General features: G+C 39.5%; 10 protein-coding genes across 15 annotated transcripts in view; 5 read left to right on the plus strand and 5 right to left on the minus strand.

The window, feature by feature from the left end:
• The window catches only part of robo2 (roundabout, axon guidance receptor, homolog 2 (Drosophila)), a 260,316-nt gene extending 251,104 nt beyond the window's left edge, over positions 1-9,212 (minus strand). For all 4 annotated transcript variants that reach the window (XM_029446206.1, XM_029446205.1, XM_029446204.1 and 1 more), the window contains exon 1: positions 9,036-9,212. In XM_029446206.1, coding sequence (XP_029302066.1) covers positions 9,036-9,159 — 124 coding nt within the window. In that variant the 5' untranslated portion in view covers positions 9,160-9,212. The remainder of the gene's footprint in view (positions 1-9,035) is intronic.
• A 38,246-nt stretch (positions 9,213-47,458) lies between these two features.
• On the minus strand, positions 47,459-54,790 carry si:dkey-24p1.6 (protein sel-1 homolog 3). The gene is given in 24 exon segments (XM_029446794.1): positions 47,459-47,716; positions 48,413-48,515; positions 48,618-48,745; positions 48,835-48,932; positions 49,025-49,112; positions 49,210-49,300; positions 49,391-49,474; positions 49,563-49,690; positions 49,789-49,962; positions 50,055-50,117; positions 50,237-50,374; positions 50,588-50,707; positions 51,298-51,477; positions 51,558-51,763; positions 52,068-52,205; positions 52,313-52,445; positions 52,528-52,660; positions 52,764-52,825; positions 52,923-53,038; positions 53,148-53,269; positions 53,378-53,504; positions 54,130-54,604; positions 54,705-54,740; positions 54,743-54,790. Coding segments are annotated over 24 exon segments (3,081 nt in total). The 3' UTR covers positions 47,459-47,626.
• A 365-nt stretch (positions 54,791-55,155) lies between these two features.
• On the minus strand, positions 55,156-82,980 carry stim1a (stromal interaction molecule 1a). Of its 2 annotated transcripts, none has more exons than XM_029446188.1 (13): positions 82,786-82,980; positions 80,282-80,414; positions 76,798-76,928; positions 75,026-75,140; positions 73,593-73,704; positions 73,060-73,175; positions 69,823-70,000; positions 62,718-62,895; positions 61,450-61,617; positions 60,958-61,058; positions 60,459-60,688; positions 58,445-58,859; positions 55,156-58,035 (listed from the first exon to the last, which is right to left on the minus strand). In XM_029446188.1, exons 2-13 carry the CDS (start codon positions 80,400-80,402, stop codon positions 57,525-57,527), a joined length of 2,376 nt encoding a protein of 791 aa, XP_029302048.1. In that variant the 5' UTR covers positions 80,403-80,414; positions 82,786-82,980; the 3' UTR covers positions 55,156-57,524. The 2 variants fall into 2 exon arrangements, with proteins under 2 accessions (XP_029302048.1, XP_029302049.1); XM_029446189.1 differs by having other exon boundaries at positions 57,525-58,035; positions 58,796-58,859; positions 82,786-82,979.
• A 461-nt stretch (positions 82,981-83,441) lies between these two features.
• LOC115017852 (post-GPI attachment to proteins factor 2-like) lies at positions 83,442-86,845 on the minus strand. Of its 2 annotated transcripts, none has more exons than XM_029446564.1 (6): positions 86,567-86,845; positions 86,195-86,374; positions 85,862-86,111; positions 85,297-85,403; positions 85,088-85,196; positions 83,442-84,927 (listed from the first exon to the last, which is right to left on the minus strand). In XM_029446564.1, exons 2-6 carry the CDS (start codon positions 86,360-86,362, stop codon positions 84,797-84,799), a joined length of 765 nt encoding a protein of 254 aa, XP_029302424.1. In that variant the 5' UTR covers positions 86,363-86,374; positions 86,567-86,845; the 3' UTR covers positions 83,442-84,796. The 2 variants fall into 2 exon arrangements, with proteins under 2 accessions (XP_029302424.1, XP_029302423.1); XM_029446563.1 differs by having other exon boundaries at positions 86,732-86,810.
• A 464-nt stretch (positions 86,846-87,309) lies between these two features.
• chrna10a (cholinergic receptor, nicotinic, alpha 10a) lies at positions 87,310-90,866 on the plus strand. Its single transcript, XM_029446792.1, has 5 exons — positions 87,310-87,370; positions 88,374-88,519; positions 88,681-88,835; positions 89,557-90,089; positions 90,181-90,866. Exons 1-5 carry the CDS (start codon positions 87,310-87,312, stop codon positions 90,864-90,866), a joined length of 1,581 nt encoding a protein of 526 aa, XP_029302652.1.
• A 1,748-nt stretch (positions 90,867-92,614) lies between these two features.
• Positions 92,615-93,532, minus strand: LOC115017638 (olfactory receptor 52N5-like). The gene has a single exon (XM_029446274.1). It carries the CDS (start codon positions 93,530-93,532, stop codon positions 92,615-92,617), a length of 918 nt encoding a protein of 305 aa, XP_029302134.1.
• Positions 93,533-101,450: 7,918 nt separating this feature from the next.
• Positions 101,451-102,380, plus strand: LOC115017637 (olfactory receptor 52B2-like). The gene has a single exon (XM_029446273.1). The coding sequence runs from the start codon at positions 101,451-101,453 to the stop codon at positions 102,378-102,380; it is 930 nt and encodes a 309-aa protein (XP_029302133.1).
• A 7,529-nt stretch (positions 102,381-109,909) lies between these two features.
• Positions 109,910-113,357, plus strand: LOC115017819 (olfactory receptor 56A4-like). The gene is given in 4 exon segments (XM_029446515.1): positions 109,910-110,657; positions 110,660-110,833; positions 113,178-113,302; positions 113,343-113,357. Coding segments are annotated over 4 exon segments (1,062 nt in total).
• Positions 113,358-113,359: 2 nt separating this feature from the next.
• LOC115017820 (olfactory receptor 52B2-like) lies at positions 113,360-114,310 on the plus strand. Its single transcript, XM_029446517.1, has one exon. It carries the CDS (start codon positions 113,360-113,362, stop codon positions 114,308-114,310), a length of 951 nt encoding a protein of 316 aa, XP_029302377.1.
• A 27,472-nt stretch (positions 114,311-141,782) lies between these two features.
• On the plus strand, positions 141,783-143,438 carry LOC115017567 (olfactory receptor 2AT4-like). Its single transcript, XM_029446136.1, has 2 exons — positions 141,783-141,850; positions 142,438-143,438. Exon 2 carries the CDS (start codon positions 142,464-142,466, stop codon positions 143,436-143,438), a length of 975 nt encoding a protein of 324 aa, XP_029301996.1. The 5' UTR covers positions 141,783-141,850; positions 142,438-142,463.
• Positions 143,439-144,179: the final 741 nt, after the last annotated feature.

Raw genomic sequence — 144,179 nt, forward strand, 5'->3', positions numbered from 1 at the left:
CCACAAAGCCAGAGCTTCTTGCTGCATCTCCTGGGGTCAAAAATGACATTCAGCATCTGGTTGGACACATTTTCTACTGCATGCGCGAAAGGCAAAATGTAGCTCCCTTTGCTTCCCATGCAGACTGCCTGTGGCTACTTAAAAGAACCATACTGGTGCATTTCCTGACATTTTGCCATCACTGAAGGTTATTCATGTGTTTAACAAACTTTGTGTGCATATGTGTACATAGTTTTTGCTTTGAGGAACAAACCTCAAACGGGAGATTAGGTCACCATCCGACTGAAGTATAGTGCTGTGGTTTTTAAATCAACCAATTGCATCAGTTTGACGCCATTGTCTACGAAAAACAGGGACAACCTCTGTTAATGACAGGAAGTCAGAATAACACCGGTATATTCCTTTAAGCCATGTGCCTACGTTAGACTGTTTCCCTTTCTTTCTTTCTTTCTTTACGTGCGCTTCCATGCAGCCTTATCTGCATCCCAGCCCTGTGCTGGCACAGGAAGAGGCTGTTGCTTGACACACAATATTGGACAAGACAGTAACATGGAACATTTAGTGGAGGATGGAGAGGGTACCGTCGCACAAGGCTTGCCAGCTGTGATAATGATGTATAATTTAATTGAAGGCTGTGCTTCTATCCTCCATAGAACTCAAACTGCTCTTCTCTTGTCAATGCATTATTCAGGCTAATGGTGACCCTGAAATAGAAAAAAGCTTCTTATCTCTTTAAAGTTTTATTGCATAGAGCAAAGCGAAGGTAAGGAGGTATATCAAAAGAAAGTGAGTAAGCATGAGGCAGAGAGTCACAGATAAGGTAAAAAAGCTTACTGAGATACAGTTCTGTCTACTGACATGCTTTGTGAAGGATTGCTGTTTCTGACCATGACAGAGTCATCTTCCTGGCAACAGTAGAAAAATTCAATTGGGCAGAGACCCTGGGATGTTACTCTATCCTTAGCTGCTGACATTTCCAAGGAAATAATAAGAGCGGAAGACTTTCCAAAAAGCAAATGCCCTGGACTGCGAGTCATACAAGAATCTTAACACACTCTCCTATGCAGAGTACAGCTGTCCTACTGCTGGATTCCAAATATTTAAATCAAGAATTTAAAACAGCAAAACTTGTTTTCCATCGAGATCATGAGCGTGACCATCTTCATCATCACTGGTGAGAAAATGAGAGAGAGAGAGAAGCAAGAGGGAGAGATATGGAGCGCAGTAAAGCACCCATGCATACATTATTACACGTGGACCATCTCTTCACATGTGATCGAGCAGATACTCTGCAACTTGGTTGGAGCCAAGTCAGGGAATGACAGGGTGAAAGGGTCCCAGGCAGTAAAACGCACCCTCTTCAATTCATCACGTTAAGTTGTCATATTTACAGTCTGAAATTCACCCATAAAACACTGTTATTGTAAAGTGTAATTTCCACTGCAATTAGAAATCAGCTTCATTAGAGGACGTGTGACTGGAATGTGGCAATTAAGCTGCACAGTATGGCAAGTGTGTTGGGGGTTGAGGTGGTGGGAAAGAGGAAGTGCAATACCCAGTGATGGCACTTTACTGTAACAGTTAGTTCACTGCCTCAGTCTATAATAGCCCACAATAACTAATCGTTCTTCAGATTAACTTTTATTTGTATTTTTTTACTTTGTGATGAATCCCTCATTTAGAAGCTAAGGAAATATAAGTGTTATACGATCATGCATATGTTTAACTGTATGATAATCAAGATTATTTAAGTTGATACTACCAAAGTCACATTAGCAAAACAAGTGCGTAACAATTAACACAAATTGTATTACCAATAATAAAAATGTACATATTTTATAGGACATGCTACAATAGGAATTATTTACAAGGCATTTTAAGAAAATTGAAATGATATTACATTCTGTGACATTCACCCTGTCTAATGACCCGTATGACACTTATCTACATTCAGATAACTTTAGTTTTTTTTGGCTTTAAGACAATTTTATCTTGGAATTGGTAAAGATAATGGATGTTTAATAGGTTCTGGCTTTATAGGACAAATGAAACATAATCAGAAAGAAATCAATTCCAAACTAACATGTAGCTTTTCTAAGTGTGATCTTTCCTCTCTTATCCGTCTAGCCTTCTTGGATGGAAAAAGAAAAGAAAACTGTTGCTTATATGAACTCCTTGCAATTCCCATTTAACATCATCTGAAAATGTGTTATTCTGCTGAACTGACCTTGAGAACAGAAATATCAATACAAAGAGATGTAAGACAAACAGGGTTACACAAAGATTTGCCGTAAAATGATTCAAACTGAAATAAAAAGCAAAACAACACGTACAAACAAACTGCAGGGCAGAGGCCTAAGACCAAATAATAGGTGTATAAGTATTTTTCACTGAAGAATTTTGACATGTCACAGTAGGAAAAGCACAGGTGTAAATAATGAAACAAATAATGGCTGATTTCCATTTGGCTGCTTCAGTTTCAGGGTCTTGGTATTGGTCACAGCTTCCTGGGACACTTGAAGAGAAAACAGCCGTAGCTGATGTTATTAGTAACACCTGTGCTTCTCTTATGGCAAGTCAAAATATGTTTAGGCCCAGTATTATGACTAATAGTAACTGTAGTATCTGTTATAGTAACTAAACTGTTACTATAACAGAATATAAAGTGAACACACATCTTGGACTACATAATAGATATGTTTTAGCAAGTAAAAACCAGTGCCAGAAATATATATTGTTTGGATTAAGAATACTTAATGATATGTTAATGTGATGGATAATTATGTTTTCATCATTTGTTTGCATGTGTCTATTTCTCATGTATGTATGTTGCATACGTTTTTACAATACCTTATTGCAAGACCGAGCAATGCTATAACAATACTATAAAAAATCATTTTCTCAGCACTGGATTTGATTTGGTAACAGCCCTCAGCTGCTCTAAATTGGGTAGCAACAACATATACCTAAGAATGACTCAATCCTTTTACCACTGTTTCTGTAATCTCGCCCACACTTTACAGCTTGCACACATTACATTTGATTTCTAACAAGACGTAGGCGTACAAAATTAAGGCAAGTACATTTGAGAAAGTGATTATTCTCAACTAGCAGTGGCATAAAGCTTAATGATCTAATTGGATTGAACGAGGAACAGCAGGCGTATTTTTTGCCTTTCTTGCCTTTTTCGTCATGATTGAGTAATTATGAAGGAGCAAAGTCTTCTTCATTATAGATGTACTTGCTGGCTGTCTTGTAAACATAATGTTTAGGAGAAATCATGTGTTTGGCAGATCTGAAAATGCATCCTACATTTATACATTTATATACATGGGATGCTGAACACAGTTCTCACCAGTGAAACCAAACTGAGTCAAAGTATGTCAGCAAAATGTCGTAGGAACAGATAGTGAGTGACTTTCCCCTTCCCTATGACAGTCATCACTACGTTTCCGGCCCCAAGACACAAGTCAAAACATATTAATTGAAAGTAATGACAGTGATTTAATTCTTCTGTCAGGCTGCTGCCTAATTCTTTCCCCATTAGTTTGTATAATATTTCCATCCCCGCAGCCGGTTCTGCCTTTCTGCTAGGGCCGGGGCATGAGTGGCATTTCGGGGTGTTGGGAACAATATCTATTATTAGACATAAAGGGGAGACTGACTTGTTAAACACCACATCAAAATCTTATCTCTAACATGTGTTTCATGTGTGAGATACCAACTATGAATTTAAAGCATTAAAGAATAATTCCAGCCGATTTAAACTTTGGTCTTTTTTTAAAGTAGCTAGAAATGCTGCAACATTGCTAAACACATGTCTGACTGATTAGCACGAGCATGCAACAAGTCAACAGTTTAGCCATATTATCTACCACTTTATTGGGAGGTAAAAGTGGGCACACATGTAACCAGTGGCGGGCCGTGCATTTCCCACCTAGGCCTTCAGTGATGTCCTACACAGTCCTACCTGAATTATTCCACCTCTTAATACCATCATTATGACGCCATGGCTCTAGAAACTATACATTTAGACAGAAACGCAGTATAACCGGGCGTTGTATCACCTTAACAACAGAGTTATATTAATATATCCGAAACATTTAGTTGTAAATAGCAGGCATTCCCAGCAGTACAATGTGCAGTGCCTCTCGGAGGCTGTGAGCCGGGGGTACCGCTCGTAGTTAGTGATTTGAAAGTGGCGGACAAACCCTTTTCTCAGCTGTGATAGGCTCGCTAGCGTCAGGGTTGGATGTTCTCTTCTCACGATGTCTATCTTTTCCTGAAAAGTTCGTCTTGAAAATGCCGTTGTAATGGTATGTAAGCTTATAGAAATCTACACAAATTAGCTCGTTCAAGGTTGCTAGCTCTGCATAGCTCTGCCTCTCAATAGTGCGTATCCAATCAAAAGACGTGGACGTGCTGACGTTATCGTACGCCTGCTAGCTGGCCCCGGTGTCCCCAACTTGAAATCTGATTGGCTAACACCACAGTTTTGTCTCCGTTCACTTTAAGCGACAGGCGCCCGCACGGTTGATTCTGAAGGCCTAAGGGCAGATTTCGTGGACCCTGGCAACACATCATGGCTGAAATATGATTGGATAAAAGCTCTAACGTAAAGGCCAGCCCTCCAAATCTCGATCTGAGGCTGGAAGCAGCGCAACCAAGAGGAAAGCTATGAAATGAAGAGAATAGACTATGGGGAATGATTTAATACATATTTGTGGAAAAAAAATATAAAAATTAAATGTATATTCTGAATGATGTTTAGGCCAGCAGAGAAGGCCTTGCTGGCCCTGACGGCCCACCACTGCATGTAACGTAAGAAATAATCCCTCATTGCGCAGGAAAACAGTGTGCATGAACAACTATTAAACATAAATTAGGCCAAAAGTGAACCAGAAAGTTGGTGTGTAAACTGTGAAGGATATTTATTACAGACAGTTTGGGAAACTATTTAACTGCTCACCTTTGTTTTCTCATCCAAGTAAACTTGGCTAGCCTGGGGGTTTGTTTAAAACCTGCATGATCAAGTGACTGATTGTGTTTCTTGCAATGTTTATCCTTTAACAATATAAATCTCTCTAAATTAGAGTGGTCACTATTTAAATTGAGTCAATCATTAAAAAAGGGATTTTAATTATTTAAATCATTTATAATAGGAGTTGCAAATTCAATTGGAATGAAGACAACCTGAATAAATGCTGTGCAGCCCTGAATAGCGCTCACTAACTGTGCAGTTATGGAGTGTGTGCATACGTAGTGATGAAGTAAGCAATTTGTGCTGCTGATCTGTCGTAGGCTACACTATTCCTTGGTGATTAGGAAGTGGTAATATTAATTCCAGCGCTCCTCTTCAAAATCCCATCCCAGACGGTCAGATACTCAGCTGTGGGAGATAGAGAAGTGTAAGCTGTATTTCTGAAATAGGTGTTGGTCACTTCTTTTTACCATTACTCTTTTGTTGACTGCCTCTGCAGCCCCGTTTAGTAAGTCAGTTGTTGAGAACATTTCAGAAAATGACTCTGTTTCTAAACCCGGGCTATTCAACATATCGTTTGTCTTCAAAGCTTCAGGCTTCTCTCCACCTAGTACTGTCTTCACATTACCATGTATTGTTCTTTGGTGGGATCGTAATACATCCAATTGGATTTCCCCCCTATTGCCAGGCTCATTTCAATCTCTGCTGCCCCTGATGTAGGCGCCTGTGTGATATTAGTTATGAAGGCTCTCTCTGCAGGGTGGTATGAGAATATAAAGAAAGAGTTATTTTCTAGATTCTGGGCGATGTCAGACATCATGCATAGGAAGTAAGTAAGTGGATTGTTTCTGAATCACAAGACCTTCAGAACTAGTGCTCCACTTTAGAGATGGGATGACAATAAATAATGTTCTGTTGCAACCTTCACTATACCACAGCTGGTACACCTGGTGTTAATCCACTGACTAGCCACAGTCAGCGTACATCAGGCTGTGCAAGGATGGCTGAAAGTCACAGTTCACACTGAATCATAAATATACAAGGAACTTGTTTATACAATTTTTATAAATGTTTTTCCCCCCACCGTTTAGATGTGTTGCTCTAAAATTGTCCAATGATATGACACCGTAGCATAAAAAAAGGATTAGAAACGTATCAGTGGTAATTTCTTTTGGAATACACCTTATGTCTTTTCTGTATCTTATTGAATATCTTATTTATTTATTTTTAGGATCAGAAACATTAACACATTAAAATATTATTGCTAAATTCTTACATTTCATATGTTGACTTCAATATCTGCACAATACGGATTTAGCAATCTGAAAAGCAAAGTTCGATAATCTTCCATGTTATTATCAAATACTGTCATCCTATGCAGTAGTAGATGCATGCATGTTTATATTTGTGCAAATGCATTATTATGTAAAATTGCAACCTTTTGACCTATTGCCCTTAAACGTCCACCAATGAAGTCATGCTCCACCTACAATTTTGTGAGTATCAAACACCCCTATAGGCTTGACAGGTGCAGTAGCTGTAAAAGTGTATAGCTTTGAAGCTTTGAGGACGGTAACAGCACCACACAGGGATCAGTCTATTTAGATTGCAGATATGGTTTGACAAATTTGTCTGGACATTTTGATATTTTTTCCACCAGGTCAAATTGTCACTATTTTAGTCTGTTGTGACTGACATCAATTCAAGATGATCAGACTTGCTGTTGTTTGTGAGAGAAAAATACTAATTTTCCACAGCCACCTCTCAAGTCTCCAGAGTGTGAGTGTTTGATATATATAAGATAGATTTTGGGTGGATGATCAATTCAATGCATGCTTCAAGTTTATGGAAAATCAATGCAGTTTGGGTATATATTTTACTTTTGACAAAAAATGGTATTACATAATACTGATTATTTGACTACCAGGTTTAAAAAAAGGTCATTATTGTAAATTATTAAAACTTAAGGCACAAATTTGTCACACGGCCATGTTTTAGTGGTGTTTAAGTAGACCGGTCACATAATTACTGTAGATGTATAACATAAAGCCCAACCATGTCATTTCTAATGAGTGAATAAGATGGTTTACAGCTATGCATTCTGCGTAAAAACCTCAAGTGTGTTCTTACATATATAAATAGTAACAGCAGGAAAAATTAAGCCAATACCGTGCAGTGCAAATGACACAAGCGTGAAAATCATGACGTTAAATGTGATAATGAATGGCAATTTACAGTCAATGAAAATTACCGCTGGTGAGAAAAATCCAATGACACAATGCTGGCAATCAAATGGCTATTGCCACCCAATATCTTCAATACGTAATGACAGGATATCCATAAACATTTGTCAACTATGCAAAAATGTCATCTTAAATATGAAAAATATTAGCTTTTCTAAAAAGATGTCAAAAAATCATAATTAAACAAGCAAGGTGACAATTCCGAGTTGGCTATGGAACCATGTGTTCAAATGTTCACAGATAAGAATGGAGTTTATGGCCTAATTACACCGAGGGAGGTCACTGCCCTCCATTTTACCAGAGGCCAGTAATCGCTGGGATTTCATACTGTATCTGCTTTTACCCTTGGTTTACAGATTGCTGATTCATATTTGTACCAAACAAATCAAATTCCAACCTTGGAAAACATTTTACCCATCGTTTCAACTGATTCAAAAGAAAATTGGGATGCATCTTGCTTCTGAAAGCTCTCGCAGAATGAAACTCTACTCTCTCTGGTTCTATCCTTTTATCATAATTGTTGTTACATTGACAGAAAAAAATCTGGGAAAAGAAAACATTATTGCCAATTTGTACGACCTATTTCTTATGTGCACTGTAGCAAATTATGCACATATGAACTGATTAAAGCAAGAGAAGAACTGGACATCAAAAGAGAAATTTGTTCATTATCCAATAGTTGAGAGTGTGTAACATTAATCTAAGAGCATGGTCCAAGTCATTAAGTTAGAACTTCTGAGGGTAACGATGCATGTCGGCAAAAAGTGCGTGGACAAAGCACAAGGGGGTTACAAAAGAGATGCATTTGAAGAAATATGAAGTAGAGAACGGGTGAAGCAGAACAAGAGCAAAAGCAAAGTGGCAAGGAATCATTAAATAGATGACGATGGTGACACTGCCTCTTTGAAGACACAAACGTCCCACTGAGCGTGAGCCTCGAGTGCTACCATTGCCGATAGGCTACAGGGAGCATCTCTCAGCCTTCTCACTGAGAACTAGCACTAAGATTAGAGGTTCCTTTAATCCGACAAAGGGGATTAAATGCTACAAGAGAGGCGAGAGGACCGCTCCCACGGAGGGGCTGAGATGAATTATTAACACCACTCCTCAAGACTGGTGATCTAAGTCTTAAAACAAAATATCACAGTTCTGAAACACTGGTGGAATGTCCTGCCAACCAAACATTCCAGGGTGCACAGATAAACGTGATCTCTCTCAACACACTCCGCCACACAGAGAGGGCAGGGAGTGTGTGTGTGTGTGTGTGTGTGTGTGTGTGTGTGTGTGTGTGTGTGTGTGTGTGTGTGTGTGTGTGTGTGTGTGTGTGCGTTGAGGGTGGAGGGGTTTCAACACTAAAACAGTAAAAGTGTGATGAAAACCCTAAAACTATAATAAATGTTAACCAAAGTGTTGTCCATTGTAGGACACCTATCATTGTTGAGTACCACTGAAAAGTTAGGACACAACTATTCAGCACAGCAGACCATAAGTGGTCATCACTTCCTCCTACGCTAAAAAAAAACCAGGTCAACTTCCTCATTGAGTCATAATTGTAAAGACAATACCAAGTATACCAGAGGAAGAACATTAGGTATAAGTCCAGATGTTTATATTCATCACAAAACATCTAACTAAAAAATTCAAAGGCAAGGTCAGTGATGAGAATGTGTAATCCAAAATGTCAACACTGTCCCACCCAAAATCACCTGAAAACCATTTCAAAGCATACCGATACAGTACAGCTCAAAATCAAAAATTTACAAATGACTAAAAAACAACAAGTGTAGATCATGGTTGTCATCATCACTTACCCCCCTTGTTCCATCTGCCTTTAGTCCTTGCCTGATAGGTGAGTTCGGGACAGCCAGACAGCACCAGGAGAAAAAAAACAAGTTCAAACACAGAAAGAAATCCAGACTTTGCACTGGAAAACATGTCCAAGAGGTGCTGGCAGCCGAGTCACTTTCACATGGCTGTGTTTCCTCCTAGAGCGGCGCGGCTGTGGCGCATGGTAACCCACGCGTGGGCTGTCATCATCAGTCACGCTGGTGTCAGCAGTGGGTCCCTAGTCCTACCATGCTGCTCTGTGATGCTCCGGCAGGGTGCTGATCCTCACTGATGCTGGAGCTCCAAGTGAAGCCACATCTCTCCCCTTCTGTAAGCTCTGCCTCGCCAGAGCGCACGGGAACCTAACGGGAACACACAGCTTGCCACGCGACGGCACAGCTCAGCTACGCTCGGCACAGTGCATAGGAACTCTCTCTCACTCAAGCTCTTGCATACACACACACACACTCACACACACTCCCTCTCTCCGTCTCTCTCACGCTCACTGCTGCCACCGCTGTTGATGCCGATGCTGCTGCTGAATTATTTCCTGCCCTCCTCACTCTGGGTTTCAGAGGGAATTCATTCCTCTGCGCTCTGTCTTTTGCTAAGAGCATCACATCGTGGAAGAGATGAGAGGTGGGAGCACTGTAGAAAGAATTCTTCAGGGGTGTGTTGGACTAGGCTGTATCTAGTGTAAACCAACAAACAGGCAAGTAAGAATACCAGGTGAGCAAAGGGGGCAGAGAAAAGACAAGTTCCATCTCTGTAGAGATGCCTTTTTGCGTGGAGATTACATCACCCTTGCCAAAAAGCTAGGCTTGACTGGGGGCATTGGAGCATGGAGAGAAGGAGAAAGAGAGGGCAGGAAAAAAAGAGAGTAGGAGATTAGAAAGGAGCACTCTGGTGGGGAAATTGTAGAGCTCTCCCCTCCTGACCCATCCCCCTCTGCTGTTATAGCTCTTGGGAAAAGTGTACTAAATATCCAGAGCAGACAAAGTCAAAAAAATCATTGTGGAGAAATTGTTTTCTTGGAACATGTTAGTTCCACATTCTAAAAGTAACGGTACAACATAAATGTGTGTTAATACAGTGTACACCTGGGCACCTATCGTCTACAATGTGATTAGATATTTGCTTTTTGCGCTCGAACCAAAAGAAAATGTTGTTCTGTGGATCACACACCCATGCCATGTGCTCCTCCTCTAGCCTTCTCCTAACCGTCGGACCCTAGCGATAAAAGCACCTTTTACCATTTTAGGCACTGGCACCTGATAATATTTTGCATTTTTGAAACTTATTTAACAATTAAGCCAACAACTTGAAATACGTTTAACTCTTCCATCATTGAAACAAACTGTTGTTACTGTATTATGACCAGTATTGGGAACAAGTAAAACATTTTAGTAATTCCACTACTTTTGGCAGTAAATAGAAATGTAATCTAAAAATGCTCAGCTGATCAGCACCGCTCTGATCAGCACCGCCCATGTAAGGACAACATAGACCGACATCACATACAGAGAGAGATGACGGCAGCAAAGCTAGGTTAGCATATAGCATCGTGTTGTGTCTTCTTCTGCCTAAGCTAACACAAATGCAGCTTTCAGGTAGGAATGTCATTACTGGCTGCTTTCTAGTGGTCGGAAGTGTTAGCTCCCATCTCTAGAGAGAGAGGACGTTGTGTCGTGTGTGCTGATTTATTGTCGTGGTGCTGCATCGTCATGGTAACCTGTTGATACAGAAAGATGTTGCTGCCAAGTGTCCATTTGACGTATCAGGTTAATCAGAGCAGACTTGTCCGACACTGTGCCACAGCATCACTACAATAATTATGTGTGCATTCATAAGATAATAGAAGCAGATATTTATCAGTAACGCAAAAGTTATTTTCCCTCGTAAATAATTACTTTTATTATGCAGCATTTGGTCAAGTAATTATATTACTCTTGAGTGTAGTAACTAATTACATATTTTAAGTAACGTGTACGACACTGATTAACACTTCGTCCTTAAAGTCACCGCTCCATGTCAGCGTCTGTGGAAAGCGTTGGCCCGTTGGGAGCCACTGCAAGAAAATTGAAAAAGCTCAACTTCTCCAATAAACCAGCGCCAACATAAACATGGTAACAAATTAAAAACAGCCATGATGTTATAAGAGCCGGTTTTTGGATGTGAGGCACACTGTCTATCAAGATACCACCCACGTTTTACTGACTAAGCTCCAAGGTCGTTATGCTCCCAAGTTCATAAAATTTACTTCACAAGCAGGGAGTATGAACAGACTGTCTCGTGCACACACCATGGCTTTAATGTCGTAATTACAGCTTCTGAGGAAACCCATTATGGAGTCCATAATTTTGTATACACAGTGCAAATAAATATCTTGAATCCGCACATGATCTTCACTCGTTTCCTACCTGCAACTCCCCCCCACACCTCATATCTCCTCTTGCGTAACGCTATCTCGCTTTTCCTTTATAACAACCTGCAAAGACATCAGGAACTATAATTAGGCTTTCTGTACATGAGGAATAAGATGTGTATTTTGTCTAAGACACCAGCAGGAGCATCTGTTGGCAATACACACTTCCGATGACATATAAACAAGCTAAATGTTTGCTTCTCTCTGGGCTATTACACCATAGCTGAAGTACATAATTTTAAAGTATGACAGTCGCCCTGTTAATTGTGTTATAAAATTATAAAGCAATGCTGCACCAGACAAGGTAAATTCAAACCCTAATGTTACAATGTATCTTGCCTACGCCTCTAAGTAGGAGTTTTTCATCAGTAGCCTGGAGCTTTTTGTGTTAAACAGTAATACTTAGAGATTATTCTTTTTGCATTTAAAGAGCCTGGCGTGGCACCTTGGGCTCCAAATTTAAATGATGCTGGCAAAGCTGAGCACCAAATAGCTTAGATTCAAGCGGTTAGTAGAGGACGACCTGAAAATACATGGAGCATGTGGTACAGCTTGTGCTACAGCTTGTGCTAAATAGTAAGTGGTCTACAGTGACAGCTTGTTACAGTCTGTGTCACATCGCTGTGCTCCTTCATAAGCCACGGGTGGAGAGCAAAGACCTTGAAAAAGACAATTGTTGCTATAATGGCAGTAGTGTTGTTGCAACTACTGCACAGTATTCATTTACACCTCAGAAGGTAAAACTCTTATTCCCCCAATGAGCACTACATGCGTCGCACGGCGACATCAAAGAGTTGCGAGAGTTATTGTACATTTACCAACCAAAGCTAATCTAAGAACTATTGTGCATCAGACTCCCTTTTATAAGAAGCTAAATGACACATGAATCTGTAGCAGGTATACTAACAATTACTGAATGTGGAAAAAATACAAAGTTTAGAAACAGAAAAACAGCACAGATGTTCCAAAAACAAACTTGCGTGTGTGTCATCAGTGGATAAAAGGGACAGACTTTGACGTGTGCTGCCTCTTGTGTAAAATTAGTTCACACAGAAAAGAGTCTGGTGAAGTGTAGCTGGAATTAGCATTCAGTGTCTTTGTCTAAGGTCCCTTTGAGCCCATTACAATAACCATTCAAAGTTGTTTTTGCTTCAAAATATTTTCTGCCTCTGTATTTCAGTTCTAAGAAACAGCAGGAGAAGAAGGAAAAATAGGGATAAGAAGGGAACCTTCAGCGTGTGATAGTCAAGGCAGATGTATAGAAATAAATGCACATAAGCATTGTTGTTCTGTCACCAAAACAGTCACTACATCTGAGGAAGGAGTAAAGTAGAGTAGGGAGGAGTGAAGTGAAGGGGCTATGGGAACCCCTACATTCATACTGGTAAGTCTGACAGCTTATCACCCCCAGACAAGAGGCCCCTGGATAAATGTGGTCAAGCAGGAGAGGAGCCCAGCTTCAGCAGTGACGGGGTGCAGGACAGCGATAAGGATGAAGCTCTACTGGGCAAAATGGGGGAGCGAGGCGAGGGGCCCCGGGCTGAGAAACTCAGCCAACAGCAACGTTCATTCCAGTTCTCGCTGGCTAAACCTCTTAAAAAATTTACACATAGGCATTCACCATACTCAGCAAATATAGGTTACAGCATGCGTGCGTTCGTGTGTCTCTTAAGTGTAACTGTGCATGTGTGCGACAAAAAGACAGAGCACATTTGCACATCTTACAACTGAACCCAGAAATAGAAAGTAAGTGAGTGTAGAGTAGGAAGAGCTCAATAGTAGAGGAGGAAGAAAAAAAAGAGGAGTAGAAGGGGAGGGACAGAGAGAGAGAAAATGTCTTCTCGGTGTTTTTCCGATGCCGGCCTCTTGAAAACACACCATGAAATTTGCTTTTTCACAGGAAGTGACAGAGCGAGCACCATGAATTGATCCCCTGATGGAGATCTGGCTCTTTGTGTAGTCGTTTTCTCCTCTGCGCATCTGCCTGCCCAGATACTGGATAATCTACTTGCTCCCGGCATTCCTAATCCCAACCATCCATCCCCATTCAAGCCGCCCATGTGTGTCCCAGCACAGGACAGGGGTGTAGTTTGGAAGTCTATAATGGAATAGATGTGGTTGTTTGTCTCTCCTGAAATGAGTGGAATTATCAGTTCTCCTGCAATGCTAACTTCTGGGATAATGATTAATAATATCAAGTTTAAACTAAATAATCAGCGGTGGAAACGTTCTTCTGTTAGCAGTGGAATGCTGTCTTTTCCTTCAATTTTTAACAATATTGGCATAACAAACATTTCAAAGCTAGGAGATCCATGCCATCCATGTTTGTTTGTGTTTTTATTTAAATGTTCATTCCAAATGTACAGATTATGGTCGACAATGCAACATATTTGAATAGAGCACTACTCCCAGTGTGGCTCCTGGCAACCAAGTGCAAAAGATCATAAACAGATTACGGCTCTGTCAGCCAATTCAAATAAGTAAAAAGGCCAGACTAGAAAAGGGCGGGGCTTGCGGAAACGATTAGTAAATATAATTTGGTATGTACATATGTGCCTGGCTTGTCTGTCAGATGCATGATCACTGTGAAAACTGGAAATCATAACAGCTTGTAGAGCATTGTCAATTAAGAAATATAATTAATTTTGAATTAAGGTCAAGCTAATTTTTATTAACTAAATTATCCCTATGAACTGGTATATCATTTCCCATTAAAATCAGTTAGAATTCCACAATTACTGTATTTGTAAAAAAAATAAAATAAAGGAAATGTAGGCGTTCCCTTCAAACTCAATATGGATGATTTCATGTTGTAAACTAATCAAAAATGTATTGTGTTCTGCACCTCCATAACATGCTGTACTAAACAGCTCTTCAATCAAATTGCCGGTACAAGCATCCATATGTAAATTTTATATGGAACCATTCAGAAACAGACTGGGCTTGTTATAATGTACGAGAAAACAGCAATTGAAGTCAAAAGTGTGGCGCAGGCTGAAGGTGCAATTACATCTGGAATAAATTCCTATACAATCAATCCTTTATACCGCATAAACTTAAGCGCAGAATGTGTCTGTGAATGGTCCTGCAAGTCAAAGAACAGAGAGGTAATAAGAATCAGAATGAGTTAGTGATGGCTGTCATAAAATATGGCAGGAGCTTCTATTTACAACCTGTAATAAAACTGCCTCTACCACGATTTATAGAGATGCTTGCCCCACAGAGCTAAACCCTTTTTGCCAAGGGCATGTTAACAACCTCCATAGTGCATTCTGAATATATTGGCAGATGGACATTTTGTCTAATAGAGCATTGCAAACTGGAAAGCATGCGCTAAAAAAAGAGTGTCATATATGGTATTCTGGTGGCGGCGTGGCTCCAACCTGAGGTCTTCCTACGTCTCTGAGACCACACCAAACTGCTGCCGTGTGCTCAGCTTTTATTTTTTCTCCGCACTTATCAATCCCTTGTCCCCGCTTCACAGCAAACTTTTTCCCCCCTAAACAGCCAATTAGCAGTGGTAGCATATTATTGATGGGATTACAATCTTGTATTATGGACAAAAATGTCACATAGAATATGGTATTAATATCAATATGGGGAGGACTAAAAGAAGAGTAGGCAAAGGGACACGTCAATCAAACACAGTCCGTCCACTCCCGCACAGTCCTGAGATCCATTCAACAAATATAAGTGACAACACCTGTGAAAGGAACACAGTACGCAGGACCTTTCAAACTGTGATCCTTTAAATCATATCAGTGTGTCGCACACAATTGTAACTCAATATTTTTACCATATTGTAAAGTTTATTTTCAAATAAAGCTTAGATAGTCACAACATGCTTGTCTTTACATCAGTAGCTCATCAGGACATTTAATACAAAAGACCAAAATATCTTTAATGGACAGGAAAGATGTAAACTGGGAACACAGGGACCATAATGCTAAAGAATGGGGTAATAGGATGAGTATGATTGATTATACCATAATGGTAAAGGAGGTTCATGATAAGAGCATGGTGTTTTAAATGAGTTTACTTATTCAATCGATTTGAATGGCTACTATATAGCCTAAGCTACATGCAATACATGGATATTCATAAACTCCGTTAGCCATGGTTCATGAAATAAGTTATAGTCTAGTAAAAATAAATGTGGATAAAATACAAAGAGAATGATGCAGAAGTAACATTATAGTTCAGGAGCCAGAGAAGATATGTGATGCGGACATTAACAGAAGTCATTTGTACCGTACTACAAGCCATTACAGCATTACCAATGTTTGTTTACAATCACTATTCACAGGCTGTGCTACAATTGAAGTGCATTATGAAACTGTAATGAGAAGAATCAATGTATTGCTTCTCCAGTCTCCATTAGTAGTCAGGTGGAGGGGAGAGGTATGGACAACGCTCCTATCCCCATTTTGGCTGAGGAGTTTTACCTGATTACGAGTCTCACTGGTGAAGGTCACCAGCTCTTCAGACCAACAGCACTGTACGCTCTATATCACACACTTTCAATTAAATAACAGGTTTCAACTGTCCCAGCTCTCAACTCTCTTCTCCTCTTTCTCCGTGTCTCTCTTACCTCTAAAAACACAATCAAATCTCAATTACACACTAAGCTGTGGTCTGCAGAACTACATTTCACTTTTCTCACAGTGCTGCAATGGCAGTTTGTAATTATTCACATGTTTATCACAAAATCCCGCAAGATGCTGGTATAATGATGCTATATAAATGACAAACTGTCACATTTTACCGAATACATAATTATGATCATAAAGCTATCACAGATTGCACTAAATTTAACAAAATAAATGAACCTTTAATGACTGTCACGTGACTACTGGACAAAATTGGTTTTAAATCTTTCCCAGAAAATAGCGTTAACAGTTTCCCAGTTAAGTTCAATATTCCAAACGCTACATTTAACTGATAATTATGACAGCAGAATTGAACAAAACAATAAAGTAAAGGGGAAATAGAAATGCTAAATTGAGTTTTAGAAGTATTTAAATTAGAAAGCAGAAGCAGCCAGTGGAATGTGCAAAGCACACGAGGTGAGTGCAGCAGCACAGCCTGTGAATACGTTCAACAGCCTGTGATGATATAAACCCTGGGAAGCAACGACAAGCTGTCACAGTCACCGGCCTCAAACGAGCTGTGTAGCTTTGCTATACTGACCTGCGCAATTTAGCAGAACTACAGGCGTGATAGAGGATCACTACAATAGTGGCGGTGCTTAACTTTACTTATAAATTATTCTCAAAAATAATCGTAATGACATTTAGAAGTGGTTGTACACTTTATGAGCGAGGAACCAGTCTCCAGCTAACATTAGAGTTGAAGAGACTTAAAGACACAGATGTCCACATTCAAATGTATATGTATTCATTTGTATTGGCAAAAATGTATCATATTGACATTTGTCAATTTAGGTGAGGGGTTCCAGGTAAAAATATGAAGATTGATAGCATTAATGTCTGAACAAGCATCATGGGGAACTGCTATTTGAGCCTAAAGACAATAACACTCCAAGACGACATAGAATTGATGTGAAGTGAATTAAGTGTAACTTTACATTAAGATCCAATTATGGCTTTGACTTATTTTCCTTGTCCAGTGCAAGCTCAGAGCGCATAATATTTACTTTTATGACGGAACTGTCAAAGTCATTTTAATGATCAGTATTTTCAAATTATTGCTAATTATGAAAACATCAATAATTTGATTTGGCCCGACACAGTCCATTACATCCTTCACCCTCTTTCATTTTAAAGTGGTAACATTCATGTTCTGTAACATTTTACTGCATGCAGGTACACAACACGGTACATGTACCCTTTTCTAACTTCATTCAATAACTGCTGCATCAAGTAGAAAATAACCATAATAGGTAATGTTTTAGAGGGGTGAAAAATTGTCTGTACATATCTGAAGTCTATGTGCTACAAGACATAAATCACTACCTCAGTTTGGCTTCAGGCTGTTGCTCAGACTCATTCATTTGAATACTGTACATTTGCAAACTACTAGACTGTTGGCCAATCGATCATCAGCTGTACACAGTCTGGAGGCTTGTTTGCTGTAAGAATATAAAGTAACTTCTCTGGGGTTATTTATTATCAAACATAAAATAACTGTGGCAGAAATGCCAAAAGGTGTTCCGGGATCAGCAAAAGAAGCTCTCATTATAAAACACAGACCCAAAGCATTGTGGGAGTGCTATTTAGTGAGATGAATAGAGTGAGACAGTCTCTCAGAGTAACTTTCCGGAGGTGTTTACAAAATGAGATCCCAAGCTACAGGCAGAGGAGTAGGAGAGACGGCCGATAGAATGAAAGCTATACACATCCATTACCCCATATCATCAGCAACAATCACATCATCTCCAAGACACTTCCAGGTAGACTTGAGCCCCCTCAGGCTTTATTGGAGCTGCCAGCACAGCATCCATACAGTCACCCAAGCTACAGCTACAGCTCATCCTTTCATTTCAGTAACACTTTTGATCACTGCAAATTCAATGAGCATAATAAGCCAGTCAATATGAAATCTACCCTCTTATATCCAGTTCAAAATATGACTACGTAGAAATAACAGCAGGCGAGAAAAGCACTTAGACTGAAGTCAGGAGTTTCGATAATGATATTTTTTTCCTCTGCACTCTTTTGCTCTCCTCCAGAAAATAGGATCACATTTCATATAGGGAAGAAAATGTTGAATATGTGTCTGATAAATGTATATCCATATTCTGCTATTGAAAAATGATGACTGACTGTCTGGTAGCTCCTGTCCTGATTGACAATACTGCCAACTGTCAATACAATATAAAAGAGCCTGTAAACTGGCAGGGATGCATTTCAAACCATGCTTGTGTTGCCATGTATCTAAATCAAATACATAGGCCAGTGGTGTTAGCTGCACCTTTCCTAAGTTTTGTATTGGCTGTAAATAAACAGCAGGACGACTTCATGATCTTTGCTGCAAGCTAAACCATCTCTTGCTGCTGGAAAGGATGACAGCAAAGTGTAGCTCCAGTAATCAGGAGCACAATATGGAGTAGGGCGGAAACTAAAGATTATTTCCATTATCGATGAATCATGCAATTATATATAAAATGTCAGAAAATTGTAAAACACATAAGAGAAAAAATAAGAAGCACTGCATTAGTTTATGCAGATACTTAACCATCAACCGTTCATCCATCAGCTGCTACCAGCTGACTAGTCATCCAATCATACTCAAACAGGTGTACATGGTGGTCTTTATGACTTGGCACTCGCTGACTACTCTGCATATGCCCTTAGCAAACCCCATAAACAGCTGCAGCTCTTTTCAGCATGTTTTTTCACTTCACTAAAATGGAATGTTCATATACAGTTTACGCTTGTTAGAGGAGAGGACTTGTGCAGCAGAAGATCTGTTGCTGCTAAAATGCTTGGAGATCTCCCTTAAAGAGAAGAGAGAGAGAGAGAGAGAGAGAGAGAGAGAGAGAGAGAGAGAGAGAGAGAGAGAGAGAGAGAGAGAGAGAGAGAGAGAGAGTCTCTGCCTGGTGATGAGAAAGAGTGGCAGACACTCAGCTAGGGGGCCTCAAAACGTATTTTACATTTTGTCGAGATGACATGTCTCGTCCACCGCTCAGACTGTGCTGACAGTTAGCCAGCTTTAATGAATCTAACTTGAAGGTCGCAGAAGTCGGTTGAAACTCAGCTGCAAAGCGAGGCAATGGGTTTTAACAATGATGTTTGATTTTATTTAAATATTAAAAAGCTTGTATATACAAAACACATAAACTCGATTCTAAACAAACTACGACTTATTGTATAAATTCCATTCACAGTAAGAAACTGCCAGACACAAAGCTGACTACAGTGCATTTATCACAAGGACTGCAGTGATGATGCATGGATGAATATGAATGTTTTAGAGATAAATTGCTTGTCACTTGGTCATAGCTGGCTGCAAGCCGGCGCTCATCATGAGTCTGTGTTGTGTGTTTGTCCCTGGCTGAACCTCAACTTACTGTACAGAGACGTCAACATGTTTCCACTGAGACACTGAGAATGAGACTTGAAGACAACCTATTGTTTCTCCAACATGATATCAACGCATTGTACTACAGAGAGTGGGAGCAAGACAAAAAGAGTGAAACAGAAGGGGGGGGGGGGGGGGGCTGATACAATACTTATCTAAATCCAAAAACCAGTGTCACACTGCAAACTATTGATTGGTGATGATTGATTCTGAGAATTAATTGTGTATCAAGAATTTATGTTCTCATGTGGTACCAAGCCCCGCGGACACAAAAATCTCTATTAACAACAATGATTGAACTCCACCATAAACTAACAGGGGAAGGCATTCAGGAGGGGTCTTCAAGTGCTACAATTCTGGGTAGTAGGCGAGGAAGTGTACAGATGTTCAGGACCCCAGCCTTGTCCAGAGTTGAGAGGTCACAGCAGTTAGACAGATTAATGCAATGTGGTGGAAATTAGTACACTGTAAGAGAATGGAAAGATCATTACAGTGAAATAGAAGGATGAGTCCACCATGCCAGCAAATCTCCATTAACTGATCAGTGCTGAGACTGTTTCAAGGTGCTATACAGTGTGCCACGTAAGAAAACTCCGCTGAATGTTCAGAAGGCTGTATTCAGCCAAAGAAATAACAGTAGCAATGTACAATACTGGAAATAAGCACAAAAGCCAGTTTAAAGTATTAAAAATGACTTTTTCGTCAGTATTTCTCAGTAATGCTGTAAACAAAATGAAGTTTAGTGTATTTTTCTCAAGACATATCGAGTGATTTTAAATGCTCATCTACAGTTTTGGGTAAATATTGGTTGAATGTGAATCATTTTAAGTAATCTCATATTTATATAACTCTATGTTACTTAATGCTTTCAAAATAAATTCAGATACATTATTCATTGGCTTTTGTATTTCAACCAAACATTCATATGTTCTTGATAAGCTGCTCAGCATTTGTAACATGCAACTATTAGTAGCCGAGTCACCAAGTCCCCTGTAGATAGGGCATTGGTTTTGGGTCGCAATTTGTGTTTTTCGTACAGAAAGACACATACAGGAAGACACATGCCCGCATGTGAGCACGCAGGCAACGCAATACACATTTCTGCAACCGTATTTTACTGATGGACAGTTGGAGCAAAGAAGCGTAGCAATACCCCAACAAAGGCAGAGAAGAAGCAGACTGCAAGCTCGTAAACATGAACATAAACAATGCTTGATATAAAAAGAAACATTTAAAATCAGTTTTGCAAATATTTTATGTGGAAGGAAAAGGATTCAAAACAGTTGTATGTTCTCAAGGATACACACAATGTGTTTTAGTGGGAAAAAAAACACTGAGGGGCGAATTCACAAAAGAATTACCCCCTCAAATTCAACCGAGCCGCACAAAAACAGTCCAATTCACAAAGATCAGCGCTAATAGTCATCCTACGCAGTTTAGAGCTGTATCCGAATCACAATATATATTTGTTCACCCATTTGGACTGCTCAGTGGGTCAGGGGTCTGCGGCAACCCACCCAACCCGTCTTGAAACACGGACCCAGTTTCGTTTACCAAACTCTGTAGGTATGACTTTTTTGCCGTGTCACCATATCTATCTATAGCCGACAATCATGTGTGGGAAACACTGATCATATGGTTTTTTTTGCTGCTAGAATATAAAAAAACTAATGTAATGAACATTGTGTCTGACTGGGCTCACCAACAGATGATTTCACTCATCAACTTTCAGGGAGTATCCCTCATGTAGTTACAGTGAAAGTATTAGCAGTATTCAGAGAGCTGGTGGTAACTGAAGAGTCATGTCATTTTTCAAAGTACTTGAGAATAATAATTACAAAAAAAAATTGTTTTAAATAAGGTTATAAAAGACTAAACAAATCGTTTCTTCCCTGTCCCCGCTTCTAAATCCTGGCCTATAGTTTTCCCTTTCCTCTCTTTTATTGGCCTTCAGGAGGGTTGGATGGAAGTGCCAATCTGGCAAGCCCCTCCTGACAAGACCTCTGGCTCAGGCTGATGCATTGGCCTCAAGCACATTTATACTTTGCCACATGGATAATTGCAATGAGATTTAAAAAAAGGGCAAACTGCACTCAGCTGCAAAACTTTATGAGCGTGTTTGTGCCGTAATATCATTAGCGCAATGTATTTTGTGAATCTGACCTTGAGACGGGGCAGATAGCAGTTACACGTGATGCATAATTCATGGTGCTATCAGCTGCTGCAGGACATTCTTTGTGAATTCACCCCTGAATGTAAACATAGCTTTGTTTGTTTACAAGAAAACGCCACAGGGAACATTTTACTAAGTTGACTGTAATTGTTGCAGAGTGGCATACTATATAGGAAGAGATTTGCATAGTACAGGAGAGAAAGTTACTTTTAACTAGTGTGTTAAGGCCACGGCCAATGCCGTCTTCCTGATTAGACTTTGGGGGTATTCTTTGTGTACGTCTATCTATTTTGATTGTCCTTGATTGGCTGCAGCGACACCTCTCCTCCCACCTGACGAGGGCGGTGAGATGATTGGAGTGCACCTGTTCTGGCCCACCAATCCGAGGCACTGGAGAGACCGGAGAATACAACTGCCTGACCAGCTCAACAGTCGAGGCTGCTGGTGTTGTCAGCCATACGTATTTCTGTTTGGTGTCGCGCTCTTGTGTAGTGTATATTGTATATTGAATATGGTATATCGGGGCGCTTAACCAGTAGCGCGGGCGACCCATGGCCACAACGGCCCGTAGGTTTAAGTCCGACCCGTGGTTTAAGTCCGACCCGTGGCCATTTTCTGTATGTCGTCCCTCTTCTCGCTCTCTCTCCCCCTTTCACATTCTACATCACACTATCATTAAAGGCATAAAAAGCACAAAAATATAACTTAAAAAAAAAAAAGGAATATGGTATTTCGTATTTCGTGTTTCATTTTCACCCCAAATTTTTTTTTAGAATTGTTTAGGTTGGGGTTTATTTTTGTTAGTTTGGCTTTGACACCTCATTGCTCTCATGTGAAGAGTCCAACTTTTGTTCCATTTGTTTCCTTAAACGCAATTGAAATTGTCAATCGCCCATATTATATTAATAAATATCTTTGTTACTCCCTTTTCCCTTCCCGAGCCAGGTCGTAACATAGTGATACAAAGTAGGAGACCTGACATTGACTCCAACACTGAGGTAAAGATATTTATTTCTATCAAAATTTAAAACACTTACACCATATGGAAACAACAAGGTTCTTTGGAAATTGTTCACATATCAATTCCCCTTGTAAAAGTCAGATTCTATGATGATGCCCAAAATAAAAACTGTGTAATTGTGTAACTAAGCTTTAACAATGTCAATAACTGTTGCTCAAAAGAAAAGTCCTTCACACAACACTTTGTATTTAATAAAAGTATTTATGCTTTAAAATCTTCAATGTCATCTTAATCAAATTTTCAAAACTCTGTGAACCAGATAATCAAACCTTTCGCAGCAAAAATGTTTTTATATTTGCAACAAAAAATTAAAAGATTTTTTTTTTTTTTTTTTTTAAATCAACCGCTAGCTTTTCCTTCCATGTGTTCATTGAAAGAACTTTCCTTGAAGGTTAGCCAAATTATTAACGGAAATGTACTAGTGCATTGATGGACAGAGGCATAACATTTAACAATAGTACTTCCTTTGATAAACGAGACAACCAGATGTGATTAAGACGTCTCTGATTGTGCTGTCAGTCTTCCAAATGGACAGGACCTCCGTGCTCACCTCTCTGCCATTCCAGTCCAAATGGCTGGGTGTGGAGATGTGTCTCCACATTTCCAGCACTCACTCATTTAAAATACCCCTTTGATCATCACTAAATCTTCCTTGGCCCATCTTGAGATAGGGTTTTATACAGGACAGAAGTCCACTCAGGTTAGCCATCACCTTTACTGATACAGCTCTCCATTAGCATTAACACCAGGGTACACGCTGAGAAATCGAAGATGTGCTTGAGATGCAGCGGTAAGAGAGGTGTATTTCAGTGCATCTTAGTGTAAGGAATACAATTAAGAGAATATTCACATAAAAATAAAAGTATACGTGTTTAAACTTTATAAGCATACACCTTTTGTAACAACGATGACAATTGCTTTCAAATTCTTGCCACACAACTGATGCATAAAGACTATCACACAAGTAACAAAGCATCCTAACAGATAGATCAAATAAACCAACACAGATATGATCTGCAAAAATGTATGACAGAAACGTTATCTGTTTGCTTTATGTGCTGTGAGACTATGATATATTGCATTCTGTCGTGCTTGAGAGGGCATGCTTCACTAATAATTCTTCCAGAATGAATGGGCACTGACAGGTTAGTCAATGTATTTTCTTTCTCATGCAGATGTGCGGTTAAAGTAAATACTGGCTGATTAATTCCACTTCATGGTTTATTTTTTTGTCCCCCTCAAATCTATAAAGGTGTGTGTTTGTTAGAAAGAAATCTTAGTCTTTATGTCATGTAAAGCTCTTATTATTGGACCTTAAAATGGTAGTTAAAGTGAAATTCACTTAGCAAATACAGCACATACAGTATTAGAATATCGTATGTATTGAGATATAATACATTAATGTGTTAATGTGTCAATGCATCTGTGTATGTTATGCACACATGTACTGTACATTGTTGTCAAAGGGTGTGCAAAAGAAACGAGCAGTGCTTTGTCATGTTGGTTTGTTTTATTGTGTGACATATTACACAATGTTGGCATTAATTATCCTCATGCTGTTGTTATTTGATACCCGCAGCAAATTTTGTTGATAAATGACTTGTCTATAATTTCTTTGTTCACAGAGAAACTCTGCAGAACAGCCATTTATCAAATTAAGTTGAAAAAACGATGTTATATAATTATTATGACATTATGTTAGGTAAGAAAATGAAATGAAAAACACTGAGACTGAGCCGACAGAATGTGCTCCATGGTTATTATGAAAAAATACCAAATTCAATGTGATAAAAAAAGATCATGTACATATACTCATACCTAGTAATACATCCGGCAAATGTGTATTAGAATAATAAACAAATAAGAACTTTTGCACCAAACATAGTACATAGTTAGGGGGGTCGAAATACATCTGAAATACTCGAAATACATCTAAAAATCTGATCTGACAGCGAATAGTGAAAAACATTTGCAATGGGCTGATTACAAAACTGATCTCAAATGTATGCTCTGTTGTCCAGGACAAAAGAATATCGAGAAAGCCGGAGGTCGTTTTTGTTTTGTTTTTAAATCGACCAATAGAGGGACACTAAAGAAACGTTCACAACCATGTGAGCTATGAGCCAATGCACTTGAGACTGAGTGTAAGCCATCACATAAATGGCCCAGACCTAGCTAATGACCAATTGTCTCATAACATGTTCTTGCTCACATCGCTGCTCCTGTAAAATATGAATTGTGCATGTAATGCTGTGTATAAACCAGTGAATGTACTGCACGTTAATGATTGTTTAGTAAAAGGTTAGACAGAAATGAGGTGAGTGGATGAAAATGCAGTGTAAATATCCTGTTTGATAAGACAGCATACCTACTGTTAAACTAGAACTACAAAACCCTTTGAGTAGAAGTCAAATGAGGAGTGTCCTGGAATGAAGGGAACTAAGGATACAGAGGAGACAGATACATATTAGAAGGGCCTGGTATGTTGTAAAGACAAGTGCCCTAGCCAAGCAGCTACATGATTAACCCTGTACTGGTGATAGAAGTGACTGAGTCATTGAGAAGGTGAAGGAGTGGAGAAAGAGTGACAGCAGAGGAGTAGAGGATAGGGACAGAGGAAGTGTCAGCGTTACTTTAGAAGGCAAAGAGAAACACAGGCTGACAGGTGAACCCGTGAGGATTGACCGGCCTACATCCAGCTGTCAGTGAGAGCTCATCTGGCACCAGCAGAGCTTATGTGTCAAACATGAGAAAGCACAGGAGGATCCCTGCATATGGCCGCACATTTACAGCTGTGGTCCGGCCCCACACTAAGCAGCTTTTATGAGCAACATGTAACAACAACAGAGGACACAAGGACATGAGAGTGATTATCATCTCACACATGGCGGTGTTCAAGTGGTTGCCATGCCTGCATAGAAAATCCTTTTTGGCTTGAAATCTGCATCCAATTCCAATTAACAGCATCTGAAATTTAGGCCACTAGACATTTGGGGAGTTTGTGATAAAAAAATAATATTAATTTCAATTTCCACATGATGAATGCATAAATACTGTTTGGCTTGACCAGCAAGGAAAGACTGAGCAGCCAATTCCGATTAACTTTCTTTCTAAGCACTATAATCGACAGCGTACACTAACACTTTTGGAATTTTTCTTTTATGAAAAAGTGACACAAAGTTACTTTCCTGATGTCTAAATCTTGTTTTTAGGGTTGTTCCTCCAGACTTATTTTTGGACTTGCAGGTGTTCAAAATTGTAAGTTTTGTGTCTTCTTCACTCACGCCAAAGGACTCCACACTAACGACATGATGTGTGTTTGGCTGTACTGTTGGCCACTGCTGCCACTGTAAGCGTGACATGTATGTTGTGTGTGCGTGGGGCTGTGACGTGCGCGACATAAAACAATCATGCAGTTCATGTGTGTTAATTATATATTAGATATGAGACTGACTGGTGGGCGATCGATCTTTCATCTTAACCTGAACTTGATAATGCTGATTTGATTTTACTGCACATGCAAACTCGCAAAAACGTATTTTTGATAGTTTCTTAATGTCTTTTATAAAGTTCTAAGATGAGAAAGAATTGACATGGTGTCTTGTAACATGTATGATTATTCATGTACAATCACTATAATCAGGATCGAGTATTCGACAAAGCTGTTTAACAACTGGAACTATGATAAATACATGCATAAATCGTTCATTTTTGTTGTCAATGTATATAATTCCATCAAGTGCTGCAGCCGCAGCAATCACACTGGAGTGATTCATTTTCCTGGCTTCATCCAAACTTTCTCTTTTTCAACACAACATCATTCTCTGTCAAATGTTGTATTTGTACTATGTTGTTTATCCTGCACACACGACATCTATTGCACGTCTGTCCGTCCTGGGAGAGGGATCCCTCCTCAGTTGCTCTCCCTGAGGTTTCTTCCATTGTTCCCCCTTTAATTATGGGTTTTCTTTTAGGAAGTTTTTCCTTGTGCGATGTGAGGGTCTAAGGACAGAGGGTGTCGTAACCTGTACAGTCTGTAAAGCACACTGAGACAAATGTATAATTTGTGATATTGGGCTATACAAATAAATTTGATTTGATTTGATTTATGTAAGTTGTTCATCTTGACCTTGAGTTGTGTTTTCGCCACACAGCCAAGGTTACATCTAATGCAGTTATGTTTTTCTTAGTCAACTCTATATGCAACACCGGTTTAATACCCTGAACAATTAGTGTGTCACCAAAGCCTCTTTCTGTCATGAAGAATAGTAACAATCATTGACAACGTAAGAGCACTCTCCTCGGACATGATGATGGCCACTGGCTTCACAACTTCACATTTCCTCCCCTGAGGAGAGACGAGAGCAAAGTAGATGGAATGGTTGTTGTTCGAGGAATCTGTCCACGACAAGGAAGGCACTATTCCATCTGCTAGTCACATCAGTCTTCAACTTGTGAGGTGGCGACTGCACTTGCCTTTGCTTCTCCTCCAGGGCATGAAAAGCTGCAGTGATGTCGCCTAATCCTTCCAAGCTTTGTGAAAAACATTTCATGTGTTTGAAGCTGTCCAGCTGTGTAGCCTCTAGCATGTTAGCAACATCCTCATAGACGATAACCAGATCTGTGGTAGTAAGATGCCACTCATCTGCAACAAGCTGAAACGACTCATTTACGTTTTCATTTGTGTGGCGTTGGTTAATTACTAGTTTTAGTCATCTGTTAAAAAGTGAAAGTGACTGAGTTGCTCATGATAACCACACATCACAGATGACTGCTACACTGGTGTAGCTTCCCTGATGTGTCACTATGTCTCCCAGTAGAACTGTGTAGCCGCTTTCTAAGTTAAAACCTGGGGGGATGGTATAATTGGGCTCAACTGTGCTGCTGTACGGACGCTGGTCTATTGGATGAAACAGGCTACGGACCAAGTTTTTTGTCCCCATCAGAACTGTATGCTAGTTTTGGAAAAGTTGATGATAATGGAGTTTGCTGCTCAGCCACACTAACTATTAGTCTCCGGATGATGGCATGCGATGGCAAACCTCGTGTTTGTAGTATTCCTAAAATACCTCACCTTCTTTTTGCAAAGCTTGCATATTATCCGAGTCATGTCAACCTCCTTTGTCGCCGGGAGATTGTAAAATTCAAATTGCGCCCACATTTTTAGAGAGTTGTTGATTTATTGTTTATGGTCCTTTTGGAGGCTGTAGTTTATTGTGTAGTTGAATTTAATTTAATAGTGAGAATTGTAATAACAGGCTCACTCCACTTGCCTATACAAACACTGTACAATTTGCATCCTGGAAAACAAAGTTCATAACATTGCTGTGGCAAAGGATTAATTGGTTGTTTTCAGACACCAGCTGGGGGACTTGCCCTCTTGGTCAGTGAGCCATCATTTGAAACAAAGACAGTTGGGCAGTAATTAGGAAAGTAATGAGCAATGACAATGGATGCCTCTGTAAGCATTTATGCAATGTTAAGGTGTCCTAAGGTCACAGGGAATCCTGTGGAGAAGCTTGACAGCAGGCAAAATGTACTTTTACAAAACTTGTGTGTTCTGCGTGTGAGCAATACAATCAACAATGTAATTGAACCTGCAGAAACAACGCTGGCTCTACACAAATGCAGATATATCTTGCTAGTTTAACTCCATGGATCAAAAGGTAATGAAATTATTTCCATACTCCAGATTTAGGATTTCCATTTAAATATTGTTAAAATACTTCAGTTATGTTTTTGTTGCTTGTTTGTTTTTTCAAGGGAGGGATCTGTAAGATTCTGTTTAGATTCTTATGTTCTCACTTATTCGCACTCCTGTCAATCAACAGGCTGTAAAAACATCTGGAGCAGAAACAGTGGCGCAAGTGCAAAGCCCGTCATCAGTGGGGACAGTGTACAATGCATTCCAAATGGTCAATAAAAGTATCAAAATATTCATATAAACTTTTCAAGATAATCAACACTCTGAGAACTTAAACCGTCTTTTTATGCCTTAAATCGTTATAGTGTATTTCCTTTTTGTTTAATTATATCTTACTATAACATCTTGACAGCCCAAGAAAAAGAGGCCGTCTCTGTACTTATTGAATGACAGAAAGACAGTGAGAGAGTGTTCGTCTGTGCACTTAAAACTATGCAGAATAAAAAACATACTGCATCTACAAACATCTCTTCACACTCTTGCCTTCCCAAAAAACTCTTTATGCACACAGCCATCAGAGATAAGTTGAAAATGTCCAGAACATATCCAAACACTGCTATGATCGCTCACTCCACTTACTGCAAGACAACAAAGCTGTGACTATGTACTCCAGGCAATCAACGTGAAGGGCTGAAGAATCGGATATTTTAGAAATGGCATACAAGTGAACAATGACTATAAAGTGCAACCTGCCTCCTTATGGAGTGTCTGGTGTGTAAAGCGTTTCAGACGTGTTTTTTAGTCATCTGTCTCACACGTCTTACAGACACGCTTCTATTTTAGAACCACAGATTGTGTGTTGGACTCCGAGTGCTGCAAAACGCAGGTGGCTACACTCAATGCCATGTCTAGACACAGACGGAGCACTGAGGCTGCTGCTCTGCTAACGTTCTGCTTAGGACATCTTAATTTACTGTAGTAGACATAGACATTCAAGATATAACTGCTTCAGATTAAACCCCTTATCCCACACATAATTGTTTGTAGCTTTATTATCATGACAAACTCCACCTCAGGTTAACATCCAAGCCACATATCAAATACACAATTTTCTTTCCTGCCAGCTGTGTCTCAGTGGGCCCTCACACCAGGATAACACAATCAGACTCAGGAAATCTGTTTACCCAGGTGAATCTACCATCTGGCAAATAGATACGTGCCAGCAGGTAGTTCATGCTCACTTGTTAACTTCTGCCTTGCATTAAACCATCAGTTACATGAAAGATGGGTAAGTGTATCAAGTCAAAACATTTTAAGTATGGGTTTTGACAAGCCTTTTACAGACAGCAATGTTACAAGGATTTATACCCAGTTGCTGGTTGCCAGGCAATGGCCATAGGCAGAATGCAAACAACAAACCTGCGATATTGCAAACCTTGCAAACATTGCAAACATTGCAAACATTGCATCTCCACAGAACATTAGTGATTAAAACATTGCTTTCTCTCAGCCGTGTTGCTCCCTTTCTTGTCTGTTAATGCTCACTGAAGGGCAGTGCCAGGACTCATTTAAATGTTATTTTATAAGCAATATATCTTTGAAATTCAAATCATTATATATTTTCTGACATTTTAAAACAGTCAAAGAAGTGTAAAGGTTTCTGTTTCATTGCAGCTCTAGTAATATGCAGACACTGGACTGATCCAAGAACCAAGTATTGTCTGTGAAGCCAAAGGTGCATTTAATCTATTATTATATGAATCTATATATTCTGTTTGAGTAACATTTGCTAAACACCACAGTGCCCACCAGTTTTAAGAAATTACTGAAATGAAACTACATATTTGTGACTAATTTGTAAAAATGTCCGTCTTCAGTTGGAACAAAAGGGCTTCGGGCTGAGTGCCAGAGAAGTAGGGAAGTCGGAAAATATTGAGGGACTTTGGGTTTTGTTTTGTTCATGGGATTTGTTGACAATAGGAAACATACTGAATAATGGCAGCATTATCCTTTAATCTAATTTTATTTATTTGTTTTTGAGGGTGTTTGAGGCAACTACAAATGATCAGCCCAGATCCCAGTCCTGTGGATCATGTCTGGACATCCATTGTTTCTCGTCATACTTTCAGATCGGGTTATGACCTACGAGGTTGCAAAAACAATCTGAGCTGCTGATGCTGCTGAGTTAATAGACTGCTTCTGCTCTCAATGCTACAAGATTATATGGTAGGCTTGGGAGCAATGAGGGAAAGGTGTCATAGGGGAAATAAGCTGCAAAACTGAGCTATGCCTGAAGTCGACTTAAGGAGCTGTACAGAATTTTCTTCCTACAAATTTATGAAGAGAGCAGACAGAATGTTGCATTACCTCTCAGAATGTGATCTTTCAAACAACAGCTCGTTCAGTGAAGTCCAGGACAGCAGATATTTAGTAAAGGTTTAGTAAACCGTTAAATCAGATTTTTGAAATGTTAGAAAACAACACATGTATACAGACTTAATTAAGAGAATGTTTTTGTCAGATGTTGCTGTTCTTTCATATGACTGATGATGAAAGAGGATTACAGAGATATTAAACTTTAAAAAAACTTTTTTTCTGGTATTTCTTTCCTTACCTAATTTAGGAATGAGATTTTTGCCCTCTCTGCCTTTAGTTGGCCATGAATGTACTCGGCAGCTGCATCAGAAGATACTGACTCATCATAATTGATGTCCTATCTGCACAAAGTTTATCTCATACAACTGGAATCCCAATAGTGATAATGGTTGCACATTTTTTTCCCGATGGAATATCCTTGAACCACAAGGTCTAAAATGCAGTCCAAAATATTTTGTGGTTACAAAGACTCAAAATATTTTGTTAGGTTATCCAATTTCACCGTCCAGGTATAAAACTTTTTTTTTTCATTAATACAAATTAAGTCCAACACAGATGGACTTGCAGTATTTATGTTTTCAAGCCGTGTTTTTAAATAAAGAAACTACACTATCACAACTTCAGTTACAATCAGCTGCTCTGTCTTTGCATTCGAGCAGGCAGCTCAACTAATGTTAAAACATGAGACCCGACAAATTCAACAAAGACAAAAAAGTGGCATCATGACAAATGAACAGTGACGGTTCCAAACAAAACAACATACAACAATGGACACATTTTCAATATCCCTGCTTTCACTCTGTTAAGAACCAACATGCGTAGATGGTTGGAGAGGCTCTCGGGGGCATAGAAACTGCAGCCCCAGAAATGGCACTATAATCGATAGCTTCCCAGGCCACTTGTTAAAAATGCCATTTCCATCTCCAACTCGCTGAGAGGGCCCTTTACCAGGAAAGAGCCACATATCATTCTCTCCAGACAACTGGCGGGATGAAAAATAGGGGCCCACTGTCACTGACCAATATTGATTATGAGTGAAAATGCTATCATTTTGTATTAACTCGCCCCTAGGAGCCCTGTTCTGTCAGGTTTGCGGGTGAAAATTAATGCTTTCATATCATGCTTAACAAAAATATGGCTCGTTTCTCATTCCAGCCTCCAGACATATAAGAGGTATATGTCAATCACAAGAATGTAATAGCTTCCGCAAGAGAACATAATGATATGAATTAGATTAAAAGCCATTATTTAACACATTTGTTCCTACTTTAAAGATATTTATTATTGCCCCTGACACCAATTTAATGAAGATCCAGACTTGGCATTTAAAATATCACGCTCTAATGATTAGAGTTGTCATTGTTAAAAAGAAGAAATGTGGAAGAGGGAGGGGCTTTGTTATCCAATTGAAATGTCTTGTTCTATAAAAAGGTCCAGATCAGGAAAATAATGCCGCTGTGAAACAATTTAGTTAATGTGTGACACTTACTAAAATGAAGCCAAGCAATCAAGAGGAAAACATAAAAATATATATAATAAAGTTGTATGCTTCCGCCAACCAGTCAGGTTGCAATTTACCTTCATATCTGTCCACTTATATAATATAGGTAGTAAAGGAGTAAAGGATTTTAATAAAAAGGTGGAAGCTATCGCTGTATATTGACATCAGTGTTTCCCAACAGCAATCACCTTAAGCTCAATATCAGCAAAACCAGAGCTTGTGGTGGACCACCTGAGGACAAGATCAATGTGTCCCCATCCGAGTCAGGGGTGTAAGGACAGAGGATGTTCTTTGTTGTACAGATTGTGTAGTCACTTGAAGCAATTTTCTTGTTTGTGATGTAGGGATATATAAATTAACTTGATTTGGCTCGACTTTGTTAAGCTTTGTTGTTCTTGTTCTGCTGTATGTCTATTAGCATGTAAGTTCATTGAGAGAAACAAAAAACAGAGTCAAATTCCTTGCATGTGTTCACATGCTTGGACAATAAAGCTGATTCAGATGGAACACAAAGTTGTAGCCATGACAGGAGACGACTTCTAAAACATGTGGGCGCTAGGGTCATTGTTCACGATAATATCGGTATAATATTTATAAAAAATGTTTTTATTCATATCATGATAATTGCAATATTCCAACTTAGTTACGCACAGCAACAACAAGCATGGCTGAATACTTCAGTAGTGTGGAGCGGGAGCATTGTTAGGCCTTGTCGTCCGAGGCTACAGTCCTGAACGTTTTAGGCAACTTTATACTATTTTACTGAATCTTTGAAGGCAAATTGTTACATTTTTGTTGATTTAAAAACTGTAACACTTATTTAGATTATTGTCACCAATTCAGCATCCAACCGAATGTGAAACATTCTCCCCTTTTTGTTTTGAGTTATAGCGTTGAATAACAGTCAGAAAAAGGTTTTTCAGAACACTATGATATCCTTATGATCACAGTGAAGCTGACATGTAATTACACCTTTTGGATATAAAATGTCATAATTAGTATAGGAATCCTTGAGTTAAGGCTAATAATTGCTTTTGTGTAGTCACAGTGACCTTGCCCTCTGACCACCAAAGTATAATCAGTTCATCCATGAGTCCAAGTGGACGCTTGTGCCACATGCAATGAACTTCCCTTTAGGTGTTCCAGAGATACTGTGTTCACGAGAATGGGATGGACGGATGGACAGAACCTGAAAACATATTGCCTCAGTTATAGAGCAAACTGCCTTAGAAAGCAGGATCTCGGTCCACTTCCAAGCAGACTCTGGTGCGGTCTGTTGTTGTGGTGTGAAAGCAAAGCAGACAACCTCAAAATGTTTCCGATAGTAGATGTAGGGTTGGGTACCCAGCTCAGTACTTTTAAGGATACCAACCGAATCACGTCGGTACTACTGAGTACCATTAAATCAACCTGTGGCAACTTTCCTTACCGAGAGCGCATCTAGGTGAGAGAGTACGAGCCGCTGCCACGTGTGTCCATTGCTGGCAGAGAGAGAGTGAGTCAGCGAGCCAAAAGCAGTCGCAAGTGTGGTTACACTTTTAAAAACTGGACGCAAACAACATTCACTGCAATATTTGTTCATGCGAAACTCAAAGCTGGCCAGGGCAACATATCTTACATGTGCTTGATAGGATGGAGTTTTAGGGACGGGAATGGGAGGTATACAGGGGGTTGATTTTGTGAGATGTGTAAAATGTTGTGAACAAATGTGTGTTGCGCTCGAGCAGGATGACAGTTAATATTGAAAGGTAACAATGTATGATATTTTCTTTAATCCTGACCAAAGAATCAAACTACAGGTATGGGAGAAACCCTAAACATGTTATAAAGTCCAAAATATGGAGACAAGAAAGGGGCGCAGATATTTGCATTCATGATCACATGAATGCAAATATACTAACACCCCAACACATGTAATACAGCACACATAGTAGGTGCCCCAAAGGAACTTTCTTCCTTTGTTTCACTTCAGAATTGTCTTTCCAAAGAGCAGCATATGTAAATTATACTGGAATAAAGGGAAGCAAATGAAAAGAAAGACTGAATATAACTGTCAGCATGACAGGAGAATAAAGGCAGCACCAAAGTCAATTTGGATGCAGTGTGACTGGCCCTCTCTTAGCCCCTTCTTAGCAGGGCAATGGGGGTTCATAATTACAACATAGCTTCCAGACAAATGCAGAAACCTGTGCCACTGAGATCTTATTGAGGGCACATTTCCGCAAAGGCAAAAAGTCATTAACACTGCCCTATAGGAAAATGCCCAATGGTGTTTTATTAGTTTGAGTGTTTTTTTTCCCTTTTCCTATTGAAAATTCAATAAATCTGTACCAATTCTCTGACGCCGTCACACTCAAACTGCCTTGTGCAGCTTATCCTTGCAGGCATTTTGTCCCAATCTCAGACACTGGCTAGTCAAGCGATGGCTACAGCAGTGATATTACACTCTGTGTCACATATCACAGACCTTATCAGTCCTCATAAGCACTTATATTCAAGAAGTAATGCATTAAACATGGAAAAAACAAGAAGTAATATATTTTGTTTGTTTCAGAGCAGAATCCATATGAAAAATGTAATATGTGGCCCTTGTTGAGGTTAGAAGTATTGCATATACCAGTCAACAAAAGCACAAATTAATTCAAATGAAAGCTGATGTTAACATTTTCCATCATTTCCAGTATTTCCTTTGGAATATAAGTATACATGTTCATTGAAGGCCGACTCTGTGTGAAATGATGAAAAAAGATTGTAGATGATAAAGTCTGGGAAAAGGAAGGACACAAGAAGGATTTTACATTTTTGAGAGTTCAATCACTCTTCTTCAGCGTGTGACGGCTGGGTGACATTGTGCTGAAATGTGTGTGGGTGGAGGTGCCGGTTCTGTCAATAGTCAGGTATATCAACTGCACAGTCATAATCCCTGTCAGGCTGCTGGGGAGCCACTGCAGTTGTCAGGATGGTGCTCCATACAAATGCACTGGATTACCCAGAGTACCCAGCAGCAGCAAACAGATGTCACAGAACACCGCACTGTCAATTTCTCAAGACAGGTGGGAATCACTCTTTAATCGTTGGTACTGTAAATCAGTTGTGCTAGTGAATTACAGCATATTGAGACAAGTCTGTAGGAAATGTGTCTTTTCATACTGTTATGTTTAGTGGAGGGACAGTTAGTTCTGTTTTAATAATTATAATATAATAATATATTGTCCCAGTTATTTTAAGACCATTTTATGCCATATTATAATGATAATATAATAGCATAGTAATGCAAGTACACACTTTTAAAGATTAATGAACGTTTAATACTTAATGTCTTCAGACATTTTCAGGCTTCTACAAATATTTTTCAGTTACTCTTCCAAATCTGCTTTAACAACTCACATTGGTGTAAATCAGAGCCACCACTTATTTTAGCTGATATTTCCTTCTTGCAAAACGGGTGAGGAACACTAGGCAAACATTTCAGTTTTCAAAAATGTATTTTCATTAAATTAAAACAAAATTAAGACTTGTTTGTTAACTGTGTGTCATTATAATTAGCGATACTTTACTATTTGACTGGCTTCTGACAAGCAATGTAGCATTTAAAAGGCAATTTCTTTAAACAGAGTCCGGCGCAGTGGTCATTTCATATGAAGCGCGACATCACTTACAGCAAACTTCACGGAAAACAATGAGGGCAAAACAACATCACTAATCTGTTTTAAATCAAATATTCTCTGGCGTAGCTAAGCTAAGAACACCTAATACTGATGTATTTGTGTATTGTGCACGTTAGATTGTCGTTCACCACCGAGACGGTTTGTACCCTCTCTCATCCTCTCTCTCCTCTGCTTTGTTAGCAGCAGCGCTCATAATTCTGCAGCAAGGGGAATAGGGGAAACATGATAATGGGTGGGGGTGGCCTAGTGGTATCACTATCTAGTGGTACGGCTTCCAAATACAACACCAGAAGGTTGTGAGTTCAATACCAGGGCTGCCCCCATTGTACCCCTGAGCAAGGTACTTAACCCCAAGTTGCTCCAGGGAGACTGTCCCTGTAGTTAGTTCACTGTAAGTCGCTCTGGATAAGAGCTTCTGCTAAATGACCTGAAATGTAAATGTAACTGCAAGTTCATTTAGAATTATCCTTCAAAACCTTCTGACTAGTTAGTAGCCTCGATATTTTCTGTGTGTGTGTGTGTAAACACAATGGGCGATGTCAGCAAAAATAGTCAAAGTCATGATCATAATTAAGATAACATAATTATCACAGGTCTAGGGATAGTCATATAGTCTTGTTATTTGACACAATGGTGAAAAATACATTCCGTTTCATGTTTGTTGCACATCAAAAAAGCTCTAATTCATATCACACAAGAACTGCCAGCCTTCCCCCCTCTTGTTGGTGACGGTTTGGTTGGGCTGGCCTGTCCCTGCACTCGTATAGAAAATGTACCTGATCAGATGACCTTCCTTCAACTCAAGGTAGGTAATATCCTAACACGCCACATGATGTGTTACATAGAAACATCTAAGAAGCAGTCATCTGAAACGGTTTAGAAAAAAATACTTGGCAGGTGATTGGATGAACCATCTGTCTATCACGGGCTGAGGCAAAACATCTTTTCCATAGAGAAAAGACTTCAATCTCGTTCTTTGCTCTTCTTTCAATTATCAAATACTGTCGAGTTCCTATAGAAACTGATGATCTTTAAGCATCTGTGCTAACTTCTTTAGGAGCAGTTGTTTTGAACGAACAGTCGCTTCTCTGTATCTAGCTGCTGTGCAAGGTAAGGTATGTGGAGCCCTCCTCCAAAAATGCAAGGTGGCTAAAACTCAAGGTATCCAGAGGACATAAACATTGCACTAAATCTTCAAATCGATTGGAAGAAGGCCCCCTTTACTTCAGTGCGATTGCCATCCCACAATGATGCCTGGTTGCACTGAACACATCCAGAGAATATTTCTACATGACTGCAACAAGGTAAAATCTTCAACCACTGAAGTTAAAAAAAACTAAACAAAAAAAATACAAAATACATTGAGCTGATGTTTAGTTGCTCTTAAGAAAAACCCTGAAAAGAGAGTGAACAATGTTTTTATGTGTCATCTTTCAATCAGTATCAACATAATTCCATAAGAACTGAGGAATCAGGGCAGAAGTGTCCAGTCATGTCAGAACTAAACTCAAGTCTGATTGGCCTGAGAGATTATATTGTGTAGGGATTCCATCACTCGCACATACACCAGCTGGAGTAATATAGGCAGAGCTCAGTGACAGCAAACTTAGATGAACACATGAGGCAATGGATAAGCTAGGCCATACTGCGAAATGACATCAGTGGAGCTTTATGGTCTAACATCTGCTTTGATAGTCGGGTGATACAAAGCATTGACATTTCCGGGTGGTTGAGAGACATAAGGAGGCATGGCCAATAAAATGCTCAGTTTCACACTGCATAACTTGCAGGCTTAAAATAAATAAATAATAAAATGACATTATTGTTTGTGTGCAATGTCTTTGCTTTGAACAGAAGTGCAAACTCCACAATAACAACACTATCAGCAACTCACCAGAATCTCATGAGTCCATCACAATCTGTGACAATGAGTTCTGGCCAAGAATGTCAGCCTTTTTTTACTCAATCCTTTTTTCCTCTTTTTTCATTTGGCTTGGCATTCCATGAAGTAAAGTCTAATTAAACAATCAAGCCCATGCAGTCCCATTCCCCCTCTGTCCTATTGACTTTGTCACAGCACTCATCCTCTCTCCAGTATAAACTCCCATGTCTAATGCCAGCCAGGGAAAAGGGCTGTTGTCACACACTGTTTGTCCCCCTATCTCTCTTCGTCTCTGTGAGCACAGAGTCAGCATCAAAGCAGCAGGCGTACTGAGCTCTGAGAGAGCAAACCAAAGCTTTGAGTGTTGAGTTTAAGCTAAACTGCTGAGCACAAATATAACTGAAGTTGTACTGCGGACTTGCATCTCTCAAAGTGTCTTTAAATTACTTTCTATTGATGGAGTGGATGCAAGAAATCAACCATTTGACACAGCACTTACTCATAACAGGGTGCAAGGATACACAAGATGTTATACCCAGAAAAGTAAACTATTCCATAACTAGTAAAAACAAAACAATGTCACCCCTAGTAAATATCATTGTTACCAAAGTATAACAATTATACATGCTTTCTGTGACAATATTTAAATGAATGTACAATATGACTTTTAACTAAAACGATTTGTAGTATTAACTGCAATAAATAAAGCTTTACTTTAAAACAAAGAGACAAAGTTACAAAGGTTTTAATGGGAGGATGAGTATACGCAGAACAAACTAGTCCATACGGCATTTCAACCAACAATGTTGGAAGTATAAATTGTTTATAGCTGTTCACACCCGAAGGCGGGGTGAAATACAAACGTTATGAGTGGGGCGAGACAGGATATTCACTCAAATGCAGATTTCGGAGCACAAGTCTACAGACTGAATATAGAATATGAGAAGTGGGAGAAGGTGGCATTACGGTGAACTGCGTAAAATGTTATGGACATTTAAAAAAAGGTTCACTATTTGTACTTTGGGTTGTTGAGTATCTGCTGTGAGGCTTTGAAGATGAAGGTGTCATCACGTCAGTGGTCCCCAGGCACTGAAAACAGCAAATCATATAAACAGTCATGCTGTTTATTTCTCATGGGAAATGTCTTCAGTAACTTCAGAACCATCTGCTCTGTTGTCAGTTCAGAGAGCAGTTCCTGTAGAAGCTGACCACATGTTCAAGTTGTGGAAACATTTGGTGGTGTCTTTTGTTCGGGTCACTGATGAAACATTTATTTAACATTGTACAAGGACGAGATAAAGTCAGGAGCAGGGTGCACTTATGGTCGCTGTTAAAGAACAAAGAAAATAGGCACTCAGTTTGCACATGTCTCATATCTTTCAGAATATCAAAGATTTAATTGCAGATAAAAGAGAAAAGTATTCAATTTGCTGTGCTCTGTGGTGACTGAGGTGATTGTGGTGATTAAAATCTACAAGAACATGCTGACATCTGTGTTGATTGCACCATTGTCTCAGGTGAAGATATGCTCTTTCAGATCAAGGTCAGAATCGAAAAACTGGCTAAAGAAAAAAAAGAATACTGCATTTTCAGGTCGCACAGAGTTATGGACAGTGACAGAAGTAGGACTATGAGGGTTACACAGTTCAGTTTATTACAAATCAAGTATCAAAAATTGTCTGGCATCAAAAGTTGGTTAGATTCTTAGAATTGTTTGAATATTGTTTTAATCCAACATTTCTTGATCTAAATTATAATAAATTACATATTATGCAAATGTTACATACATGTCAGTGAAGTGAAGCTTTCAAACAGATTCAACGTGAACTTTATAATATTGTTTAAAAAAAGATTGTTGTTATCTGGCTCATGTGCAATAATTGCTTCATTTTAATTGCACTTAAAACTGTCTATGGTTTGGTTGCAGCTTCCTGGCATTTCTTCCACTGATTTAAATGAAATATGCTGACTGTTTACAGTTCGGAATGATAACATAATCAGTTTATTAATGCAGCACATGATCTTCAGTCCACAAGTGATATAAACACTTCGTCATTTCATCTGTTTTTCAAAGTATTACCAGGACATTCACAGCTTTTATACACAAACCTTTATGTGTAAAACCAAATGGACTGAGCGAAGCTAGCGCTTACCGTGAGGTGCCTCAAGGTCTCAAGTAGCTTATACATTTTAACAACTTGTGTTTTCTATTTCCTACATATTATACTGGTAATTGTTCCACACAGATCATGAAGAAACTGAGCCACTGCAGGAAACATATAATCATGTTAAAAGACGATCCAGGGCTTCAGTTTTTTGAAAGTATGGGCTACTTGATGGCACTGACGGTGTTCTGTGCAATCTCATTGCAGCGTGATGTGACATATCATCACATCCCAAGCCACAGTGCTGTAGTCTGCTTACCTGTGCAGAGCTGTGTGTAAGCTGAGCGCCTCCTACTGACATTGTGCACATTGTATTTCACACTACGCTGCAAAGGTGCGCCATTCTCATGGTAGGATGGGACATTTATAAGTGCTAACACTGTACGAGACCAGTAATCCAGGTGTTGTTAGTGTCGTTTACGTAACGGCGTTCATGATTACTACATTTACCTGTCAGCTGTCATGGTTTCTGCTAAAAGCATGCAGCGGTTGCAGACCACACCCTGTCTCTCTCAGCAGTGGCAGTAAGTATGCACACGTGCCAGCCCTGGGCATCAGCAGAGAGATGGGGTGGAGGGCTGAGAACACTCAGTCGTACTACTCAGGATGGATGTTTCCCATCATGCAGCTCAATCAGCCGCCCAATGATTCATTTCACAGACACTTGGGTAATTATAGGAGTCTGCTCTCACCTCTGGGGATGAAACTGCATGAGCGTAGCCAGGGTGGGGAGTGGGGGTGGGCGATGGTTGGCGGAGGAAGCAAAGACAGAGTGAGAAGTGAGTGAAAACAAAGAGACAGGAATGACGAGGGTGAAGATGGAGTAGGAGATGTAGTGAAATTCATTTAACTTGTGTCAACGGTCTTGTTCAGGAAAAACAATATTTTCAGTGACTCCACAATGAAGCAACTAATCACTGCTGTGCGAGCCCTGCAAACCATTTACAACTAATATAACAAACAACAGCAATGAAAATATACACCTTTTAAGGTGGATAGTAAAACAAAGGTTGTAAAAAAGGGCTATATGGTGGGGCATGAATAAAGATGCATGGCGAAAGACTAAAAAGAGCTTGTGAAGAACACAGGTGATGGAAAGTGTGCAAGCTCCCCCTATTGGTGAAACTGAAAAAGCTTTTTTTTCACCACATACCTCAGTCCAAGTCATCGATGGACATTCAGTGGTATTTTAGGCTCAAACATCCATTTAGTAAAACTATATGGTATGCTTTGTATATGAACAATGTTTCTGAATCAAGCAGCAACTTAATAAAGAAAGCAACCAGGGAGAAGAGAAATTTCCAAGACTTTCATGAACTCAATAGTCTTTAGTGAGTTCAATGGAGTGTACAAAATATTGATTTTGATGGCAATAATTGCATGGAAAGGGTACAGGGAGGCTGGTTGAAAAAAATGAAAAAGTTGTGGGAGCCGTTTCAATTGTTGAACAGTGTAAAGGATTTAAAGGGAGCCCATTGATTTTGTTGCGTTTATTTCCAAACGTAAAATATTCAGAGTGGATGTATATTTAAGTGTATCTGATAGAGCTGGCTGGTTAATTCTGCTCAGTGGACTGTTCATAGCTGTTAATAGCCAAGGATTTCACTTCCACATGAGCCATGTGATGCCATTACAGTTGCAATGCCCAGTGTACTGTATGTAGGAGTCTGTATACCAACTGTAATCTCAAAATAATTTAATTAAAAACATTTTTTGGGGGGAGGGCAGGTTTCAACAGCAGGTGTTTGCATGAGGCATGGTATACAATGTAAAGCAACAACTAGGACGATATATCTGTCTTTCCTGTGTATCTCTACCCCTCCTCCTCCCCATCAAGCTTCCAAGCTATCCATGTTGTGACTCTATTTTTTTATAGCCCAGAGTGCTGTGCTCAGAAATGTGATGCTTTGTTAGAAATTCCAAGGCTATGGAGAGCAGGTGCAGGGCCATTGTGACAAGCACAATTTATCAGCTGCTCCCAAGCAAGGGAACACATTCAATAATGTGCTGGGAAGATTAATCCATCCCCCACACAGGGCTGGGCTCACAGGGTGCGGCGACAGAGGTAATTTACACATGCAGGTAGCCCAACTCAGCAGTTAAGGACTTTGGAGTTATAAAATACCTGTATAATAGCAGTTCCAATCCATTTAATTACACTTTAAACTGAATGTCATAAATTAAAACTAGCAGTCTGCCACGTAGACTATACATTGTGAATTTTCTTTTTAAATGTTGTTTATTCAGCGACATTCTACAGATGACTCTTCAAACCTGCTCCTTCTGTACACTGTGTCGCAACATAGTTCATTAATAGGAGGTAAGTGTTTGTATGTGTATGAACAAAGGTCAGGAGGAAGATGAATGGCTTTACAAGTGACTACAATATTCAGGATAGGGGGGATGTTTCACCACACCTGTACTCTATCCCGAGATAAATGACAAACTGCTCAACCACGTCATATTGTTTAAGTCTGGGGGTAAATGGGAGTCTGTCTTGGTGAAGGCGACAATTCCAGTTTCTGCTTTTTTTTCCAAGGGAGGATAGGATGTAGGAGGGTAGATCATTGACAGGCAGGGAGCGCAGCAGGCAGTTAGACAGACATGATGTACAGTCCTGCATAATCAGCTCTCAGCCCCATTAATCTGGGCAGACTGCAACACTTGATGAGGCCGTGATGCATTGGTGAGCGGTCCCTCCCTTAGATGTCATTTTGAAGAACAGTGTCAATGCTACCGCCAAAGCAAGGAGCCCAGCCACGCAGCCACGCAGCCACGCAGCCACGCAGCCACGCAACCACAGCCCTCACCACAACAACAGCACGCTCAGAGGACATCTGGATTCTTCCCACTCTGGCAGCACAGCTAAATTTATAATCACACTGGTGAGCACAAAAAACAAACACTTACAGTCAGCATCACTTGGTGCAAGCACAGGCACTGGGTCTCGTTTCAAAAATCAAACAGATCTCCTTAATGACGGTCTCTCCAAGGGCATGATGGGATATGCATCCTGAGTCCACAGCTATTATAGCAACAGGATCCGGAGAGAATGCGATCTGGGCTTCTCTCAAGGGAGAAAGGACATTACACAAGAGTACACAATGCAGGGGTCATTGTGCAGGATGACAAGGTGCACTGGACCTTTTCCTCTGCAGCCTTAACTCTTCCCTCAAGGCAGGTCAACCCACAGTAGCATGTTCTATTAAAGCTGTAAGTGTTTATTTCGGTAATCTAATGAAATCTCAGCTGCAAACTATTCATCTAGTTTTCCTTACAAGTGGTATGTTGCTGACCTTTATTTGGGCGCCATGACAGAGGATAGCAGTGTGTGTGGACAAACACATTTAATGGACAATATATCTAAATGCATCTAAAACATACAATCATTTTGGTCAATAGAATTTACAATCTTATCGGCTGAAGAAGAAGATAAAGTAAAGAACAGCTACTAAATGGACCTTGTGGTGAGACCATGAAAGTCGGAACTTTCAATCCCAATGGAAAACGTAAGCAGACATGGACAAGTGCAGGAGAAGACCAGCAATTTACTATTGGACTTCCATAAAAGCTGGGAGGCTTGCAAAGATACAGGTCAATTGACAAAGAAAGTAGAAGCGAAGTTATTCTGACTTTTATTCCTTAGTATTAGTCACGCTCTACAGTTTCATGACAGCTGGATAAAGTCTATCTAGACATTGTGTCATACATTTAAAAGCTCCAGAACATCTACTAAACAGACATTGTAGCGAGATTATTTTGACAACTAACTTTCTCATTTCAGCAGTAGGAGCGTTAATTCCGGTTCTAATTTGCAGTGATGTATATCCAGTTACAACAAATGTTGTTGGTCTCTCCTCCCTTGAACCTTTGAGTACCGTTTGTCAGTGAAGCTAATGATCTAGTAACTGAAGCTTTTTGTTTGTTGCACTCCCCTGCAAGTTGCTCTGGGTGAGTGTCAGCTAAATGACAAAAATGTATTCAAATGCAATTTATTTGTTACACTGCGGTTCTGCAGGAAGTCAATTTAAAAATGAGCAAAACCTCATAATACAAACTGTGCGTCACATTAATATCATTTTTCTCCTTTGAAATTCAATATACTTTATTGTCACAGTGATTTTAGTTGGAAAAGAGCTGCTGCTACTGGGGAGTGTAAAGCCAGATAGTTAGACTTAATGGGCCTTACTGTGTGTAGGGAGTCAGAGGCTGTGACTGTGACATAGTCCACTGGGACTTCACTCCCCTTATTCTGTACTGGGCGGTAGATGTGCCATGGCTTTTATGGCCCTCCGTAATATTTCATGACCGTATACATTGGTAAATCAGAGGCAAGCAGATGAAAAGCACTGCAAGCCAGTCACAAAAACTCTTACAGCGTGATGGCTTTCGGTTGAGTGGCATTAAGGTCATCAAAATAAGCCAGGCATCCTAAATGAACTTCCTAAATGGTGATTTTCAAAAGGTTGTTTTCAGAAGTCATTGTGTTGTAATGGAGCTGCACCCTGCTATGTTGCAAGCTTTCTTTTTTTCAGTTGACAACAACAACCATGTTTGGGCTAATGAATGAATCTTAGATGTCTTTGAATACACAATTTAATTTTAAAAAAGGCGGACCTGCAGCCGGACAGGTCTGGAGAAAACAAAAAGCCCCCCACTCTATAATAATGTCTCTACTTAATAGAAATGTTTTTTAAAAAGTAATACAAAGTATTTTAAATAGTCAAAAGCCCCTTCATTGCACAGATACAAATAATAACAATGAACTTATGTGAATGGAAGACATGTCGAGAAAAAATCTTCAAGAATTCAAGGTAACATGGTGTGAAAAAGTTATATACAAATGGTCATTTTGTGGGTTAAGTATTTATTGAATCCATTGAGAGTATTTTCTACCCTCAAAATATTTAATACTAGTGAAGATAGTAGATAGGGAACAATGAACAAAGACAATAACAGGAACCTATTTGGGAGAACCAGCAAAAGTCAAGATTGGGCAATAGTTTATATTACTGAAGGCCAGTGCCACTAACAGATACAGATCAACACTGGATTTGCCTCAGACAATGCATATAAAAGTCTCTAAACGGACCAAATATAAAATCTTGAATCCAAAGACATCCTAAAATAACGTATACTGTGGTTTAAGTGTCAGAAGTGAAGTGTTTATTAGCAGGTCAGTGTTCCGTATCCAAAGGCCAAGACTTAGTAGTAGTGTCTTTAAGATGGCAAACAACAAATAAACAAGTAGGCTACATTAAAACAAAATAAAGGATATCCATATTAACTGTAACATACGGTTTAGCCTCGATAGCCAAAGACTTAAACTTCTGATATCAGCAGCAACACGGTCGAACCAAAACACCTGCTTTCAATGACTTAATCATTAATGAATTAGCTGAACGGGATACTGTCTCCACACCTGTCACAAGTCACGTTATGTACGTACATTATACTGTGCTCACCTACTTCTCAACTTTTCTTCCTGCTGGTAGAAATATAATTTGGGCGCGACTGAGTTTGTTTTTCGAGTTAAATTACCGGTAAAAAACTAACTGTTGGAAAGACCAAGGAAACGTTAGCTCCTGCCTCGCGCTCTGTTAATTGGCCACGTCATGCGCACGCCCGAAGTAGAAGTACCGAAGTACTGACGTCATGAGTAATTTCCCATCAACCCCTGCCCTAGTCTAAAACAAATGTTAAAATGATTTATATAATAAGTATGGTACTTAATTAAGTCAGCTGTTTTCTTTCAGTAAAGTTTCTTAAAATACCTGTTTAATAGCTCTTTCATACTGCTGAGGAATTAAATGTCTATAGGAGAATACTAATCCATTCATTTGTTTATAAGTTTTGGACTGGGTATACTTTTTAATCGTTTCAATGTAATGTACAGTTACTATTACATGACTTTATTCTCAAAATGTTATATTGTGTAGCCCTAATGGTCTGCCATAGGAATTATCTTACAGAAATACACCATGTGTATGTATTTAGTTGTAGAATGTAAACTCCTCTCTAGTTGCTAGAACCCGCCAAATTTACAGAAAACACACTGAGGACATAACCTCCTCAATGTTAGCTACAGTCAGTGATGCCAGGTGGAGCATATCTGGGAAATTATTGTCAGGGGTCAGGAAAAAAAACATGGTCAGGATGTTTTGAGGACTTATGGTAAATGTGTGTTTGTGGGGATATTAAGCCCACAATCAAATCAAATCAAATTAAATGTATTTATACAGCTCAATATCACAAATTACACATTTGTCTCAGTGTGCTTTACAGACTGTACAGCATACGATACCCTCTGTCCTTAGACCCTCGCACCGCACAAGGAAGAACTTCCTAAAAGAAACCCCATAAATAAAGAGGGATACAATGGAAGAAACCTCAGGGAGAGCAACTGAGGACCCATCTGCCATGTGCATTTTTCAAGTAAGATAATTTTAACCTCTTAAGATGTATCTAACATCTTGAAAATATCAGTCTATATTTAGTCAGTTTATTAGCACTGATACCACGTCTATTTTTTCTCAAGCCTGATTAAAAGTGCACATTTATATTTGTATCCCCTCCTTACCATCATTAGCCTCAACAAATTCTGAATCAGTCTAACAAACAGAAGCAAAGCAATTAAACTTGTCTGCCAGTGTTAATGAGATGTTGAGTGTTGAACAGATTTGGTCTCATGAGAAGTGTCTGTAATTGCTTGCTTGATTTTGGTTTGTGGAATATATAATAAATATATAATAAAGTTGCTAGAAATTCTCTGGCATACTTGTTTTCCATACTTGATGAGCAGCAGTGTGTTATGTGCAAATTATAATAATAAAAGACAGATTATTTTAGAATAATATATCCATTATGTTTTTTAACACATAAACACAGACAGTTCCAACAATACCAACAATAAACAGTGGCCACAAATTTAACATCTGACTTCAGAAGACTTCAAATCCAAATATCTTCTCATACCTTAAATCCTTTATCAGAGCAGGCCGATGCAAACTCTATGTTGCAGTATATTGGAGACAATGTTTTTAAACACCCTCTAACTTACTTCTAATTGATGTTATGATCCATAAAACTCTTATTGTTCCTACAAGATAGAATTTTGATCTTTTAAACATTGCAAAATCTGTCCAGAAACAAATGATTGAAAATAGGAAAACTGCATCAAAACATGTGTAGATGGAAAATGTACGGTATATGCGTCACATTAGAGGAGCCTGGAGTCCTGTTAGATGCTTATGAAGTAAGCATTTTCAAAAATAAAGTGGTAATGGTGGACCTGAGGCTATACCTGGGCATTCATTTCCTGAAATTCTTTAAATCATCCACTCACAGAACGCCACAGGGTGAAGGAATCATTATACTGGGAGACAAAAGGACATCCAAGAATAACATCTCCGACCCACCACTTATTCAAACTCTTTATTCAAGTTATTATTTTCATAAAAAAGTCAATACATTATTTTAACAGTAAAATACTTACAAACCCTGTACCAAAAAAAACAATATTCACTTTTATAACAGTCACATTTGTTCTTTACAATGATTCCATAGTAAACATATGTAAAGTAACACAAAATGTGTTAATGCTGTTGCCGCGCAGGTTGACTTTGCTGTTTAGTCCCTGAGATTGTTGCACGGACAATCCTATTATGCATCTTAGCTCTAGTTGGGAGACAGGACACGTCTCCTGAGAACACCAAGGATGATTACGAATATCGTTGGAGCTGCAACCACAAGTACGGCAGTGGAGAACTGTGGGAAATAGCATGACCAAAATTCAGCAAGATGTTACATCACAATAATGCTGCTGTACTTTGTCCAGTGTTGGAAAGTTACTATGTACATTTACTAGAGTGCTATAGTTAGCCTTAGTTTCTAGTTGCTTTAAGATAAAAACATTTTTCTCCACAATCAGGTTATGAAATGCGATACATTGTTATGAATTAAAGTGCCAAACAATACATTATATAAAAATGAAATATAATAGCGAGTGATTGATACATTAAATAGCAATAGTTTAAACCAAATGTTGAGCAGGTAAATGTTACAGATTATTGAGTTAATCTGTGAGCGTTTGCACAAGATGAATAGATGTTAATAATAATAATAATAATAATAATAATAATAATAATAATATAATTATAATTATAATTATAACAAGGTACTTGTATTTATATAAAACATTTTATTATAAGTTAACTTAATCTTCTTTGTATTACAATGCGTGTGAAAACACCCAACCACCCAGAGACCAAAACTAAAATGCTATTTAAATGTGATTATACAATAATATAACTATATACTATACTATATTTTTAAAACATTGGGGGAAATCCATGATTTTTTTTGCATGATTAGTACTTTCACTTTTGATACTTGTATTGTTGATAATACTCCTGTACTTTTACTTGGGTAAAATATTTACTTGCTTGTGGATATGACACTAACCTTTATAGCAGCACTATAGTCCCTTTGGAATGATTTAAGATGCACATTGAAGAGGGCGAGGCTGCAAGGTAAGTATGAATCTGTATCTTCTGAGTCTCTGCATCTTTTGGAAAAAAATATAGTATTATTTCTCTAAAAGATTTACATTGAAAACAGTATACTGCACTGCACAACTAATGTATAAGCACATGCAGTTCAAACACACCTTTTGTACAGAGTGCTTAGGAGCAAACTGTTGTCTGCCAGGTACAGCTCTGAAAGGCCAAGTTGGATCAATACTGACAGCGGCAGCCTGTAACCCTCCTCAGCAAGGAGGCCAAGGTTGTACCATCCCTGTGGAAGAACAGTATGGCTCAATTATGAATAAAAACAAACTTGAAAAACATATCAACAGTAAAACAAATCAATTAAAAAAATCTGACCTGTGGCTCGTCCCTTAGTGCTGCCAGTTTGTACATCTGTGCTGCAGAAAACAAGTCGTTCTGTCTTTCATATAACATATCACCCATCCTAATTAAGGCTGAAAGGATAGTAGAATTAGAGGTTTTAAAAAATGATTAACGTTTCCACAAACGTTTCCAAATATTGAAGTCCCACAGGATAGTTATTTACCATAAGTGTCAGGATTTTGACTTTGGATTGTAAGATTGTAATATCTCCACATACAGTTTGATGCAAAAGTAGGATCCTGGAAACCCAACTAAGGACATCCAGAGTAAAAAAAAAGAAAAAGTTAATGTATAAAAATGACAAGAACTAATAAAACCATGAGACTGCAGCTGATAGAGATGACTCACCATATTTTGATCACATACATATGCCACATTGAATTGGGCAGGTGAGTACCCGGACTCAGCAGCCATCATGTAATATACCAGCGAGCTGATCCTGTTGAAAACCAAACATTTTAATTTGCTGCAACTGCAATCAAGTGGCCTGATCAGGATCATGGCAAGTGTGAATAGAGAGAAAGATTACATGTCACTCATGAGATATGAATCCAAGGCCTTCCGCAAGATGCTGCCCAGGTATCCGTTGTGCTCAGCTGCCCACTTTACCCACCTGCAGTCAGTTAAAACAACACTTCAGTCACGACACAAGGAAAAATACTATATGTGAAGTAAAATACATAAAAGGGTAAGTAGCTAACAAAACGGCATCTGATGGACGTCTGTTGACGCGACCAGGTATCCCAGTGGTCCAGGTGCTAGCGAGTAGAACTGCTCCCTTGATGTGCCCCCTCTCTGCAGACTTCCGATAGTACTGATAGGCCATGAACTGTTGAAAAACACACATGATTTACCTCTTGATATAAGCACTTAATACTGTAAGCCTACTAGTAGACAATCACAGAAAGCAATTGTAGTTGAGCTAACCTGGTCTTCAGTTTTTCCTGGGTACAGGCCCTGTGAGTGCATGACACCGAGATTCATAGCAGCGTCTGGACACCCCAGGCGATCAGCCTGCTCCCACAGCTTCACTGCCTGCTCGTAGTCCTGTTTAAAGCGCTCATAGTACCAGGCCAGGGCGTTCATTGCAGGAACAAAATCCTATGGGACATAATATTGTAAAAAGCAATATAAGGAGTGCTCCTAAAGAAATTTGTAATAAAAAAAGTAATCAACATTTAATCATACAAAACCTGGTCCATTGCTTTCTTTAGGAAAGAGAGAGCTTTGGGAATGTCCTTTTCAACCCCATGCCCCTACAGAGAAACATTAATAGTTAATAATTAAAGCTAATACTAAATGATGAAACCAAAGGTTGGAATACTCTACCAGTAGATTGTCATGTTTCTTATTGTACATCAGGTGTAGTTCTCACATGCAGTAGGACTATGCCATAGTCATACATTGACACCGGGTCCTCCCGGACAGCTCCCCTTTCATAGTGTCTCACAGCCGTCTGCATGTCTGGAGACACTCCCTGCTGACCCCAGAACAGCATGCGGGCAACTGCTTGCTGTAAAACAATTGCTGAATTATATTCAGACAACATGATAAAACATGTGTCTGTGGCCATTTTCTTTCACCCTGAAATGTATACTTTGAGACACAAACCTAAGAGTTGAGGCCTCATTTCTTTAAATTTATGACACACTTGTTTCCATATATATCACACTTGTACACATTTGTACGTGCAACCTAAAAAAGCAGAGGTGACAGAACAGGGTACCTCGGCTTCAGCTGCTCCCCTGCGTGCCTGCAGTTTCATCCATTGGAAGATATGATGATGTTTATTGGTCTGAAGATTCAACACCTCATCGTTGTTTAAGTAGACAGCCTCAACAAATGTCTTAAAAAATGAAAGGAAAGAGAGAAGACACATGTAAAAGCCAATGGAGTGTCTTTTATTTCGTATTCTTCCTTCTTAAAACAGTTGTAGATAGTCCAGAAATGCAGCTCCGTGCTTTGAATAAAACATGAACTAATATTACCAAATGTATCACACTGTTATCTGTCTTGGTATGGAAGGCAGTGACAAAGATAAACGTATTAATGATGAAAATCTGAAAACTATAAGCCACAATAAGGGCAGAAGAAAATATATTACCATATCACACAAGCTTATATGTTGTAATAAGCCCACCGCTACATGTGTCTTCTCAGCCTTTGCATTGCAATTACTGTAAGTCTGACACTGCAACTTATGACAGAACGTATTGTACAAATACTATTCTCTGATATTTTGTGTTAGATTTTTCACAAATTTGTTTTTAATCATTTAAATAATGCCATTAATTACAATACATATTAGGCAAGAAAAAGTAAATATACTCATATAAACATAGATAAAACAACAAGTATTACTTTTGGACTAAACAAGACGAGACAAGACAAGCAAAATGAGCACGCCAAAGCTTCCAGTCACAAACGCTACATTACCTGCTGTGGTGTGTGATTGTGACGGTCTAAAGTTGTCTGTTTAGCAATGTTTGCATAATATGCATAGGCCAGGTCTGGGTCTGTGGGGAGGCCATGGAGACCCTGGTGGTGCAGGTGGCCAAGATGCAGAAGTGCTAATCGATCGTCCTTCTGGGCTGCCAGTAGGGCCAGGAGCCAAGCCTGTAGCAAACACAAGGGCATGAGCGAATAATAAAAATAAAAAGACTACGCTACTATAGCTGACCCAGTAACACACACACCTTATAGGGCTGTTCCTTGACTCCCAGGCCAGCGCTGTAGAGCACCGACGACATGTGCAGAGCTCGGTTATCAGCTAAGCAGCCAGCTTGGAGCAGCAGTGGTAATATTCTGCTGACCACTCCAGTGCTGCTCGCTCTGCTCAGCTTACGAAGTGATAAGGAGTACAGTGCTCTGCCCACAGCTGGCAGGATAGCTCCTCTTTCTCCTGCAAGCCAGGAATTGAACTGATTTCAGTATGTGCATAAAATGATGCACAACACATCACATTTGATTTTAATTTATGAGGTGGAAAAAAAAACAGGAGACTCAAATAATGTCAAATAATTACAGTCTATACACACACAGTCCTGAGAAGAGGTCTAATCAGCCACAATAACTGAACCCCCCTGTGTTGGTGTTCAGAAGCTTTAAAGAAGTCCAATACTTATACAAACATAATTATGTATTGTTACTTCTGAATCATTTGTACCAACGCAAGACTAAATCATTTTGTACAGTTTATATCTTACCATGTTTGAAAGCCAAAAACTTGGCCAGTTTTGCAGCTTGTCTTCTACGAGGGATAGTCGCCTCCCACATCTCACACTGTGACTTTGATGGTAGTTTATCCTTTTCCATCCACTCATGGAAAGCATCAAAACAGGTCTCTAAAAATTAAAATCATAGATTTATTTGCACATTCAGTAGCACTGTAGAGAGTATTTCAGATACAGTAACTTTAGCACCATCTAGTGGATATATATAAACCTACTACCAGACTCTGTCCCCTGTAGTAGCATTGAATAGCCACTGATTTTAACATTCATATCGAGACGGAATTCTTGACAGGTCTGCTGCCATCCGGTCAGGTTCACGATCCTGATAATATCTGGAATAGCAACTTCAGACTGGAGAAGGGGAACATGATCAGACTCAAATGTAGTGAGCGTTCGACCTGTACAATAACTGTGGGCAGGTGCAGTACATTACCATGCTGTGAGGTGGTATTCTGTTGCGGTAGTAAACCAATGGCCCAAAATAACCCTCCACGCTTCTTATGAATTTCCCTCCACCAATCACAAAATATCCCTCTGTGTCATCCAGCACGACAGTGTGCCCCAACCTGTAAGGCACGAGGCAGACATGTTGACAACAGATATGCAGAACACTTGAAGTGCATTTTTATTTCTGATGTGAATGTAGCTGAATCACAGAAGCAGACTTACACATGTTCTATTGAATGAAGTGTCCTCTGCTCCTTATGCAGGCACACCATGGAGACAGTCACCTGAGAGGCACACGTACGACAATGACAACTTAATTTGTCATTATTAGCATTTTTTTTAAACTGTAAGCACATCTTCTGTCAACAAGAGACTGCTCACCATTCTTCCATGCACTATCACACTGATTTGGCACCACTCGCTTAAAGGCACTTTGAATGGAGAAACAAATGCAGACGATTCCCCCGACTCTCCATCCATCTGGACGTGTAGCTGGCCTGTATATAAGAGGCAATGACTGATTTAAGCCTGGATCATGACACTGTTTAGTTACTTAATGAGAATATGTGAAAGGTGAGATAAATGATTAATTATAAGTAATTATACCAGATTTCTTTAGGAACAGTGCTGGTGTGATATAGTCATCATGGGAGTCTATATGATAAAACACACCACACAGGTTGTTCTCGCAGTGTCTGGTCACAAATATCCAGATGGAGAACATACACCTGGCAAAAATAAATTACAAAGCATTCTTGGTTACTTATCCCTAAATAATATTTGCATTACAAGAAAGTAAAGCTAGGTTATATATAGTGTGACTTTGGTTGTCTTACCATGGGAAAGAGATGGCTTTAACACGCAAATACTCCAGAAACTCACTGCTGTAAGGGTCCAGTGTCTTCGTGATACCAAAGCTTTCTCCAGTTGAAGCATACATTGAAGACAGGAAATGCACCATTTCTGAATGACAAGTGTTTTTGGTTAAGATTTGTAAAATGAGAAGGTTTTAATTCCATACACATAATCTAAAAACACCATCCTTTCCAGACCAGTACTGCGTGATATTAAAGGGAACATATTATGAAAAACTCACTTTTTAAGTCCTTGTGCACATACTGTACATTTAAATATCTGGAGAGCCTACCAACCCACAAACTGTTAGATAAGACAACACAGTTTGTTTGTGCGCTGTGGGCCAGAAAACATGGGATTCAACAAGGCATTCAGATCTGGCTCTTAGGTCACATGCAGGCTCAGAACTACCTTTGCAATTGTTCTGGCGAGCCAATCAGAGCAGACTGGGCTTTTTACTGGAGGGGGGCTCAAAGAGACCTAACGATTGTTTCAGGCAGAAAGTTAATACAGGTATATTCAGCCAGACAGTATGAGAAAAAGTGTACCCAAAATACAATGATGTACCTAAAAGGAAATGTAAATGAGCATATGTCCCCTAAACATATTTTTACACCTCCTAAAATCATTAATCTGAATATCAGATGATGGTGTTCTCTGTTGTTAAATGTTGACTGAAGACATTTGGGATTTGTCCAAATATGTAGTTAAAAGCTCACCTTTCTAACCTTACCTTGCTCCAAAGGGCATTGTTTCTCTGAAAACCGTTGAGTTAATTGCAGCATTTGTGTACTCCAGGAAATGCACAGTTGATGCTGTTTTACAGGTCGACTAAAGAAAGCTTTGGGCTGCAAAACTGCCACATCCTGAGCTGCGACAGACCTCTCAGTGTCTTCAAATCCAATGTATCTGACTGATGCTAGAAGGATGCAACTCAGCACCCACTGGGAGTCTGGCATAATCTCATCATCTTGATACACCAACCAATCCGGCAAATTCAGCTCCAGAGTCTTTATTTTAGGGTCACCGGGGACGCAGCTCCACTGTTTGAGCAGGAGTGCGGAAGTGATGCCGGTTTCAAAAGACACAACACAGTCCAGCTGTACTGTAGCAGGTGCATCACAAGAGTAAAGTATTTCCAAAAAATGGTCCGACAGAGGCTCCGCTGGAGGATTCAGGAGTGTCACCTCGTCTAAACCCCTGACGAACTGTGTGAGGCAAAGGACATGCACATAGTTTCTAATGAAATGTGTTTAAAGCAGAAAGAACAAAGTGCAACAAAGATGACGAAGGAAAACCTGCTCCTACCTGAACACCGAGACAAAACTGACAGATGTACTTGAAGAGTGTATGGATATCCATGGTTCATAACATGTTTTCATTCATCTCTCCATTAAAGGCTTTCAAGCTCCAAATATACAAGCCCTCAAGATCCGGACTTGATCCTGCTTCACCCGATTTATATTGAAGCATAGGTAAATATTTAACTGCACATAGCCCCACCCTTATTGCTATACACACAATAGAGTTAGGGTGGAGCTTTGTGAATTGGGTTACATACAAATACTTAACATGCACCTAAAGGGAAACTGATATTCACCTGTTATGCTGAATCTGCATTTTGAGTTACAATTCTGTTTTGGGGTAAGTAGACTTCCCTTAAATATAATTTATCAAAGATGTCAGACACCTTTGTTTGATTCTACAGATGTTTGGTGGTGTCTTAAGTGTGGTGTAATGTCTATAACACATCAGCTCGTTTTTTCATTCAAAATAGTTTATTGCCATCATGCAGGAGTGCCATAAAAGTCTAGACCATCACAGAAGATGCAAAATTATCATTTTCTCTGTACAAATATACTGTGTATACATAAATAGAAGCTCAAAATGAAGAGAAAGAAAGGAAAAAGTAGGGTGGTGAGTAAAGAGCTTAAGCTGATTAACTCTTTTAACCCAATATAGGTTTAGTTATAGCAGTTGACATGCATCAACATTACAGTGCATTATACTGGGAGCAGACGGACAGACACACACACAGAGATGCCATAAAACATTTACAGCTCTGTCGTGCAAAAGAGGTACAAATGACACTTTAAAAAAAGTACCAGTAGGAAATTGTATTGTTTTTTTTTAGCTGGTTTCTAAAATAAAAGTATTAAAACAAGTCTTGTACATCCAAACCACCTGTTACATTATGAGGCTGGGGGAGCAGACTGTCTTTTGCAGCACTTTTTGGTTGTTCATTGGTCAGGAACACCCTAAGTGTACTGGCGCCCTTTCTACTTTAGTAATGACCTACAACTACTGATGCATAGTTCTGTGCTCATATGAAGCAGTCAATATTAAAACGGGCACAATGTTCTTTGTTGTGGTATTCTGAGAGTAGTAATTAGCTGGAACAAATGTAAACATATTGTACCGATACTGTTACAGAAACAATACCCTTGGACATTCAGCTTTTAAACTCAGGATATACATTACAGACTGTTAATATCTATTTATCTCATGTGGTGGTGTGTTTAGTGTAAAAGGGGCTCACAGGGCCAACCACAGTACATAAACAAAGGCCTCTGACAGAAATAGTGATTTGGCCCTTTGATGAGACTTGTTGAGCTAAATCTTTAATAAAGGTGGATTACAAATAGTTTACAACTTTGAACATTTATTTTTGCCATGAAACTATAGCCCTTACCAGCACCAATCTTACACCCAAAAACTGCTGTGAAGTTTTCATTGTCCGCCTAAATAGTCACTAAAAGAAAAAACAGTAACACAGAGGACAGCAGTAGCCAAAATCAAAGTTAAACTCACACCACATCTTCACAAAGACAATTTTTTTTTTTAAATAGTTGAATAAAAAAAAAATGTGCTTCGATTTTCTTTGCGTTAAAATCTTTGATAAATATGTTGTTTGTGATGGTATATACTGTACACTCTCAAAACTTGTATCCTACTTTTCAAATTCCATACAAAGTCAGATAAAAGTTAATCCTCACGTAGTCTCATTGGTAATTTTATTTTTGGTAAGACGTCTGCCTAATACTAATAATAATAATAATAATAATAATAATAATAATAATAATAATAATAATAATAATAATCCAAGCTGGACATTTTAGGCAGGAAATTCAAACAATTGATCCATCACTTCCTGCTCCGGTAAGGATACGCGTTCAAACCAAATATTAATCAGTGGTTAAACATGTTGGCATTGTTTAAAAGCTGGAAATTTAAGCCAAGCACATCTCTCTCTCTCACACACGCTCAACACCTAAATACTAAAAAATAAAGCAAAAAGGTCTAAATCTGCAATTTGATGGTCCTTTTGTAACTTATTATAGGGAGATTTACATCTTTTCTATACAACGTGAAGTCATCCAGGTGCTCTCGGATGATATCTAAGGGTGAAAATTATTATTAAGCCTTTTTAATCTATATTCTTTCTAAATCCCACTTTGTAGCTACTATTGCTGTGCACTCAAATTTCACTTGGCTGTCAAATGTGTAGCGTCACTAATATACCAGTCCGAGCGTTCAACTTCTATACTCTGTCCGAGGATCTCCTGGTTGTCATTTTCTCTGCCAAGACAAGAGACAGAACAAAGTGCAACCATGAAGAAAAACAAAGTAAAAAAAGAGTGCGTATTCACTTTGAATTTGTAGGCTAGGTGAGTAGGTAGTAATAAAAGAAACATCAAGTGTTGTCTAAGCAGGTTAACGACATAACCAAGCAAACACTAAGAGCATTCAAGTATCAGTCAAACAAAAGTGAAGACATGCAAAATGTTATAGATTGTAGAACAAGAAAGAAAAACCAACTTGGGAGACACATTTGCCTTTGAGACCAGCACAACTTCCTGCAGAATAAATAATACTTTACATTCCAATATACAAACTTACCCATTCCCCACATATTCCACATTGACCGAATAAGCAGATAAAACTGAACAGCTGGTTGCTCCCACAGTTTCTTTGAGTAGGTGCCGTACCTACAAAAAGATGCACCGGCAACAAATTGTGCCATCATTTGACCATTAATAAACCCATAAAACTTTGAAACCTTTTTTCAAAAACAGACCAGAGGAATACAGTCAAACAGCTTTGTTAGCCCTGTAGTTCATGTAGCCCTTATTTCCTCTGTTTCTTGAAGATCTTGAAGGTGTGTTTCTTGCGGCTGGCAGTGGAATCTGTGTCTTCTCCCGTAGAGCCACTGTCCTCCTCCAGTGGGCTCTTCTTGGAGGACAGCTGCGGGATGCGGCTGTTGACCTTCGCCCCCACGGCCCCCGGTTGCCCTCCTGTAGGTGATGGCGTGTCAGGTTCAGTGGAGTTGGGGCTGAGGGAGCGGGATGACTCAGACAGACTGTTGATCTCTCCCAGGCTGGGAGTCTGCTCCATGCCGTACATCTTCTTCATGAGTATGGGGCTGTCATGGACAGGCTCTACAGGACTGACCTCATGAATGCGGTTTCCTCCGTTGGGTGTGTAAGCATGAAGAGAGCCGATGTCATCTGCACGACCGGACAGACCGTGCATGAGAGAGACGGGCTTGATAAGGTGGCCTTTGGAGCTGTAAGCAGATAGCCGATCACCAACTTGGGAGAGGGACAGGGAGGAGTCGGAGTCAGAGCGGTTTAGTTCCCTGTGGGGGGAAAAAACACAAGTTAGAGGAAATGAGAAAAAAAATAACCCAAACAACTTAAAGTTGAAGCCTTGCATGCTGGGGATTATAGAAAGTATGCCTGCAAAGCCATGGATACACGCTGGGCACAGGCTGGACACTGGAACTCCACACTGGTTAGTTGTGCAGACAAAGAACAGGAACACTGAGGTTGAAAACAAGTAAATGTGTAGATTATGTGATGCGTCATGACATGAAAGCGAAATGGATAAAAGAAAAAACGAAAAAGAAGCATGACAAAATAAAAATGAAGGGGTGAGCGTACCTACACTATGATACACGCATTAAAAATGAAATGACGGCAGGTGGTAAAAAAAAAACACATCCACGCACATGCGATGCGTGTGGAAAATTGGAAAGAGATGGGTACCCGAAGCCGTCGCAGCACGAAGGGTGTGCTTTGGAGACATCTGAGAATGTGAAATCAGGAATGGAGTCCATGGGCTGGAAAGAAGCATGATATATATGGGAGGAATGAGGCGCTGCAACACCGCCCACAGAGCTGGGTAAACAGTAGGAAGAGGAGGACTGGGAATGAGGATTTAGGTTGGAGGTACAGATGATGGAGGGGTGAGACACAGCCGAAGAAAGAGGAGGCAGAGGGACACAATCCAGCTGCCCAAACGACTGGCTGCGGGACTGTATGAGGGCAGCCCTAGACCTGGATGGATATAGGGCTCCCTCTCCCTGCTGTCCCGCCAACAGGCAATTCTCTACCAACCTCTGGGAGCCCATGGCGAGCTGGGCATCAATGTGGCGTTGGCGCAGAGACATCATACTGGGAGCTGTGGGCACAAAACGACAGAATTATCAACAACCACTTAGGAAATAATTACGGACACGGGGAGACTGACTGGGAGAAGAGTGAAATGATACTCAGGTGTTAAATCATATTTCAAGAGAAATGTATCCTAAGTCTCCAAAACGAACCTCATTCACCATTATTAGATTATGATAGAATCCCAACAACACTATTTTATCTCTTGTCTCAAGGAAAAATATTAAAATCAGACAAAAGGAGAAATCAGTGATGGTGTTACCAACTTGGAGAGCTTGTTTAAAATGAATAAAATAATAAATATTCAACAATAAATAGCTCATTTATGAAAGGAAGTGCCCATTTACAAATGTGTGACAAATCACAATGGGATAAAGCAGGGGTGCACCGGGCAGTGACAAGATTTAGAGGAGTGGGTAAATGTGGCAAGCAAGGCGAGGTCAGATGAACGCGGCATGGAGACGTTTCTCTTTCAGCTGTGTCCATCTGCAGCGTACTGTCCAAATAAGAAATATTCCAGCTGTTTGTGGCTTTGAGTCAAGGGGAAGAGGCAGGGATATCAAACGGAGGACTGCACTGGGGCATGAATAAATGGCCAACCAAGATATTTCCACATGTGCTGACAGTCGGAACCGACGGACCACAGGTCGCTGGCTCGTCGTTCCAACAATCGGGTGCCATCTGTAGTTAGCCCAATGAGACAGCAGTGGGAGCCAAATGCCAAGAAAGGTGGTGGAGGAAAAGGGGGGGGGGGGGAGTGAGATAGGGAGTGCAATAATTGTTGATTTAAAGATTTACTCACTATTGCGGTCGGAATAGGACTCTGCAGAACAAGTTTCGCCTGCAGTTAGTCGAAGCCAAACTAAATGTGTGTCAAGTTTTGCCATAAGAATATATAGAGCACATAACAACATGGCTAGACAGCATTATGGTCATCTTGATGAGATAAAGATGTGCAAGATGCATTTACACAAGAATTCTTCAATGAACATAATAGCTGTGCGTCGTAAAATGACGATGGGCAGGTTGTGTGTATTTCTTTTGTCTCATATTAAACCTAAATAAGAATTTAAATTGGGCACTGACTGCATTTAATACACTTCCTTTGGTTGCAGCCGTTTGACCAGAATCAGATATTAAAAAAGGTCTTTAGCACACATCAGGACACAATCACTAAAAATAGGTCAGCACAAAAACCTGTTCTCATTAACTGGTATATTTACATTTCAAATTTCCAGAGGAAAGTCACAGGAGTCAGGCCAGTCTCCATTATAGACTGAGAGTCAACACTTTTATCCAAAAATGAGCACAATCAACAAAAAAGCATTCAAATGGAATTGTGTGTAAAAGATCAAAACAATTATGTGGATTTACATAGTACATATTATACAAATGTAAAACACTCATTCGATCATAGACATGTGTGACCCTCACTATCTCCACCACCAGGGAGGCCACAAAGACACATTCAGTTAATTGTAGCATAAAAAAGGTCCAAATTCTCATGAGGGCAGATTTTTGGATTTTCCCAGCAGGCCTTTGGAGTGTTTAGGGGTTCGTTTGCTACTCCCCACAGACTGGCCGAGAGATTCGGATGAACTCTTACATTGCAGAGTTCCAGGCATGATATCCTCGTCCATGTCGTCCATGTCGTCAGACATGATGAAGTGCTGAGGTGTAGCTCTGCCGCCTGCGAGGCTGCCGTCAAGGTTGAGGGATGAGGCCAGAGAAGGAAGGCCTGGGTTGTTGACGATGGTAAAACCTGTCAGGATCTCGATCTGCTGCCAACGATGAAGCCTCTCCCGCAGAGCAGCAGTCACCTCGCCCAGGGCTTGTCTGTGAAAGATGAGGAGAAATAAGTAACTTATTATGACTTTATAAAGAGATATAAAATATACGTCTACTATAGACCACATCCTGCGATGATTAAAACGCTGTCCAGAACGAACAGTCAAACTACAGGGGAGCGCAGTGAATATTTTATTACCCTCCTCCCGCTGTAATGTTAATCCTGTCTGAAGTCACTTGTTATTTTACAAATTAAAATGCTGCTCGTCTTCTAAAAGTCTATGAAAAGTATTCCACAATCACAATCTCTGACTTACTTCGCTGCCAGTATTTTGTGGTCCACATCATCCAGAGAGGAGCTATGAGCCACATGGAACGTTCCAAAGAGAGTGTTCCTCTTTTTCTTTATCTTCTCTGCCTGTGAAAAGAAAAGACCAAACATTTATTTCTGCTGTACCGACATTATCCACACACTATGTTCGAGGGGAAGCTTTTTACACAGTACAACAGTTCGATAAGTATTCAAGAACATGAAAAGCTTTCAGAAGACTGTAATCAAGATTACCAGATGAGGCTGCTTTCATTTTTACTGTAGTCATTTTTTCCTATGATCATTTCAACAAGCAGCCAAACTTTCAAGTTCCAGTATTAAGGACAGGCTAGTCCCAAATCTTAACCCTCTGGTGAAGTTGTAAAGTAATTACTTTGGAATAGGATTCATAGATTTAAAATATAATTGTTCCACAATCAATCAAGGCAACAACATGAACTTATAAAACAGCTTGGCCTTTAGGTTTTTACATGCTTACCCCTTCTTTGGCCAACAGGAGCTGCCGTTCAGCATTTTGCTTCTTGATGTTGTAGTACTGCACTTCCACCTCATGGGTGAGCTGCAGCCACTTCTGGAGAGACTCTGGTGGTGACCAGCTACTCCGTGACTCCAACTCCTTCTCTGCTTTCTTCAAGGCCATGCGCACCTGTGACCAAACATTAGATGAATTAATACATAAATACAACATCCATACATTTCATTTGCAACAAAATGCAAGATTAGTATGTTGAAATCATGACTGTGCTGCTTTTTGAGTAGCACTTCGGCGACTTCAATACGTCAGATGCACAATGAATTACTGTTCATCATTTGCATACACATGCATTACAGTACATACTTTGCCTACATGTAGCACTCAAACAGACAAACAAGTGAATGATTGACTGACGTTTACAGAATATCTGCAGACGCTAATACTGTTAGTCATTTCTGCCTAGGTTTGTCTTTCACCTGTAAGTATAGCTTACGATTTCACTTAGGCTACACATGTTATATTTCTATTGTTTATAACTGTTCTCATATTATTTAATGGTATGATGTCTCTAAAACAGTTCTGGCTGAATATGAACATGGCTGTATTGTAGGGTACTTTAATTTGCAATGAGGCGTTTCCTTTCCTTGACAATTTCCTAGAGGAGGCTAAACTACAGACTACACAGTATCAAACGCGTACAACTTGGTAGGTCTGTTATTTGATAGTCATCACCGAACACACAATTTGTATGATGACATTCTCATTTGCTGAAAACTGTCACCAAGTTTTATAAAACACACGCATATAAAAAGACTGACATCTGTCAATCCTACATAATCAAATCAAAACCACGGTTATAGTTGAGGACCGAGACACTTGCCTCGAGTAAGTAGTGACAGCTTTGCTACAGACTACTTACTGAACATGAAACTCAAAGCATCTCGAAACATCTTGTGTTTCTGAATTAAAAATGTTTTAAATAAACTGTGACAAAAGTGTCTGATTTAGATCACTGTGATAGTCCTTCAAGCATTTACTCATGTTTTCTTACTTAATTGTGTGGGATGTGCTGTGCAGTTCCTGCCAAATTCCTAATGGACAAAGACTTCAGTGGGCGTATTTATACTATAGCCAGTGTGAATCTGATATAAGTAAACATACTGTGCAGTTGCCACCCTGGAAGTTCACCCTCTTCACTCAGTTTCAGTGCTTATCCTTTGTGTTGAACTACAAACTCAATGTTTAAATCACATTTATTCCTTTGCAAGTACCTGATCTAGCTCTTCCTCTGCGTACTTTTGGCGACTCAGTTCATTCACTGTGCCCTCACGCAGCTCCCTCAGACGTTGGGCCTCCTGCTTGGCTGCGTGGATCTCATCCCTCATCTTCTGCTCCAGGTTCACCTTTTCCACTTCTACTGTACGGTGCTCCTCCTGGGCGATCTGCAGCCTGAAACAAGGAGAGGACCAAAGAAACAATTATTTTTCACATAGCGTAGTAGGTGCCAGTGTCTGTGGGCATTTTCGGTGGGCAGGCATGACGTGTAAGCATGCGTGTGCCATGTATGTGTGGAATGTAGGACTTGCATCAGCTCTGAATCACCGGAAACAATGGCTAACATGAAGAAAGCAAAGAACCATGGTCAGCTGCTGGGCAGCTCACAATAAACTGACATCAGAGGGACAGAGCGAAGAATGGTAACAGCTGCCACTGTGCAACTTTAGAACAGTACAGTGTGCTGCCTAATGCTCCAGTAGTATCATGCGTGTTGCTTTGTATGTGGGGTATTTTAGGACTAGCCTCTTAAAAAAAGTACACTTTTAGATCGAGGGGCTTGTCACCCATGACAAAATTATTTTTATACATATCATTCATGCAGTTACAGTAATCTGTAGAAAAAAACTTCTTTAGCAGAACTATTGTGATTAACAAGTATGTAGAAAAACAATATGAATTTAAACCAAGAAATAAACTGTTAATTTGATTTGTAAAGTTATGTGGGGGCTCTCAGGTGATAATACTTGAATGAACTCTGACATGTGGTTAGGTAGTTATTGGGACTTTCATTCCATTTGCAATACTGTGACTTATGACACAACAAAACTATAAACAAAAGCATCCAGCAAACTGTATTATAATTCAGTAGCTAAGGAGAAGCACACTTTTTTTTCAGGCTACACACAACAGCAAAGGGAATGAAATGTGATCCAGAGAGCTGGCTATGGAAAATGTGGCTGGTGGGCAGTCCTGCTAATGATTTCGACCCTGACCTCTGCCATTCTGCAGCTAAGATTCGAGAGCACTGGCAGAGCTACAATGCTCAGTGGGAAAACGCCAAATGCTGTTTCACCTGACCTGCATTGCAGGACTCACAGGAAAGTCTCTGTGGACACAAGGTAAATAATAACTCACAACGTATTTGCCAATATTACAATATGCATCTTACTTTCCTTAATACTTATAAATAAGCAGCTCAAATGTTAAATACAAATACACGTGTTAATGCCCATCACATGCAAAGTTGTTGTCCTTGCCAGTGTTTTTCAAGGATGTCTGTCTGCACACCACACCCCAATCCAAATGCGGGTGAATTGGCACTAGAGCTGACATGTTAAGCAGTCATGCTTAACACCCTCTCCCACTAGTGAGTCAGAGGCTGGGTCAAACTGCGTTGTAAAAGGCAACCAGGAAATCCAGCTCCAGTCACAGCCTCCTCCCACTGCCTCCCAACAGGGCAGTCATGGCTGGTCCAGGCTACTTGATACCAGCACAGATCTGCTTGAAGGTATGGAAAGACAGCAGCTGGCAGCAGGGATCAGGAAGAAAGGCACGGCTACAGAAAGAGTACATACCTCTCTCTCTCTCTCTCAGCTTCAACATGTACAGTCTTAAAGGTCTCTTTTTGTGAGTCACAATGGCCTACAATAAAATATAATATCCATTTCCACAGTGACAGTGATTGCTGTCCATTCAGAGCACTTTCCTGCTTAACACCAATTCTACAATGTCTAAGGAACTTCATGGTCTGCTTTTGGCAGTAGATAAATAATTGACCTTGACCACTAATCTTTTAATTATGAATACACAGGCTATTTTAAATCCTCAGTAAAAAAAGAAAAGAAAAAGTATTTTAATTAGGGATGCACCGATTGCAAATTTTTCGTTTAAATTTTTTTTTTATCAGCTTTCAAGTAATAGTGAGTACTAATGTTTCGCAAAAAACAAGTTGGCGAGATTTGTTTGCTCAAATTGAGTTAGGGGTGGATTTCGCATCTTTAGGGGTTGAATAATAAGAAAATCATAGGGTCCAGGTTTTTCGACCCCATTAAGCCTCGTTTTGGGCCAAATCAAAGATGGCCGCCACCCGAACAATGAATGTTGCACATCTCAGCATCCCATGGTCTGATTATGATACTTTTGGTGTCTACTATGGGGTAGTTAGGGGCGCTGAGTCAATTGGTTATGTTTTTTGTGTTCCTTCTTCCCACCGATAAGGCAAGCATCATCCATGCTGTAGAAAATGCAAAGGCGCCACCACCACCTGCCGTGCCTGCTCAGACTCAAGGTGCCACAAGTTCTCCGTCATCTTCTGCACTTCATGATCCAACCGCTGCCCCAGCTCAAAATCTACCTTGTGTGCTGATTATCGATGCCATGGCCGTTCTCCAGGGTATGAAGAAGACTCCGGGCATGACTACTATTCTTCATCTCAAGAAAGCATTTAATGCAAGAGTTGAGCGGATGATGAAGGGATACATGGAGGCTAGAATCATCTTTGATCGATATGTGGATGAGAGTCTGAAGGATAAGACAAGGAGGAAGAGGGTGGTGTCTGCTGATGCTATGAATGCTGGGCATGACGTCCACGATGACATGTCTATCAACACGATCTCGCTGAAACAACTACTGTCATGCACATCCACGAAACACAATCTCTCCTGTCATCTTGCCCAGGGCCTCTTGGAACAGTTTGATAGTGAAGACATAAAGCTTGTGGTTGTGTACGACACGGTTTCCAAGACCATCAATCCATGGAGCCCGGTTGAGTCACACTCGCATGAGGAGGCTGATACGCTGATCCCCTTGCATGTCCTGCTATGCCTTCAAGAGTGCACTTGGCACGAGGTGCACGTCTGGTCGCCCGACACCGACGTCCTCGTCCTACTCATGGACCTGGTATCATGCAATCATCTTGGTGCACTGACCAAACTGAAGTTTCTGACCGGGAAAGGGACAAAGCACCGAGAGATAGACGTGTGCGAGCGGGTACAAGCCGTTGGAAGGCAGAAGTCTAAAGCTTTGTTGGGCTTTCATCACTTCACAGGGGCAGACTGGGGAGGAAAGTTTGTAGGAATCTCCAAGAAGCCATGGGTGACTGCCTTCCTCTCCCTTGGTGACAATGATCCCATCATTGAAACATTCAGCTGCCTCGGGGAAGGGCCTATATCCACGCCGAACACTGATGAGAGCGCCATTCCAGTTATGCCAGCCAACCTTCAACACCTGGAGACATTTGTGTGCAAAGTGTACGCTCCAAAAAGCTCAACCCGAATCTTACCTGATCTTCGCTGGGAACTATTCAGAGCTAAAGATCTTGAGTGAAATGCTCCCTCCCACCCGTAGCACACTGATCCCTCATATACAGCGGGCAAACTATGTGACCATGCGAGACAAGGGCTACACTTCTCCTCATCCCTCACTTCCGAGTCTAGATGGAAATGGTTGGACGGAAGGAGAGCTGCCAGTCAGATGCCTTGTACCCCCAGCACCCGAGCTGTGATTGCAATGGTCAAATGTTGGTGTAAGGGAGAAAGCAAAGGGAACTGCTCTTGTGCAAAGAATGATCTAACTTGCACACCTCTTTGCAAGTGCTATGCAGAAGGTTGTAGCAACCAGAAAGATTACCATATGGATGAGGAAGAGAGCGATGAGGAGGAGGAGGATAAGGTGTGTGATAAGAGTGTGTGACTTTCACTTTGAAACTTTTAAAACTATCACTAAATGACTCATCACAATGCCAGATAATACATTTGACAGTAAAACAAACCCAATCCAAAGATTAGATGTAGTGTAGCCAAAATATTTCAATTTTGAAGTTATTTGACCTTGACCTATAGTGTGACCTTGACCACCAATCATCTCAAAAACATTACCAATCAACTCAGCGCCCCAACAACACCATAGTAGACACCAAGAGTGTCATAATCAGACCATGGGATGCTGAGATATGAAACATTCATTGTTCCGATGGTGGCCATTTTGGATTTGGCCCAAAACGAGGCTTAATGGGGTCGAAAAACCTGGACCCTATGATTTTCTTATTATTTAACCCCTAAAGATGTGAAATCCACCCTTAACTCAATTTGAGCAAATAAATCTCACCATTTTACACGCAGCCTCCACTATAATCGCTGTATTTCAAATGGCCGATGAGATTCGATGTGACATTTCAAGAGGAAGTACTGCAGGCAAGAATTTTAACACAAGAACATGTTTTGCAAACTGCATAACGCTGTTCTTTTTCCGAAACAGTGAAAAACTCCCACACCATACACCTTTCAAAACAAATCACATGTGTGGGCACATGCGCCCACATGTGTCATAGCATGCCAGAGTCAGAGCGTAAATAAATCATCACAACATTAAGCCAGCGCAAAACTAATGCGTAAAAAGACAGATAAACAACGGCTACAGCCATTGGCGCATGTCACCTTATTTGCAGATGGGCGGATGAGAGTAAATGATTGGCCAATGTTAATGTCCGGCCGATACATCGGTGGATGTGGAAACAGGCACAAGACAATTGGTTTACTTGTCCTTACTCTGAGCTCTCATCCACCACAGATTAGATGCAAATGTGGTTGCACTACAACACTAAGGAATTACAGCAGATAAATTATACTGTAAGGCTCAATAAATAGCCATAACTTTGGGATATGAAATCGCCTGCGCTGGTTGAAGTAAAGCAGCCCAGTACTCATTAAAACGACTAACAAGATCCCACAATAAGCCTAGCTATGGTAGGTTTTGGTACGTGTAGAACATGCTGAATATAACCGCAATTGTGTGCCTTTAAGATTTATTAAAAGTTCTGCGTTCATTTGTAGAAGACGAGCTTAACAAGAAAGAAATGTCGGAGTAAACTTCAAAGTTGGTAGTGGCAGGTGCATTTTCACAAGTGATCAAAGTATAAAACCGCAGTGGAAACACACAGACGGGGCTGGCAGTCTATCAGAGGGACAAAGCTGGAACTCAATTGTTTGACCCCACTGGAGCAGTCAATAGCGCTGGTTTGAAATTCAGCAGGCAAATCCAACAAAACAAAAACGTTCCACTCCTTTATTGTACAGCTAATAAAGCAATGTACCTGATATATTATATAACATTTGTATACACAGGAGCCGTGACTGATATACTACAGTGTAATAGGAAGAGGTGTTACTGTGCTAAAAACATACAAGGCTCAGTTCAGTCCGTGAAATCTAAGTCTCATCTTTACAGTCTATTTGCTGTTCATCAGATCATGTTTCAACAACATGCGTCTCCTAAACAGCCAGTTGATACAAGAGCATGTGGGTAATAAGGGTAGTATAATAGACTGAATGTTTTGACGCCTGCAACAGCTCATCCCGTTCTGTTCAATATCCCCAAGCATCAAGACATGGACGTTATGCAGCCAATTGGAAACACATGTCCCATAGAGGTTAAACACTTTCCATGTTGGACACTCACTGAGCCTTCTTTTACGATCAACCTGAGATCAGATTCAACTTTGTACACAATTTCAAAAACAAAGCAACATATTTTTCTGTAAATATCCTGTGGAAAAATCATTTGTCCAAGAAGATGAATCCTTATGTTTTTTTAATGACACAACATGCTCTCAATGAGCACCAAGGGTCACCTTTCAAACTAACCCTTTACTAGGCAGACTGCATTTAGTGGTAACTTCATAACACATGCACGCTTAAAAACACATTCCAAGCATTCCTTGAAGTATTAACAGGACCAGAATAGTTACATCCGTCTTATAACAGTCAATCATTCCTCTTGACACTGCATTTGGCTCTATTTGGGGTGCTTTATTTTAAAACATCTCTTTTCAAAATATTTGATCATTAAGGCAGCAATTGCCTGACGACTCCTGGGCCAGAACACACCAGGTGTCAGCATGCAGTATCCTGTGATGCTTTGTATGGTTACACTGCTAGGTTCAGAGAGGTCACCTATTTTGGGGACAAATCTATCAAAGACCAAGTATTCACAATATCAGTGTGGATTCAATCATTTCCTACAGCAAAAGCAAAGCAGTGTACCATGTAACAAACCACCTCAGCTGGCTCCTCTCACTGAAGGAGCAACAGTTTAATGGCAAAAACCACTGAGCTCCACATTGGAGCATGCGGAATGAGGCTAGCCACCAAGCAGAGAAGTCTCATCTTAACTGCTTGTGTCTGCAAAGTATGCACGTAATCACTTCTCAGTGGCCAGGGCTGGAAAGACAATTGGCTGCTTAACGGAGGACAGTCTCTTCACCAGCACAGTCTGATACAGTCGGTATTACTTCAGCCAACGCTACCAAAAATACTCAGTGTTCACAATATACTATTAATTCAAGATGCCTAACTGCATGCCTTGATCATATTCATCACAGCAGGCGATAACCACGCTGTCCTGTGATTTTATGGTCATGTTTGGAAGCCGGCCAAACCCTGATTGTCTCAGCATACCTGTTCTTTACCCTATCAAAAGTCTGTGTAGAAATGCTATTGAAAAATGTGGAGAACACTTCACTTGGGAGTTACAATAGTTTGTGAATACAATGCTGTGTTATGCAAGATGGCCCTATGAGCTACAGATGACACATCCTGATTGGCGAGTTGTGGAGAGTTGTCAAACTAGGTTAAATACCAGCTGTCCAACAGCACACCAAAACTCAGATTTCACTGACGTTTCCTCCAACCATTTATATTATATAAATCTTATCATAAAGGTTTTCCACTAAATTAATGGTCAAATGTAATAAAATGCAACACTTTTAAGTCAATTCATGTAGTCATTGGTCTAAAGGTCTGTCCAATAAAACATAGTGCAGCTCTTCCAGTCTTGCACTTCTCATTTTAGAACAATGTAGCTCTGTTCATGCAGTCCTGTTAAAGTTATGATTTATGACTGAGGCATGCCTGTTGAAATCTACTGTAGACAAGAAGATGCCGAGTATAAATGTATTTGTTTGATATTCCAAAAGTTCTAATATTAAGAGAAAAAAAGAAATTTTCATTTACTACGGTGTTTTATGAGGAAACTACGAGCATGTGTGAACAATATAGTACTTGTATAACAATGTGTTGTGTGGGTGGTGGGGAAAACCCTCACTTCTGTTGTAGGTCATGCAGACTCTGTTCAGCTCTCTGCAGGCCGTCCAGGTCTTTCATCATCTTCTTCATGTGGTCCTTGGAATAGCGGTTCTGGATGAAGGCAAACCAGCAGCCACCCATGCCAATGACTATTGACACTACCAGCATGAAGTCCTTCAAGTGGCTATGTCTATTCACTGATAAAAAAAAAAAAAAAAAGAGAGGAGAAGTTACATTTTAGCATTTGAGTAAACATAAAAATCATGACAACTATAGAAGAGGATTTGTTTGTCAACCAAGCAATATATATCAAGATCCGAGATGAAGCCGTCCAACAATGAGCAAGCTTCACCAGGAAGTGGTGAAGCTTGTGCTTGAACATAGCCTAGTCGTACTGCTAGAGTGCTGCAGAGTGACACAAATGGAAGAGTAAGTAGCACAAGTTCAGGTTGCGGTGAGAGGGGCCTAGTGTAAAAGACCACGATAAAGCCAGCTTAACACTGTCTATTTCAGTCTGGTAACCAAAGCTAATAAACATGCACAGAAAGCCAAACAATGGCAACTATAACATTTTGGTAAACATGCTGTGAATCCAATTCTAATAATAACTACGAGTATGCAGTCATGTTGTCATTAGAAGGGATTCATAGCTTGTAAACATCACATCAGCTAGAAAGCAGCTATCTCAGTTGTAGAAAGACTTCAATTAGATTCAGATCAACTTTCAAGTAATAAATCCTAAAATTAAACCAATAATAAGGTTTGGATTTAATAAGTCCATTTGTCATTTGATGATGTCATGCAGCAGTTTGACACAGCCTGAACTTCAGCCTAGCAAACCACACAACGAGGCAAGTTTTTCTTGCAAAACCTGCAAAGGGGTGTGATGGAAAGAGATGTCAAATGCACGACTTCTACTTCCTGGAGTGAGACAAAAAGGAAGAACAATTAAGATAACATGTCACACAGGCGTGTTTGTCTTCAGATATGATCAGGAGGACATTCCACCTAAAAGCATATTTCTCTAGACGCATGCTCCTGCACCACTGGCTGCCAATGACAGATCAAACAGTGGATCCAACAGCACACATCCCTGTTCACATGAACCCTCTCTGTATGGACTCTATTTTGTGATAAATGATTTCTCAGGAAGGCTGTGTATATTCCTGTAGACTTGCTTATAAAGTCAAGCACAAACACAGGTTCATCAGAATCAGCTGTGCCTGCTATAGTGTCAAAGTGAGAAACTCTACATCTCTTCTTAGGCCTGTATATGCAGATCTTCAACAGCAAGAGGAAAAACCACAAAATGAGGTCATGGTGATTAACTGAAATGCATGCGTGCCGTGCTAAATTTGTCTTGGGTCTTGTCTTGCATTGCATTGTGACTGAGCACGAATGCTGAAAGGAAATACTGTAGCATTATTTATTATCTCAGAGATAATGCAGAGTCTTGGTTCTATTGACTGCTACCCTCAGTTCTAAACAGGAAACACAGTTTGCTTTCTGTCATCACTGAAATGCATGCGTGCTAAATTTGTCTTGGGTCTTGTCTTGCATTGTGACTGAGCACGAATGCTGAAAGGAAATACTGTGCATTATCTCTGAGATAATAAATAATGCTAGAGTCTTGGTTCTATTGACTGCTACCATCAGTTCTAAACAGGAAACACAGTTTGCTTTCTGTCATCACTCAAGTTGCATACAGTAAACACTGCCCATCAGAAATACCACCAAGAGAGCATAAAGTGACATTTAATTAACCACAAAACTGGAAATGTCCTTGGGTTAATTATTCTTTTTACACAACATCCCACTAGATAAGGATCAACCCATTGTGAGATGTGTCCTATAATGCTGCTGCTACATACAGTGAGTCAGACTGACTATTAGTGGGACCCCCTGGCTTTGAGAGGCTGTCAAAGCCAGACAGCGCTCGCTAATGTCTTCCTTCGGGCGTGACTCTAACAAAACACATCCACAATGACACATGCCAGACACAGACGACTACACACCGTCCGTAGACAGTTTCTGTCTAATGAGAATCACTTATTTCTATGAAGGTTCATTACATTTTCTCTGATGACGACACATAACTGCTCTCATCAGCACTCCTCTTCCAAATATGCACTAAGGACGTCTCTGGGCACCATTCATTTGTTAAAACTCAATAGATTCATACTTTTCTTCACATCACCTAGTCCAGAAAGTTCCTGACTTTCTAGCTCAGTCATGCAAACTATTAAAATTCAGCTGTCACGCTTTAAGTAAGCTTTTAAAAAGGAGCTTTCTTCAGAAGAAAAAACTAAACAGTCAGGCAGTTTAACAGATTACGTAAAACATATAAAACACTGCCAAGAGGTATGACGGCAGAGACAAACCCCACCCATTGTGATGTTACGAACCCATAAAGAGAAAAAAAACATGAAGGACTACAGTACTATCTGTAGTTACATAAGTGGCTCAACAATACTGGAGAAAGGGAAGGAGAGGACGAGGGGCTCGTTTATTTGTCTCAGTACGCAGAGGGGAAGGTCTGGAATACAGAGCAGTGTAGTCTAAGCCTCAGCTCACTTCCTCACACCCTGAAACCGATACAGGAGGTAAAGAGGATTTCCCCTACTTATCAAGAGGTGGGCCAACTGAGTAAATGAGTAAATCCGTGAGTAAATGAGTAAGTGACTAAATAAAGCAAACCAAACCTGACCACAACATATTACAGGGACAAGTGCTGATGAAAAATGAGAGTATCAGAAAACAGAGGTCAGGATGTCGTAATGGTGGTAGGCTGTTGAAACAAACTCAAACTTTCCCACAGATGTCTCTCAGCAATATTCTTCTAGTTCAAGAGAATCAAACTTTCATTTGAGGGCGTTACATGTTTGAACAAGCGTTGACTTAGTCATTTGGGATATTTGCTATGCCTCTCTGAAGAACTTGTTCCAACATATTTACAGAGTAAGTAATGCCTTTCATTGGAATAACTAAAAAGCATTTTGGGGGCACATAACTCTGCATCTAGATCAGTATGTCAATACAAATGTCCATCCACCACATTTTACTAACTTCTTTGAGATATCCTATTTATTAAATAGAAAATAAAATGATACAGAAATTGAAACGCTCATGAAACGGAACTTTTTCTCAACTCTAGTCAGAGCTTTAAAGTATCTGGAACCAATCAACTGATCATGTATGACTGATGGTATGAATAAGAGCTGCAACAGAATAAAAAGAAAAGAAAAACGTCACGTACTCAGAGGAGCTCCAAACAGTACAGTGTCCAAAGATTTGAGCTGCAACTTTTGCACATGGCTGCGATCCAGAATCTTCAGAATAGAGAGTGTCAGAGAAGTGTTCTTTACGGCGAGCCTGAGAGAGAACAGACAGTCATTTTGCAGGAACAAGGAAGGAAGAGCAAAAGGGTGTAATCCATTTTGAGCCACGTGTAATGTGACCCCGTAACAAATCTTCTAAACCCAACCAACCAGATTTAAAACTCTAATGGTCATTAGATACACTTATTGCAGGAAACTGGAATACATGTAACACAACTGACACTGACTGACCAGAAGAGGGAATGTAATGACTTTTAAAGAGAGTAATGTAAATAGGGTTTAATTACTGGCACCAAAAAAAGTTGCATCGAGTCGAGTGTTGCGTCAACATCACTGTCATGACTACCCTTTGTAGCTTGAATCTCATCATTTCTGAGTAACAATCTTTTATTATCTTATTTGTTGCACATTTTTCATTTGGAGAAGTTTGAAATATCATGATATCCCTTACCTTGGCATGACACTTCCATTGAAATTCATCTTGCGAAAGGTATCCACATATTGTGGCAGTTCCACATAAGTGATGAGCCATTCCACCACCTCATCCAATGTCCAATTATACACTGAGGGAAAAAAAAACATAGTTACAGTACTCATTGATTCTCATTCATCCAATACCTGCAAAATTCAGTATTGATAAGGCTCCTTGGCTACAATACGTCTCTATCACAGAGGGTGCAGTTAGGAAGTATTGGAAATACGTTTTCATTGTTGCCCTCTCCAAACAAACGAAACAATGGCTATGTGGTTAAACAGCTGACCTTTATCATATGATGTTTGAGGGTGTGTTCACCTCAGTCTAACTGATAAATGTGTTTTAGTTGCTTAAGAACAGACTGAAGGCAAAGAGAAAGCAGCTAAATAAAGATGACTACAGTAGAGGCTAAGCAGAGCATCACAGAGAAGATACAGAGCGTTTGCTGACGTCTATGGGTCAGAGATACAAATAATCTGCAAACAAATATTTAAAATGATGACTAAGGTTGCGTTAACTTGTCCAAATTCCGGCTGTCCCTAATGTCCCTTTTCTACCTACACAGCTGATCTCAAATAAATGTAAATCACCTCACATTTAAGCTGCGATTCAGCACTAACCTTATAGACTCCCAATGTACAGAGCCAAAACAACTACGTGTCACCATCATAACACTTTTTAACTGCACTGTAAATTTTGCACTGAATCTGAATTAATTATGATGTTTTGTTTGGCATAGCATGCATTGGCTTGCCCATTGTAATAACCAGCAGAGTCAACGGTGTGGGCTGTCTGGGTTTTTGTCCAAGAGAATAACAACATGAACAAAGTTTTCTTGCTCCAAACCTGCACAGCCTTGTCAAGAAACTGCAATGCAGGATAAGTCAGTACTATGAGAAAGGCAGCCAGGGTAACGGGTGTGAAAAAACATGGGTGCCAGACACAGCACATGAAAAGTCATATCAAAGAGTACACGATAGCCCAGCCAAACAGATAGGTAGAAGGAGGTGAGAGGGTGCATGGTAATTCCGTGCTGACAGAGTCAATGATGTCTGCTCTGGCACGAGCTGATAAGTAGACTGCACTTTGCTTGACATGCCATCTGATCAACTGTATTGTGAGTGAGAAGGTCAAGTAGGGATAATGTGTGACTCTTTCAGCCACAGGGAAATACATAAACTCTAATTTACTAGCTATTTAAAAACACTGCTATATGGACAGACAATTAAAGTCACAAGGGGTGTTTCATTATCAAACAGTCAGTATTGGCGGAGCGTGCCAATGCGGAACAACATAGAGTGCAAAACAATGCTCAGTCTATAACTCAAACAAACAAAAAAGATCTGAAAGAAAGGCGTGTGTGTGCAGTCACTGCTGGTCTTCAGCGGGTAAATGCATCAAAGCAGTACCTTCAGAGCTCTTCCATGCCTTCCACAAGTCCTCCACACTGATGAACTGGTCATCCCCGTGGAAGGTGTTATGCTTGGCCTTGGGGTCATGGTAGTTTAGATCTTCTCTCAGGAACTGCAGAATGACAAGGAGGTGTTACAAAGAATCCAAACGTGCACAAGTTCTACCTCCATTATTGACACAATCTCAGCCTATAGAACTTTAGTTAGTTTAGTTTGAGCAATTCGTCAGTTAAATATTTGAATGCACCACTCAGTGAAATGCCCACATGCTAAACAGCACAGGCTGCACTAATGAGAAGGGTTGGTTGAATAGAAACACTCACAAGATTTTTCACTAACTTATTCCATAGACTGGAACCACTTAGAACTTTCTCCTCACTCGTTTTAATAGTTTTTCTACATGACAAGAATGTTGATCACAAATACCTAAAAGCCAGACAATGAAGTAAAAAAGCTAAGAAAATCAAATCACCACAAAAAACATGTCATTTTTACATGAACATAACACATATTAGGGGAAAATATGACAAAATAAGAAATTTCCATGTCTGCCCTCTTTGGCGTGGTGGTGGTGGTCCACTACAAGATATGGAACCACACGACTGGTTGCCCACTAGATTGTAAGCCAACTCGCATACATAACATCTTGCACTCCCACAAAAGCCAACTCATGCAAAATGAGTGGAAGACAGTAATACGTCATGATGCCTTTCTTTCTTGATAGATTTGTGTGGGAGTATTTCACTACAGAGCAAAGAGATGGTCTGTGCTGCAGGTGAAATATCACGCTCCTGAAAATATTTTCATTGGAAAACTAGCAGGACCTGTATAAGGTGACCAAGGCCCGTAGCTTATTCTTAAAAGCCTGATGCAGACTTTGATCTTGGTCAAAAAGAAAGCTATCCTCTATATTTAATCACTGTATGATAACAGGAAGTCAGACTACTGTCTTGAAGAGCTCTTAATCGTTTCGAGCCTTCGATTTCTCGGCTCAGAGCCACCACAGATGTGCACTGTACTGTACTGCACTCGATTCTTTGCCTTTGAGGTATTTGCATGCCAGGTGCCTCTTCTTAAAGCAGAGAAGGCTTTGGTCTGGCCTCAACTGCAACCGACTGAACAAAAGTCAAATGAGGCTCCAGAGGAGACCTCCTCAAGGCCACAGCATGTAGTTTAGACTAGAGCCCAGGATGTAAGTTAAATGGATGACAGGCAGTGTCTTTAAGGCACCCGTGTTGTCTGAGAAGCAACAGACTCGACTTCTGATGAGCATTAAACAGCTGTAACCTTTTATAATGTACTTTTATTAAACTTCACTGTATTGAAAAGAAAAAGCATCTTAAACTATCCGTCATGCATTTCAAAAGATACAAACCACATAGTCTGATTAATGGTACATGAATATTCTTTGTTAAAATGTGTTTGTACAAAGGTGGCAAAATCAATGTCTACAACATCTACACGCCAGTTACAACCGCACTTCATGTGAATTAGGTTAATTATTGACAAACTTCAGTAAAAAGGGCACTGGAGCGCAAACAGGACAAATCCTCCAGTTACTAAGAGTAAGTTAAGGACATTACAGGGCTATGATTAACTGACCATCTTAGCAGCAAATCCTATGATGAGTCAGATGACAGAGGGTTACGAGAATGATACCTGTAAACCTGCTCAGACTGAATGAAGACCACCTCTGTGACTGTACAAACCAGAATACCCCTTCAACAGAGCATCAGCTCCTGTTGATTACTTTTTAGGCTGATACTTACGCCGTCTGTCTCTGCCACGTCTACATTGCCGTTTGCGTCATCATCCATCTGCTTGTGGATACTACGGATAGCCTCGTAGCTGAGAATTGCATTGTCATCCTTGCACAGCGGCTTATCAATGCGACAAAAATCTGTTGGAGAAACAGCCATATCAAGATGGTGTTAAAGGCAATAGTACTACTACAATAACAAAAGATGACTAAACAATAAAGATGTTCAAGAGGATTAAACAACCTCTATTTTTACAATACAGAACATTTTACAAAAGACAATTTTGATTTTATTTAAGTTACCTTGATTCTTGAAAACACAAAAAAACATGACATTCTGCAAAGTCTTTGACATTTTTTGTAGTTTATTTCTCTATCGTACTTGCTCCATCATCCGGAGTCTCTAAACAGTTACCAAACTCGCATGCGTCTTGCAAGCAGTACCCACAGTGGGAATGAATATTGTTCTAAATATGTTAAAGTAAATCCTAGACGTGGTCCTCCTGTTGCTATGTGTGATTAAAGAAAACTATACACTGAAGTTTTTAAGATTTCAGCACCAAATGTGCAATTTTAGGAATAATAAAGCATGAAAACATGTTTTTAGAAACAACCAGGCCTGTAAAGACAGACAATTGAAAAAAAGATGCAATTTGAAGCAGTGAAGTGATTTTACTCAAGTACTAATTTCAACTCAAACCTACAATAGCTCTCTTAACTTCAACTAATCCTGTGATGGCCACAAAGGTTTATGACTTTTAACCTTTTGGCATAGTCCCCGGTTGGATTTCCCTCACTCACCCTTTCTCTCTCTCTCTAAAATATAACTGACCTGCAAAATTCCTTGAATGAAGACAAAGTCTTGTTTACATAAAGCTTTTCACTCAACGTGGAGATGTAACCAAGAAGCCAGATACCATGACTGTCAGACCCACTGTCTGGACCACAAACATGCCACGTCTCAAGGCAAAACGGCTTTTGATCATAAGGTTTTTCAACATTGTTTTTGTATCAACCATAAAGTTGGATTTCAGAGATCTGTTTAATGTGAGAAATCTTGGGTTGTTTAGCTAGTTAGTTTAAAATGTTAAACATGTTGACAGGCAGGCCTCTCTAACTTATAAGGATTTCAGTGTGTGTGTAGGGCTCCACAATTAATTGTAGATTAATCAGAAGACATTTTCTTTTTCATGATAAAATAGCATGTAATTTGGCAATCTGAAAATTATCTCGTGAAGCCTGTCAGCACTCTGTGTTTCCTCTCCTTCGTGAGGGATTACAGATCCTCTGCTGTAGATCAAAGATAACGCCACTACTCCCACTGGGAGGAAACCTTGTTTGGCATGTACTGCAGACGTTCAGGAGTTGTGTGAAAAGGGTGTGGCAGGCTACCTGTAATAACAGTAAGTTTAAATGTGAATTTCATTTCAAAGCAGCATGGTTGAAGTGAATTCACAGGAATACTGCCCCTGAAACCTTCAGAAATGTAGTTAATTTAATTGAATTAATTAATTTAATAAGAATTTAACCATCTCAGGTCTTTTTCTGGTTAAATTAAGTTAGAAAAGAAGCACATGTCAAACACAATATGCTTTATTGAGTTGTTCATTGCATTATAACCACAAAAGTGGAAGGTGACATATTGGTTAAGGTGTAGGCTTCTCTTGCTCAAGTAGCTTGCATTTCCTGAGCTTGGTTTCGACCACACAATAATGTGCCTCTACACACCAATTGGACTTGGACTTTCCTAACAGTACAGTCTTATTGAATAAAATGCTTGATTCTAGTTTATTGTGGTTTGCAAGGTGGTGGCATTTTTTGGTATAACACTAAAATCCACAGACATTGTTTTGTTATGTCGTCTGCATCATCCTCACAACAATATGGTGTAGCAGTACGCAAAGATCAAACTCACTTCCCCTTTCATAAATGGCCGAGCTCAGGTCCCTAACCCTAACACAGATCAACTTATCATATCATTACCAACCCATGTTTGACGCACAAAGTGAACTTAGTAGTAAAAGGTTAATTTGAGACAAAGTAAGGAAGCATTCAGCTTCAGAGAACCTGCTAGACCACATACCAAAAAGGAAATTACTCTCCCACATTCACACTCACCGTGTTAAACAAAAAATGACAGTTACCCCAGTGAAAGCCTACCACCTGCAACACTCTCATACACCCAACCTGGCCCCGTTTCTCATTTTGCTTGCAATCCTCTGGAGACACAAGGTAATATATTTACATACCAGTGAGCCTGCCTTTGTTAATAGCTCAGGTTACGCAAGTCATTCTGTGTGCCTACATGTAGCTGAAGAACACACTCCATAACTTTGCTACCTCGTAACTGCAGTTGTTAAGATTATGTCCTGACAACATTCAGAATTACTGTCAAAATTTGAAAAACACTCAATAATAAAAGAATACTATACAGTGGCCTCTTGGGACATGTGATACTTTAGTAAAAATGTGCCTGCCCAACTTTGACAATGTCTCAATAGTTCCTGTTTAACCAAACTGTAAAGCAGAACTAATAAAATATCACAACCGAGCAAGTTTGTATTGTAGGGTCTTTAAGTTGCTTTAAGTATAGTGGGTAAAGTCTAGATAAATATTTTAAAAATGTAAACCTGAGCAACAGTTTTGCCTTTTTATTCTTACACTCGCACACTTCAAAAAACCCTGAGTCATAACTGGCTAATACTTATAGTGGTAGGTTTCATAGTTTATGGTCCGTTTTGTAGTCTCAAGACATGCTCGACCGTTGCTACCACCGTTATCATCCTGAGAACTCACTTCATGGATTGAGGCAAGAGATTATCAGTGATAGACGACCTTAGATTAGTATTTTTTTTTTTTTTTTACAAGAGCTTGTTAAACTCACTCAACATGTTTGAGCTTTAAATCAAATTTTCCATTAAAAAACGCCTAGGCTGTATAATGTAATGCAGTATGTCATTACAGGAGGCTGCTGTTATGAGAGGATTACATTGCCTTTACCATGCAAGTCTACAGGACCAGGATGCATTGCGCACAACCTTTTGACACCCATATCCTCACGCATGGCTAATGCAGCTTGGAAATGTAGTTAGTTTGCAAAACAAGCAAAGAAAACAAGGAATTTCTGTTTTTGATGGCACAAACAATGTATCCATTGTAATTTATTGGAAATAATAATTGATTATTACTATCCGATTGTGAAAATACTTAACGGCCTGCTTATATCGTCCACTAACCATTAGTTCAATCAGGATAACCTCCTGTTTGACTAACATTAGATGTCTTGATCTGAGTTAGAGGACAGGACTTAATGGAGAATGCCAACCGCACTATTCTCAGCATGGTTACATTTAGTGCCCGCACAATCACAAAGATGTGGCATGAACAGTAATAGTTCAACAACCAATTTAGTGTGTGCCATCTCAGCTTAACAGTTGGATAAAAATAGACTATCAAAAAGCTACAACAAATAAATGCCATGATTGATTACTCACCTGACACCGCATTTTCAACAAGCTGACTGTCCAGTGTAGGTGAATTTGGTTTTTCAGTCCAACTTTCTCCAACGAGACACAAGCAAAATATCCACAAGGTCACCAATTTGTTGAACTCCATGACTGGTGCGTTCTGGGAAGTAGACAACACAGTCCCGTCACAACTCTGATAATTCTAGAGACACAATTTTGCAGTTTTCCTAACTAAGTTAATCAATTGAACTTCGCTCAGAATAAATACAATGTAGGTACTTTGTCTCTTAGAACACATGTAAAGGACTGAAAGCTGCATTCAATCGGCTTGTTTAGAGCACAACAAAAAAAATACAGTTAGTTAACATGACATAAACATCCCCTGCAGTAACTAGACACATGCTATCACTTCTCAATGTACTTCTTCGTGAATAAATGGAAGCGTGCTAATACCTGGCATTTCGCTAAGTCAGCTTTTAAACGCTTATTTTGACAGTTTAGCTTCAGGGTTCTTGGCAGCATGTATGCAAACACAGGTCACTTCAGGGAGAACAGTAATAAGATTAAGAAGAGAAACCTGGTCCGTGTGAGTCTGGTGGGTGGACAACACCCTACGAGCTATGGAATACCATTTTATTCAATATTAAATAAATCAATAATTAAATATGCCTATGAAAAGAAATGGCTATTAAATAAATCATGATTGAATGATTTGCTGAAATTTTATTTGAAAATATTTCAGTTGACTTTTATTTCATAATGTCACATTTATTTCCATACGCTTTTTAATTTATTTTTTATATGCAAAGTAACGGCGCTAATAACGTCACAGATTCAGATCGTTGGATGATTGGTAAATTGCTTGTTCCATCATTAGTCTTCTCACAGCGAAACAACCAATCGAAGAAGCGCATTGGCTCAATGCCATAGCTATGTTGCTTACCGGTGCGATGAACTAGACAGGCTGGGCATAGAGCGACTAAGCCACGGCAGCTCACAATTTGTTCCGGTAGTCCAAAGATACTCTACCAAGAGACAGGTCTCCCCTGCGGGGATTGCCAGCTAGCCAGGCGCCCAGTCACACTCAAGACCCTGCTGTGAGGTGGCTGGAGATATCTTAAGAGATCAGTTTTGAAGATAAAATACTTTTATTACCCTGTTGATGGATGGTTTGTTTAAAGTTACTGTGATGAACTTTTAACTGGTTATGAAACAATGCAAAATTGATGTCTCTGATGCTTGTCATCGGTGCCACTGGTTCTGATTCCAGCAAAATCAGACCTCATGCAGATTCACCAGAAACTCCTTCAGCTCAGTCTACAGCAGGGCCTCTGGCAGCGACTATCCCACCTAGTACCGACCCAGATCTGGCTTTACTGCCACCTTTGACCTGTAGTTCGGACGATTTAGCATGTTGAATCATGAGAAAGAGCATGAGAGATGTCACTCCGATTGGCTGTTTAGCTTCAGCGAATAAGTGCACGAGAAGAGAGGAAAACAAGCAAAATGTAAGATGGCACACACACACGGGTTCTTTCAATTTTACATCTTAATCTTAATCTGATTCGAATACACGTACGTTTTCACAACGACATGGCCGAAATGATCGGCAAACGCTGCTTTGTTTTCACTATGCATCATGCATCATGCAGGTGCAGACGTACATGCTAGTTGGTGTTCAAGTGTGACTTTTAAGCCCAGGCGATGTAAGGCAATGCATGGCCTCTGTCGCCACTAGTTCTCTGATGTTGGTATGGTGTTTCTGTACGCCTCTACAACCTCGCAGACTACCTGTCTAGTTCGCAACATAGCTATGTCATGGAGCTGATACTGTGACTTGTTGTTGACACCTGATGACGTAGCAACCAGTCACAGCATGCTTTCATCTGCGAGATAACCCTAACCCATTAATTTGCACATATGAAATGGAAATAAAACGAGCTGGGAAATGAATATGAAATTCGAAAACAAAAGTCCCTTGAAATAAACGAAAAGTGGCATTATGAAAAAAAAAGTCCCTTGAAATAAATAAATATCATAGTATGTAATAAAGGTCACCTGAAATAAGTACAAATGTGGCATATATAAACTCCATATGTCCACTGAAATAACGTCCATTACATTTAGAATTATGTAATAAAAGTCCATGAAAATAACTTGAAAAATCGGTCTATTTAAATATATTCATTATTCCATATTAATTTGTTTAATATTGAATGAAATGGCATGACACAACTAGCTAGCTAAATATCTCGGCTAACTCAGACAGAGTGACATATCCAACAATGAGGGAGTAACATTAGAGCCCACACTAACGCTTCCTTGTTTTTTTCAGTTTTGGTCGGTGTCGACTTGCTGCATTTTCTACAGACGAACGTTAGCCACCGTTGACGTTAAGCTAACGACAAGACACCGCAAGTCAGACAAGGGACATTAAAATAGAGCAACTGTAATGTTAGTTTTAGCTAGGCTATATGATAATGTTACTCCTGGAACATCGTAATGCTGAATAACCAAAAAACAAAAGTTACCTGTCATGAATCAGAGCCAGCAGATCTTTAGTTAAAGCTCTGTGTTAACATGTCAGCAGATGCCTGGTCACCCGGAGTTAAAGCTCAGCGAACTCCAAACGTAGGAAAGATTTCGGTCTGGTCTTTCCCCCAACCGACACCGGACCGAAAAAGCCGCAGAATGTGGAAAGACAGCGGGCTTGTCTTCCTCTACACCACATACTCCATGGTAATAAGCACCCAGTTTCGCCCCCTAACGTCCGGAGTGTGTACTGGACATCACGCCGAAATAATTTAAACAAATTGCAGAAGTTTGCCATCTAGCGGATGGTTTAAGCCACCACACTAGGGACGCAATTTGGCAATAAAAAGCCTTTCTCATTTAAAAGTAGGAGAAAAGCACAGGTATGGGCTCACTGTCACACAGCCATCGTTAAAGTTAATAGTAGCACCTGTGCGTTTAATACAACCACCACAAGTTAAAGTGTCTGCTGTGAAAAGCCTATTTAATATGTTGCTGTGGTCATATTGTTAAATTGTTTAACTGCTGTGAATTGTAAGTAAATTGTAATGAAAAACTATTAGTTATTGAAGGTTTTGTTTGACATATTTGAAGAGTTGTGTCTTGTGTAAAAACATTACATTTCTAAAAAATATTCCAATGTTATGCTTTACATGTGACAGAATATATTTGACATATTGTGATGCATATTTATATCAGGAAACTGTTGTTAATAATGCAACAATGTCGACTAATCCTATCTGTCATACATCCACACGTCTGCCTGTACATTACATTTCCATTCATTAATTGACATAAACACATTAGCCTACAAACGTAATGTACACTAGCTGGTGGAACCATAGCAAGAATAAATAGTTTTCTGAGTTTTGTTGTAAATTAATATGATTCAAGGTATTGCGGACAAAATTAAACTTCTTGCTAATGCTTGTTCAGTACTTGCATCATCAGGTTTGAATTTGGTGGGAGGAGGATGACAAGAGGCTTCAGAGCATTGCAATTTTGTTGCAGTGTATAGCATACACACTTATATCTAAAGACCATATTTAAAGTACACTTGTGGTGCATACAATAACATAAGGTACTGTTAGAACTATTAAAGAAACATTACAGTAGATCATGTTTGTATGGCCACTCAACCACTGGGTTTTTATCCAGCAGCATTAACTTTTGGGTCACAGTTAGGTAAGCGATGCGTGATCATAATACCTGCAGCAGATTAACAACAGGGCATTAAGGTCACATGTAGTACAGAGAATTCACATTTGAGAACATTCAAAACATTATTTCAAGCACAGATATTTTTAAATATAAATGAACATTTAAAATCTAAACAGGGCTAATGACAAAGTATTTTAACACCAGTGGTCTCAATACTAAATTTTAAAAATTACCATAGAGTTGCTCTTGTTGGCAAACTCTTTTGGGAATGGTGTGAAATAACTACACTATGTCAGAGGCCATTGTTTCTGTGGGGTGACAGTATCTGAGACTCAAAAGTGTAAATGGTCAAAGGAAAGGCCATGTGGACACCTTGCTTTCCGCTATCTCACCCTCTACTTAATAATATATAAATATTTACCCCTTTATGTATTTCAAAATGAAGGCCAAGCATACTTGAAGGACTGTCACTTTACTTTAGCACACAAACAGTATGACAACACACCTTTTTTTCTGCATTGTTCAAAAGTTGAAATTCCACATTACATAAAACAGTGTACTGTATGTGAGTCAAGGAATCCATTAATGAGACACTGAGGCAGAACAATGCACTTACAGCTCACTGAATTGACCAGACAGTAGCACATGTGCATATCTTTTGTTTAAACGTGTTGACATCTACACCCATATGGACTTGAGAGCCATCATCATCTTCCCCTTGTGAAGGATCAAGGCTGTTTACATGTGTCTGTTGTTGTTGTTGTTGTTGTTGTTGTTGTTGTTGTTGTTGTTGTTGTTGTTGTTGTTGTTTGTTGTACTTGCACTTGGTCTGTGAATGTGAATGTTTAGTCAGAAGTCTTTATCATCGGAGGATGAAATGACCATGACCTCCCGGCTCTTAAAGTCCCAAACTGCTGTGAGATGGAAGGCCATATTGGAGAAGACCACTAGATACTCAAACAGGGCAAATAATGTGTAGCCTGTGAAAAAAAGAAACAGGGGTATATGATAGACATATGATTTGGTTACATTACTGTTGATATGACTGACATGTTTTTGAATGTTGTGTCATTCTCCGTTTAGCACTGTTATCAACCCTCACAGATTCGATGGAAATGATCAAACTAATGTAATACTTACTCCCTGATTCACAGTACATGTTGTGTTTCCAGAAAAAGAATCCGGCGAAAGTACAGAAGGATACGTTGAAAAGTAAGAAGCGCACTTTCCAATGGTGAGACTTGGCATCCTATAGTGGAGAAAAAACAAAACAGAAATACTGTTGGACTGAAATGCTGCAAATGACATGAAGATTTTTAGTCTGTAGTTTGTGATTTGGCCTTTCTTACCTCAGGACTTAATGAATACTTCTTAATAGTCTTCCATAAACGGCAAGTTATCAGCATGTGGATAATGGAACTGACCAGGAAGAGGACAAAACCTTCTTTATGTACAACTAAGGAACAAAATATACAAAGAGAGGGGGACAATTGGTCAGTAAAGCACAGTAAGTTGAGTTGAGTCAATGCATCAACCTGCCTGTCACAGTATGCAAACAGTGGGCCTTTACATCGCTACAACAGTAACTTTACATCGCACTTCAAACGAATGAAAATGTAAAATGACTAGTTTAATGCATGCCCGGTAAGGTTATTCATTCTCCTGAATAGAAAATAAAAAGGTTAGAAAAGAGGCTTGATTTGCAACCTTCACAACAACATATCCTAGATCTATCTTCACTCTGTATTTGAAAGCACCAACATTTCAAAGCCTTCAAATACATTTAAAATCAAATCAAAATCTCTGTTAATTTAGGAGTTCAATTAAAGCTTCACAGTTTGTCATGATTCAAAGGGAAAATAGGTTTGAATAAAACCAATAAAAACTCTCCAATAACAACTATGTATTACTCACAGTATGTTTCACTAGATGATACATATGTGAGAAGCAAGAGGCCAAGGTTTTCGCAAAGAGAAAAGACCAGGTTTAAGCAACTGAGTAAACTCTCAGGGAACCTCGAGGCAAAACGTGTCTTGTAGAATTTGAAGTAGGTAAATGCCACCAGGAGCCTCGGTGCTGAGTGCAGTCCGATACAGAACCGCCATATGTGGCACTCAGGACTCAGGCTTATTGAGGCACTGATAGATGGCAGGTAATTAGGAACCTGGAAACACACAGTAATGATTTAGTATATCATTAGCACCAAAGAAAAAATGGTTGGTTCAGTTTGTAAAATAAGGACATTACCTGGCAATGTGTACCAGTAGAGTCCTCATAATGAAAAACAGAGGATATGAAGACACAAGATATAAGTCCAAGAAGTGGTAGGCACACAGTGCTCACAACGCATGCGGTGAACGATACTCTGATGAGCAGGGGTCTCTCATGCCCCAAGATACTTGAGCCTTGTAGCATCTTGGTCTGAAACTGTGAAAAAAGTAATTTAAGACATTTTGCAAAGGCAATCGTACACATGCACATGTAATGCATGTGGCATTAATAACTTGCTCCAAATAGGCTACATGTGAGGCATTTATGGTAATTAGTAAATATGTATGCACAGTAAAAGGCTTCACTCAATTATTTGGGGCATTTTTTAACCTGCATGCATTTACTGACCTTTAAAGGCTGAAAAACGAAATCAACCGACCTCCACTAGATTTGCTGTTTACCAATATGTTCCACTACAAACTGCATGCACTTGGCTTGTCAATAACTACGCTATTACATTACTACATAATGTATGATATCAGGCTGCAGGATGGACCTGAATATTCTGGATACCATAGCATTCCTGTGGTATTTGCATCCACTAAATGTAATTTGAATGCCCCCAGAAGACAATAATAGGACCGCGGGTGAAGCATCCTCCTTCTTGGGCGACAGATAGCAAGAGGAAAAAACATCAGCACCCGGAAGCGGAGGAGAGTGATGAGGCTACGTTTGGGCGGCGCAGCCTATCAAAACTGATGCATAGATCACAGACGCGTTAAATAATGTATAGATTACAATGTGTATCTCATAGACACAATATAAAAACAAATAGTGCGTGATGTGTTATTGGGCGACGAGCCTCGGAGCTCTCCGTGGTGTAGCACAAAAACAAAGGACCGGCATTTATTTTTATTTCATGTTTTTCATATCCTACCAGAGAGCCTGAGCTTGTGTGCAGCCTACTGCATGCTACTGCCCCGCCTCCCTCCTCTTGTATTGTCAGTAGCACTTGGTGGAGTGCAGTTCACAAACAGCTGCATTCGCTCTCAGTCTGGTTTACCTTTTTCTGTTAGTTTTTGTGTGTGAATGAAACCTGTTAGGCATACAGCTCCAATGGTCTTTGGATCGAGATAACTTGTTTCAGCAAAATGAAACGATGGAGAATCCAAACTTTATTTCGCTTGCTTCTGTGTGTCAGTATTTTGCCAAGTAAGTTGCATAATTTTATTTTTAATTTACCTAATGTGATCAAAAACGTTGTATTTTTAATAATCTGCTGATTTTTGCAGTTTAAGTTAATTCCTGAGAGAACACCTCAAACAATATGCCCACAAAGGATGACAATGAGATGCTAAAAACATTATGCATATAAATATTGTCTATCGACTCTGATCCGCTTTGGTTGTGTTTAATTTTATTAATGTCCAAATGTTCTATGGTTCATCCTTTTCCTCTCAGACTTCCATTCCTCTTCCACACAAGCTGTTGCCCAGAATCTGCAAAAGTGGAGCCAGTTGTTCAGAGATTTGCTATCATCATAATCCCGTAGACCTTCTTTGTATCCAGCTCAGAGGCTTTATTGAACATGCGTTTCAGGGTTAACATCTGGCAGGCCTAAATACAATTTACATAAACAAGCTACAGTTACAATACATACTAGTGTTTCCATTTAAAACTATTAAGCTACATCTCATTTCAGAGTTCCTGGTATCTTGGATTTAACAATGTAGAAGTGGCATGAATCATTTCCTTATAAAACATGAAAGATATATCTAAAGATGGCTTGTTGCTCGTTTTACACATAAGTGTTTTGATTTAATCTCCCTGTGTAGGCTCAGTTTGTCATATGAATGTTCAATCAACACATGCTAAACTCTACATAAAAGTCTGAACGGACAGAGTCACTACTGCTTAATGGCAGATTTGCCTGATCTCTATGTAGAGCTTTATAGAAAGGGTGATTTAGCTTGACATCCTTCTTTGTCCCCTTCCACCATCTGTCATGCGTTCACATTTTCTCTTCACATCTTCCCACCTCAGCATCCATATTGTTGCCTCTTTGCTGAATGTCACAGGCCAGACAAATGATCACATCAGAATTTCCTTTAGAGAAAATACTTTTATTTAAAGTAATATAAAGAAAAAGGAATGTGAAATACAACAGGTGCTTTTTGGCAATATGACTGTGAGTTGTTTTCTCTCCCTGTCTTAGCCTGTTGGTGCGCTCAGGGGAAATACGCACAGAAGCTCCTAAATGATTTATTTACCGACTATACTAGTGCGCTGAGGCCTGTGGAGGACACTAGCACCATACTGAATGTGACCCTACAGATAACACTGTCACAAATTATCGACATGGTAACACACCACAGTGCACACGAGTCACCACCAGGTTGTATGTGTTAAATGAAGATACCCACACAATAATTCCATTTTTATATTTGATCATATTTCTGTATGACCTGCAATATGACCCCTGTTGTTGTCAATTATTTTCTATCATTTTCAATGTTTTACAGGATGAGCGAAACCAAATTTTGACTGCATATTTATGGATACGGCAAGTGTGGGTTGATTCTCACCTCAAATGGAATAAAGATGATTACGATGGACTCGATACCATCCGCATACCTAGTAGTTATGTATGGAGACCTGATATAGTCCTATATAACAAGTAGGTCGGACTGGTATTGGGTTAATCAGTGTGGCTCCTGTTGGTCGGTATAAAAGGCACAAGCTGAACATTCCTTTAAGCCATTATTTATAGGAGTGTCCAGGCCTTTGTCTGCTTTTTATACTGAAATAATGACAATAAAAAGAGATAAATACATATTGAACAGTACAATTAAAATCAGGTACCACATTTATGACAGAGGAAGGAAATATCACCTGAGTAAATGTAAGGCGGCCAGGGAGCAATAATTTCTAGAGATGCCTCTGATGACATTACATTGATTTACATCAACACTGTGATTATTGTACTGTAAATGCTCTTATTCTGTCTAATCTTGTACTAATTGTTATGTTTTTGCTGTGAAGCACTTTGGGCTGCAATTCTTGTATGAAAGGTGCTATACAAATAAAGCTTATTATTATTATTATTATTATTGATTATGATAGCAGCTTACAGTATGTACAATAACAAAATGCTGACAAACACATTATTTAAAAAGCAGACCCAACACTGAGGAATGAGTGCAACTCTCCTAAATGCGTTGACTCTTCCCTCAGTTGGTATACTTGTGCCTTTTGTATCCTGATCAAGTTTCTTTCTCAAGTTTTATCCTCCTACTCTTGGACATTACAACTGCTCCTCAATTATTTTATAAAGGTATCCAAAATATCTTTTCGCTCTTGGTATGAAACTCAATGTCTATGTTTTCTTTGTTTTTAAGTGCTGATGACCATTTCACTGGCTCTATGGACACGAATGTAGTGATCCGGCATGATGGCCAGATAATGTGGGATTCCCCTGCTATCACAAAGAGCTCCTGCAAAGTGGACGTGTCCTTCTTCCCCTTTGATGCTCAGCAGTGCAGGTTTACATACGGCTCCTGGACCTACAACGGTAACCAGCTGGACATCCTGAACGCTATGGAGAGCGCTGACCTGGCAGACCTGGTGGACAATGTGGAGTGGGAGGTGCTGGGTATGCCGGCCAAGAAGAACGTTATCCAGTATGGCTGCTGTGCTGACCCATACCCTGATGTGACCTACACACTGAAACTGCAGAGAAGAGCTTCCTTTTATGTCTTCAACTTACTTATACCATGTGTAATGATCTCTTTCCTGGCTCCACTGGGCTTCTACCTGCCTGCTGACTCTGGAGAGAAGGTGTCTTTGGGTGTCACCGTGATGCTGGCACTCACTGTCTTTCAGCTATTGGTTGCAGAGATCATGCCACCCTCTGAGAATGTACCACTTATTGGTGAGGGCAATACAATGGGGTCAAATCCAAACGTATGTGATGATGGTGCGTTAGAACGCTGTTAATTTCCCTGTCTTATTTTCTTCCGCAGGAAAGTATTACATTGCAACGATGACCATGGTCACTGCCTCCACTGCCCTGACCATCTTCATCATGAACATACACCACTGTGGCCCTGATGCCAAGCCTGTTCCCAAATGGGCCAAGAAAGTAATTCTGCAGTACATGGCCAGAATGTGCTTTGTTTATGAAGTCGGGGAGAACTGCTTGTCACCACAGCCGGAGAGACAGGAGCCTCCACTTGTGAAAAACAGTAACTGCAACACGAATGGTCAGTCAGGACCATGCAGAGAGGACTGTGTCTTAAAAGTGGAGACAGGACAAGAGACCACAGAGGAGAGGGAAGACATGGATCAGATGATGAGCCCAGGGGGCTCAATTGGGAAGAACCCCACCACCAACTACAGCACTTGGAAGAACGGCATTTTCATGAGCATGGACTGTGGAGATTCGATGGGTCAGAGGAGATGCAGGAAGGGAGGTGTGAGTGATGGAGAGAGACAAGACAGAGAGGTTTACTGCAACAGCCAAAGCAATGAGAGGCCTCTGCTGCGTAACATTGAGTACATAGCCAACTGTTACAGAGATCAGAGGGCAACGCAGAAAAGGACTGGGGAGTGGAAGAAAGTAGCTAAAGTTTTAGACCGCTTCTTCATGTGGATATTTTTCATTATGGTGTTTTTAATGAGCCTTCTCATCATGGGCAAAGTCATCTAACTGCAGATTTGAGAAGTTGGTCTTAATGGCAGTATTAATTGGTGTACATATCACAGATATTATTACAGGTTAGTATAATAATTCATTAAGTACCACACTTAGCAGTAGTTTAATTAACATTAAAATGTTCCTAAAGTCTTAGAAATGGTCTATTCGGGAAGGCTTGTCATCACCAACCCTACTGAAGTCTTAATTATAAGTAGAATTAGATCTTAGATAAACTTCTTGTTTATGGATTTTGTCGTTGACACAATTTTGTGCTTTTACTTTTAGAATAAATAAAAAATATTGATTAGTTTCTGTACATTTATTTATTTGTGTCTGAAACAAAAAGTGAAGGGATTCAAAAAGAAACATAAGATTGACAAATAAATATGATATCCATTGCTGCTTCACACATTTTAAACACATTTTGTTGTGTTAAAGGTAAAAAAGCAGTTCTGAAACCAATTAATTATTTTACTGATACAGTACAAAAGGACAAAGATGATACAAACAACACACCAGATAATAATTATTGTAATTTCTATAAGTAATAGACTTTAGGAGGAGGTAGAACAGAAGAAATACTTTATCAATCACTTATTGGGGAAAATATAATTTTACTTTTATCACATGAATCAATGAAAGAGAGAGATAACTTTACAACTTTACAGAGCAGTCAATATGTCAAAAGATACAATCAGCCAAGCTTCTGTACATAAAATCAGAGCAGGAGAAAACAACGTCTAAATGTAGCTCACATGGATTATCCGATAAATCCCCTGGATCAACACCATTTGCGTGTATTAACCTGGTCTTGCAAAACGGGCTATGACTCTTTAATCATAACCAAACGGGATAATAAAATGCTTAATCAGCAGAACTGTTTTAAATCCGTTTTGATTTTGAAAAACTACTTGTGAAATGTGTACCATCAGGTGGTGAATTGCTTTTCAGTCAGAATTAAACTGAGATGCACGGGACAATTTATTTAGACCACAAGAACTGTAGAGACTTGTAGAGATTTACCTTTCTTGTGATTCAATGAAAAGAGTCAAATTAAGTTTTAAAAGTTTTAACAGGTCAAGGACCAAAACAGATCTGGATTTGGGATATTCTGAGAAAAAACAAACATCTTTTAGGACCAAAGAGTACATGTGTGTTGTGCATTGTTATACATTTATACAATTGTATGGACACTATTATATGCACAACAAGTAAAGTTTTGTGTAATGTATTGTTGTACTGAAAGTGACGCACAGTGTTTACATCTTATTCTGAGTATGTCAGTAATGTGTGTGCTCCATGAAACATTACCATAATCCCTACAACTCAGTGAAAACAAATACATGAATATACACTATGTATACTATTCTTGAATTAAGACACAAGAGGTTGGTAGAGAGTTTGTTACTGGGGTCAAGCACACAGGGGCCGGTGTAGACACTCATTCTATTGTCTTCACACTTTATGAGGGTAATTTGCTTTGTTGAGTTAAAAAATTATTTCAACTGAACTGTCATTTATCCATAAACCACATACACTTTGATAACAGAAGATAACGTTTTAGTGTTTCCTTGCCTGTTTATGATTTTTAAGATATTGAAACAAGATCATTTCAAAAACGTACAAGTGTATACAGAAAGAACTGCAACTTAAATATTTGTTTTTATTATTGCTTCAATTGAAACAGCATCTGTATATAAAGCATATTTGTCTTCTTGATACAGTATGAACTGTAAGAACACAAGACAGATTAGGTTGGACTAACTTCTTTGCAGTATTTGTATAATTTTATCACGCAATGACCTTGTTTGCATTCCATAAATGATTGGATTTAAATTAGCAGGGACCACATGAAATAAAATATAGGCAATTTTCCTTAAATCTGGATAATTTGGGAAACGATGCAATATGATTGTTAAAAACCCCGACCAGAGCATAATAAGATAAAGAACAAGGTGGCTTGCACAAGTTTGAAGTGCTCTGCTCTTCATCTCTTTGTTTTTCTTGACCCAGCAGATGACAGCTATTCTGAAATAGGTGACAGCAATGCCTCCCATCGAGCAACTAAACAGCAACACAGTGAAAAAGAGTCCATAGATATTGTTGCTGGACACATCGTCACAAGAAAGCTTGAACAGGGATGCGTTGTCACAGTAAGCATTTTGTATAAACGATCTACAACGGGACAGCCTCACTGTGAGACCAATCAAAACAGACACCAGCACTAATGACACCCCCCACGCAGTAGCCGAAAGTCTGATCACAGCTTTGGTAGTCATAATTGAGTTGTACCTCAAGGGATGACATATCGCCACATATCTGTCAATTGCCATAATAATGAGAATCATATGTGAAGCTGATCCGAACGTGTGGCTGTGAAAGGCTTGAATCACACATCGGTTGTAGGTGATAAACCGTTCTGTTGAAATGATGTGAGCCATCAGCTGAGGCAGTAAGACTGTGTTACCTATTAGATCATTGACAGACAGGTTACAAAAGAGAATATACATGGGCTGGTGCAAACTCTTTTCAGTGAAGATAAGCACAAGGACTCCAATGTTAGAAACAAGTAAAGTTAAGTAAACAAAAAGCAGTAAGAAAAATAGAGGGTACGTGAACTCTGGAGATATGTCAAAGCCTTGGATCTCTATGAGATCACTTGTCATGTTGCTTTCCATTCTGTTTAAATTGATGAAAAACCTAAAAGAAGAAAACATGTTGGAGGCTTCAGTAGTGATGGGTGAAAACAAAAATATACATTGAAACATATTACATTTGAAATAAATACACATTTTGGGTTGCATACGAAGAATCTTTCTGGTATTTAATGCACGTTTCATTCTTCTAACCCAAAAATACATCAAGGGAAAAAGAAAAGATAAGTAAAATATGAATACTGAATGAAATACTTACAAGAACTAATCACAATATACGATGATTTGCAAATGATTTGCATGTAAAGACATTACTTACTTTTTTGATAATTGTTTTCAGTCTCCTCCGAAGAAAATACTTTAACCATCTGAGCACAAATGTGTGCAGCGAAGGCAGGGACTAATACATGATGAACATGACATGTAAAGTGACATAATACAACAATGATACTTTATCCTGTACAAATATATAATGAATGGCTAACCGAACCAACCAGGTGTGTTGAAATAACACTGCAGCATTTGTTCTCCCAGATGATACTACGTAGCCTGTGGAGGCTGGAATCTCAACTCAGCAGCTAGATCTGGACCTCTTTTATATTCATTGTCATTAACATGTGACATAAATTCACTGTCTTCACCAGTAGAGTACAACAAACAAGGTTAAGCTCCTTGTACGGTTGGTAATCTTTCGTTTTGATATTTAATTTAGCTTGTTGGGACACATCTGGACAGTTGAAGGTCAGAACTAATTGTAAGGACATTACATCCTTTTTTCAACCTCTTTTCCTGTATTGTTTTTAATACCACTCGCAAATCAAACCCAAAAGTTACTTTTTGATGATTGAAATGCATATGCTATGCAATTGATTATGTCAGCAGAGTGATTATAATGGCATGGCTTAGGTGTGTGAAGTAGTGATGGGTAAATTAAGCTTTTGTGAAGCACTGAACCACTTCAGCCAATTGTTTTGAAAATGGGTTGCCTGTGTGCCTTTATTAGTATTAGCACAGTGCACATCATGTGTGCAGACACAAACTCCGTCAAAAGTCTTTACACATTTTAAAGCAGACTGACAGCTGATCCAGCTGTGATAGGCAACATCAGAAATGGACGTCGCTTCATGTGACACTTCAGATGAAAGGAAGTCTCATTTCTTAATTTCCTCTCTCTTTGCATACTTGGGATGTACCCTGTGTTTTTGGCAGTTTTCTACAGAACCAATTAAATAACTTTACACGGAGCGCTGCCCTCCCTCAGGTCCTCAGCAACACACACGCCAAGCAAGAAGTAGATTGGTCTGAGATTTGGTGAGATAATCGCACACACACACACACTTGTTGAGTTGTAGAGTATCTGTTTCTGTTATTTTAAATTATATGTGTTTTCATGCTTTGTATTATGCATTTTTTTTATTAATATACTTTATAAGTACTGTTTTTCAAAAATGTCATATAAATAAAGTTTATTATTATATTTTTTATTATTAGTATTTCCATAAAAAATGAACACATAATTCCATACACTGGAATAGAACTGTTGGAATTCAATTATGGCAGCAAATAAAACCCATTTATTAATATATATATCTATAAGCAAAACTACAGGCCACCTATGGGACACGTTAGAGTTTAAAGTTCACCTAACCTGAATGTGTGTGGGTTGGGAAGAAAGTTACCCATGTAAACAGAACGTGCAAACTCTACAAAGAAAGGCCCAAGATACTGTAGCAGATTTGCATCATGCGCTTTAAATTATTATGATTATGATAATTATCATACTTAAATTATTGTATAGACCAGTGGTCCCCAACCACTCGACCAGCCCGGTATCAAATGACCCGTGGACCGGGCCGCACAGAAAGATTGAATAAAAAAATATTTTATTTTGAAAGGTTTTATTTTGAAAAATCACCGGATACATCTGTCTGTGCGTCTGTGTCACTTGACACATCTCAAGACGCTCGTCTGTCACGTGAGGCAACGAAGCCTTCATAACGGTTTCGCCGGCACCCGGCGTTAAAAGACAAGCCCTTGGAGTTTTGGAAAGAAAAAAACATGAACAAGAAGGACATAAACAATTACTGATGGCCACCACATCAACACATGCGAGTGCACTGAGAGCGTCATACTTAGTGACTAACTGTATTGCTAAGAGAAGAAACCTTTTACTATTGGTGAAGAATTTATACCCCCATAGATAATGTGCAAACACGTGACAAAACTGTGTGACGTATGCGTGCGACTCCATGTTGGATGATATACAAATCAACAATGGCGTCTAAAGCGAACAACAACGGCAATACAACTCCGACTTCTTCAAAGTATTTTGACTCTCTGGAGTTCTCTGCAAAGGCAAGATTCAGAGGAAAAAGTCCAAATTTGCGGCCGTGACTCGTACACGCTAAAGCCGTCGGATTATATTGAGGATTTAGATTCATTACCGCCGATTGAATATCCGGATATTGTGAACTACCATGTGCTACAAACGTCGTGGGCAAGCAACACACAAATGAAGGCATACAAGAGCTTAGGTGCTTATAATTTCTTTGTTTCTGGCTGGGTTGGTACCAAACCACTGGAAGATGACAGGGTGCTCGTCCATGCCCGTGTAAATCACTCTCAAAGAGCTTGAGATACACCGCTCAAGCCATGGTTTGTGAGTGAGAAGAGCGGCAATGTTATCCTCGCACACTGTGATTGTATGGCTGGATTAAGCGAAGCATGTTCTCATATTGGTGAGTCTCAAGAATAAGCCAAACAAAAACATGCACAGAAAAAAAGAGCAAATGGCTGCCATCACATGTAAAGAAAGTGCCTTATTTACCAGTCAGCGATATGGAGAAGTAAGGTCTTACAGTGTTCGGGTATATCATAAGCACAAATGTTTAACGTAAACATTGAAAACATAGCTTTAGCATGAGCTCTTACCAGATATAAAGTGGATGCAACACACACGGGTGAATTGTGCTTTTTCTTCTGTTAAATCCTCACGAGTTATGTTGCTAAACCACAGTTTACGGCGTTCGGTAGACAGCAATTCATCCCTCTTTTGTGGATCGTTGTTTTTGATGATTTTAGGAAATCTAAATAACCGTTTCTCTGGGTCAAGAGTAGCGTTATGACCACAATTATACACTGCGCACACGATTGGCATTTTCTTTCAATCTTAGACGTTTAAATACAAAGAAAATTACGAAGCGTTGCAGCAACTGAAACGCGAACGGGCGCCGTCTTGGTTGTGTATATCATCCAACATGGCTGATTTATGGGTTGGGACGTAAGCGTGACGTCACATGAACACGATCTATATTGGACAAGCTCGTTGCAGAGACACAAGCTCAGGGCTCCCACTAAATGGTGATGGAGAGTTTTTTAATGCACTTTATATTTGTTTTTATCCCGGTCGTATAATTCTTTTTCGTCATATTTATTCCCCCCCAATCCAATCCACCTCCAGGTCAAATCAATTATTAAAGCAGCTCAAGGGTCCGTAATGTCCATTCCTCTTGGGTGACATGATTAGTCTTTCCTGATGTCCTAATGTCCTAACAGCTCTTTTGTGTGCATGAACAAGGTCCTTGTTCCCAAAGGCCTGATGTGACCACTTCTGTGCTCTGTTTCAATGAGTATTTTTCTTCTGGGACACTTAAACAAATAAGAAAAGGTTTTATAAAATGTTGCATTTGAATGGAGAGAAAAAACACCCAAAGCAAAGACTACATTATTGTGATGCCTCAACTTTAACTGTGAACTTTATCCGTTCAAATATTTGATATATTAACTCACTTAGTGATTAAAGTTACAAGTCATAATGTCACATGGATCCTCCCATGTGACAGCCTCCCTTGGGTGTTATTAAACAACATTCTTCATGAGCAAACAACATCTTTTTACTAATTGTCCAGGGATTAATTACAATATGAGACAGTTAATAATACATCATTTAATTAAATCTCAAAGGAGCTCATTAATACATTTGTTTTGACAAAAGTAATGAGGTTAGATAGCTGATCTAACTCTAACAAATTGTATTGTATCATGGTTACATTATTTTGGTCATATAATCAGCTCTGTCTCACATCAGATACTAATGGTAGAATTGCAATAATACATTATTTTCATAATTAAATGTCCTAATGAACTTGATGTTTGTCCATCATCTGTTTCTTACATCTTTAGCCTGTTTCCTATGCTGCAGACAGATATCTCAGCGCCTCTCAGCGCATCAATTTTCTGGGAATTAATTCAGTAATTTGAGGTCAGCTCCACAGTAAAACATTTAGCATCACCACTGTCTAAGCACAAAACTCCATAACTTTAGTTCCTTCTGCTGTAATACTTAACATAATTATAGTTCAATAATTTCAGTAATTTATTTGGGCATAAAATGCATTCAAATTAAAATGACCTTTAATACATGCTGAGTTTCAATAATTTGTTTTCCTTAATAAAGGTATCCAAGAACTTACTGTAGAAGATTACATTTTTTGTGCCAATGTGTTTTCTGCCGCCTTCTATAGGCCTGGAGTGTGCTAATGAGGGACCAAAGAGTCGGGACCATGTCATAGACTGTATATACTGTAAGAAGTGTATTGACTTCACCCATTGGTTTGTGGACTACGGTTTTAAAGACTTGGGTTTGGATGTTGCCATTTTTGTTTTTGGCCATCTTGTTTGTTTAGGAACCAGAAGTGACTGGAAAGGATGGAGCAAAATTTGAACATAAGGATGCTCATAAGTGCACGTGGTAACAGAGCACCCTAGGCCAAAGGTCAATGATCGATTTTGTAATCGTATCATCTGATCTGAGGCCGCATGTTTTGGATACTCGGGTGAAGAGAGGGGCGGAGCTGTCAACTGATCACCATCTGGTGGTGAGTTGGATCAAGGGGATGGGGGAGACTCTGGACAGACCTGGTAAACCCAAACAGATAGTTCGAGTGAACTGGGAACATCTGGAGGAAGCCTCTGTCCTGGGGATCTTCAACTCACACCTCCGGCGGAGCTTTTCAGACATCCCTGGGGAGGTTGGGGGCATTGAACCTGAGTGGGCGATGTTCAAAACCTCTATTGCTGAAGCTGCAGTGATGAGCTGTGGTCTCAGGTGCCTCAAGAGGCGGTAACCCTCGAACACCGTGTTGGACCCCGGTGGTCAGGGAAGCCGTCCGACTGAAGAAGGGGTCCTTCCGGGTTATGTTATCCGGGAGGACTCCGGAAACAGTTGAAGGGTACCGAAGGACTAGAAGGACGGCAGCCTCTGCCGTGTCAGAGGCAAAGCAGCGGGTGTGGGAGAAGTTCGGAGAAGCTATTCGATCGGCACCAAGGTGCCGCTGGAAAACCATCCGGCACCTCAGGAGGGGGAAGCGAGGAACCATCCAAGCTGTGTACAGCAAGGGTGGGACCCTGCTGACCTTTACTGAGAAGGTTATCGACCGGTGGAAGGAGCACTTTGAGGAACTCCTGAATCCGACTAACACGCCTTCTATGGTAGAGGCAGGGCTGGAAGCTGATAGGGGATCATCGTCAATTTCCCTGATGGAAGTCACTGAGGTAGTCAAACAACTCCACAGTGGCAAAGCCGCAGGGGTTGATTTGATGATCCGTCCAGAAATGCTGAAGGCTTTGGGTGTTGAGGGGCTGTCTTGGTTGACACGCCTCGTCAACATTGCTGTGGAAGTCTGGGACAGTGCCTAGGAGTTGGCAGACCGGGGTGGTGGTTCCCCTATTTAAAAAGGGGGACCAGAGAGTGTGTGCCAACTACAGGGGCATCACACTTCTCAGCCTCCCTGGTAAAGTCTACTCCAAGGTACTGGAAAGGAGGGTTCGGCCGGTAGTCGAACCTCTGATTGAAGAGGAACAATGAGGATTCCGTCCTGGTCATGGAACAACGGACCAACTCTTCACTCTCGCAAGGATGGGGCCTGGGAGTACGCCCATCCGGTCTACATGTGTTTTGTGGATCTGGAGAAGGCGTATGACCGGGTCCCCCGGGTCATACTGTGGGAGGTGCTGTGGGAGTATGGGGTGAGGGGGTCACTTCTGAGGGCCATCCAATCCCTGTACGCCCAAAGCGAGAGTCGTGTCTGGATACTCGGCAGTAAGTCGGACTTGTTCCCAGTGAATGTTGGCCTCCTCCAGGGCTGCGCTTTATCACCAATCCTGTTCGTGATTTTCATGGATAGCATATCGAGGCGTAGTCGTGGAGGAGAGGGGTTGCAGTTCGGTGACCTGAGGATCTCATCGCAGCTCTTTGCAGATGATGTGGTCCTTATGGCATCATCGGTCTGTGACCTTCAAAAGTCACTGGATCGGTTTGCAGCCGAGTGTGAAGCAGTTGGGATGAGGATCAGCACCTCAAAATCTGAGGCCATGGCTCTCAGCAGGAAACCGGTGGATTGCCTACTCCGGGTAGGGAATGAGCCTTTACCCCAAGTGAAGGAGTTCAAGTACTATGGGGTCTTGTTCGCGAGTGAGGGGACGATGGAGCGAGAGATTGGCCAGAGAATCGGAGCAGCGGGGGCGGTACTACAGTCACTTTACCGCACTGTTGTTTCAATATACCGGTCGATCTTCGTTCCTACCCTCACCTATGGTCATGAAGGCTGAGTCATGATCGAAAGAACGAGATCACGGGTACAAGCGGCCGAAATGGGTTTTCTCAGACGGGTGGCTGGCGTCTCCCTTAGAGATAGGGTGAGAAGCTCAGCCATCCGTGAGAGACTCAGAGTAGGTAGCCGCTGACATCCTTTACATTGAAAGGAGCCAGTTGAGGTGGTTCGGGCATCTAGTAAGGATGCCACCTGGGCGCCTCCCTAGGGAGGTGTTCCAGGCACGTCCAGCTGGGAGGAGACCCGGGGAAGACCCAGGACTCGGTGGAGAGATTATATCTCCTCACTGACCTGGGAACGCCTCAGGATCCCCCAGTCGGAGCTGGAGGATGTGGCCAGGAGAAGGGAAGATTGGGGTTCCTTACTGGAGCTGCTGCCCCCGCGACCCGATCCCTTATAAGTGGTAGACGATGGATGGATGGATGAATGGATGAACTGAAATCACACTGTGGAAAGGGTTGAAGTCCTAAGACGCAAACACGTAGAGCACACACACTGGACAAAACTGTGTGGTAGCAACCTGTCAAGGGTCAGACATCTCACTAAGGTGGGAGTATGTGTGCCAACAACAGATGGCTTGAGGATTCACTGTCCCTTCTACATGTATGTTGAAAATAAAAACATACATTTGTGAATTATTTTAATAGCTCAGTGTTGTATGCAAGATGTATGTTTATAAATGTCAGTGGCATGGCCACCATGCACCTTGCAGATGTTTAAAATAAAAACATGAATGTATGAACCTGTGTATAAATTAAATAGCTTAGTATTGAGTTCACAATAACAGGGTAGCCATTTCTATACATGGCACTAGGCCCAGTTTAATATAAAACACAAGTTTATACAATATATATGGTAGTGGGTCCCTGCTCCATCCCTCCATAAGTTTTGGGGTCCTTGGCCTGAAAAATGTTGAAGACCACTGCCCTAAAGCATACGCTGCTTAATTATCTATTTTACTCTAAATGACGCCATTATTTACAAAATCAATGATGTATTGAAGAATACTTTCAACTAACGATTGAGAATATAAATTTGTCAGAAAATGTTTACTAAGGCAATAAATTAAGGTTGCCAGGTCGCTACACTTACAGTAATCCTGATATTGCTCACCTTTTCAAAGCCAATGACAATCCCAGAGGCAAAAGATGATGTAAACAAGTTGTTGGTAACATGGAATAAAACCGGATGGGCAGGGCAGTTCTCAACAATTCATGCAGTACTTATTTGAAAGTGACATGATGTCTAACTTGTAAATGCTTCAAATGCAATTTCCAACAATGAAATTTTATCACCTTTTTTGTTACTAATCTACAATAAGTGGAGAAAAGATGGAGAACAAATCTCTTAGGTTTAGCTCTGAGTTAAGCCTTGACCCATTTGTTATTCCACCTGGAGGAAAGTATCCCATATTTTTGCTTGGTATCACAATTTATTTTTTGGGCATTTTTTGCAACCTGACCTTGTTGACATTGATCATTTTGAAGAGGAACCTTCACAAGCCCATGTATTTCATTCTGTTTAGTCTTCCTCTCAATGATCTGATAGGCATAACTGCAATGCTACCAAAAGTGCTTTCAGATATTGTTACAGAGACAAATACGATTTACTATCCTCTCTGTGTTTTACAAGCATTCTTGCTCCACATGTATGGTGGTGGAATTTTGTTTATTCTTGCAGCAATGTCTTTTGATCGTTATGCTGCCATCTGCATGCCGTTACGCTATAGTTCTATTATGACTCCCAGAGTTGTTATTTGTATTATCTCTCTAGTTTGGGGTCTTGACTTTGTCTTGATTGTATCATTGTTCTCTTTACAGACAAGGCTTCCCAGGTGCAAATCTGTGATTATGAATGTGTTCTGTGATAACCCTACACTACTGAAGCTCACATGTGGAAACACAACACTCAATAATATCATAGGATTATTTAGCACAGCTGTCATGCAAGCTTTAAGTGTGTCTATCCAGGTATTTTCCTACGTGAAGATTCTGATCACATGTGTGTTTACGAGGAAGTCTGAAGAAAAGACGAAAGCTGTCAACACGTGTGTTGCACAGTTGCTTATATTAATCATATTTGAGATTGTAGGAACTTTCACAATTTTATCTCATAGGTTCAAAAATGTCTCGGCTGACTTGCAAAAGATAATGGGCATGCTAATATTTCTTGTTCCTCCACTTCTGAATCCAATTGTATATGGGCTGTATACAAGTGAAATACGAAACACTCTCCTGAGAATCTTAAAGAATAGAGTATGACAATTCATTATGAAACTATGCATGGTACCCAAGTGCATGAAATTGAATACAAGCTAAAATCACTTTCAACAACTTTGTTTGTTGTGGAAACCCTGAATTATATATGGAAAGGCTGTTTTCTAGTTTAGGACAGGAAGTTTTACTCTGGATTTGAGGTTTATTGACTGAAATTGTGCTTAATACTCAATACTCAATACTCAATCACCATATTAAGAATGCTGTGGTCTTGCAAGACAAGATGAAACTGGATGCATCTTACAGTAGTTATACAAATATGTTACTTGACCATGTAGTCCTGTTAGAAGTTTGGAAAAACACTTTTTATTGTGATCTTTCCTTTTATGTTTCTATTCATGTGTACAGCATGGTGTGCTGTATTATGGTGTATGGTTCTAAATAGAGATGTAAGTCTCATACTACACATAGTCTAACATGTAATACTTCATTCCTCACACATTGCAATTTAATGAAAAATATTTTATTAAATGTTCTCAGACATGTTGCTTGTTCTTTACTTGTTCTTATCCTCTTCGCATGTGATTGTTGTTTAAAAATCGTTGGCTATAGAGAAGTGTTCACATTTATATCTACTTATCATGCACTCTTGACATTCCACCATAGCAACATGGTGTCTGCAAATAACCTTGAATCAATTAATCACACTGTAATTATTGCAGACCAAACTAAACACAAATTATGTACAAGATGTGCTGATATTTGCTTTGTGGTGTGTTAATAAAATCCAAATCTTCTGATGTATGTCATGTTGTTTAAAAAATAAAATAAATTTTCATAGAAACCAAACTGAGTTAGATGAGAACTAAATACATATAATTAGGTATAATTTCTTATAGCAAATTAAGAAGCTGAGGGAAAAAGAAAGTAAGAAAAACAGTGCCTACCACAGATTTTGACATTTAATTGTGCTTGTGTTTTCCCCTGCTCACACCACCTCTTATCACAGCTAAATAATTCAATAAATAGTTTTTTCAATAGAAATAGTATATACAATTTCACTCCCTATGTCAGTCCTGACAACCTTTTGCATCAGCAAAAATCATAACTGTAACATGGTTTATCCTTGTGTTTTAATATACATCCTACAGTAATGTAAGGTTGCACTGCAGATAGTTGAAGAATCACTAAGAAGTAGTTCCTGTTTAACTGAATTGAGGACAAACTAATTTTCTAATGTTTATTTCACATATCTGAATTTACATACTGACCACTTACTTCATCATTCTGAGTGCCATACAACATAAGTTATTATATCTGTGCCACCTCAGGTAAAGGTGTACATTATACTGAGTAGTTACATAGTAATTTCTCATTATTTCATGATTATTTTATATTACATAACCTTTTTGAGCCCCATCAAACAAAGTAAAGCAGAATCCAAAACTAAGAAGTAGCAACACAGTTTTAATTGAAATTCAACCTGAACAAATGTAATAAACAGAGTACAGTATGGACCATTGTAATTAAGTTAATAAACTTGACCATGAAGCTGTGTGGAAAGGCAAAAGCACCAAACACAAACTGTGTTCACCGAGTGTACTGAGTATTTACATATTTACAAGAATTCCAGTGATAGTAAACCTGTTGTTTAATTTGGAGGACTTGTTGGGAGACCAAGCTCCAAGATAATGCATCAGCCAAAACATTTTTCTCATTTCCTGTTTTTTATAGTGTTGTGTGGTCCACTGCACGTGCATATTAGTGTTGCTCTCCCTGGCAAAACAGTAAGGTAATTCAGGTTGTGACATCTCAACCCCGAGGTTGTCTTAGCAAAACACAAGATTGACTTGAACATTTTAGGTGTACCAAAACACCTGCACTTATCTGCATGAATCAGATTTGACTGACAGCTTGGTCTGGAGATCATAATGAAATTAAATATATGGCCACTGTTATGGTAGTCAATCAGTTGATCTGTGGGTTTATGGACTCCATAGGATGAATTTTATTCTCCCTTCATATGATGTTGGTTTACTGAACACACATTCAACTCATGTTTGACTCCATTGATGTGAGAATGCTGTAAGAGGTCAATCCTCTGTTGTCACACAGATGACAACAATAGTTTCGTACCAATAAGGATACACCACAGTATTCCACAAAATGTGCATTACATTATTGTCATATTAACACCTACTCCTCTTTTTTACTACTTTTATTTTTTTAGTTAGTATTTTGAGGTTTTTTTGGTTGGGTAAAATTAGATAATAATGTAGCTTACTCTAGCTGGCTCCCAGAGAGCTATCTATTTGATGCTTAATTATGTTTGTCTGGCTGACTATGAAAATTAATCTAACACATAGGTGCCAAAACCTTCTCACTACTAAATAAGGACAGCCACACCGCCGTGGCACACCACCCTTACCACGCCAGTGAGGGTGTATGGCAGGGCTATTCAACTTCATTAGCAAGTGGGCCAAATAGGAAAATCACTGGGGGTTTGTGGGCCACACAATACTTTGTCAATCAATCACTACAAATAACTCTTACTTACAGTAGTGTTAATAGTTACTAATACATGAAATTAACTAGTCACATGCATCCTTTTTTCACTTTAATTGTATCACCATTGCAGAAAAGCAACCAGTCCAAACTAAAAAAGTAGGAAAGCTATGGTTACAAGGCTTGACACAAAAGTGCAAAATGTTGCATCTTTAAAACCAATGAGAAAAAAGATGAATATAATAAAACAGTATTCATCACATTAACAGTAAGTAGCCTGTTTATAACATCTTCAACACTTCCAAACATACATAAGGTGCTTTGAAAACAAGTCCATATCCATACAATGAAATACTAAATGCAAATAGAACATAGTAAAACAGTAGCCATCAGACTCACAATAACATACATATCTTTCACATTTTTACAATTATATAATTGTAAGTAGGCTTGTTTGAATCATAAAGCGGATCTGTCTTTGCATTTAAACTAAGATTGCATTACATTAAGTCAGGTGGTGTACTACTATAGAACTACCATACATATCAGACTACTGTCATTTTGACCCTGTTTGAGTCAGTGAGAGAAATTACACTGCCTAGATTTAGCTATTTCCGCATAGTTTTGCTCGTAAGTGGTAAGGGCAATCCTGAGATACTCATGCAACTTCTCATTGGTCATGGAGTAACGTGCCCTTGTTTTGATGGCATTCATATGAGAAAAGCTAGACTCACAGGTATAGGTAGATCCAAACATTGTCAGTATAAGCAAGGCCACCTTCCTTATTGTGGGGTACTGATACTGGCTAACATGGTTAGACAAAAGGTCTACTACGTCAAGTGCTGTTTTAAAGCAAAGGAAGACTGCACATCAACCAGTTACATCTGAAAGATGCTCTCATCAATACAAGATATTACCTCTTTTGGTTTTACACAAAAGTCTGTGTCAGGCTTGATGGAAACGGTTCACGAGCAAACTGCAATACCTCAATGGAAATGCTGAAGCCTTGGGATCTCTCAGTAAAGTTCTCAGTCAATTTTGCCATGAAGTCTGTCATGACTGGTGTTATGTTTGCTCATAAATGCACAGAGTTGTCCAGAAATGCTGAAGGCTTTGGGTGTTGAGGGGCTGTCTTGGTTGACACGCCTCGTCAACATTGCGTGGAAGTCTGGGACAGTGCCTACGGGGTGGCAGACCGGGGTGGTGGTTCCCCTATTTAAAAAGGGGGACCAGAGAGTGTGTGCCAACTACAGGGGTATCACAATTCTCAGCCTCCCTGGTAAAGTATACTCCAAGGTACTGGAAAGGAGGGTTCGGCCGGTAGTCGAACCTCTGATTGAAGAGGAACAATGTGGATTCCGTCCTGGTCATGGAACAACAGACCAACTCTTCACTCTCGCAAGGATCCTGGAGGGGGCCTGGGAGTATGCCCATCCGGTCTACATGCCCAAGCGAGAGTTGTGTCCGGATACTCGGCAGTAAGTCGTTCCCAGTGAATGTTGGCCTCCGCCAGGGCTGCGCTTTATCACCAATCCTGTTTGTGATTTTCATGGACAGGATATCGAGGCGTAGTCGTGGAGGAGAGGGGTTGCAGTTCGGTGGCCTGAGGATCTCATCGCTGCTCTTTGCAGAGGATGTGGTCCTTATGGCATCATCGGTCTATGACCTTCAACAGTCACTGGATTGGTTCGCAGCCGATTGTGAAGTGGTTGGGATGAGGATCAGCACCTCAAAATCTGAGGCCATGGCTCTCAGCAGGAAACCGGTGGATTGCCTACTCCGGGTAGGGAATGCGCCCTCACCCCAAGTGAAGGAGTTCAAGTACCTCGGGGTCTTGTTCGCGAGTGTGGGGACGATGGAGCGAGAGATTGGCTGGAGAATCGGAGCAGCGGGGGCGGTACTGCAGTCGCTTTACCGCACCGGTGTGAAGAAAAGATAGTTGAGCCAGAAGGCAAAGCCCTCAATCTACCGGTCGATCTTCGTTCCTAGCCCTCACCTATGGTCATGAAGGCTGAGTCATGAACGAAAGAACGAGATCACGGGTACAAGCGGCCGAAATGGGTTTTCTCAGACGGGTGGCTGGCGTCTCCCTTAGAGATAGGGTGAGAAGCTCAGCCATCCGTGAGAGACTCAGAGTAGAGCCGCTGCTCCTTTACATTGAAAGGAGCCAGTTGAGGTGGTTCGGGCATCTAGTAAGGATGCCACCTGGGCGCCTCCCTAGGGAGGTGTTCCAGGCACGTCCAGCTGGGAGGAGACCCCGGGGAAGACCCAGGACTCGGTGGAGAGATTATATCTCCTCACTGACCTGGGAACGCCTCAGGATCCCCCAGTCGGAGCTGGAGGATGTGGCCAGGAGAAGGGAAGATTGGGGTTCCTTACTGGAGCTGCTGCCCCCGCGACCCGATCCCTTATAAGTGGTAGACGATGGATGGATGGATGAATGGATGAACTGAAATCACACTGTGGAAAGGGTTGAAGTCCTAAGACGCAAACACGTAGAGCACACACACTGGACAAAACTGTGTGGTAGCAACCTGTCAAGGGTCAGACATCTCACTAAGGTGGGAGTATGTGTGCCAACAACAGATGACTTGAGGATTCACTGTCCCTTCTACATGTATGTTGAAAATAAAAACATAAATTTGTGAATTATTTTAATAGCTCAGTGTTGTATGCAAGATGTATGTTTATAAATGTCAGTGGCATGGCCACCATGCACCTTGCAGATGTTTAAAATAAAAACATGAATGTATGAACCTGTGTATAAATTAAATAGCTTAGTATTGAGTTCACAATAACAGGGTAGCCATTTCTATACATGGCACTAGGCCCAGTTTAATATAAAACACAAGTTTATACAATATATATGGTAGTGGGTCCCTGCTCCATCCCTCCATAAGTTTTGGGGTCCTTGGCCTGAAAAATGTTGAAGACCACTGCCCTAAAGCATACGCTGCTTAATTATCTATTTTACTCTAAATGACGCCATTATTTACAAAATCAATGATGTATTGAAGAATACTTTCAACTAACGATTGAGAATATAAATTTGTCAGAAAATGTTTACTAAGGCAATAAATTAAGGTTGCCAGGTCGCTACACTTACAGTAATCCTGATATTGCTCACCTTTTCAAAGCCAATGACAATCCCAGAGACCGAAAGAACGAGATCACGGGTACAAAATGGGTTTTCTCAGACGGGTGGCTGGTGTCTCCCTTAGAGATAGGGTGAGAAGCTCAGCCATTCGGGAGAGACTCGGAGTAGAGCTGCTGCTCCTTCATGTTGAAAGGAGCCAGTTGAGGTAGTTCGGGCATCTAGTAAGGATGCCACCTGGTCGCCTCCCTAGGGAGGTGTTCCAGGCACGTTCAGCTGGGAGGAGACCCCGGGGAAGACCCAGGACTTGGTGGAGAGATTATATCTCCTCACTGGCCTGGGAACGCAGGAGCTGGAGGATGTGGACCGGAGAAGGGAAGATTGGGGTTCCTTACTGGAGCTGCTGCCCCCGCGACCTGACCCCGGATAAGCAGTAGACGATGGATGGGTGGACAATCAACTTTCTGTTTCTTTGGCTTGGCGATAGACATCTTGAAGTGTTAGCTTGGCTAGCAAAAGTAAGAGAGTGACTTTCCAACCTGGTTTGCAACGTGATCTTGACTGAGCCAATGGCAGGTGCGGATAGAGTGCATTTTTTCCCCCACACGCGGGCAAAACGGACGGGCCTCATTCAAATGAATGGAAAAACATGCGTTTTCGCGGCATCGCCGGATTTGTTGTGTATCAGGCCTTAGTTTTATTTATGCTATACATGCAAGCCCGATTTGCAGGCAACCTCTTGCGGGCCAGAAAATAGTTCAGAAGGGCCGTATTTGGCCCGCAGGCCGCTAGTTGAATAGGCCTGGTGTATAGTGTTGTGTGAATATAAAGTGTATATTCAAATTCTTATTAAATTGTAAAGGCAAAGTTTTTATTCCATTTAGTACAAAGCTCGTTCTTTCGGTCATGACCCAACCTTCATGACCATAGGTGAGGAACGAAGATCTTTGCCTTCTGGCTCAGCTCTCTTTTCGTCACAACGGTGCGGTAAAGCGACTGCAATACTGCCCCCGCTGCTCCGATTCTCGGGCCAATCTCTCGCTCCATCGTCCCCTCACTCGCGAACAAGACCCTGAGGTACTCTAACTCCTTCACTTGGGGTAAGGGCTCATTCCCTTGCTGGAGTAGGCAATCCAACTGAAAGCAAACCACTTATCACTTCACAAAGTCCTGTTGCTACTTCGACCTAGTCTGGTTTCCAAAGAAAGCTGTCCTGATGTTGGTCGGTTGAACACGCTTAGCCTGTATAAGCCACATTTGAGCTCGTTCATAAGACACAACTGTACTTTTGACACGATACACAAAATGACACAAATTAAAACCTCTGTCTCTGTTTTAAAAAGAAAATTATTTATCCAGTTTGGCATTGGGCAAACCTAACAAAAGAGAGCTGATGTACAGTACATTATGACTAAAGGGTCTAAGGATTTATTTTATTCGTCAAGTTTCAAATTCAACAATTATTTATTCCAAATATATATTACATCTAGGTATACTTTATACATGAAGCCAGGGTTCACAAGGTTAAACAAGTAAAACAATAAATTATGTTGCAGAGATAAGTACACTATTTAAACGTTTCTTTCTGTAGTTAATATTCTGCAAACAGGGCTAATATTTCACAATCCATGACAAATATGTTTCTCTCATGATGTAAGTTTGGTCACAACAATTACATCACCTGATGTATTTTGCTCTCTAGCCTCATGAGTCACTTGTGTTTACAGTGCATGGCAATAAAAGACAACATATTTTTCATTGCTCCATACAACACAGTGCAGGCGAGGATAAGATAACATCTGCAACGGGTATGAAACCAAAGGTACATTTTAAATAATGCAGAGCACTTAATTCAAAATCGCTTGTTAATAAAAACATTTCTTTCAGGTGAAGATTTCTCATCAGCTGGCTTGGTTATCGAGGAACATATTTTGTTCAATAGGGGAGGCAACAACATAATAAAGACGGTATAATTATGAATACAAATGCATCTTCAAGGGATTTACTAACACTGGCACCATTGGGATTATCTGATACAGCTATTTATCCAGCATTTGTATTTGGCACACTTATCTATCTAATTATTGTCTTTTGCAACTTGTTAGTATTAACAACTATTGCTGTGAGTAAAAAGCTACACAAGCCCATGTTTATCCTGCTCTTTAACTTGCCCATTAGTGACCTGGTCGGCGCTACAGCTTTGTTTCCTCAGCTTCTTGTCAGCATTGTGACACAGAACAGACAGATTTCCCATCCTGCATGCATCACTCAGGCTTTGCTGTGTCATATTTATGGTACAGGAAACTTGCTGATCTTGAGTGCCATGGCATATGACAGATATATTGCTATATGTTGTCCTTTGAGGTATAATGCCATCATGACTCCACATAACGTAGTTAGAATTGTAATTTTTATATGGTTTATTAATATATCCCTAATAGTCACATTGATTGTGCTGGTTGCGCGGATTCAAATTTGCAGGAACAATGTAGTGGATTTGTACTGTAACAATCCATCATTAATGAAACTGGTCTGTGAGGACACCAGAGTGAACAACTACTATGGAATGGTTACTATAATTGTGCTTATGGGCGGCCCGCTGTTAGTGATAATATACACATATGCACAAATCTTGCGCACATGTGTCATGAATAAAAATACGAATGCCCGGAGAAAAGCCATTCAAACATGTGGTTCACATTTAGTTGTTTTCTTAATCTTACAAATAATACTACCTTTACACTCATTGCTCATCGCATTGAAAGTGCATCCCCGTACATTAGAAGGATTCTTGGTATGTCAATTTTAATATTTCCTCCTTTATTAGACCCGATTATATATGGACTGAAACTTACAGAACTGAAGCAGAACATATTCATATTCTTTAAAAGAAATTTTTGTTCAACCAAGTTGTAAGCAGTTTTCAATTTTGGATATATTAGACATGATACACTTTCATTGTATATTTTGTTGCCTAAACTAACACTGATTTCAGAATCCACTACAAATGAAGGCTCAGAGAGTCTAATTAACAACAATATGCCATGTATCATTGTACTGTGTATAAGTTATGTATCTCGGGGTTTGATGATTATTTGTTTTATGAATATGTTTTACACTTCTCTATATAATGTTCATGTGTAAACTTGGGTTAATCAGCATTAGTACAGATCACAGACTAACAGCTAAGGTCATTTGCCAACATAAGGTTGACACTGTAAGTAGTTTTAATAAAGTGTAAGGAAAATGTCAACACAATAGCCTGTGTCACAGATCCTTATGTAACTGCTGAAAGATCTGATGAAATATATGTACATTTAAATCACTAAGTTACAGTTAGAAAATTAAAATGATCTCACTGCAGGTATGAAAGCACTTGCCACTGACGATATACATGGAGTATAAATATATAAAAATGCATTTAGCATGAAATGAATTTAGTAGCAAGTGTGTCAATTGTGTGCATGTCTCAACACTGATCCAATTGTCAGTTTGACAATCTGTACTATTGTCAGATGGACTACTGATGAGAATATTAACACAAACATTATTTTATGTGATTTCTTTGACATTGCAATAAAAGTATATGTGTTGCAAAATGTCATTGTGTTTAATTATGACCCATAATTGTATAATGCTTTTTAATAGATAAGCATATTTTTAATTCCGAAACTGTTAGTACTAACATACAATTCTTCACAACTGAATGTAAAGAAACAAACACTGTGTAACTCCATTAGTCTTTTGTCTCTGCAGTGAATATCCTCATAGTCCCCAATGATAGAATTGAGAAATTCCTTCTTTTTTTTAAAGGAAAAAAGGAATATAGAAAATCAGATGTGTTTCTCAGATTCATTTGGTGTGTTTTTTCCACAAAAAGGAGGAAAGGAAAGAGCCACAATCACAAGTTTAAATTTTCACTCAGAAACACATTTCTCATTTGATATAAAATTGTTAATGTACTGTAATAATGTCAATAGATTGGATTGGATGTGCATACTGGGAGAGGAAAACAATTATAGACAGGTTATGATGAGATCAAAATGACATTATTTTGAGTGGTAAAGTGGACAGGTCAGAAAGTTGATGTATACAAATATATTCAAAGACTGAAACATTGTGTTGTATAACTTTGTAAGTTTGCTGGCTCTCTATAGTGTTGCTACACACTTGACAGGACGATCTACAGCCTTCTCAGGATGCCTTTCATCTGATTTATGTTTTAGAGGGGAAAAGGAGTCACTTGTTCATGGATAGCACTGAACCATTCATTAGTGAAAACATTCCATGTTTTTAAGCATGTTTTTCAGTGTTTTGTATTGCACTTCTATAAAGTTGGAGGACTCAGAAGAGACAGATTAAAAAGAGACTGGTCAGACTTTAAGTTGTTAGTATGGGTCAGGCTCTTAAAACTGCATCACACAATTCCCATTATGCAACTGCACAGCGTCTTTCGTAAGATCTCTGTGCCTCCTAAATGGGCCCTTTTCACTGCAGCCATTTTGCTGCCTTTACCATCCTAGGTTAAAAACTTGGGGATCAAAAACATGACCTATGTAACTAGAAATTGATCAAAAAATGTCTACAATCCACTGAAATAAGGTTTTTTTTTTAACAATACTCCTTTTTATCATCACCACGATCATCAATATAATTTCACTTTGTTTGTTTTGTTCTGTGACTGTAATGTAGGCTTTATGTTAAAAAGCCCAAGCTGAGATAACCCTGATTAACCCTGTGGGGTGTCATCAGCATGCATCCCTATCTACAGCTGTGTCTTCTCTGCACAGTGACTTTTGGATGACTTATGTGTGGATGGTTGTAGGTTAAAAAATACATTTAATATTCTCCCAAAGCCCCTTGTGAGCCAGTCCTTAAGTCATTGTCGTAACAATCTAAAGATAAACTTTATGGTAAATCGGAAGCCCCCAGGGAGCTGTCTGGTCTTCAGCAAAAAAAAAACCCTCCTATAAAGCTGCTGATCCTTCTGAACATACCAGTAGGTCTTTGCTAGTATATTCCTCTGTAGAGATGATCCACTATAGGTTTCTTATTTTTTCAGAATATACTGTTTTCTGTCTTTCCTCTCGTGTATTTTGTTCCTAGAGTTTTAGTGCAAAGCTGTAAATCCAAAAGACTATAACTTGTTATGTATGTACAGTCTAGATAATGTATCATGTTTAACAGAAATGTATGTAGACTCAAAGTGAAGGGAAGTTGCGTGGACATACAATTTGGGTAAGTTTTGTACTTTTTTATAATTATAAATTATAACTCAAATCTAAATGGAATTTTCACACTTTTTAAAATGTTATCTCTGTATGCATTTCTTGTCGTATTAAGTCTCCCATGTTTTTGCTTAATTGATGTGTATGAAAATAGTTATGGTACTTTTTTAAATTTTCTAGGGAGGAAGAGCATAAAAATGGATGTCCTGTTCAACACATCACATGTTCTAACGATACAACACTTCAATCTCTCCTCTGAAAATGTATTTCCTGCATTTCTTTTTGCAACTCTGAGCTACATGATCATACTTTTCTGCAACCTTATTCTAATCCTCACCATTGTACTTAACAAATCTTTGCATCAGCCCATGTATCTGATCATGCTGAGCCTACCTATCAATGACATTATAGGCTCCTCATCATTCTTTCTGCTGCTCATTAAGAACATACTGACCAACAGCAGGACAATGCATTACTCGGCTTGTGTTGCCCAAGCTTTTTTTATCCACATCTATGCAGCAGGTACAGTGTTCATTCTGAGTGCAATGGCATATGATAGGTATATTGCCATATGTTTTCCTTTAAAATACAACTCAATTATGACTTATGCTCACATAATGAGAATAATCACATTTGTGTGGATAATTAATTTGGTTTTAATGGGTGTGCTTTTTTTTCTGCTTTTGCGTTTACCCCGTTGTCGATCGGTATTGAAAAACCCCTACTGTGATAATCCATCATTGCTTTCTCTGGTCTGTGCAGACAAAACCATCAATAACATTTACGGGCTCTTTACAGTCGCTCTTACACAAGTGGTAGCTAACGGGACGATTTTGTACACATATCTCCAGATTCTTGTTGCATGCTTCAGATCCAAACGATCAGACACAAAAGCAAAAGCTCTGCAGACATGTGCTACACATCTGGCTGTTTTTCTCCTGTTGGAGTGTCTGGGTCTTTTCACCATCATATCATACAGAATAAAGAACATTTCACCAAATATAAGGTGGTTCATGGGGGTGACAACTTTAATTTTCCCCCCAGCACTGAATCCAATCATCTATGGACTGAAAACAAAAGAAATTCGAGAAAAAGTAGTGTACTTTTTTAGGAATAAAATACTTAATTTTAGGCATGCAGCAAGCTAAAACTTCTTTCAATTGTGACATGGTTTTCACTGGCAATGTTTAATTTGTCTTACTACCTTATAAATACATTATTTTCCTTCTTTTTACTACAAAACCTTGTTCTTTTGGCTTTTTGTTCATGTCAGGTTCAAGTTACTGACAAAAGTTCATTCTCAAATGATGCATATGAAAACTACAAAACAGTTTGTGTTAATAGTAATTAACATTTAACTAATTATTGTACAAAGTAATGCTAAATAATTACTGCCACATTATGAATGCATAACTCATTATTATTATTATTATTATTATTATTATTATTATTATTATTATTATTATTATTATTATTATTATATTACTATGCATGATAAGCAATTGCAAATTACCTTTTTGACCTTGTCATTTTTTCTCCTCCAGCATTTGCATCCAATACAAAAATTTTTAAGTCACTTGTGTTATGTAATGGATATTGTCAAGTTAACAGTAAAACTACACACACACACACACACACACACACACACACACACACACACACACACACACACACACACACACACACACACACACACACACACACACACACACACACACACTCAAAATAGTTGAACGTAATCTAAGATGTTAAAAGGTAAACCTGTGAATCCAGTGTCTCATCAGAGTTTGCTGTGACCATGATAATATGTTACTAATTGTTGTTATGTTTTAATGTGAACCTCTAAAAAGGTTGTCTAACTTCCATAAAATATAAAGGTTGTGAGGCGCTGATGTATATGAAATAAATGAGAAGAAATTAGAAGAAATGAGAATACATATTACAACCTTAATTTTGAGTTATGTGAGATTAGATGTGTGCAGGGTGAAAGAAGAGATGAAACCTGTTGAATTAAGAATATAAAATCCTGATTCAAGACTTGAAAGTCATTTCAAGTCGTTTGTATGAACACATCACACTAATTTCTTCATATTACTGTGTGTATTCACAACAAAAACAGCAGAGGGCGCTATCAGTACACACTAAACCAGGGGTGGGCAATTAATTTGAGCAGAGGGCCTCATGAGAAACTGGGACTGTTGTGGAGGGTCTGACCAACAGGCTGATCTACCTGTATTTAATTATGTCACGATAATTATGTAATGAAAATCTGATATATTGACACCCCTGATATAAATGTTATATATATATATATATATATATATATATATATATATATATATATATATATATAGTCTCTGAGTGTGTGAGAGAATTCTTCTTCAGTGTATCACTGCTGACGAGCTGACATGCACCATGTATCGTGTCTGTGTGATTTTTGTGTGGCTCTGTGTGGCTCTGTGTGGCTCTGTGTGGCTCTGTGTGGCTCTGTGTGGCTCTGTGTGGCTCTGTGTGGCTCTGTGTGATAGAGTCTGGCAGAGTGTGACAGGGTGTGACTGAGTTTGACAGAGTATGGCAGAGTGTGACAGGGTGTGACTGAGTTTGACAGAGTATGGCAGAGTGTGACCAGAGTATGGCAGGGTGTGACTGATTGTGACAGAATCTGGCAGAGTGTGGCAGAGTGTGCCAGAGTATGACCAGAGTATGGCAGAGTATGACAGGGTGCGACTGAGTGTGACAGAAAAGACGACCAGTTTGCACTTTTATTGTTTACTTCTGATCCTTTGCACTGTTCAATAAAGTTCATCATTGTCTGCAGTCATCAGTTCAGTCATTTCAGTCCACAGTCCACATTTTTGGTATCCGAATAAATGAGTGTAACTTTGAATGCTGTTGTCTCGTCACACGTTTCTAACTTCTTTTATCTTTTCTATTTGAATTTGCCAGCAGATAACTTTACCAACTAGTTACTTTGTGATAAGTCACCCCTAATGAATGGTTTATAAGAATAATTTAATATCTTATAAATGCTTGTGTCTCTTTCTAGTGAGTTAAAAATGTTAGTAAGTTATTACTTACTAACGGCTGTTATAATATATAATAATAACTCAAATTATAAGGGTCTTGAGTTTTTCCATTTCTAATAAGACATCAGAAAAAGCTTGTCAATTATAAATACATCATTAATAAAGGATTCTTATAGTAATCCATTGTTACAGTTGTGCATTTTTTATTTATATTAATTCATATATTATGAATCAGAATCAGAATCGAATATCCTTTAATTGTCCCACGACGGGGAAATTTACATTGTTACAGCAAAGAGAGTACACAATTAAATAGAATAAAAATACAGTAACAGTAATATAATATAGGTACAGTCGCACATGACAGGATAATTTCAAAAGTTGTAAAAGAGAATATTGCACTTGACAGCAAAAAGATGAATATAGTAACAGTATAAATCACATTAACAGTAAGTATCCCTGTTATAACATATATAAGGTGCTTTGAAAACAAATACTAAATTCAAATAGACCATAGTACAACAGTAGCCATCAGACTCACAATAACAAACATATCTTGGATACATTTTGGAACATACAACTGACTTTTCACATTGAACAGGTGCTCTTTCATTAAATTATATTTATCTAGCTTATGTGCACGTTTCAGTGTTTACTGCGTTGCTTTGCACATTCACATTCTCTCCTCTGCTGTTTCGCGATGGGCAGGGCTCCACCCCCGACACACACACACACAGACACACACACACACACACACACACACACACACACACACACACACACACACATGCGCACACACTTACAGTCAGTCAGACACAGAGTGGAGGAAAGGAGAGGAGATAAAAGCAGGGATGCTATCGTGGCGGAAGAGAGGAGTTCAGGGAGAAGAGGGAGATACTCTTCTCTCTGCTGGAGACACTTGTTGACAAATTAAATGTAAACGAATTGAAATAAATAATATATACAACGATGAATATACTGTGTATTTAATTTACATGAGCTATAAATGAAAATGAATGAAAACTTAGCAAATGATTGATTTCAAGGTTCAAGAAGAATTTATTTAGCACATATGATTTATTAATTTAGAAAAGGGATTATTTAAATAGAAAATGACCTTTCAATGAATGGAAATGAATGATTTAATTATTATAAACAGAAAAATATTATAAAACAATATAACATTTATATACAGATAAAGTTTGCTGCTGGACTTGGATGGGCTGCCACAATAAAGCCTCTGGTGTCTCCTGATGCATCATCTGGGGGGGTCTCCAGAGAGTGTATGAGATGCCCCTCCACGTCTAAAATACATTATGCGCTGGTGATAAATCATATCTTCAATCAAGATTGGAAATAAAAAAATTAAAGTATTATCTCTGGGAAAAAATGGTAGCCGGTGGTTGAGGACCACTGTGTTAAAGGGTTTGGGGAGTTTTTCCTTGCCCGCTTGAGGGGGGGGCTTTTTTGTGCTCCGTGCTGTGCTGCAGTGGCGGTTCTAGACCAATATCACTCGGGGGGCCTGGCTGGGGCCAAGTGTTTTGCCAGAGGGGCACATTCAACCCGGGACAAAAGCAAGGCAATGTTCAAGCCTTCAATATTTTTAGTTAAGTATAAATAATCGCGCGCAACAAAAACAATACCATGATTGGTATGTTCCTGACTGATTACAGCATCTCTCCAGTGATCAATCATGGCATGTGTGTTTTTATATAGGTTCCCATGGTAACGAGTCAGACCGTTCATACTAGTGATGGGAGGTCCCGCAATTTATCAATTATAAATGGTTTGTGTGTTCGTAAGCAATTTTTCAGTGTTTTCATAAAAGGCTTATTTTTATGCTTTTTTTTCACAAAATACACAGTTCCTATTGTTTAATCAAACCTGTAAACGTAACACAGAACCACAGCAAACAGATCAAATAAATAAAGGCTAAAGTCTTAACATTATGACACTTTAGATAAAAGCATCTTTGAGTTACAAGAACAGCGCTATACAAGTCTAATATATTATTATTATTATTATTATTAATAATAATAATAATAATAATAATAAAAGTACAGTATATCTCAAAAGTGAGTACACCCTTTAGATTTTTGCAAATATTCTGTTATATCCTTTGAGGGGATAACATTATCCTACTGAAACTTTGATATAACTTAAAGTAGTCAGTGTGCTGCTTGAATAACAGTATAGATTTATTGTCCTTTGAAAATTACTCAGTACACAGCTGTTAATGTCTAAACAGCTGGCAACAAAAGTGAGTACACCCCATAGTGAACATGTCTAAATTGTGCCCAAAGTGTCAATATTTTGTGTGACCACCATTGTTATCTAGCACTGCTTTAACCCTCCTGGGCATGGAATTCACCAGAGCTGCACAGGTTGCTTCTGGAATCTTCTTCCACTCCTCCACGACGACATCACGGAGCGCACGGATGTTGGACACCTTGCACTCCTCCACCTTCCTCTTGAGGATGCCCCACATGTGCTCAATTGGGTTTAGGTCTGGAGACATACTTGGCCAGTCCATCACCTTAACCTTCAGCTTCTTCAGCAAGGCCGTTGTCATCTTGGAGGTGTGTTTAGGGTCATTATCATGTTGGAAAACTGCCCTACGGCCCAGTTTCCGAAGAGAGGGGATCATGCTCTGCTGCAGGATGTCACAGTATATATTGGAATTCATGTGTCCCTCAATGAAATGCAGCTCCCCAGTGCCGGCAGCACTCATGCAGCCCCAGACCATGATGCTGCCACCACCATGCTTGACTGTAGGCAAAACACATTTGTCTTGGTACTCCTCACCAGGGTGCCGCCACACACGCCGGACACCATCTGACCCAAACAGGTTTATTTTGGTCTCATCAGACCACAGGACATGGTTCCAGTAACTCATGTTCTTGGATTCATTGTCTTCAGCAAACTGTTTGCGGGCTTTCTTATGCATCGGTTTCAGAAGGGGCTTCTGTCTGGGGCGACGGCCATACAAATCGATTTGATGCAGTGTGCGGCGTATGGTCTGGGCACTGACAGGCTGACATCCCACTTCTGCAACCTCTGCAGCAATGCTGGAAGCACTCGCACGTCTATTTTTGGAAACCAACCTCTGGATATGACGCTGAGCACGTGGACTCAACTTCTTTGGTCGACCCTGGCGAGGCCTGTTCCGAGTGGAACCTGTCCTGGAAAACCGCTGTATGATCTTAGCCACTGTGCTGCAACTCATTTTCATGGTGTTGGCAATCTTCTTATAGCCAAGGCCATCTTTGTGAAGCGCAATAATCCTTTTTTTCAGCCGCTCAGAGAGTTCCTTGCCATGAGGTGCCATGTTGTCCAGCATTCAGAGAGAATTGTGCCCAAAACACCAAATTTAACAGCCCTGCTTATCATTTACACCTGAATCCTTGTAACACTAACGAGTCACATGACACCAGGGCGGGAAAACAACATCATTGGGCACAATTAGGACATGTTCACTATGGGGTGTACTCACTTTTGTTGCCAGCTGTTTAGACATTAACAGCTGTGTACTGAGTAATTTTCAAAGGACAATAAATCTATACTGTTATTCAAGCAGCACACTGACTACTTTAAGTTATATCAAAGTTTCAGTAGGATAATGTTATCCCCTGAAAGGATATAACAGAATATTTGCAAAAATCTAAAGGGTGTACTCACTTTTGAGATATACTGTATTTAGTGCAGTGATTCTTTTTCGGTTTTCGCTCATTTCTTCACTTTCTCCCGACCTGTTGCATTGAAATCCCCCGTCTCTCTGTCTCTCTGTGTATCTGGCCTGTACCACTACACTCGCTGTCTTTGGAGCGACTGCCCCCCTTCCTTCTTTCGTGGTAGGATCCTAGTCTGTCCTCGCATGTGATTTACCGCATGGTGTGCCCATCAAAATAAAGTCCTGCCCCTGCGTGGACGGTCACAAAAGCAGTACTTTTTGTATATTGTACAATCTTCATCCGGAGGGGGGGTCCAGGCTCTGTGTTACAGGGGCACTGTTAAACCCCAGAACCACCACTGCCGTGCTGTCAGAGCAAAAGTCAGGGGCATCTAGGAGCATGATTAATCTGCGTTAATATTTTTAACGCGTTATTTTTTTATACGTGTGTGTGTGTGTGTGTGTGTGGGAGCGAATCAGAGGGGAGGAGGGAATGTGAATGCGCCAGGGAAGAAAAAATACAAAAACTTCACGGGGCATCCCTGGAGTAGATTACAGGCTAAAAAGTGTGTCCTCACTGCCAGAGGGCCACTTTGCACCCCCTCTTCACGGAGCTCCGACAGAACCCTCGCGGAGCTTCGATAGATTGATTCATGGAAATTGCACTAAACCCTAACTTCACTAACCCAATGTGTGTCTGTAGCCTGACCAACTTGTGAATTTGCCATTGGTTCAACACTGCGTGGATCTGTTGCATTTTGTGTGATTTTGGTGCCCTCTTGTGTCTTTCAGAGGTCAGTACTTACAGTAAGGAGCCGGTTATTTCTTCAAAAGCACACTATAGTCAGAGCGAACTAAAACTAGCACTAAAATCTAAGCATGGAAGCTCAAGAAAAACTTAAGGAAAGGAAATGATGTAATATGTGGCTCCAGATATAACTGAAACCACAAAGAACTACATCTTTGTGTTTTACAATGTAGCACGTTGACCCATGATCATGAAGAGGAGAAAGAATAATTTTGTTATAAATAGGATCAGATCAACTACCAATTACATCATATAATATACTTATAAAGACTCTTACTTAATAACTAGTAAGTACATAATACCTGTACATAATAGTCATTTGTTTTTGTTAGCTTATCTTTGTTTACCCTTGTTGTCCTTGTTTTGGCTATATATGTATCTGTATCTTCATGTACATTTGTTCTTGGCACTGCGTGTAAATTCATAGAAAACAGCCAGGGTCCAATTCCTTCTATTTCTAGAGATAATTGGACAATAATTAATATTCTGATTCTTTTGTCCATTAAATGAATGCTTGCAGACTACTGTATATTGAAAGTTATTGAATACGTTCAAATAATAAAATGTATATTGCAGCTTGACAGTTGGGCAATATTCTTGTTCCTGGTGAAATGTTTTAGTTAGACTGTAGATTATACATACAGCCCCTAACTACAGTGTGTAAAACTGGGACTATGTCTACTCAGAAGCCACTGAAAATCTGTCTTTGCCATTTAACTTCTCGGTCATTTTTAATCGTTTACTTTGATGCTCCGAAACTTAACTGTCACAACCACTAATAAAGCAAACAACAGCCACATTGTGAGCATGCTTGGTGTGATGTACGTCATAGTTAAGTTAACCTTGTAATTTAGGTACCACATTGAAAGTGGAAAAAGTAAGTGCACAGTGAAAACTATTCTCCCTTGTCAAAAGTTATCTGGCAGTTTTCAAACCGCAAGTGCTACAAGATCTGTGAATAAAAGTAAAATACAAACATTCCTCCCAGTGTAATACCATTGTATGAATCAGAATCAGAAATCCTTTATTAGTCCCACGACGGGGAAATTTACCTTGTTACAGTAAAAGAAAAAGAAAGTAAAGTGGCGAGTACACAATAATTAAATAGAATGAAATAGAGTAAAATAGCTCAAGTTCAAGCTGCGACAATTTCTACTAAAAATACTTTAATTTACAACGTAAAACATTAAATAGTGTTGATGTTGTGATGTCGAGAGCTGGTAAATTACGCAAAGAAAAGAACAAAGGGTCTAAGCAACCGAAGCTGACGGATTATCACACTCGTAGTGAAAAACAGAAAGCTAGCGAAGACATAGCGGTGGAGGTGACCAGCGGAGAAAGAGGACTTGGAGGGGAGAATGAGGGTGCAATACTGGCTGCTTTAAGCTCCATAAAAACAGAGTTTTCAGCAAGATTTGATGGAATAATGTCAGCTATCGAAAATATGAGGAAGGAGATCAGTGATTGTGCTGAACGAGTCTCGCAGGCAGATCTTAAAGATCTCATAGTACCTTATAAACCAACTCGAGCATTGCACTCCCAGACTGCAGGGTTACTTGTAGTTCCTAGAGTCACTAAGAGTACAATGGGAGCCAGAGCCTTCAGCTATCAAGCTCCTCTCCAGTGGAACCAGCTTCCAGTTTGTGTTCGGGAGGCAGACACCCTCTCCACATTTAAGAGCAGGCTAAAGACTTTCCTTTTTGATAAAGCTTATAGTTAGGGCTTGCTCAGTTTTGCCTTGGATCAGCCCCTAGTTATGCTGCTATAGGCTTAGACTGCCGGGGGACACCTCCTTGCACTCATTCTCTTCCTCTCTCCTCCCCTCCCTCCCTCTCTCTTCTTCTCCCTCTCTATCTGTATGCATTTATGTAAATGTTTGTTACTAACACAGCATCCGGGGCATCATCCCCGAAGTTTCTGTGTCTCTCATGTGGCAGGTTGCCACTGATAAAGTTTACGTCAGGATCAGGAATCGTGGCTGCGCCTGCTGCCCTGGTCCTGCTGGACACCAGGAAGCCTTTTTGACATTTTCCTGGATTCATCCAAACTTTCTCTTTTTTCAACACAACATAATTTCTGTCAAATGTTGTATTTGTACTATGTTTATCCTGTACACACAACATATATTGCACGTCTGTCCGTCCTGGGAGAGGGATCCCTCCTCAGTTGCTCTCCCTAAGGTTTCTTCCATTGTTCCCCTTTAATTATGGGGTTTCTTTGAGGAAGTTTTTCCTTGTGCGATGCGAGGGTCTAAGGACAGAGGGTGTCGTAGCCTGTACAGTCTGTAAAGCACACTGAGACAAATGTATAATTTGTGATATTGGGCTATATAAATAAATCTGATTTGATTTGACTTATATTCACAGACAGACAGGCAAAATAACACACCACAATCTACAGATGGATCTCCTCAACACAAGTTGTGCTTATGTTGCATTTATCGTGTGGGACAAAATACTTAAAACGGTCATATTGTTGTTATGTTGTTGCAAATGGAGGTTAATAGTTGTAACAAAATAGAAAGCAGTTGAGCTTGTTTGATTAACGGAATCTGAAGAGTGGACAGACAGATCCTCACACAGTGTGGAACTGTCGTTAGCGATAACAGGAGTCATTAGGTTATTGTGGGGGGGGGGGGCCACGAAAGTGGGAAAAGGGGAGGTGTCTGTGTTCAGTTTGTCAGATGTGGGTTGTAACATCAAGGCTTGAAATGCTTCTGAAATGCAGAGGCCTGCAGAAGCCTAAAAAAGTCAAACAAGTCATAAATAAAATGCAAGAAACTCATATTTTAGATGAGGACGATAAAAAGATCAGAAGAAGGTGGCAGGGTAGTGTATTCACAGCATAATTTCATCCCAGGCCAGAGGAGTTATGATTAATAAATCAGTCCCATTTCAAGTGAAAAATATAATCAGAGATAGAAGAGGAAGATATTTGATAGTCCAAGGCTCTTTGTTATTAGAAAATCAAAATCTAGTTAACGTGTATGGCCCCAACATAGATGACCCTACATTTTTTGAGGATCTGTTCCTTACTCTCTCAACACTTGCAGGACAACACATTATAGCAGGGGATTTTTAACTGCACGCTAAACCCTAGTATAGATAGATCCACAGGACTAGATCAGTCACATAACCGGTGTAGAACAGTTATATATCATTTTATTAAAGAATTAAGGCTGTTGGATATATGGAAAGAATTGAAACCACATGCAAAAGCCTATTCCTATTACTCTAACACATTCAAGACCTATTCACCTATTCAATTGATTACTTTTTGATTTCCTCAGAATTGCAGTCCAAAATCCATAATTGCTATTATGATAATATTGCTGTCTCAGATCACGCGTCCTGTTGTTTAATCTATGTGGATAAAAAAACTGGCAAAGGACCCTCCTAGATGGTATTTCCAGCACAAATGGTTACAAGATGAAGAATAAAAAAAAAATATAGGAGGACAGATAGATGAGTTCTTTCAAATCAATACTACACAAACATCTGCATGTACAAAATGGGACGCTTTTAAAGCTTTTCTAAGAGGGCATATTATTAGTTATACAGGGTCAGAGTCAAAAAAGGCACGGGAAGAGAGGTTACAATTGAAATATAAAATAAAAACTTCAGGAAAAAGTTTTTGAGAAAAGTAATCTTCAACTTGAAAGCGAGTTACTAATTTTGAGAGCTGAATATAATAAGTTGTCTGCTTTTAGAGTTGCCTCTAGTCTTTTAAGACTTAAGCACAGATTCTATGAACAAGGTGATAAAGCAGGTAAATTATTAGCATGGCAGATTAAACAACTAGAAACTAGAACATCAATAACAACCATTCTATCCAACGGACATGTTGTTGTGGGTCCTATAGAAATTAATGATGCCTTTAAGGACTACTATAAAGAACTATATGATAAACAAAATGAAACTAATGTACAAAACTTAAATAGGTTCTTAGACTCACTAACTATACCAAATATCCCAAATGAACGTAAAGAAGATCTAGAGCTAGAAATGAACAAAGACGAGATTGGGCATGCCATTCATACTATGAAAACAGGGAAAAGGGCAGGACCAGATGGCCTTCCAATTGATCTATACAAAAAAATCAAAAACAAATTGCTTGCACCAATTGTGGAAATGTTTTCAGAGGCATTTAAGACTGGCAGTCTTTCACCCTCCATGAACAGTGCTTTAATCATTTTGCTGCCAAAACCAGGTAAACCCTCTAACAAGTGTGAGAACATGAGACCCATACGTTTGTTAAACTCTGACCTAAAGATAATATGTAAGCTTCTAGCGAAACGTTTACAAATATTGCTACCAAATATCATTAATAAAGATAAAAAAACAGATTTATTATGGGAAGGCAAGGTTTCCACAACGTAAGGAGGGTGTTGAATATTATTCATGCTAATCGAGAAAAATCAGATACAGCACTTTTATCATTGGACGCCGAAAAGGCCTTTGATAGAGTCGAATGGCCCTATCTGTTCAATGTCCTGGAAAGATTTGGATGCGGAAATAACTTCATTGGATGGGTTCAGATAATATATAAAAATGCTGCAGCGGAAATCTTAACAAATAGAAATATTTCAAAACCGATAACAATCAGCAAAGGTTGCAGACAAGGCTGCCCACTCTCGTCCCTTTTGTTTACATTAGCAATCGAACCTCTCGCAATAGCAGTTCGTTCACACCCTCAATTTAGTGGAATAACAGTAGGGCCGACAGAACATAGAATATCACTTTATGCTGATGATGTAATTTTATTCATGTCAACATTAAATTAATCAATTCCGGCCTTGTCTCAGCTCATAACAACATTTGGTGATATTTCAGGGTATAAAGTGAATAATACTAAATCCTCTATTTTACTGCTTAACGAACATGAAAGAAGGAATGATGAGGTAATTAAATTTACACTGTGGAACAGTTTAAATATTTAGGAGTACAGATATTGCCAAGAATACAACATGTTGTTGAGGCTAATTATGAACCTTTAATAATAGAAATGAATGAGTCAATTGATAGATGGATGTCACTACCTTTATCTATAATTGGGAGAATCAATATTGAAAAAAGATATATATTTATTTAAAAATATTCCTCTGCCACCCCCATTGGATCTGTTCTCAAGACTTCAGAAGAAAATTGTTAGATTTGTATGGAACAATAGGAGGGCAAGACTTGTTGTCTTTATTGTATTTACCATTTGATCGAGGGGGTTTAAAATGTCCAAATATAATTACTGGGCTGTGCAGCTGAGAACCATTATGTTCTATTTTTCAACGAATGATGCTCCTCATTGGACTGAAATGGAATCCCATGGTTTAAAATGACCTCTTCCTTTATACATATATTCAGATACAGTAAGAAAGCTACATAAACAAGCAAAAAATCCAATTATAAAACATATGATAAAGATATGGTATGATGTAAAAAAATATTTAAAAGAGCCGCATTCACTATCACCATATAGTCCAATATGGGGTAATGACATTTTTGTACCGGGTAGAGCAGACGCAACATTTAAAATATTGGAATCAAAGGGACTTAAAATAATCCAGGACCTTTATTTGACAGACTCAAATACCATGATGTCCTTTGAGGAGCTGAGGTCTAAGCTCGGTCTCAATAGAAAACATTTCTTCAAATACCTTCAGTTTAAGGCCCTATCACACATATCCGTATGACTGACTTATGACGGCAATAGGTTGATATAAATTAAGGGTAAGTTGTGATCGTTTGAAGGACGCAGACGTTACGCCGAACACGCCAGACATACACAGTTCTGTATGGCAGAAACATGCCGGCGTATATGAAAATGAGCTCAGAGTCCAAATACGTCCAACTTTTCCACAGCGGTGTTGTAGCTGATGTATACATAACGTATACATAACAAATTATTATATGTATGTCAAACATTGATATCGTATCACTTACTTATTTAAAACTTATTTATAACTTAGAGAAAAATAATCAAACAGCGCAGAACAGAGATGAAATGGAGGCTGAAGCAAGTTGAAGTTAACTGAAATGAAGCTGAAACTGTTGATGTTGTGTTAAGTATTCACCATCTTTAAAAGTCTTTCTCTGCCCCACTCCTTTCCAGTGGAGAACGGTATTTTAATATGGTATTTAAAACTTTAATACTGTAAATTTAAATAAATCCTCAATGTTGAAAAACATCTAATCACTATTTTGATAAGCTTTCTAACAAAGCTACACTGATAAAAATATACTTTGTCTCCACACTGTGGTTAAATGTCTTATTGCACAACTCCATTTCATGACTATGTCGGGACGTCTTTTTATTATTTTACAATGTACACATTTCCAACCTATAATAACATTTCATTGTCTCCTTTAGGTTTTTATTTGCACAATATTTATTTATGCAGAAGAAGCAAATAATGTGATCTGGCAATATATCGATGAATGTGTGCCTGTTTCACCCTGGCCAGCAATCAGCTACACCGACGATCCCCCTCTTTGCCCATTTTTGGATTAGACAGGAGTTAAGGGTTGTCGTCACTGTCAAGATGGCGACGGCCAGAGCCACCCACTTTGACCTTCAAAACGGCTGTACAGAAACCTATCGGGGGACGCCACAGAGACTGAGTCCTTATGTTATATAGTTTAAGCTAAATACACTGATATTAATATTGCAACAAGATTGTCGGGTTGACTGTTGCGCTCACAAAATATTTACCTATGAGATGTCAGTAATCAGTAATGTGGACGTAATGACTAAGTGGCGACAGGGAAGTATTAGAACAGCAAGAACAGTTTGGTTAGTTCAGAAAACTACATCACTACTGTACAGCCTTTAAAACCAGTGAAAGACAACACTTGCCATATTACAATATCCAAAATCTAACACAATATCTAGTTTCATTTGACAATGTCGATATAATGATGATATATTGCCCAACCCTAGCAGAGAGCAGCTAATAAAATGTCAACCGTGACATGATGAATAAAAACAGTGATTTGAAGACTTTTGTCAATACTCTAATTGACAACACTATAGTTACATTGTAACTTTGCCCTTTGTGTTCATGTCTTGTTTGTATTTTTTAAAATGTCCTTGCTGTGTATGTTTCCTTATACATTTTGTATAATTATACATTATGTATAAGGATTTGTTTTGTTGTTTTGCTGATGAAAGACAGTTTCTTATAAATCTAATGCTAAAAAGCTGTTTACTTGTTATGCAAATCATGAACCTTGGAAACCAATTCACGTTTGCTCATAATATTGTTTACCAGGATCTGATTAGTTGGCTGTGAGCATGTCATCACCCATCAGAGGATCTCTTCGTCTCTTTGTTGCTAACATTGTGTGATGGTTACCGACACTTGGTTACTGTCTCTTTCTTTAGCTTTGCTCATTAGGTTAATGACTTCTTTGTTTATGAAGTGTTGATAGGAAAGATGTTTCACTCACAGTCCTCCCGGAGTGAAGTATCCTCTGCACTTAGCTCTGGTAATCATCCTCGAAGGATTTGGTGACACAATGCAGTAAACAGCTACTGTTTTGTTTTGCAACATTACCAACAGTGACAGACAAGTAAATGTGTGAAAGTTAAGTTATTTGCCTCTAAGTTGCATTTCATAAAAAATTAATAAAATATATTAGCCATGGAAATGACAGTAGAATATCTCACTCAATATATTACATTACAGTTCAGCTCTCAATATATGTAGACGATTAAAGGGGATCTTTAGGGGGAGATAGCAAGTCAACTGTATATGCCACATAGAAGTGGTGCACATCATCTGGAAGCTGGGAACCTGAAGCTTAAGATGTAACACTGTGTTTCAAGTTTTTCTAGTCATTAATCTTAATAAACGTTGTGTTTTGGTTAGGCGCCTATTCAAATTTAGTTCAAGTTTAGAGTGTATGACCATTGGAAAATGTATTGAAAAGGTCAAATATCCCTCCAAAATACCACATTAAGACACCAAGCTCTTATGGAACACCATAGAAAATGTCATGCTGTCATTTGGTATCAAAAACATTTGACATGTAGAGATTTCTGCAAGAATTGTATTTTTCGGGGATTGGGTGGCGACCACTTCTGTTCTGACAACTTCTCATAAACCCGCTTATTGTCAATATACCTGGAAAAGCCATGCCTTCTCTGAATGCCCTTGATCTGTAGTCTGTGGTTGTAAAGTTTCATGAGGCTGCGAATATCCTAGAGGTCATAACAGCTCATTTTATACAGTAAGGTCAAGTTTTTAAAAAAAAACCACTACAATGAAATGGTAACTGTGACTGTGACTAACATCGTCACAAAATAATATAATTTGGCTATTAGAATCCACAAGAGTCTCAGCTTTCCAGTCATACCCAACTTGCAATTCCAAGACTTTTTACGGACCCCAGCATGCAGCAACGGTTAATTACACCATTTTAAGAATAAGCGAAAATAACACATTATATTGCATGCAAAAACTGGAATGTGTTTGGAATAGCATGCAGTGGGCATGTCCGTAAAGGGGAGACTTGTGACTTTCGGCAGGGGCCTCTTGCTCAAGTTACATTTAATGTGTCATAACTGTAAGAGTGAAATTAGTTTGTGACATTATTATTATTATACTATTATTATTATTATTATATATAATAATTATTATTATTATTAGTAGTAGTAGTAGTAGTATAGAAGTGTATTTCCCCTCCTATGTAAGCTGTGATGATAACGTGCTCAGAAATGATCAAATAAGATGTATTTCCTTCCACCACCAGCTGTCAGGACTGACTCGTGAATTGCTATGTCCTCAAATAGTGTGACATACTATGCCAATGTTGAATACATTTCAGACATTTTCATATCATTGTATATATCATTTTGTGAACACCTACATTGGAATACTGTTTATTGACATAAACATAGTAAACAAAGAAAACTGAAAATGAGAGGATGATTATATTGAACCATTTTAACATAATTCTTTGACCATAAAAGGATGCAACTTTTACATTAAATTCACAATTCACAAGAATCTACTGAGATGTCTCACCTTTTTTGAATATCTTATCCGACCCGAGCTTTTGTTTGGTATGCATTATAAATGTATCCTACCTATTTGGGATTAGTAGGACTTAATAAATATAAAACCTAAGCATTGTATTTGAACAGGAAGTCGTTTTTGAAAAAAACGATGTCCTCATATGTGGACATTGGGTTTATTTTACTGTATAACATGATAAAATCACCAGTGTATCACAAAGTACAAAACTTTTTATTTCATTGCCTGAACAGTCAAACCTATTGGCCTGTGAGAAATGCTGCATAACAAATCTGTTAACCTCCAAAATTCAAGTCAACAAGTTGTGTTACAGCCTCACTTTGATATCACTGCCATTACATAAGTACAATAGAATCAGCATCATAACCAGAGTAATAGGTTGAATGTGACTCTTGTCTCATGTTTCCATTGTTTTAAATAGTACATACACTTACACATTTGAATAACTTTTACCTCTAATACTTTAGTGTCTTTGCTATAAACTGATATGTACTTTTACTTATGTTCATCTTTGGTCTTTTGAAAATTTGTCATAGCAGAACTTTGACTTGGTAATATTCTCAATGCCTGAACATTGCTGTGCAAAAACAAATTTGTAAACAATATAACATTTGTGGAACAGTCACACAATTGCAAGCCATAAGCTTATAACATTTGTTCAACTCCAAACTAGGTCTCTAGAACAGTGACACCTATTGGCCTGTGTGAAATGCTGCATAACAGTTGCGTTCGCTTTACAAGCATAAGAACACATTACATCACACACCGCACACAAGATTTTCTAGAGCAGCCTTTTTCTCTGCAACGCATTGGGTTTTTCAGGTTGACCATCTCTGGAAGATGTGCAGCAGAAGTTGTACTGGAGTGACCTGATGTTTTTTGCCTTGTTGCGAAAGGTATGCATTCTCTTCCTGTACATGTTCGACATCAGTGTCACACTTGGCCAAGTATGTCTGAGCCACTGTCCTGCGAAACTCAAGGAAGTGCATTACGTCCTTTCTTGGTGTACCACGTTCAGTGTTGTCTTGGCGATACAATAGCCAGCTGTTGGCTAAAGCGAGATCAGTGAAGTGCATCAGCATCCAAATTGTCTACTTCTTGGTTTGGACGCTCATTCGGTAGTAACTCATTATCCTGTCTCCCAAGTCAACCCCACCCATCTTGGAGTTGTACTCGTGCACAATACTTGGTCGTGTGACTGTCACATATTGTTTGTCTTTTTTGGACCATCACTGGCAGGTGTCTTCTGGCTGTTCAGCATGAACAGCGGAAATCATCAAAATTGGTTTGTATTCATATCACTTCACCACACATACCTTCCTATATCCCCTGGTAACTGATGCTTAGGCACCTCTTCCTTGCTGTTTCCTGGTTTTGTCATCTGGTAGCTTTTGCAGTGCTTCGGTGATCCGGTTCTTCATTACTGTACCAGTCAGGTATACCTGATTCTCCAGCATTTTATCCACAGCTTTTATGGTTGTGAAGAACCAATAACAGTATACTTTTGTACCAGGATGCAGAGTTTTAGCCAGACGTTCGATGGCCAAGGCTCCCAAACCCCAAAGTCCCTCCACTTCCTGAACCTGTGAATTCAGTGCGTTTGTACCTTGATACACTTCAAAGTCCAGCACAATGCCATCCGTTGAAGCCAGCACAAAGTTCTTCATGCCAACTGGATTGGGCATTAGTGGAACTGTAAGGGTACCTGCTGTCTGTTAAATGTTTAAGTGTTTTTACTTCCTGTTTTATTTAGTTAATTACCTGTTCTTTCTCATTTCAGTTGTGTCTACTTCCTTCCCCCAGGTGTTCCCAATCTGTTCATCAGTGCCTCCACCTGTGTCTTGTTACCCCGCCCACTTCCTGGTGTATATAGTCTGTGTGTTTTGTTCCCCTTGTTGCCAGTTCGTCTTTGTACCACTGTGTCATTGAGTTTCAGCGGTGTTCCTTTGTGCTTCCTGTTCCTGTTTCCCTTAGTCGACTTCCCGGTAATACCTGACCCTGCTTCTGTGACCTGATTCTCCTCTTGCCTATTCCCTGTCGGAATTATTTGCCACGCTGACAGTCTACCCATGTACCGAACCAGTTTTTTGCTTCTAGTAAAGACTTTTACCTCTATCATGAGCTGCCTCTGGATTGTGCATTTTGTGTCCTTCTTCCTGTGTTCAGATCGTTACAGAACCAACTGGCCCGAACCATGGACGCAGCCGATTCAGAGACCGTTCGAGCGGCCATCCACGCTCAAGGGGTTCGTCTTCACCACCTCGATGAGCAAATTGCCTCCGTTTGCCGCAGCATGAGTGAGTTCACGGAGCATCACGCCAGTTTTCAGAACACCATTGGTAACCAGATGGGCTAATTGGCCAGATAGATTCAGCAGCTGGGGAACCTCGAGGCCAGATGTCCTTCTGTCTCCATGTCAGTACCCACGGTGGTACTAGTTCAAGAGGAAGTTCCTGCTGTTTCTATCGTCCAGATGTCTTCACACCCAGCTCTACACCTCTCCAGGCCTGAGCGTCTTTCTGGGGACTTGGAAAACTGTAGGGCTTTTCTGACCCAGTGTGGATTACATTTTGAAATGCAGGCAGCCTCCTTTCCCACGCAGCGTGCTAAAGTAGCCTATGTAATTTCATATCTATCGGGCAGAGCGGAGGCATGGGCTACGGCTGAATGGGCAAGGGATTCTTCTATCTGCCTGGAGGCTGCCAGAGCCCTCGTGGGTATGTGTCAGGGGAAACGGCCGGTTTCCAACTACGCGGTGGAGTTCCGGATTTTGGCTGCTGATAGTGGTTGGAACGCCAAGTCTCTTTTTGAAGCCTTTTTACATGGACTTGCTGACCCCATTAAGGACCTGTTGGCTCCACTCGAGCTTCCATCAGGTTTGGATCCTCTCATCACCATGTCCATTCGCATCGACAACCGTATCCGAGAGAGAGAACGGGAGAAGACTGCAAGTGAGTCAAGATCACTCCATTCCTCCTTAGGGCACAGTGCCCGCCGACAATCTCCATTACTGGTTTCTCCTACACCGACAGCTGGATTAGAGGAGCCGATGCAGCTTGGTCAGACCAGGCTGTCTCCTGAGGAGCGACAGCGGCGGGTGCGTGAGGGCATTTACTGTTCAGAGTTGGGTCATTTCATCTCTAGATGTCCGGTAAAAGGCAGGGCTCACCAGTAAGAAAGAGGGTACTGGTGAGTCAAACAATGTCTGCTAGCAGTGTCTCCATGTGGAGCTCTCTGCCATCCCGCGTTAGTGGATTCCGGAGCGGACGAGAGCTTTATGGATTGGGGACTAGCTAGGAGTCTAAGTCTAAGTATTAGAGGCAAAGGCTTTAGACGGTCGATTGTTGTGCCGGGTTTCTCATTGCAAACAGTCGATTCGACTCATTATTCCAGACGGACACTCGGAGCACCTCAGCTTCTATCTGTTTTACTCTCCCGCACATTCATTTATCCTGGGATATCCGTGGCTTGTAAAACACAACCCACGTATGGATTGGTTCATGGGGAGAGTATTAGGATGGAGCAAGGAGTGTTTGTCTACAAGTTTCCCGACCAGATCAACGTCCGGAGTCTCCTCCACCTCATCAGATACTCCGGAGCGACTGGCACTCACCACCACCATTTTGAACGTTCCCTATCAGACCTCTGATTCAGATTTCCCGGACTTATCCAGGGTTCCGAGTGGCCGACTCCTACTAGTCGTAAGCTGGTTCAGCGTTTCCTGGGGTTTTCAAACTTCTACAGACGTTTCATCAAAGATTATAGCTCTGTTGCCGCACCTCTGCATGCCCTAACCTCTCCTTCAGTGAGATTCCTATGGAATTCCAAGGCAGAGAAGGCTTTCCAGGGACTCAAGACCAGCTTTACCTCCGCACCCATTCTCACGCTTCCGGATCCTCAGCGGTAGTTTGTGATGGATGCCTCGGATGTGGGACTCGGGGCAGTTTTCTCTCTCAACGGTCCAAGAAGGACAACAAGCTTCATCCCTGTGCCTTCCTGTCCCGTGAATTATCACCAGCAGAGAGAAATAATGACGTCGGCAAAAGAGAACTACTGGCTATCAAGGTGGCCTTGGAGGAGTGGTGGCACTGGTTGGAAGCAACAGAACATCCGTTCATCATCTATGGAGAGGGCCGTCAAGGAGTATGTGGCTGCATGTCCAGTGTGTGCTCGTAATAAGACGTCCCATCGTCCTCCTTCTGGTTTCCTGCGTCCTCTCTCTGTGCCACACCGTCCCTGGGTGGAGATTTTATTGGATTTCGTTACCGGGCTACCCACGTCTCAAGGTAATACCACCATCCTAACTGTCATAGATAGGTTTTCTAAGATAATTGCCCCTTCTGCCAGACGTGATGTTTGTCCACATTTTCCGGATCCATGGGTTTCAAATGGACGTGGTGTCGGATCGGGGGCCACAATTCATCTCCCGGTTTTGGAAGGCTTGTTATTCTCTCCTGGGCGCCAAGGTCAGTCTCTCATTGGGCTACCACCCCCAGTCCAACGGTCAATCTGAAAGACTCAACCAGGATCTGGAGATGTGCCTGCGCTGCCTTATTTCGCAGAACCCAGCCACATGGAGCAAGCATCTGATATGGGTAGAATATGCTCATAACACCCTGCCCGGTTCTGACACAGGTCTGTCTCCTTTTCAGTGCACTTATGGATACCAGCCACCGTTGTTTCCTGACCTAGAGACCAACGTTCTGTCTGCCCAGGCTCTTATCCACCGCTGTCGCCGGATGTGAAGTCAGGCTCGGCAGGTTCTCCTCAGTTCCTCAATCCCTCATTGCCAGTTCATCTTTGTACCTCCGTGTCATTGAGTTCCAGCTTTGCTCTTTTGTGCTTCCTGTTCCTGTTTCCCTTTGTCGACTTCCTCGTAATACCTGACCCTGCTTCTGTGACCTGATTCTCCTCTTGCCTATTCCCTGTCGGACTTGTTTGCCACGCTGACTGTCTACCCGTGTACCAAACCAGTTTTTTGCTTCTAGTAAAGACTTTTACCTACATCATGAGCTGCCTCTGGATTGTGCATGTGTGTCCTTCTTCCTGTGTTCAGATTGTTACAGGCACGTACTGGTAAAATGGACAGGCCCCTGTAAATGGGATCATCTGGTCATCAATTGACACACATTTCGGTCGAGCCTGAAGCAAGCAGCCTTTGAGAATTCGATCCATGAAAGGCCTCGTCTTTCAGAAACTGTCAGTTTTCCTCGTGTCTTCTGAAATGTCATTATCAATGACTACTTTTAGATTTTTCCTCAGTTTGAAGAATCTGTCACGCCTGATTTTGTCACTAATGGCAGGGATTCGTAAGGTATTGGACCAGAACATCCTTATTTGTGGTTAAGACATGCAAGTCATCAATATTAATGCTCCAAAAAAATGATAAAGCTCATCAACTGAAGTGTTGAGAGAGCTACCACTGTTAGCTAGTGACATAGCATTTGTGCAGTTAGCGATGAGTTGCATCAACTATGTGTTAATGTACTGCTCCAAATAGTCCAGCAGCTGCCAATCTTCTCGTTCATGCAGCCTTTCAACTTCAGCCTCAAACTGAACTAAGTCTGGAGTAAATGGAGCAGACTTCCAGTGCTTTGCACGTTCATCTTCACTAGGTCCACGCTGACGTTTAGACACACCTCCCCTGGATCTTTGCATATATGTAGATGCATGTGGCTCACTGTCACTATCATCACTGCTTTGCTGATCAGATTCTGGTGAATCAGGTGGTAGAATATAATCGGCATCCACAACAGGATCGTTGGCATCGGACAAATCCTCCACCTCAGAATTGTCTCCAGCAATCTTTCTGTCCTTGACAGAGAAATTTGCCCTGGAAATGCATCACAAAAAATTCAAATCCAAGTAGAATAATTTGTACCACATGCCAGAACAACATGCATGAATGATAATGAAGTCCCAATGTCCTCAAATGAGTAGGCTACTTCCTGATTAGCAGTGTCCTAGCTTGTTGCTATTGCTAAAAACTGGTCAAATGTGTATGTCATATCAAACTACAAACGTTAAGCATAAATAAACACGTTTCAACCATAAAATTTGATTACGTTTTGTACCTTGTTCACTTTTATGTCGGGATCGGCTGTAGAACTCTTTCACTGAGGTGGCCGCCAACTTGTGATTCACTGAATTGTGTATTGTGCTTTTGCTACCACAAGATGGCAAAATAAGTGTTAACGAATGAGGACAGCAGGAATTAAAGTATAAGGTGTAGCAAAGCCCAAATGTAATGTCCTCATATGAGGACGTAGGGTCGTAGGAGGTAGTTCTTCCATCCTAAAACAGTATACCAAAGGATTTAAAAGAGATGGACCGAGGATGGCTCCGATCAATAAACCAGGGCGAGTCTCAAGATGTAATACCACGATAGTAATAACGCGATGGTCTAAACTTGACATTCTGATCATTATTTCCAGAGATAGATGTGATAAATCAGACACCGTCTGTTTTAGAGAAGCCTATAGTTGAACTACTTTTGGTTTTGGGGAGGATCCAAACATTAACCAAATAATTTCATTTTGCAGTACATTAGTTTTATACAACTATGCATTCCAAAAACTAGACGGTTTAAAGTTATGAAAAAACCTGGTTGTGCTTTGTTCTATCTCGGGTAGGTGTATTTAACAAACTAAAGCCTTTTTTGGAGATTTGTTCCTCTACTAAAATCAAATGTGACATTTGTAGGTTTAAGTGAAAGGTCTGAACATCTCATTTGAATTCAGATTCAGACTTTGAAGATTCTCCTGATATCATGAACAAGTAATGTATAATTTATCTACTGACGTTGTGATCCACACCTTAAACATTTACCATCAAAAAGTTCATAATGACATGATTGTTTTATGATGATACTCAGAAGTAACAGCACAAATTAGTTCCAAGAGGGAGCTAATTCACATTGTGTGTGTGTGTGTGTGTGTGTGTGTGTGTGTGTGTGTGTGTGTGTGTGTGTGTGTGTGTGTGTGTGTGTGTACGAACAAAGTGTGCATGCAGTGTAGGCCTCTCTGAGTGTGTCTTTGTACATGAATTCTCATCTCAAAACAGTTTTTTGCAATGTTGTTCACATATAGCCCGAGATTCTGTTGAACCAATATTATTTTCTCTGACTATTTTTGTCAGGAAATAAATGGAGGACAATAGTCTACAAGCTATCTGAGTATAAATTATTCTCTTAAATCATTTTTCCATTCATTGAGTGTATGAAAAAGTAACGACTATCACAAGTCCCAAAATCCAAGTTAATCTTCATATTGAATTCTGTCTAATCTTGTACTAATTGTTATGTTTTTGCTGTGAAGCACTTTGGGTTTCAATTTTTGTATGAAAGGTGCTATACAAATAAAGCTTATTATTATTATTATTATTATTATTATTATTATTATTATTATTATTATTATTATATTTCTTATTTTGTCAAACCAAAAGTGACTCAAACATGAAAAATAGAAAAGTAACTAAGTATGTTTTTATTAAACACCCTCATAACTCAGGGATGCAGTAGCTATTTAGTTTAAGCAGGTGCCTGAAAGGCTCTAAACATGATCACAATATCTTGAATTGGATTCAGAATTTGATGGGAAGCTTGTGTAAAGAAATCAAAATTGGTTACAATAGCATGAGACGTTTTGCAGGACTCGGTCAAAAGCTGCAGCATTTTTGGACCACTTGTAAGTGATCGAGGGAAGTCTAAAGCAGGTGAAAGGGGAATTGGAAAAGTCAAGACGGGATTGAATAAACATGTGAGTATCTCCATCTCAGATAGGAGGTCAATGAGTCTGAGCTTTATCAATGTTCATGAGCTAGTAGAAACAGGAGTGAACCCAACAATTTAGATGTTGGTCAAGACTCAAAACCAGCTGTAAATGATGGAGGGTAGATTTAACACAAGAGTAAAGAAAGCAACACTTTCTGTGATTTAAGAAGCTGTAACCAGCATATCTTTGACATTTTTCATTCATAACTGTTGTCATTGACTAATTACAGGCCCAAATCCATACTACTCTTCAAGTGTTTTGTTTTATTTTTATGAAAAGGCTCAAGGTGGCCTTCAATTGCATCTCAAATTAGTGTTGTGAGTTTGCTCCATTAAACACTCAGGATATTAACACTCCCTCCTCAGTATCAATTTAAAGACACATTGGGGTTTTGTTCAATTACAATTGGTTATGCCTGTGGGATTGATAATATGTTAGTAATATTAAATTAATGGCTGTTCTAATTAACAAGAGGGGAATCTGAATTTGACTCCCTTAAACATCTGTCTGTGTTTGGACACCTCGAGAGTACAGCGGCATGCTAACCTGCCTTCACCAGGTTGACTGACAGCAGAAATGTACAGAACCAAAATACTTTTAATAACAGTGTTTGTATGTATTGCCCCATTGATTTTATTTTCCGGCCAACCGTTGCTAGTGAGGGGAATCTGAAGTGAAATGGGCAAGCTCACAGGGTTAATGGGAAACTTGATCAATCAATGTAGATACAGTTGAAAGGTTCAAAACACATATACAGCGGGATACTTGTGTGATTTAAATAACTTGCTATTTCAATTCTGCTACACTTAACCTGACAAAAATAGACTTGAAGATGAAAGAAACGTGAGTGTAGATTGATACATTTATTGAAATGTTTAACTTCCTAACGCTAGTTTGAAGCAACTTATAATACTAATGCGAAAAATGTATTTTCAATGAAGAAATGTAATGCAAATAACCACTACAGATGACAATAACGAACAAAACAAAAAGTAAAAAGCCTTGCCTGAATGTACTCTTTTTGCACCCAAAGTTTATCAGGAATATAAAGGAATCGAAAAAGAATCGGACAAATAAAAGGAATCGTTAATGGATTCTGTAACAATAAAATCTTATAAATTCCCATCCTTATCTGCTATACCAAATGGTTATTCTCTGACTTTTCATCTAGTGCCATCATCAGGTTATGATTGACATTTTTACAGTGTTAGGTTTGTGACCAAATAACTGCAAAACTGAATACATTCTTGTTATCCTTACCTGTACTTTGTCTTCCATGTTAATTTGCAAATGTGAAGATGCTAAACTAATATGGTGACCATTGTTAGCATTATAACTCTGTGTAGTTTATTTTCCTCAAAACTAACATCAAGTAAACTCCAACCCCAAAAATACGTTTGCGGTTTTGGTGGTCTGGACCAAATAAATGTTTTTCGTACAAATAATTTACAATCTATCTCTGCTGCTGTCTTCCACAACAACAATACACCATTCAAAAGTTTTGTTGTGGAGGCAGCGTGACACGTTTGTTTTACGATGATGATGCAACAACACACGAGTTCCAAGAGGAAGCTAATTAGTGTCTCGTGTGTGTCATTAAAGTGTGCATGTGAGAGCGCAGGCCTCTCGGTGTGTGTCTTTGTACCTTAGTGATTTCTCATCTCAAAACAGGTGCCTGAAAGGCTCTTAACATAATCAGAAATTAAAACGATTTTCTCAACATTAAAATAAAGTAAAATCTTAAAATGCATTCGAATATGATGGGAAGCTTGTGTAAAGAAAAAGAAATTGGTGATATATGAAACCTTTTGCAGGACTTAGCGTTTTGGACAATACAATATAGCATTTATCCCAGAAACTAAAACCCCAATCACTGTTGGACTGTACTAGAGGTGTACAGTATATCACCAGCAGCAAGACTGCAAATCAGAAGATACATTGGTTTGTGTAATGTCTGGTCATAAATAATGAAGAGGCTGTTTAACTTATTGGCAAGAATGGCTAGAACATAGGTAATCAATATAATCACACCAATTAACATAGGTCTTTTGGTTGTGTCAAAACCACCTATAATAAATAATAATAATAATAACATTGTTATTCTGCAAAGGCATATTCAACAAAATATTAAGACAAAAAAATGCAAGGTCATCCAAGATATTGTAAATCATAACCATCTATGAGTGGTTGTTGTCCGATTTTCCAAAAATAACTCTAAACTCAATCAAACAGCTTTTGGACTTTTTGAGGGATTTTTAACGTCCTATTAAATTCCCGGCTATAATTCATGTGTGTTTAAGTTAATACATTTCAAAGATGTACAAAGGCGTTGACGGTATCTTTACTTTACTGTATGCAATACCTCTCTGTCTACATCTGGTCCAAACTTGACATTCTGATAATTATTTCCAGAGATAGATGTGATCAGTCAGACACTGTCTGTTTTAGAGAACCCTACATTTGGTTTTGGGGAGGATCCAAAAATAAACTAATTTCGCAGTAAATTAATTTTATACAACCATGCATTCCAAAAACTAGACCTGGTTGTGCTTTGTTCAAAAATTAAAACCTTCTTTGGAGATTTGTTCCTCTACTAAAATCATATCCATACACACTCCAAGTCTTTATTCTTTTCTCTTTTTTTTACATTTCTATGAAAAGGCTCAAGGTAGACTTCAATTACAGCTCAAATTAGTTTTGTACTTTTGCTCCATTAAACACTGGGGAGTTTAACACTCCCTCCTCAGTATCAATGTATGTACACATTGGGGTTTTGTTCAAGTACAATTGTTTACTCCTGTGGGATTTATAATCTGATAATATTATTAAATTAATGGTTCTTCCAATTAACCTTCATAAGGTGAGTGTTCCTTGCTGTGCATAGCATTTCCCCACAGACCAATTCAATGTTAATTGACTATGTTAATTAAAAGAGTAGGATATTAACACCTACTGAGAAATAAGAAATTATTTTATTGTATATTAAGAAATCTTTATCTTTCTTTATTTTGACAGTAACTGATGGATTTCTTTTAGCTTGATGAAAAAACTGCCTTTGCTGTGGTTTAAGAGAGATTTAAGTGTGACGCATTCGAAGTGACCCTCTGAGAATGAAACAAGAATGGATATACGTAATTCTTCATCACGAGGCAAAGTCTTTATAAGAGCTGAATCAGCAGGTGAATCCACAGATGCTGCCAAACTGTTTAAGAAGTGTAAGTATAAAAGGTCAAGCCCTATAAATTGATACAAAGTCTTATAAGAGTTACTCACACTGTATTTATTCTACTTTAATGTACAGGACTGTCTCAGAAAATTAGAATATTGTGATAAAGTTCTTTATTTTCTGTAATGCAATTAAAAAAACAAAAATGTCATACATTCTGGATTCATTACAAATCAACTGAAATATTGCAAGCCTTTTATTATTTTAATATTGCTGATTATGGCATACAGCTTAAGAAAACTCAAATATCCTATCTCTAAATATTAGAATATCATGAAAAAGTATACTAGTAGGGTGTTCAACGAATCACTTGAATCGTCTAATTAACTCGAAACACCTGCAAGGGTTTCCTGAGCCTTGAAAAACACTCAGCTTGGTTCAGTAAACTAAATCACAAGTATGGGGAAGACTGCTGATCTGACTGCTGTCCAGAGGACCATCATTGACACCCTCCATCAGGAGGGTAAGACACAAAAAGAAATGTCTCAAAGAGCAAGCTGTTCACAGAGTGCAGTTTCAAAGCACATCCACAAAAAGTCTGTTGGAAGGGGGAAATGTGGCAGGAAACGCTGCACAACCAAGAGAGATGACCGCAGCCTTAACAGCATTGTGAAGAAGAGTCGCTTCCAGAATTTGGGGGAGCTTCAAAGACAGTGGACTGAAGCTGGAGTCCAGGTATCAAAAGCCACTGTTCACAGACGTGTCCGGGAAATGGGCTACAATAGCCGTATTCCCATGGTCAAGCCACTTCTGAACTCAAGACAACGGAAGAAGCGTCTGACTTGAGCTATGGAAAAGAAGCACTGGACAGTTGCAGAGTGGTCCAAAGTCCTCTTTTCAGACGAAAGCAAGTTTTGTATTTCATTTGGAAGTCAAGGCGCCAGAGTCTGGAGAAAGGAGAAAGAAATTATTTTATTGTATATTAAGAAATCTTTATCTTTCTTTATTTTGACAGTAACTGATGGATTTCTTTTAGCTTGATGAAAAAACTGCCTTTGCTGTGGCTTAAGAGAGATTTAAGTGTGACGCATTCGAAGTGACCCTCTGAGAATGAAACAAGAATGGATATACGTAATTCTTCATCACGAGGCAAAGTCTTTATAAGAGCTGAATCAGCAGGTGAATCCGCAGATGCTGCCAAACTGTTTAAGAAGTGTAAGTATAAAAGGTCAAGCCCTATAAATTGATACAAAGTCTTATAAGAGTTACTCACACTGTATTTATTCTACTTTAATGTATACCAATACTTACCAATAAATGGTATAAAGTGCAATGACAGTTTATTCTATATCAAATATTTAATCCTATTGCTACATTGCTATTGTTTTAACGGTGTAATGTGTAATTCCGAGTCACCTGCTCAAACCATCAGTTATTAAAAAACAACTATAGTATGTTAACCTGCTTATATTTGTTGTAGTAGTTTGTCATATTTATTGTATTCTAAGTTATAAATTATTATTATATCCAGTGTTGATATATTTACTGTGTATTTCTTCACTTCTTCTCCCTCTGTACTGAGGGCAGACTGGCTCACTATTCATCCTTGACATGCTAATTTCAGTAGATATCTCTGCAATACAACACATAGATGTCTTTGACAACACTGTTGCCTCTTCTGTTGATAATGTCAGTTCATTGATTTAATGTTTTCAGTTTAAATTCTGGCATGTTTAACACTAGATTCTATTGAAGTGTTTTATCTTAATGTTGCAATCATTGACACTGTATTTCCTTTTCAGTGTGTTTAGGACATTTCTAATCCATCATGCCAGAGAGAAATCAAAGCTTTGTGACTGAATTCATACTTACTGGATTCCCTGGACTTCATCCAGAGTACCAAGACCTTGTCTCAGCAGTATTGTTCTTAGTGTATTTCTTAACTTTGACTGGCAATGTTACAATTCTGTTTTTATTTGCATGCGACCGCAGCCTTCATAAGCCAATGTATCATATCATTATAAATCTGTGTACATGCGACATTCTCTTTAGCACAACTACTTTACCTAATATCATCAGTAAGTATTGGTTTCATTCAGGGACTATTTCATTCAATGCTTGTTTTGTCCAAATGTTCTTGGTTCACTATCTTGGCACAGTGAATTCCTACATTCTCTTTCTGATGGCTTTAGATAGGTATGTAGCGATCTGCCATCCTCTCAAATATCCCTTTGTTCTTAAAAACTCCACTATCATAATTCTCAGTATTATTGCATGGGTTATTGCTCTGGCAGGAGCTTTAATGTTAGTTATTAGGGCATACCCTCTTCCATACTGTGCCTCAAATATAATCAACCACTGCTTCTGTGATCATATTGGTATAACACTCCTAGCATGTACTGACAGGGCCCCTTATGGTTTTCCTGCTTTTGTGTTTGCAATGGTTATGTTACTGGGACCTCTGGCATTCATAATATTCTCATATTTCTGTATAATTATAGCAGTACTTAAGATTGCAGATGTACAAGGTTGCATAAAATCTCTGTCCACTTGCAGTACTCAACTGATTATAATCTCCCTCTATTATTTACCCAGATGTTTTGTATATTTAGCCAGCAATGTTGGCATTACATTTAATGCTGATGTGCGAATAGTAATTATCATGCTGTATAGCCTTTCCCCCCCCATGATTAATCCATTTATATACTGCTTAAGAGCTAAGGACATGAGAGTAAGCTTGTTGAAACAAATCAAGAGAAGGGCCGTTTCAAAAAAAGCACAAGTTTCAGCTATTTGTAACTGATAAACCATTATTCAATGTTTTTAATTTCTTCTTCGTAGCCATCTCTCTTTCTGAGGAATCAAAAGTTTTTATCAAAAATACAGATTTGGTGCACTTAATAGGGACGTTGACCCTACCAACCATAAATGAGTGTATTGACATGGTGAAAAATTACATTTAGACTATTGGCTTACCAATGTGTCAACTTTAAGGCCTATGTTTGTAAAGCAGTAATGTTCAAGAGCATATATTCCAATAAAGAATAAATCCTCATAAAGTGCAGATTTTTCATTTGGGGTTGATATGAATGTGTATATATGCATATGTGTATTTGTTGATGCACAAGTACAGGCCCATATATATAATAATAATATAATAAAGTGTACTGATACAGTACCCGCACAGTACCTGCACAGTATTTGCAATACTAATATAGTTTCCGCACAGTATCAGCAACACTAATCTGGTTATATGTTTGAAAACTTGAATATTTGTTTCTGGCTTAACGATCACACACAAAAAAGGTATTCCTAGTCTAAAAAAATAACTGTAATTAAGACACATTGATCAGCAAGGTCATATTAATGAGGTAAACGCTGCATAGTGCACACATATTACAATAATAAATTATGTAATTGTCATTCACTAGGAAGAATTTATAAGAAGCCATACAGAATGCAGTTTGGATTGGGAGGCACCGTAACCTTGATGATGAGCATTGGGATTTGCCTCAAAGCCTCAAAGCCGATAAGAAAAACAGTT

This window comes from Cottoperca gobio, chromosome 13, assembly GCF_900634415.1.
Source record: "Cottoperca gobio chromosome 13, fCotGob3.1, whole genome shotgun sequence".
Lineage (NCBI taxonomy): Eukaryota > Metazoa > Chordata > Actinopteri > Perciformes > Bovichtidae > Cottoperca > Cottoperca gobio.

Coding starts and splice junctions, on each gene's coding strand:
- stim1a (XM_029446188.1), bottom strand. CDS start 80,402: ATGGAGTTCAACAAATTGGTGACCTTGTGGATATTTTGCTTGTGTCTC. Junction 73,705..75,025: donor GGCATGGAAGAGCTCTGAAG/GTACTGCTTTGA, acceptor TTTTTCCCTCAG/TGTATAATTGGACATTGGAT. Junction 70,001..73,059: donor ACTGTTTGGAGCTCCTCTGA/GTACGTGACGTT, acceptor TTTTTTTATCAG/TGAATAGACATAGCCACTTG.
- LOC115017852 (XM_029446563.1), bottom strand. Junction 85,197..85,296: donor AGTATTCATTAAGTCCTGAG/GTAAGAAAGGCC, acceptor TCTCCACTATAG/GATGCCAAGTCTCACCATTG. Junction 84,928..85,087: donor CATGTACTGTGAATCAGGGA/GTAAGTATTACA, acceptor TTTTTTTCACAG/GCTACACATTATTTGCCCTG.
- chrna10a (XM_029446792.1), top strand. CDS start 87,310: ATGAAACGATGGAGAATCCAAACTTTATTTCGCTTGCTTCTGTGTGTC. Junction 88,520..88,680: donor TGTCACAAATTATCGACATG/GTAACACACCAC, acceptor AATGTTTTACAG/GATGAGCGAAACCAAATTTT. Junction 90,090..90,180: donor TGAGAATGTACCACTTATTG/GTGAGGGCAATA, acceptor TTTCTTCCGCAG/GAAAGTATTACATTGCAACG.
- LOC115017638 (XM_029446274.1), bottom strand. CDS start 93,532: ATGGAAAGCAACATGACAAGTGATCTCATAGAGATCCAAGGCTTTGAC.
- LOC115017637 (XM_029446273.1), top strand. CDS start 101,451: ATGGAGAACAAATCTCTTAGGTTTAGCTCTGAGTTAAGCCTTGACCCA.
- LOC115017820 (XM_029446517.1), top strand. CDS start 113,360: ATGGATGTCCTGTTCAACACATCACATGTTCTAACGATACAACACTTC.
- LOC115017567 (XM_029446136.1), top strand. CDS start 142,464: ATGCCAGAGAGAAATCAAAGCTTTGTGACTGAATTCATACTTACTGGA.